This window comes from Hordeum vulgare, chromosome 3H, assembly GCF_904849725.1.
Source record: "Hordeum vulgare subsp. vulgare chromosome 3H, MorexV3_pseudomolecules_assembly, whole genome shotgun sequence".
In the NCBI taxonomy this organism is placed as follows: domain Eukaryota; kingdom Viridiplantae; phylum Streptophyta; class Magnoliopsida; order Poales; family Poaceae; genus Hordeum; species Hordeum vulgare.
The window spans coordinates 355,532,012-355,676,190 of NC_058520.1; the positions used below are offsets into that span (position 1 = coordinate 355,532,012).

At 44.8% G+C, this 144,179-nt stretch overlaps 2 protein-coding genes across 2 annotated transcripts; both read left to right on the top strand.

The window, feature by feature from the left end:
• Window positions 1–26,847: 26,847 nt before the first annotated feature.
• On the top strand, window positions 26,848–110,515 carry LOC123441757. Its single transcript, XM_045118011.1, has 5 exons — window positions 26,848–26,933; window positions 86,037–86,272; window positions 86,375–86,617; window positions 88,253–88,461; window positions 108,077–110,515. Exons 1-5 carry the CDS (start codon window positions 26,848–26,850, stop codon window positions 108,416–108,418), a joined length of 1,116 nt encoding a protein of 371 aa, XP_044973946.1. The 3' UTR covers window positions 108,419–110,515.
• Window positions 110,516–118,611: 8,096 nt separating this feature from the next.
• LOC123443848 (amino-acid permease BAT1 homolog) lies at window positions 118,612–122,271 on the top strand. Its single transcript, XM_045120378.1, has 8 exons — window positions 118,612–119,154; window positions 119,275–119,535; window positions 120,294–120,312; window positions 120,411–120,630; window positions 120,798–120,979; window positions 121,068–121,357; window positions 121,443–121,572; window positions 121,675–122,271. Exons 1-8 carry the CDS (start codon window positions 119,036–119,038, stop codon window positions 122,020–122,022), a joined length of 1,569 nt encoding a protein of 522 aa, XP_044976313.1. The 5' UTR covers window positions 118,612–119,035; the 3' UTR covers window positions 122,023–122,271.
• The last annotated feature ends 21,908 nt before the right edge of the window (window positions 122,272–144,179 follow it).

Here is a 144,179-nt window from a genome sequence, read left to right on the forward strand (position 1 = left end):
CCTAAAAACACAACCGGCACAACTATCTAGGTGGTCTCTAGAGGCATCGGTAAGTCCATTATAGAAGATATCAAGTATCTCGTTCTTCTTAAGGGGGTGATCAGGCAAAGCATTTTGTAGCTGGATGAGCCTCCCCCAAGCTTGTGGGAGACTCTCTTCTTGGAGTTGAGCAAATTTGTATATTTCCTGCAAGGCAGCTTGCTTCTTATGGGTAGGGAAATATTTCTCACAGAAGTAATAGACCATATCCTGGGGACTACTCACACATCCAGGAGAAAGAGAGGTGAACCAGGCTTTAGCGTCATCCTTTAGAGAGAAAGGAAACAGCTTAAGGATATAGTAGTGGCAGATCTTCTCCTCACTAGTGAAAAGGGTGGCTATATCGTGTAGTTTGGCAAGATGGGCTACGACCGTCTCAGACTCATAACCATGGAAAGGATCAGATTCGACTAGAGAGATTATCTCAGGATCGACAGAGAATTCATAATCCTTATCGGTGATAAAGATAGGTGAAGTGGCAAACTTCGGGTTGTATTTCATCCTAGCTTCCACTTGAGAAGTAATTTCTCAGCGTCATAGGCATCCTTACACGCAAGAAAATCCTCAGCTATCTCTCCCTCCATAACGTAACCCTCAGGTATATCGGGCAATTCATATCTAGGAAAGCTAGATCTAGCAGGAGCAAAAGCAAGTTCTACCTCAATAGTATCGGCAGTTTCAGAAGCATAACGAACATTGGCAGTAACTCTAGCAATATGAGCATCAAGGAACACCCCTAGTGGAACATCAGGCAAAGTAGTATCTCTAGCAATATCAAGCATAGCATCATCAGGCAAAATAGCATCTCTAGCATCATCAGGCATAGTAGTATCAGGCATAGCTCCTCTAGCATCATCAGGCAAATCTGTATCAGGCATAGCATCTCTAGCGGTATCAAGCATAGCATCATCGGGCATAGTACCAAGCATAGCATCTCTAGCAGTAGCATCCTAAGCATCATCAAGAACAGGCGACATATCAAGATTTCTAGCAGGAGGTGATGTCTCAAACTTACTCATAACTGAAGGTGAATCAAGTGCAGAGCTAGATGGAAATTCCTTACCTCCCCTCGTAGTTGAGGGCAAGACTTTGGTTTTTGGATCCTTCAGATTTTCATAGTGATCAGCAGATATAAATCCCAAGTAACTCAGAGAATATAGCAATACCTCCGCAGCGACGGCGCCAGAAAAATGCTGACTCCGTGACAACAGACCTTCCCCTGCAACGGCACCACAAGAATGCTGCTAGCACTCTGCTTCAATCGAAACTAGAAGAATGTTGTTGATGGCCCACCAGCGTGTGGGATCGTAGCAGTTTTCGAGTGTAGAGTATTCGACCCAAATTTGTTGATACGCCACGCAGGAGGTGAGAGAATACTCTCGAGTATTAGCAGCTGAATGCGTCAGATTCAACCACACCTGACAGATTAGTATCTGCAAGCAAATTATTAGTAGCAAAGTAGTATGATAGCAACGGTGTTAGGAAAGATCTGTTGACAAGGCAGACTATTCCTAACTGAAGTATCAATGACGTCAGAAGTTGCCCGTGGACGGAAAATATTCTTTCCCGTCAACGGCGTGAGAAAAAGTATTGTAGCAGGTAGCAGTAGTGTAACGAGTAATAGCAGTGGCAAGGAACAGCAGTAGCAAGTAGCAACAGTAGCAAGCGACGGTAGCAGCAGAGCAAGACAAGTAACAGCAGCAACAACAGTAGTAACAGCAGCAGAGCAAGACAAGTAACAGCAGTAGCAGCAGAGCAAGACAAGTAATAGCAGCAGTAGTAATAGCAACAAAGCAAAACAAGTAACAGCAGCAGTGGGACAAACTCGTAGGCAATGGGTCGGTGATCTGTTTGGATGATATTCATCATGCAACAGTTATAACATGGAGAGATATGTGGCTAGCTCCCATTCGTCAATGTGATGTAGGCATGCATTCCGTGTGTCGTCATACGTGCTTAGGGAAAAGAACTTCATGACATCTATTGTCCATCCCTCCCGTGGCAGCGGGGTCCAAAAGGAAACTACGGGATATTAAGGTTCTCCTTTTAATAAATAACCGGATCAACGCATTAGCACTTCGTGCACACATGAACTCCTCAAACCATGGTCATCACCGGGAGTGGTTCCGGTTACTGTCACTCTGGGGTTGCCGGATAATAACACATAGTAGGTAACTACAACTTGCAAGATGGGATCTAAAACACACATATATTGGTGACAACCTAATAATTTCAGATCTGAAATCATGGCACTCGGGCCCTAGTGACAAGCATTAAGCATGGCAAAGTAGTAGCAACATCAATCTCAGAACATAGTGGATACTAGGGATCAATGCCCATCAAAACTAACTAGATTACATGATAGATGTCATCCTACTCATCACCGCCCAGCGAGCCTACGAATAGATTACTCACGAACGACGAAGAGCTTCATGGAATTGGAGAGGGAAGAAGGTTGATGATGACGATGGCGACGATTTCCCCTCTCCGGAGCCCAAAACGGACTCCAGATCTGCCCTCCATATGAAGAACGGGTTTTGGCGGCGCCTCCGTATCGCAAACGCGACGAATCTCCTCTTTTTATTTTTTCTGGGACGAAAGTGAACTTATTGAGCTGAGATTGGGTGCGGCAAAGCCACGTGGGCCCCACAAGCTTGCCATCCGCCACCAGGTGGTGGCGGCTACAGGGCTTGTGGCCCACTGGCCCACCCCCTCAGGTGGATCTTTGCGCAGGTATTTTTCATATTTTCCAAAAATAATCTCCGTAAATTTTCAGGACGCTTGGAGAACTTTGATTTCTGCACAAAAACAACACCAAGGCAATTCTGCTGAAAAAAACACTAGTCCAGGTTAGTTCCATCCAAATCATGCAAATTAGAATCCAAAACAAGGGCAAAAGAGTCTGGGAAAGTAGATATGATGAAGATGTATCAGTCCCCTCCTAGCACCCCCTTTTTCCTTAGATTTTAATTACCCGTGTGATGATTTGCAGGGTGTGTATATCTGCACTACCCGCCTGTGTTATGCAGCTAGCCTGCGGTAGCCGAGTGGAAGTGTGTGTGTTCTGCATGTGGGTGAGGTGGTGGGATCGACACCCCACGAGACCCCCTTTTTATCTCTTGTTCATTGTTGTGTGTGCCACTAACAAGTGGGCCCAGGGCCCGCATGTCATGCACTAGGGGCCCCTAGTACCTATGACCAGTGAGGCCCCCTGTCTAATTAGGTTATAGTATATTTTTTCATTTTATTTATCATGTTGATGTGATAATTCCATTTTGGAATAGTCCAGAAATGGAATTTCCTAATCTGGTTTATACCAAATCTCGCAGGTGCCACAACAATCCCTGTGTTCTTGACATGAATAGAATAGATTGTTTCTGTGCATATTTAGAAGGTTGTGCATACCTGCATCATATTGTCTGTTGCATTATCAATTCCTGGTGTTTATTTGTTGTTATTTTATTTGGGTAGCATCGGGAACGGGAAACGAGTTCGAGGAGTCCGGTGAGTTCGTGTAGGAAGATCAGAACAGTTCCACTCTGAAGATATCATAGGCAAGATGATCGTGACCTTGACACCGTTTCTAGATTTGTTATTCTTAGTTGATTCACTTCCATAGTTATATCTCCGCTGCCTACCACATGATATATAGGCCATCAAACATTGCCATGAAACCTCAAAACACCTCCCCTCCTAGCAAATATTGTTTGGCTAAGTTAGGCTTGCTCAACCATTATTATTAGCATGCTAGTTGCACGTGCCATGTGGTCCATGTGATAACATGGGAAATTGATATCATCCTATTTAAATGCTATTTATTTAAAGCACCTATATACTTGGTAAATAGCGGAAGGCCTAGCCTTTTGCCGGGTGATTTGTTCCGTTATTGCCGCCATAGTTTCGGCTACCGGTGTTTTATTCCATAACTACCCCCTTGGTAATTCGTTTAGTGTTAAGGCTTGTCTAGCAAGACCCAACTTTGGTGTTAATTTGCTAACAACTTAATAATAAAAAGCATAGGGAATAGCTACCCCGAGGAAACTAATCAACCCCCTGGGCCAGTGCTCCTCATGAGTGTTGGTCCAAAGTAGAGCCACTTGCGGGGGCCACCCGGGGCAACTTGGGGGATTTCTATCTTCCACTATACGTACTGCTCATCCATCGTGTCCTGAGAATGAGATACGCGGCTCCTATCGGGTTCGTCAAGACGTCGGAAGGTCTTGCTGGATTTGTCTTACCTTCACGATATATCTTGTGCACTGGGATTCCGGTGAGACTTTGAGTCTTTTTAGAGTTGAGGTTTTCCTCTAAGGAATCCGATGAGATCACGAGTTTCGTGGTCGAGGATTACAATGCGGCCTATGGTAATTTGTGATGGATTAGTTGGAGCATGATACGTCTCCAACGTATCTATAATTTTTGATGGTTCCATGCTATTATCTTGTCAAACTTTGGATGTTTTGTATGCCTTTTATATCTTTTTTGGGACTAACTTATTAACTCAGTGCCAAGTGCCAGTTCCTGTTTTTCCATGTTTTTTACCCTTTTCACAGGAGAATATTAAATGGAGTCCAAACGGAATAAAACCTCCGAAAAGATTTTTCCGGAGCAGAAGATACGCAGGGACCTTGAGAACCAAGGCAGACGGCACCAGGGGAGGCCACAAGCCCCCTAGCCGCAGCTTGGGGGGGGCATGCCTAGCAAGCTTCTGGGCCCCATGTGGCTCCTCTGCCCTACTTCTTCCACCTATAAATCCCCGAAAAATCCAAAACCACGGGAGAGAGCCACGAAAATACTTTTCCGCCACCGCAAGCTTCTATCTCCGCAAGATCCCATCTGGGGCACGTTCTGGTGCCCTGCCGGAGGGGGGATTCGGACATGGAGGGCGTCTTCATCAACACCATTGCCTCTCTGATGATGCGTGAGTAGTTCACCATAGACCTTCGGGTCCATAGCTAGTAGCTAGATGGCTTCTTCTCTCTCTTGGATCTTCAATACAAAGTTCTCTATGATCTTCATGGAGATCTATCCGACGTAATCTTCTTTTGCGGTGTGTTTGTCGAGTCCGATGAATTGTGGATTTATAATCAGATTATCTATGGATCTTATTTGAGTTTCTTCTGATCTCTTATATGCATGATTTCATATACTTGTAATTCTCTTCGAGTTGTGGGTTTTGTTTGGCCAACTTGATCTATGATTCTTGCAATGGGAGAAGTGCTTGGTTTTGGGTTCATACTATGCGGTGACCTCACCCAGTGACAGAAGGGGTAGCGAGGCACGCATCCTGTTGTTGCCATCAAGGGTAAAAAGATGGGGTTTATATTTATTGCATGAATTTATCCCTCTACATCATGTCATCTTGCTTAAGGCGTTACTCTGTTCATTATGAACTCAATACACTAGATGCATGCTGGATAGCGGTCGATGTGTGGAGTAATAGTAGTAGATTCAGAAAGTATCGGTCTACTTGTCTCAGACGTGATGCCTATATGTATGATCATTGCCTTAGATATCGTCATGACTTTGCGCGGTTCTATCAATTGCTCGACAGTAATTTGTTCACCCACCGTAATATTTGCTATTTTGAGAGAAGCCTCTAGTGAACACTATGGCCCCCGGGTCTACTTCACATCATATTTTCAGCCATACACTTTTACTTCGTTGCACTTTCCGCCTTCGGATCTCACTTTACAATCAATCTTGAAGGGATTGACAACCCCTTTATAGCGTTGGGTGCAAGATCATTTGTGTTTGCGCAGATACGGTGGAGACATGGCTTGATTCTCCTACAAGATTGATACCTTGGTTCTCGAAACTGAGGGAAATACTTACTCCTAATGTGCTGCATCACCCTTTCCTCTTCAAGGGAAAAACCAACGCAAGCTCAAGAGGTAGCAAGAAGAATTTCTCGCGCCGTTGCCGGGGAGGATCAAGTCAAGAATAGTCTCCTGTTAACGTGCCAATTTCTGGCGCCGTTGCCGGGGAGCATCAAGTGAAGCTTATCCAAGTAACCGTCGCAAACTCATCTCTTGCATTTACTTTTTTGCCTCTCGTTTTCTCTCCCCCACTTCTGAAAAACAAAAATTTACTAAAATATTTGCCTTTTTTGTTCGCCCTTTTCTTTGGCTTGCTTTTTGTTTTATTGTGTGCTTGTCTCCTTGCTAAAGTCACCATGACTGAAAACACCAAACTTTGTGACTTCTTGAATACTAAAAATAATGATTTATTAGTACTCCGAATGCTCCCGCCACTAGTGCGGAATCATATTAAATCAATGCTGCTTTGTTGAATCTTGTTATGAAAGAGCAATTCTCCGGCCTTCCTAGTGAAGATGATGCATCCCATCTTAATAACTTCATTGAGTTATGCAATATGCAAAAGAAGAAAGATGTGGATAATGATGTGATTAAATTGAAGCTATTTCTGTTCTCGTTGCGAGATCGAGCAAAAACTTTGCTTTTCATCTTTGCCCAAAAATAGTATTGATTCTTCGAACAAATGCAAAGATGCTTATATATCCAAGTATTTTCCACCAGCTAAGATTATCTCTCTCCATAATGATATCATGAATTTTAAGCAACTAGATCATGAACATGTTGCACAATCTTGGGAGAGAATGAAATTGATGATTAGATATTGTCCCGCTCACGGCTCGAGTCTTTGGATGATTATACAAATCTTCTATGCTGGTTTGAATTTTGCTTCTAGAAATATCTTGGACTCCGCCTCCAGTGGAACCTTCGTAGAAATCACATTAGGAGAGGCCACAAAACTCCTAGACAATATCATGACAAACTATTCTCAGTGGCACACTGAAAGGTCACCTACTAGTAAAAAGGTACACGCTATAGAAGAAATTAACTCGTTGAGTGCTAAGATGGATGAGTTAATGAAATTGTTTGCTAGTAAAGGTGCTCCTTTAGATCCAAATGATATGCCCTTGTCTTCCTTGATTGAGAGTAGCAATGAAAGCTTGGATGTTAATTTTGTTGGTAGGAATAATTTTGACAACAACAATGCTTTTAGAGGAAACTATATTCCTAGGCCTTTCCCTAGTAATGCCTCTAATAACTTGGGCAACTCCGACAACAATGCTCATGGAAATTACAATAAATTACCCTCTGATCTAGAGAGTAATATTAAAGAGTTTATCAACTCGCAAAAGATCAATGCGTCCATAGAAGAAAAACTACTCAAAATTGATGATTTGGCTAGGAGCGTTGATAGAATGTCTCTTGATATTGATGCTTTGAAAGTTATATGTGCTCCTCCCAAGATCAATATGGATGAAACTTTGAAATCTATGTGTGTTTCCATGAATGAGAGTAAAGAAAGAACCGCCCAAATTCGTGTTAGACATGAATGGCTCAAAAAGGTGTGTTCTCGTGATGAGAATCACGAAGATCTTAAAGTGCTTGGTGTGACTCCCATTGAATCCTTGTTTTCTAGTGTCAACCCTAATGATGATGGGGCTGGATATGAATCCACTTTGGTTGAAAAACGCCCCAATGATTCGGAGTCCATCTATCTTAATACTAAAAGCATTGGAAGTGGAGTAGAGGATATCAAAACTTTGAGTAGTAATGAAACTACTACTTTGAATTTCAAGGAATTCAATTATGATAGTTTCTCTTTGATTGAATGTATTTCCTTGATGCAATCCATGCTAAACTCTCCACACGCTTATAGCCAAAACAAGGCCTTTACCGATCATATCGTCGATGCTATGATGAAATCTCTTGAAGAGAAACTTGAATTGGAAGTTTCTATTCCTAGAAAACTTCATGATGAGTGGGAACCTACTATCAAAATCAAGATCAAAAACTATGAATGCAATGCTTTGTGTGATTTGGGTGCTAGTGTTTCCACGATTCCAAAGTCTTTATGTGATGTTCTAGGCTTCAATGAGATTGATGAGTGCTCTCTTAATTTGCATCTTGCGGATTCTACTATTAAGAAACCTATGTGAAGGATCAATGATGTTCTTATTATTGCAAATAAGAACTATGTACCCGTAGATTTCATTGTGCTTGATATTGATTGCAATCCTACATGTTCTATCATTCTTGGTAGACCTTTCCTAAGGACTATTGGTGTTGTCATCGATATGAAGGAAGGGAATATTAGATTTCAATTTCCATTAACGAAGGGCATGGAAATTTTTCCTAGAAATAAAATAAGATTGCCTTATGAATCCATGATGAGGGCTACTTATCGTTTGAGTTCCAAAGACGACGATACGTGATTCTTTCGCCTTATGCCTAGCTAAGGGCGTTAAACAATAGCGCTTGTTGGGAGGCAACCATTGAATTTATATTTGATTTTTGCTTTCTGTTTTGTTGCGTCCACACCATCAAAATTCTGTTATGATTGTGTTTTTTGTGTTTCTTTTTGTGTTTGAGCCAAGTAAAACCTTTATGACTAGTTTTGGTGATGGTTGTTTGATCATACTGGAAAAAGACAGAAACTTGTCGCTCACGAAATTATTTTTCATTTTTATCCTGAAAGAGATTTTGGGTTGATTCTTTTTGCTTCTCGTTGATATGACAATTTCCCGAATTGTTGTAATTGTTCAGAATTTTTTAGATACCATAAGTATATGAAGTATACAGATTTCTACAGACTGGTCTGTTTTTGACAGATTCTGTTTTAGTTGTGTTGATTGCTTATTTTGATGAAACTATGGATAGTATCGGGGGGTACTAGCCATGGAAAAGTGAGAATACAGTAATCTAACACCAATATAAATAGAAATCAAGTTTGCTACAGTACCTAAATAGGTGGTAGTTTGTTTTCTTGTGCTAATGATATCACGAGTTTCTTTCTAAGTTTTGTGTTGTGAAGTTTTCAAGTTTTGGGTGATGTTCTCATGGACAAAGGGATAAAGAGTGGAAAGAGCTCAAGCTTGGGTATGCCCAAGGAATCCCAATCCAAATTCAAGGACACAAAAAATCCTAAGCTTGGGGATGCCCCGGGAAGGCATCCCCTCTTTCGTCTTCAATCCATCGGTAACATTACTTGGAGCTATATTTTTATTCACCACATGATATGTGTTTTGCTTGGAGCGTCGTGTATTATAGGAGTCTTTTATTTTTGTTGTATCACAATCATCCTTGCTGCACACCTTTTGAGAGAGACATGCACATATCGTGAATTTGCTAGAATATTCATTGAGCTTCGCTTATATCTTTTGAGTTAGGCAATTTAGCTCACATGTGCTTCACTTATACCTTTTGAGCTAGATTACTTTGCTCTGAGTGCTTCACTTAGATATTTTAGAGCATGGAGGTGTCATATTTTGGAGAAATAAGAACTCTCGATCTTCACTTATATCTTTTTGAGAGTGCTCTCTCTGAGTAACTTGGTAGTTGGCTTGTGCTATTAAAGTAGTCCTAAAAGATGATAGGCGTCCAAAGAGGATACAATAAAACTTCCATATTCTTGTGCATTAATTAGAAAAAGAAGTTTGATTCCTCTCAATTAGTTTTGAGACATGGACTTGGTAATATTAAGAGACATGTTAGTAGGGTGTTGTGAATCTAGAAATACTTGTGATGAAGTTAGTGATTCTCGTAACATGCACGTGTGGTGAACCGCTATGTTAGGAAGTCGGAGCATAATTTATTTATTGATTGTCATCCTTTGTGTTGCGGTCGGGATCGCGTGATGGTTAACACCTACCAACCCTTCCTCTAGGAGTATGCATTTAGCACTTTGTTTCGGTTACTAATAAAAACTTTCGCAATAAGTATGTGAGTTCTTCATGACTAATGTGAGTCCATGGTATAGATGCACTTTCACCTTCCACCATTGCTAGCCTCTCTAGTGCCGCACAACTTTCACCGGTACACAAAACCACCATAGACCTTCCTCAAAACAGCCACCATACCTACCTATCATGGCCTTTTCATAGCCATTTTGAGATATATTGCCATGGAACTCCCACCGTTCCGTCTCATGACTTGTGCCGTCACTTACATATTGCCATTGCATGATCGTAAGATTGCTAGCGAGTAATACGCCAAGCTAGATTGTTGCACATCCTGGTACACTGCCGGAGGCATTTCCTATAGAGTCATCATCATTCTAAGCATTGAGCTATGAGTAAATGAAAGTGTGATGATCATCATTATTAGAGCATTGTCCCATGTGAGGAAAAAAAAGAGGCCAAATTTTCCCACAAAAAAAAAGAGAAAGAGAGAGATATGGAAAGAGGCCAAAGAGCCCAAAAAAGAGAGAAAAATAGAGAAGGGACAATGCTACTATCTTTTTCCACACTTGTGCGTCATAATAGCACCATGTTCTTCATAATTGAGAGTCTCTTGTTTCGTCACCACCATATACTAGTGGGAATCTTCATTATATAACTTGGCTTGTATATTCCAATGATCGGCTTCCTCCAAATTGCCCTAGGTCTTCGTGAGCAAGCAAGTTAGATGCACACCCACTAGTTCTCCTTTTGAGATTTCACACACTTATAGCTCTAATTGCATCCATTGCATGGTAATCCCTACTCTTTCACATTGATATCTATTGATGGGCATCTCCATAGCCCTTTGATACGACGTGTCAATGTGACCATCTCCTCCTTTTTGCCTCACAACCTTCACCACACTCTATTCCACCTATAAGTGCTATATCCATGGCTCACGCTCATGTATTGCGTGAGAGTTGAAAAAGGTTTGAGAAAGTAAGAGTGTGAAAACAATTACTTGGCCAATACCGGGGTTATGCATGATTTAAATTCGTTGTGTGGGGATGATGGAGCATAGCCAGACTATATGATTTTATAGGGATAACTTTCTTTGGCCTTGTTATTTCGAAAGTTCATGATTACCTTGCTAGTTTGCTAGAAGTATTATTATTTTCATGTCAATAGCAAACTATTGTTTAGAATCTTACGGATCTGAACATTCATGTCACATGAAAGAAGTTACAAAGGACAAATATGCTAGGTAGCATTCCACATCAAAAATTCAGTCTTTATCACTTCCCTACTCGAGGACGAGCAGGAGTTAAGCTTGGGGATGCTTGATACGTCTCCAACGTATCTATAATTTTTTATGGTTCCATGCTATTATCTTGTCAAACTTTGGATGTTTTGTATGCCTTTTATATCTTTTTTGGTACTAACTTATTAACCCAGTGCCATGTGCCAGTTCCTGATTTTTTCGTGTTTTTGACCATTTTCACAGGAGAATATTAAACGGAGTCCAAACGGAATAAAACCTCCGAAAAGATTTTTTCCGGAGCAGAAGATATGCAGGGAGCTTCAGAACCAAGGCAGAGGGCACCAGGGGAGGCCACAAGCCCCCTAGCCGCGGCCGGGGGGCACGCCTAGCAGGCTTGTGGGTCCCCTGTGGCTCCTCTGCCCTACTTCTTCCACCTATAAATCCCCGAAAAATCCAAAACCACGGGAGAGAGCTACGAAAATACTTTTCCGCCGCTGCAAGCTTCTGTCTCTGCAAGATCCCATCTGGGATACGTTCTGGTGCCCTGCCGGAGGGGGGATTCGGACACGGAGGGCTTCTTCATCAACACCATTGCCTCTCCGATGATGCGTGAGTAGTTCACCATAGACCTTCGGGTCCATAGCTAGTATGTAGATGGCTTCTTCTCTCTCTTGGATCTTCAATACAAAGTTCTCCATGATCTTCATGGAGATCTATCAAAGGTAATCTTCTTTTGTGGTGTGTTTATCAAGATCCGATGAATTGTGGATTTATGATCAGATTATCTATGAATCTTATTTGAGTTTCTTCTGATCTCTTATATGCATGATTTCATATACTTGTAATTCTCTTCGAGTTGTGGGTTTTCTTTGGCCAACTTGATCTATGATTCTTGCAATGGGAGAAGTGCTTGGTTTTGGGTTCATACCGTGCGGTGATCTCACCCAGTGACAGAAGGGGTAGCGAGGCACGCATCGTGTTGTTGCCATCAAGTGTAAAAAGATGGGGTTTATATCTATTGCACGAATTTATCCCTCTACATCATGTCATCTTGCTTAAGGCGTTACTCTGTTTGTCATGAACTCAATACACTAGATGCATGCTGGATAGGAGTCGATGTGTGGAGTAATAGTAGTAGATGCAGAAAGTATCGGTCTACTTGTCTCGGACGTGATGCCTATATGTATGATCATTGCCTTAGATATCGTCATGACTTTGCGCGGTTCTATCAATTGCTTGACAGTAATTCGTTCACCCACCGTAATATTTGCTATCATGAGAGAAGCCTCTGGTGACACTATGACCCCCGGGTCTACTTCACATCATATTTTCAGCCCTACACTTTTACTTTGTTGCACTTTCCGCCTTCAGATCTCACCTTGCAATCAATCATGAAGGGATTGACAACCCCTTTGTAGCTTTGGGTGCAAGTTTGCTGTTTTTGCGCAGGTATGGTGGAGACTTGGCTTGATACTCCTACTCGATTGATACCTTGGTTCTCAAACTGAGGGAAATACTTACTGCTACTGTGCTGCATCACCCTTTACTCTTCAAGGGAAAAACCAACGCAAGCTCAAGAGGTAGCAGAGCACCCATGCAGGGTTACATCTGGTTCTAGACAACTTAAAGTAACTTAATTAAAACCTGCCAACTGTGTGTGTAACCGTGACAGTTTCCTTCAGAGTTCCTTCTCTGATCGAGAACACGACAGGGTTATGATTGATGTAAGTAGCTGTTCAGGATCACTTAGTGATCATTCTTAGATCTCGACCGTCTTATGTAGACCACCATAACTTATTTTCTGTTCTTCGTAAGTTAGCCACCATAAATGCTTAGGTTGCTGCAAACTCAAAGACATACCCCAACCTCACCTATTAACTTAGTTAGACTCAATACCAAGGTCATGAGATTGCTGAGTCCCCGTGGCTCACAAATTACTAAAACCACCCACAGGTACAGGTACCCTAGATGCAGACGTTTCCGAGGAAAACCCAGCTGAAGTGGGAGTTAGACGAGGCCAGTGGCAGGCTGTACGTGACGTATCCCGAGGATTAGAGCCACTTGGTCGTGATCGTGGGCCTGGAAAGGCAGGATAGCATGGGCTTTTGTCGTTTATCTCGTCCGTAGTCGGACCCTATTTTCCCATTTGAATAATGTATGACTGTGTGACTCTGTAATTTAGCTTGTGGCGAGTGTAAGCCAAATCTTATTACTCTTCCATCTATTATGTATTGTCATGTTATCCTGCTTGCAAAACACTCACATGCACCCCTTTCCCCTTTTGAGGCCTCGCCCCGAAATAAGGAAAGTGTCGCATCTTAGTCGTTGCATAGGGGCAATACGCAAAGGTAGTGTGTGTCCTTGTCATCAAGGGGGAACTCCAAAGAGTCACCCTCGATTGATTTCTGTTGATGTAACCATCAGGGTGTACTAGAAGTTATCACCCTCGATAGTCGGTAGAGGTTTCGTAGCATCATACATCGAAGTGGGCGTGCGATGATGTGTCGGTATTGTCTCGTCATCGTGTGGATTGAGCCTTCCATCACCCTCAATAGTCGACAGTATTCTGTTACTTGTGATCTGCGTTGGGTTTTCCGTGAAGAGGAACGGGTTATCGCAGCACAATGTGGGTAAGTGTTCCCTCAGTTATGAAACCAAGATTTATTGAATCAATAGGAATATCAACTACATCTGTCTTCAGGGGGTGCACACAAAAGAACAAACAACTAGCACCCAATGCGGGCAAGAGGGTTGTCAATCCCCTTGTACTTGTTATTTGCAAGCGAATGAGGTGTGTAGATAATTGTAAATTGCAAAATAAAATAAAAACAAGTAAATGGCAGCAAGGTATTGAAGGTTTTGTAAATATGTTGTGAATAGACCAGGGGGCATAGTTTTCCCTAGTGGCATCTTTCATGAAAAATATCATACGATGGGTAAAGAAATTACTGTTGGGCAATTGGTAGAAAAGCGGATAGTTATGTGATATTCACGACATTGATCATGTGTATACATGCATCATGTCCATAAACAAATAGGCCGACTCCTGCCTACACCTATTACTATTACTCCACTCATCGACAGCTATCCAGCATGCACCTAGAGTATTAAGTAAAACAGAGTAACGAATGGAGAACAATGACATGAGGTAGACAAAGTTAACTCAAGCAATATGAATAAACCCCATCATTTATCCTTAATAGCAGCAACACAAAGACGGATCTTGTCCCCTTCTATCACTGGGATATAGAAATTTTCCAGGTTGAACCTACTACAACACACCTCTCTCACCGAAGAAATATCAGTCTAGTTGGCCAAACTATTTCAATAGATCGGAGAGAATTATGAAGCTATCATAATCGTGCACATAAGAATGATATAAGTATTTAGAGAAGTCTCAAATATTTATCATGAATAATCTAAACATAAACCCACAATTCATTGCATCCTAACAAACGCACCACACAAAAGGAATTACATCATGTGGATCAGAGTGAAGATGCGATGATCATTGTATTGAAGATAAAGAGAGGGAGACTCCCATCTAGGTACTAGTTATGGACCCGTAGGTCTGTGGTAAACTACTCTCTCATCATCGTGAGGGCAGCGAGGTTGATGAAGAGGCCCTCCATGATCGACCCCCCTCCGTTAGGTTGCCGGAATGGAGCTCCATATGACCTCCCGTCGGAACAAAGACTTGCAGCGACGTGAAAAGTGTTTCAGGAGTCCTTCTGGGGATTTTAGGGTATCTCAGAATTTATATGCGAGAGAATGGAGTTGGGAGGGCCTCGAGGGACCCACAAGCCAACAAGGCGCCCCCAGACTGCATCGGGTTGGCTTGTGGGGCCCTCGTGTGGCCCCCAGCCTTCCTCGGACGCTTGTTGGTTTTCTTTTGGGCCAGAAAAAACTCCAAAAAACTTCACATCAATTGGACTTTGTTCGGTATGGAAAACCAGAGAAGTGAAGAACTTGCAGAAAACAACAAGTGGCACTGGGCACTCGATCAATAGGTTAGTTCTCAAAAGTAATATAAACTGGTAAATAAATACCCTAAAGTATTCTAGAATGATAATGTATCAGCATGGAACAATAAAAAAATATAGAGACGTTGGAGACATATCAAGCATGGCCAAGCTTAATTCCTGCTCGTCCTCGGATAGGTAAATGATAAAAATAGAATTTTGTATGTGACATCCTATCCATATGTTAACCTTATGCATGTATGCTCACTAAGAAATGATGAATTAACAAACATTAACACAAAAATACTTATAGGTATAAGCACAAAATCATTAATCTTTGAAAGTGTATGATCCTCAAAGATTGTTTCACCCGTTCATCTTATTATATTAGAAAGGCATGGATCCATCTTCACCACATTAATATAAATGTTAAGCACCACGGTGTCCAAGTAAGGCAATTGGATCATCCTTTTTCAGTATGCATCAACTTGTTATTCTTCACCCAATACATGAGCACGAACCAATGGACATAACATATAGGTGGAATAGAATATGGTGGTAGTTTTGAAAGGGGTAAAATTGGAGAAGATAGTCTCACATCAACTAGGTGTACAAACGGGCGATGGAGATGCCCGTCGGTAGGTATCGATGCAAGCAGTAAGGATTGCCATGCAAATGATGCACTAGAGCTATAAGTGTATGAAAGCTCCATTGAAGCTAAGTGGAATGTGCATCAAACGTGCTTGCTCGCGAAGATCTCAGTCATTTGAGGAAGAATATCATTGGAATATACAGGTCAAGTTTATGATAAGGTCATTCCCACTAGCATATGAATGATATAACATGAGACTCTCGATATGAAGAACAAGGTGCCACTTTGAGGCACAAGTGTGGTAAAATGTAGAATCAAAGTCCCTTCTGTCACGCCCAAGATGCGACCCTATCCTCAATTTGGCACGAGGGCCTCGACAGGGATAGAAGCGCATCTCGTCGTGTCGCAAGAATGGATATCGTTACAAGTACATGTACTGAAAAGAAGAGATATATAAAGAGAGTTGGCTTACACTCGCCACAAGCTACATCAGAGTCACATCAGTACATTACATAAATATCAAGAGTAAGAGCAGGGTCCGACTACGGACGAAAAAAAACAACAAAAATAAGAACGACGTCCATCCTTGCTATCCCAGGTTGCCGGCCTGGAACCCATCCTAGATCGATGAAGAAGAAGAAGAAGAAGCAACTCCAAATGAACAATCAACGCGCTCGTGTCAAGTAACCTTTACCTGTACCTGCAATTGGTGTTGCAGTAATCAGTGAGCCACACGAAACTCAACAATCTCATTTCCAAACGTATCAAGACTAGCAAAGCTTAATGGGTGAGGCGAGGTTAAGTGGTGAGGTTGCAGCAGCGGCTAAGCATCTATTTGGTGGCTAAACTTACGAGTACAAGACAATAAGAGGGGGATGATCTACGCATAACGGACGTGAACTACTGATGATCAAATGAATGATCCTGAACACCTACCTACGTCAGACATAACCCCACCGTGTCCTCGATCGGAGAAGGAACTCATGAAAGAGACAGTCACGGTTACGCACACAGTTGGCAAGTTTTAATTAAGTTAACTTCAAGTTATCTAGAACCAGTGTTAAACAAAGTTTCCACGTTGCCACATAACCGCGGGCACGGCTTTCCGAAAAGATTTAACCCTGCAGGGGTGCTCCAACTAGTCCATCACAAATTACCACAAGCCGCATAGAAACCCTCAATCACGAAGCTCGCGATCTCGTCGGATTTCCTAATGGAAAAACCTCAACTCTGAGATTACCCAAAGCATCACCGGAATCCCGATGCACAAGATATCTCGTCAAAGGTAAAACTAATCCAGCAAGGCCACCCGATGTGTCGACGAACCCGATAGGAGCCGCGTATCTCGTTCTCAGGACACACCGGCTATGCATAGTGGACAGTAGCCAAACATCGAGTTGCCCCGAGGTGGCACCGCCGACTTCTAGGTGGGTGGACCAACACTCATGCGGAGCACTGGCCCGGGGGGTTGATTAAATTATCCTCGGGGTCCGGGAAGTCCCTATGCAATTTTATTAGGTTATTAGGCAAATGTAGTACCAATGTTGGGCCTTGCCAGACCAGCTTTAATCTAAAACGAATTATCAAGGGGGTCCCCATAACAACCCCGATCGTGTTAGGAGTGCTCAATTATGGAACATAACACCGGTAGCCGAAAACTAAGGGGGCAAAGGTGGAACAAAACACCAGGCTAGAAAGGCCGAGCCTTCCACCTTTTACCAAGTATATAGGTGCATTAAATTAAATAGCATTTGATATGGTGATATAACAAGGAACCCATGTTATCACATGGAAGCAACTGCATCTGCAACTAGCAATGCTAACACAGGGTTAAGCAAGCGGTAACATAACCAATCCGTGGTTTGCTAGGTTGAACAGGTTGAAGGTTTTCATGGCATTGTTGAGAGGCTGATATTTAACATGTGGTAGGCAACGATACATAAACGATAGAAGCGATAAAACTAGCATGGCAATGATAGTAATGGTATCTGGGGAAATGGTCATCTTGCCTAAGATCCCGTTTGGAAGAAAAATGACTACGTGAAGCAGACGAACCAACGTAGTCGAACGGGTCCTCACAATCCGACAGGCTTGCGGAACTCTAACGAGACGAAGCAAACCGGAAACAAGAATCAACACACGATATTCACCACACGATGCACAACACAAATGATGCATGAGAAGCTGAATACATGCAAGTCACGGCATGACAATTCACACAAACAGACACTACACATTAAGTGAAGTTTAATATGCAACGAGTTGCATATTGACGAAACTCCACGTTAATTATTTAGTTCTATCCCGAGTTGATACACGACAATATTAAATGTTGTTAAACATGGCACGAGGGTGAAGCACAAATTAATCTACCTAGCTAGGCATTTTAAATGAGGCCGGAAACGTCATATAGCATCTCTGAAATGACCCCATGCGTTAAATTCTAATTCTGTCCAGATTTGTCCTAATCACATTTTCGGTTTGTAAGACGGCAAAACAAAGTGGTTCAAGTGATTCTACTCGTCGTTCTGGTCCAATTACATATATGGCACATTTCCAACGGAGCTACGGACAAATAGTTACGACCAAAACCGTTTTCAACACGTCGACACGCAACCGATGCAAACAACACACTAAACAGTTTTTATTATGCATGACAGTTGGAAATATTAATCTACGCGAAATTCTACACGTTTGACTTATCTATGAATTTTGCATAAGAGAAAGCGTTTAAAAGTTATAAACGTTTCAAAATCAATGGTCTTTTGAAATTCTTAAAATCCCTAGCGCCAACAACAACAACAAAAAAACAGGGTAAAATAATATGGGGTAGCACAGCTGGGATTTGAACCCAAGACCCCATGCATGCTAGGGTGCTGCGTTGACCAGTCCCACCGGCCAGGTTAATGTGCTATGCGGAAGCTCAAACTTAATTGAGCAAGTAGCAACAGGCAGCACACCAAGGATGCAACAAAATGAAACAAAAGAAATACTGCGCTCGCTGGGATTTGATCCCGGGTCTCCCTAGGACTGGAGTGGCTGCGCTAGCCAACTCGGCTAGCGGCCTTTGCGTTGACAGAATTAGCACACAATATAAACAATATGTACGTACAGAACGGATCTAGAACAAAAGACTGAATTTTAGATCGGGATGGAGGTTCTCACAGATGGGAAAACAACAGGCCGACGGCCATGGCCGTACTGTGAACGGGCGGGAGAGATGGGGGCCCTCCAGACCCGGTGCCTGGGGACGAGGAGAAGGCCGACATCGAGCTACAAACGCGAACCAACAGCGACGGGGCGAGGAGCTGGACGCGGTGTTCGCTCTGCTCGTTTCCCTGAAGAACAGAGACACCAGCAGGGGTGCTCCGGGGTGGGCGACGGGCGACATGAATGGGGTAGGGAGGCGAGCTCGAGTCGGATCCGGACGGCCTTGGCATTGCGGTTCCATTCCCGGTGGTAGAAGCGGCTGGTGTCGCGAGACCGACCGAGGGCGAGCTCCTTGGGGCGGCGGCCATGGAGGTTTGTAGATAAGAAATGAAAGAGAGAGATGAGAGATAGAGAGAGAACCAGAGAGAGGAATAGAAGGAAGAAAGAAGAGAGAAGGAGCAGGGGTGACCCGGGTGCCTGCTCGTCGGTGAAGCTCGCAGGCGGCTCATGGCGTCGGTCTGGGGCGCGCGGGAGCTTGGGAGGAGCGGCTCCTTGGAGGCACGGGACGAGGCCATGCTCGCTCTTGCACTCAGGTTGGCTGGTCGGGGACGGCCTGCTCGCACGGCAAGCGGGCGACGGACGGTGGGAGCTGCGGGCGACGGATGCATCCGGCGGCTCACCTCTCGCGTAGGGAGAGGTCGAGGCGCAGGGAGCTCTGGAACGAGCGGCCTGCGGGGTTGGCTGCAGATTGGATCTGGGGATCCCGAGGTGGGAGATGCTACGCTTGCCTGATGGGAAAAAAATTAGGTGGGGTGGTGGCAGCTCCATGGGACAAAGCTCCTAGATTTTAGGGTTTTCCAAAATAGACTAGGGAATGTCTATATATAGTAGGTTAGCTAGGATTAGGGGTTTTGGACCCTCCGATTAAATCGGACGGTCAGAAATAGCTGGGTTAGGGAGTCCAGTAGACAAACCGGAGACGGTTTGCTGCAAAACCGGGTTGATCTAGACCCAACGGTCACGAGCACCCGGTTTGGGTTTCGGGAGGTTTTCAGACTGGGTTGCGCGCAGGACTGGTGCATTGTGTACACGGGCTAGGCGGGGATGAGAGGGAAAACGGGCGACGCGGCAACGTATTTTAAAACACCGACAAACGTGCGACGGTAGACCGAAATACGGTGCCGCTACGGTCGACCGTTCGGGTACCAGACAGAGTCCGATCGCGACAAAATTCAACAGGCGGCCTAGCTACAACTAATTAGGACCGCATGCCAGGTTTCACCTGGATCAGAGAAAGTTTTACGCACACTTTTAAAACAGGGTTTTGACGATGCTGTGGGCGCGTGCGTGTGCGGTCGGGCTCAGAACGGACAACGACGAGAACCGGGAACGATCAATGGATGCAACGTTTGAAAACTGGCGGCAACGGAGATGTCGATGCAATGCAGATGATGCGAATGATGCGATGATGATGCGACAAAATAAAACAGACACACGACGAAAACGGAAAGGAAAGGGAATCTTCTGGAACGTCGGCATCGGGCTGTCACAACTCTCCTACACTACAAGAGGATCTCGCCCCGAGATCCAAGAATGAAAGGGGAGAGGATGAGAAAGAACAAGAGGTAAAAACTTAGTCGCTTCTTTGACAAAGGAGTGAAACCAACGATCCTTGAAGGTTGCCAAGCGATGAGGAATGTTATGAGAAACAATCAAGAATTCACGGAAAATTTCGGCAGCCCTTCGGTAGGAAAATGGGACAAAAAAATCGATAAGAAGAGAGAATTACACAATATGCACCACAAACAACTAAGTAGAGCAAGGGAACACCATGATCTTGGTAGAACAACAAAATAGACCCAAAAGAGCAATATCACAATGCCTCCGGAACAATACAATAGGAACTAGCTCAAGCGAAAGAAGAGAATGAAGAAAAGATGACAAATATCACGCAATAGAATTGAAGAGCCTCCGGACAGGAATTGACAGAGTAGTTGGAAAACCAACAACGAAAAGAACAAAATAGTAGTGGGCTTATGAAAATCATCTCAACAAATATGAGGTGACAACCAACCACTAAAATAAACAAGGATAGATTGGGAGAAACAAGATATGAACAATTTCTTACACCAAGAGGATAAATTGAGAACTTGGATTAAAGACAAGCACCCTGATAGAGACAATCCATAGGAAAAGCTTTAGGTGAATCCAAACCAAGATAGCTCAATGAAGAAATCATTGATTGCAAATATCTCATGATCATAGAATTGGTGGGTTTAATTATCTCATTCTTGAAAGGAAAAATCTTCGAGGCTCCTACACTAACAAGTATGCTGTAACACCACCTCAAAGGATAAAGGAAGAACAAATGCACTTGAGAATGCAAGAGAACGGATACTTGAGGTTCTCCAACAAGAATCTTGAAGAACACTTGAGAACGAATTGAAACCTTGATGAACCACCATGAATGACCACCGTATACAAATGAACAATGCGAAGATAATAAGTTAAGAAAAAGAATAAGATTGAAGCCTTGCAAAGACTTCGATGACGCTTCACCAAGAGATACTTGAGAAAACTTGGAACTCCGGAAAAGAAAGATAAGAACACTTGAGAAAAAGGAATTGGTATTAAGAGCCACTCCAGAAGAAGAATTCAGATTACTATGAGCAAGAATAAGAATTATGTTATGCTCATCCTTCCTCAAATTAAATTGATGACAAGCAACGGATTTAGCATATAGCTTATTCCTCTTGAAAAGATTAAAGAGAGATAGATAAAGCCAAACTTAAGAAGTCTTGAAGGAGACACCGGTGAGAATTGAAATAATGAGGCAACCATGAATGAATGGAGATACATGAGAATGAAGAGATCATGATCCACCTGAGATAAAACTTAAACAAGACACCAGATAAACGAGAGACGAACGAAGAGACAACAATTGAGAAGAATTGAGGATGAAAGCTGAAAGCTGAGAACGAAGAATCTTCTGAGATGATGGCCTTCGGAGGAACGAGAATAAAAACAACTCAGAAATGCACCGGATAGCCATAAATGAATTACCCATGGCTGGAACAAATAAGATGACGACACCAAGCTGAAATGATGAATCTCCAAGAGAATGAACCAAAATTCGAGAGAACCACTCCTTCAGACTGCAAGCTGAGAATGATGACAAGAACAACACCAAGAATTAATGAGACACTCCGGAATAATGAAGAATGCAAGGTTGAGCCAATTATGAGAATTAATTCAAATAGGTCTTGGAGAAGGGATATAACTGATAAAATTCATACTTACGTCATAGTTGAAAAGAATTAGAGATCTTCGGGAAAAAATTAGAAGAGCCAGGAAAGATCCTGGGAAGAACCTGTGGGTTATGGGCCCACTCGAAGAAACCACCGTTAGAAAAGATTGCTTAGAAGAGGGATATTGCACCGGTACAAATGAAAACTAGGTGAGGTTGAGCACCTCGAAATAATTAAAAGGATTGGAAACAAGAACCTCTGAGATAACTTCAGCACTCCGGATGGAATAGAGAGAAATGACAATAAGAAGACTGATGAGAATTTCCAACATGGTTAAAAAATTACAAGGATGAATAGGATACAATGAACACGGATAATTAAATTGAATTCACCGGGAAAGATGACAAGATGAACAAATATGACACGAATCTCCTGAAAATCTTCACAACGAATCACCGGATAAGAGAGAAAAGAACAGACAACGGAAGCAGATGAAGGAATACTCCTGGATGAAAATTGAATCACTGAGAAAAAGGAAGGGAGGGTGGGGAAAAACAAAGACAACTTGGTCTAGATGAGATGAACTCCGGAATAAAATGAGAGACTGATCTTGCAACATTGGAAAGGATTGAATCACTTGGAGAGAAACACACCGGTTGAAAAGAATTAACATGGCGACTCCGGTTGACAAGAATTGATATGACAATTGATTGAGCAAAGAATTAGCATTCACATAAAAATATGAGAGCACAGATTAGGAAAGATCTGAAATCATCACTTGACATCGAAGCAACACGAATTACCACATTCAACAAAACAAAGGGTGCGGCTTACAATTAGCCATAACAAACTCATGAGAAAGATTTCGTCCGATATTTTCGTGGATAGGATCGCACGGGCTCGATTTTATAGTAGCCATCAAATGCAAGGCAGTGCACCCGACATACGAAGCGTCCCCGAGTCATAGCAAGCTACAAGGACTCTTTAAGACACAACGTGTACCGCTATAAGTCGACCGTGAACAAACGAATCCACTAGATGTCGAACCCCAACCTAACATCAAGAATTTGTTGGAAGATTGTCCTGTAAGTAACTACTAGAATTCCCACCTATGAATTCCCGAAATATCTGGTCATGCAATCTGGTACACGGATACAAGGAGTAATAACACACAACTCCTATACTAACCCGTCACCTATATCACATCCGTCAACACACAACCAGAATCTTGGACCTTCATCTACAACAGACCCCCGTGATCACAACAATACAAAGTATGGCAGTAATCCCGAACAATCTGCACTAGTACTGAGGACATCGGGGTTATCTCGCCACTACTAGTATTGAAGCAATTACGAACATCCTTCGTTCTGAGATATTAAGAAATCTGAATGATAACGATGTGCTCAAGAATCCCCTGGAGCTCAACTCCCCTAAAACTTGAAGCAGATAGGAGGCACCAAGACAGAACTCCATCACATCGGCATCATATAGATTCCAAAAATATCCACGTGATCCTAAAAAAAATTTGAGTGAGAAGAGGAGTAGAATAAATTATTACGTCAAGATTCCTCACCAGAGCATAGAAGAGGAGAAAAAAGAATCCTACTCTCCGATATATAACTAGACTCAAAGCAGTTTTTCACTAGATTCGACTCGGCCAAGTTCGATCAATCAAGGGGGCTCCTAGGTCGGTACTGCTCTGATACCAACTTGTCACGCCCAAGATGCGACCCTATCCTCAATTTGGCACGAGGGCCTCGTAAGGGATAGAAGCGCATCTCGTCGTGTCGCAAGAATGGATATCGTTACAAGTACATGTATTGAAAAGAAGAGAATATAAAGAGAGTTGGCTTACACTCACCACAAGCTACATCAGAGTCACATCAGCACATTACATAAGTATCAAGAGTAAGAGCAGGGTCCGACTACGGGCGAAAACAAACGAGAAAAATAAGAACGACGTCCATCCTTGCTATCCCAGGCTGCCGGCCTGGAACCCATCCTGGATCGATGAAGAATAAGAAGAAGAAGCAACTCCAAATGAACAATCAACGCGCTCACGTCAAGTAACCTTTACCTGTACCTGCAACTGGTGTTGTAGTAATCTGTGAGCCACGGGGGACTCAACAATCTCATTTCCAAACGTATCAAGACTAGCAAAGCTTAATGGGTGAGGTAAGGCTAAGTGGTGAGGTTGCAGCAGCGGCTAAGCATATATTTGGTGGCTAAACTTACAAGTACAAGAGAATAAGAGGGGGATGATCTACGCATAACGGACGTGAACTACTGATGATCAAATGAATGATCCTGAACACCTACCTACGTCAGACATAACCCCACCGTGTCCTCGATCGGAGAAGGAACTCACGAAAGAGACAGTCACGGTTACGCACACAGTTGGCAAGTTTTACTTAAGTTAACTTCGAGTTATCTAGAACCAGTGTTAAACAAAGTTTCCACGTTGCCACATAACCGCGGGCACGGCTTTCCGAAAAGATTTAACCCTGCAGGGGTGCTCCAACTAGTCCATCACAAATTACCACAAGCCGCATAGAAACCCTCAATCACGAAGCTCGCGATCTCGTCGGATTTCCTAATGGAAAAACCTCAACTCTGAGATTACCCAAAGCATCACCCGAATCCCGATGCATAAGATATCTCGTCAAAGGTAAAACTAATCCAGCAAGGCCACCCGGTGTGTCGGCGAACCCGATAGGAGCCGCATATCTCGTTCTCAGGACACACCGTCTATGCATAGTGGACGGTAGCCAAACCTCGAGTTGCCCCGAGGTGGCACCGCCGACTTCTAGGTGGGTGGACCAACACTCATGCGGAGCACTAGCCCGGGGGTTGATTAAATTATCCTCGGGGTCCGGAAAGTCCCTATGCAATTTTATTAGGTTATTAGGCAAATGTAGTACCAATGTTGGGCCTTGCCAGACCAGCTTTAATCTAAAACGAATTATCAAGGGGGTCCCCATAACAACCCCGATCATGTTAGGAGCGCTCAATTATGGAACATAACACCGGTAGCCGAAAACTAAGGGGGAAAAGGTGGAACAAAACACCAGGCTAGAAAGGCCGAGCCTTCCACCTTTTACCAAGTATATAGGTGCATTAAATTAAATAGCATTTGATATGGTGATATAACAAGGAACCCATGTTATCACATGGAAGCAACTGCATCTGCAACTAGCAACGCTTACACAGGGTTAAGCAAGCGGTAACATAACCAATCCGTGGTTTGCTAGGTTCAACAGGTTGAAGGTTTTCATGGCATTGTTGAGAGGCTGATATTTAACATGTGGTAGGCAACGAGACAGAAACGATAGAAGCGATAAAACTAGCATGGCAATGATAGTAATGGTATCTGGGGAAATGGTCATCTTGCCTGAGATCCCGTTTGGAAGAAAAATGACTCCGTGAAGCAGACGAACCAACGTAGTCGAACGGGTCCTCACAATTCACACAAACAGACACTACACATTAAGTGAAGTTTAATATGCAACGAGTTGCATATTGACGAAACTCCACGTTAATTATTTAGTTCTATCCCGAGTTGATACACGACAATATTAAATGTTGTTAAACATGGCACGAGGGTGAAGCACAAATTAATCTACCTAGCTAGGCATTTTAAATGAGGCCGGAAACGTCATATAGCATCTCTGAAATGACCCCATGCGTTAAATTCTAATTCTGTCCAGATTTGTCCTAATCACATTTTCGGTTTGTTAGACGGCAAAACAAAGTGGTTCACGTGATTCTACTCGTCGTTCTGGTCCAATTACATATATGGTACATTTCCAACGGAGCTACGGACAAATAGTTACGACCTAAACCGTTTTCAACGCGTCGACACGCAACCGATGCAAACAACACACTAAACAGTTTTTATTATGCATGAGAGTTGGAAATATTAATCTATGCAAAATTCTACATGTTTGACTTATCTACGAATTTTGCATAAGAGGCAGCGTTTAAAAGTTATAAACGTTTCAAAACCAATGGTCTTTTGAAATTCTTAAAATCCCTAGCGCCAACAACAACAACAAAAAAACAGGGTAAAATAATATGGGGTAGCACAGCTGGGATTTGAACCCAAGACCCCATGCATGCTAGGGTGCTGCGTTGACCAGTCCCACTGGCCAGGTTAATGTGCTATGCGGAAGCTCCAACTTAATTGAGCAAGTAGCAACAGGCAGCACACCAAGGATGCAACAAAATGAAATACTGCGCTCGCTGGGATTTGATCCCGGGTCTCGCTGGGACTGGAGTGGCTGCGCTAGCCAACTCGGCTAGCAGCCTTTGCGTTGACAGAACTAGCACACAATATAAACAATATGTACTTACAGAACGGATCTGGAACAAAAGACTGAATTTTAGATCGGGATGGAGGTTCTCACAGAGGGGAAAACAACAGGCCGACGGCCATGGCCGTACTGTGAACGGGCGGGAGAGATGGGGGCCCTCCAGACCCAGTGCCTGGGGACGAGGAGAAGGCCGACGTCGAGCTACAAACGCGAACCAACAGCGACGGGGCGAGCAGCTGGACGCGGTGTCGGCTCTGCTCGTTTCCCTGAAGAACAGAGACACCAGCAGGGGTGCTCTGGGGTGGGCGACGGGCGACATGGATGGGGTAGGGAGGCGAGCTCGAGTCGAATCCAGACGGCCTTGGCGTTGCGGTTCCATTCCCGGTGGTAGAGGCGGCTGGTGTCGCGAGACCGACCGAGGGCGAGCTCCTTGGGGCCGCGGCCATGGAGGTCTGTAGATAAGAAATGAAAGAGAGAGATGAGACACAGAGAGAGAACCAGGGAGAGGAATAGAAGGAAGAAAGAAGAGAGAAGGAGCAGGGGCGACCCGGGTGCCTGCTCGTCGGTGAAGCTCGCAGGTGGCTCATGGCGTCGGTCTCGGGCGCGCAGGAGCTCGGGAGGAGTGGCTCCTCGGAGGCACGGGACGAGGCCATGCTCGCTCTTGCACTCAGGTTGGCTGGTCGGGGACGGGCTGCTCGCACGGCATGCGGGCGACGGACGCTGGGAGCTGCGGGCGACGGATGCGTCCGGCGGCTCACCTCTCACGTAGGGAGAGGTCGAGGCGCAGGGAGCTCTAGATCGAGAGGCCTGTGGGGTTGGCTGCAGATTGGATCTGGGGATCCCGAGGTGGGAGATGCTACGCTTGCCTGATGGGAAAAAAATTAGGTGGGGTGGTGGCGGCTCGATGAGACAAAACTCCTAGATTTTAGGGTCTTCCAAAATAGACTAGGGAACGTCTATACATAGTAGGTTAGCTAGGATTATGGGTTTTGGACCCTCCGATTAAATCGGACGGTCAGAAATAGCTGGGTTAGGGAGTCCAGTTGACAAACCGGAGACGGTTTGCAGCAAACCGGGTTGATCTGGACCCAACGGTCACGAGCACCCGGTTTGGGTTTCGGGAGGTTTTCGGACTGGGTTGCGCGCAGGACCAGTGCACTGTGTACAGGGGCTAGGTGGGGATGAGAGGTAAAAAGGGCGACGCGGCAACGTATTTTAAAACACCGATAATCGTCCGGCGGTAGACCGAAATACGGTGCCGCTACGGTCGACCGTTCGGGTACCAGACGGACTCCGATCGCGACAAAATTCGACAGGCGGCCTAGCTATAACTAATTACGACCGCATGCCAAGTTTCACCTCGATCAGAGAAAGTTTTACGCACACTTTTAAAACAGGGTATTGACGATGTTGCGGGCGCGTGCGTGTGCGGTCGGGCTCAGAACGGACAACGACGAGAACCGGGAACTATCAATGGATGCAACGTTTGAAAACTGGCGGCAACGGAGATGCCGATGCAATGCAGATGATGCGAATGATGCGATGATGATGCGACAAAATAAAACAGACACACGACGAAAACGGAAAGGAAAGGGAATCTTTTGGAACGTCGGCATCGGGCTGTCACACCTTCTCTCTTTCTCTCTCATTTTTTATTATTATAGTGGGATTATTTGGCCTCCCCCATTTTTATTTCTCATTGGGAAAATTCTCTAATAATGATGATCATCACACTTTTATTTGCTTACAACTCACGAGAACTGATAGGATGATATGACTCTATGAATGCCTCTAGCACTGTACCAGGATGTGCAAAGATCAAGCTTGACATGCATCGAAAATATGATGAACGGTGTCTTTGCCATAAATACTATGTCATCTCTATATGATCATGCAAAGCATTATGATGATCAACGAACTAGTCATGTGAAGTGATGATGGAATTTGCATGTCAATATATCTCGGAATGGCTATGGAAATGCCATGATAGGTAGTTATGCTGGCTGTTTTGAGGAGGATATAAGAAGGCTTATGTGCAACAGAGCATGTGATGTCACACGGTTCGGATGCATCGGTGAAAGTTACACCGATCCTCTAGGTGAGAATGGGCGATGCACGGTATCGAAGAGGCTAGCAAATATGAGGAGGTTAGATTGTGTATGTCCATGGTGTCACATTAGTCATGAATAGCTCATGTACTTATTGCAAAGATTTATTAGTTTTATCCCAAATCAAGTAATACTTGCATGCCCCGATGGTGAGGGTTGGTAGGAATTAACCATCGCGTGACATTGACTCAAAACAACACTTGGATTTCAATGAGGAATAGAAATGCTCACACATCATCAACATGCCCTTTTAATTTTTAGATGACCAACAAGTTTAACATCTCTTAATATTGACACCTCTCTGAATTAATAAAATGCACGGACACCTTTTTCATATCACCACATCAATATCGTTAACCCATAATTTCTCTATATGTGCTACATGATGGTTTTAATTATCACTCATTGAACACCTATTATTTTTGATCTAGTCTTACGACCCATGCAAATTACCGTCACTATTTATTTAACTCTCAAACAAATATAAGTGAAGAACGAGAGCATAATATTTATATAAAATCTGAGTTCCGTCAATATGCAACTTGTTGCATATTGAGCTTCACTTAATGTGTAGCATTTGCGTGATGTGAATTGCCATGCCATGCCTTGCATATTTGAAACTGATCATGCATCATATGTGAATTGCATCATGTCGTGCATGTGCATGAGTGTTGGTCCAAACTGGCAGACTACGGGGCCACCGTGGGGCAACCCAAGGTTTGGTTTTACTCCTAGTGTGACCCATATGTCGTGTCGTGAGAACGAGATACGCGGCTCCTATCAGGATCGTCGACACGTCGGGCAGCCTTGTTCGATTAGTTTTACCTTTGACGAAATATCTTGTGCATCAGGATTCCGGTGATGCTTTGGGCTATCTCAGAGTTGAGGGTTTCCACTAAGGAATCCGAGGAGATCACGAGTTTCGTGATTGAAGTTTTCTATGCGTCTTGTGGTAATTTCTGATGGACTAGTTGGAGCACCCGTGTAGGGTTAAATCTTTTGGAAAGACGTGCCCGTGGTTATGTGGCAATGTGGAAACTTTGTTTAACATCCGGTTCTAGATGACCTAAAGTAAACTTAATTAAAACTTACCAACCGAGTGTGTAACCGTGATTGTCTCTTTTGTGAACTACTTCTCCGATCGAGGACACGGTGGGGTCATGTCTGACGTAAGTAGGTGTTCAAGATCATTAATTTGATCATCAGTAGTTCATGTCCGCTATGTGTAGATCATCCCCCGCTTTTATTCTTGTACTTGTAAGTTAGCCACCTCAAATAAATGCTTAGTCGCTTGTTGTAGCCTCACCACTTAACCATACCTCACCTATTAAGCTTTGCTAATCTTGATACCTTTGGAAATGAGATTGTTGAGTCTGTGTGGCTCACAGATTACTACAACACCAGTTACAGGTACATGTAAAGAGTTATTTTGACGTGAGCACGCTAATTGTGCTATTTGGAGTTTCTTCTTCTTCTTCTTCTTCTTCGATCTAGGACGGGTTCGAGGCCGGTAGCCTGGGATAGCAAGGATGGACGTCGTTCTTTTATCGTTTGTTTTTGTCCGTAGTAGGACCCTTCTCTTCTTCACGGTGATTCTATGTATCGTATTGATGTGACTCTAATGTAGCTTGTGACGAGTGTAAGCCAACTCCTTATACTCATCTTTTTAGTACATGTACTTGTAACGATATCCATTCTTGCGAAATGACGATATGCGTTTCTATCCCTGTGAAGGCCCTCGCGCCAAAATAAGGACAGGACCGCATATTGGGCATTACAAGTTGGTATCAAAGGAGTACCGACCTAGGAGCCCCCTTGATTGATCGAACTTGGTCGAGTCGAGTCTAGTGAAAAAATTGCTTTGAGTCTAGTTATATATCGGAGAGTAGGATTACTTTTTCTCCTCTTCTATGTTCTGGTGAGGAATCTTGACGTAATAATTTAATTCTACTCCTCTTCTCACTCAAAAAAACTTTAGGATCACGCATATTTTTGGAATCTATATCATGTTGATGTGACGGAGTTCTCACTTGGTGCCTCCTGCTATGTTGATTTTATTCTGGAGTGTTGAGATCCAAGGGATTCTTGAGCACATCGTTGTCATTCAGATTTCTTAGTATCTCGGGACGGAGGATGTTCGAAATTGCTTCAATGCTGGTAGTGGCGAGATAACCCCGACATCCCCAGTACTGGTGCAGAGAGTTCGGGGGTACTTCCATACTTAGCATCGTGGTGTTTTCGAGGATGTGAGATAGATGAGTTTCTGAGATCTCTGCTTATGTGTTGATGGATGTGATACACTGGACGGGTAGTGTTATTGCTAGGAGTTGAGTGATGGATTTTACTCCTTGTATTCATGGACCCGATTGCAGGACTAGTAATTTCGGAAGTTCTTAGGTGGGAATTCAAGTAGTTACTTACAGGACAATCTTCCAACAGATGCATGATGTGAGGTTGGGCGTTCGACATCTAGTGGATTCGTTTGTTCACGATCGTCTTATAGCGGTTCTCGGTGGGTCTTGAAGAGCCCTTGTAGCTTGCTACGACTCGGGGACGCTTCGTATGTCGTGTGCACTGCCTTGTACATGATGGCTACTGTAGGATATAGCCCGTGCGATCCTATCCACGAAAATAGCAGATGAAATCTCTGTCATGAATTTGTTTCGTCTTGTTTCGTAAGCCTCATCATTTGTTTTGTTGGAATATGGTAATTCAAGTTGCTTCGATGTCAAATTGTGATTTCATATATTTTCCAAGAGGTGTTCTCATATTATTATGGGAATGTTGATTCTTCTGCTCAATCAAATTGTCTTCTCAATTCTTTTCAGTCAGAGTCGTCATATCAATTCTTTTCAACTGGTGTTCTTCTCTTCAAGTGAATTCAATCCTCTCCAATTTTGCAAGATCAATCTCTCATTTATTTCTGGAGTTCGTCTCGTATGTCCCAAGTTGTCTTGTTTTCCCCGCCCTCCCACCCTTTTCTTCAGTAATTAAATTTCATCCAAGCGCCTTCCTTATTATTATGCTTCCACTATGTTCTCTTTTGTGTTCTATCCGGTGATTAATTTTGAAGATTCTCAGGAGTTCTAAGTTCATCATTTCTTCATTCTTGTTCTCTTGTCTGGTGGGTTCAATTCAAGCTATCCGTGTTCATCATATCCTTTTCATCCTTTTCATTTCTTCTGTGTGTCCCGAGTGGAAATTCATATTCAAGCCTCTCTTGCTTATTCATCTCTGTTTATTCTATCCGGAGTGTTCAAGTTATCTTAGAGCTTATTGTTTTCAATCCTTTCAATTATTTCGAGGTTCCCACCTCATCTAGCTATCATTGGTACCAGTGTAGTATCTCTCTTTGTGAGCAATGTTTTCAACGATGTTTCTTTTGAATGGGCCCATAACCCACAGGTTTCTCCTATGATCTTATCTGGCCCTTCTAATCTTTTCCCGAAGACCTCTAATTCTTTTCAATTATGACATAAGTATCAGTTTCATCAGTAATATTCCTTCTCGAGGATTGCTTCAAAGTTAATTCTCATCATTGAATCAACTTTTCATATTCTTATTCTGGAGTGTCTCAGTTATTCTTGGTGGTGTTATCCTCATCATTTTCAGCTTGGAAGATCGAAGAGGTGTTTTTCTAAAATCTTGGTCCATTCTCTTGAATATACATCATTTCAGCTTTGTGTTATCATCTTGTATTGTTCTCGATCATGAGAAATCCCTTTCTTGTTATCCGGTGCATTCAGATTCGTTTCATTCTCGATCCTCCGAAGGCCATCATTTCAGAAGATATCTTCGTTCTTAGCTTTCAACTTTCATTCTCAAATTGTTGTCTCTTCGTTCGTCTCTCAATTATTCTAGTGCCTCATTCAAGTTTTCTGTTAGGCGGCTTGAAATCTCTTCATTTTCATGTTCTCCATTCATTTCTTATATCGCCGTTTGTTCTAAATCTTCATGTTCATCATGATCTCTTCGTTCCCATGTATCTTCATTCATTCTTGGTATTCTCATTCAATTGTGAATTCTTATCGGTTCTTCCTTCAATTATTCTTCAAGTGGTGCATATCTATGTCTCTCTTCAAGTTTCTTTTCAATAAGAATAAGTGGTATGCTAAATCCGTTGCTTATCATCAATTTAACTTGATGAAGGGTAAGCATAACATAATTCTTATTTTTGTTCCATCAAGTGATTTCAATTCTTCTTCTGGAGTGGCTCAAGATATCAAATTATTTTTCTCAAGTGTTCTTCAAGATTCTTGTTGGAGTACCTCAAGTGTTCTTTCTCTTGCATTTCAAAGAGCAAGTCTTCCTCCTTATCCTCTGAGGTGGTGTTATAGCATTCTTGTTAGTGGAGGAGTCTCGAAGAGAATTTGTTTCAAGAATGAGATAATTAAACCCTCCAGTTCCTTCAATCATGAGATATTTCAACCCATGGTTTCTTCATTGAGCTATCCTGGATTTAGATTTCACCTAAAGCTTTCCTAAGGATTTTTGCTATTATGGTAATTATCGTTGATCCAAGTTCTTAGTGTATCCTCTTGGTGTAAGAAGTTTTGCCTTTCTTGTTGCATCCAATCAATCCTTGTCTTGTGATTGGCTGACCACCTCATAATTTTGGGATGGTTTTCATATTCCATTACAAGCTTGTTCTGTTCTTTCCATTGTTGGTTTTCCAACAACCCCATTCAATTCTTCTTGTAAGGCTGCTTGTCAAATTCAATTGTGGTAGTAGTTGTCATTTTCTTCTCCATTCTATTCTTCTCAAGATCTAGTTTCTAGTCTCTTGTTCCGGAGTGTGGTGATGTTGCTCTCTTGAATCTATCATCCTGTTCTATCAAGATCATGTTCTTTCCTTGGTTATAAATTTAGTTATTTTGTTGTGATTCTTCTCAATATCTTTCCATCTTATTGAATTTTGTCCTCTTTTCCTACCGAAGTGCTGCCGAAATTTTGTTTGAATTCTTGCTTGTTTCTCATGTCATTCTTCATATCGTTGCAACCTTCAAGGGTCATTGGTTTCACTCATTTGTCACAAAAGCAACTAAGTTTTAATTCTTGCCTTCTCATCCTCTTCCCCTATTCATTCTTAGATCTCGGGACGAGATCTCTCGTTAGTGTAGGAGAGTTGTGACAGCCCGAGACCGATGCTCCAGAAGATTCTCCTTTTATTCCATTGCCGCCATGTGATTAGGTTGTCTCTCGCATTCATCGTCGCATCATTCGCATCATCTGCATCATCCGCATTGCATCGACATCCCGTTACCGCCAGTTTTAAAAACTTGCACCCGTTATTAGTTGTCGGTTTTTTCTGTTTTGTCGCTGACCATTTTGAGACCAACCACACACGCACGCGCCCGCGACATCATTAAAATTTTGTTTTTAAAACTGTGTATCAAATATTCTCGGATTGGATTGAAACTTGGGATGCGGTCTTGTTTTAGTGTAGGTAAGTCGCGCGCCAAGTTTCATCACAATCGGAGTCCGTTTGATACCCGAACGATCGACCGTAGTGGCACCGTCTTCGGTTTTATCGTTGGATGTCTTACGGTGTTTAAAATTCTTGTTTCCGGTCCGCAACTTCCCTCTCTTCCCCACCTAGCCTCTCTAACACAACCACATAACTCTAAGGTGCACCCGAGGTCGTCCGATCGCGATCGCGTGGTCGAAATCGGGACTAGAATCCCCTAACCCTAGCATGTTTTCTATAAATAGTCAGCAACCCTAGTCTCTCCTTGTTTCCCGTGCCCCCAAACCCTAGCGGCCGCCACCTACAACCTTAGCCACCTCCCACCTTGAGCGGGCCCGCCAGCCCATCTAAGGCCCGCCCCGGGCCCGAACCGCCGCCCCTAGCAGCTCTGAGCTCCCTTGGCGCCCGAGAGAGCCGAGCTCCCAAGCTCGTGCGCCACCGCCTCCTACCAAGTGGGCTGATCTCCGGCCATCGGGCCCGCCAGCCTGTCGGAACGCCGCCGGAACTCCCCCAGGCGGTCGCCCTCTCTTCCCTTTCTTCCTTCTCTCCTTCTCTAAATCTCTCTCTCCCTGATGCAGGTTGTCCCCCGTCGCGAGCCATGATCCGGCCGCCACCGACCGGATCCGTTGACTCCGACCGCCGTCGTCTCGTTCCCGGCCGGCCTGAAGCCTGCATCGGCCGCCGCCCCCTTGTACCTGGAGCCACCGTCGCCGCCAAGTCCTGTGCCTCGTGCAAAGACACGAGGGAGACGATGGCCTACTCCCCGAGCTCGCCTCCCGCGTGGGCTGCACTAGAATATGCCAGCCAACCTCTCGAGCTAAGCACCGGCCCAGTCCGCCCGCGTGGCTTCTCCTGTTGCTAGCAGGCCAGTGGGCCGTTGACCCTGCGAGCGCCCCGGCCCAGTCACCCTCCTTCCCCGGCCCAGCCAGCATCCGGGGTGAAGCCCACGAAGGTGAGCCCAGCGCCCTGCTATGCGTTGCCCTGTGCGCAGTTTAATTATCTTGTGCATGTACGATTTCAGCCCAATATTCAGATCCGGCCTATAGTTGTTTTTATTTATCGTGCGAATTTGCTAATTTCGAAAAAGGATTGATTTTTAAAACGCCCATAGTTTTTAAAACGTGCTTGGTTCGTGACAAGTTATATATGTAAAACGTGTAGAATTTCGCGTAGATTAATAATTCCAACTCTCATGCATCTTAAAAAGTGTTAGGTGTGTTGTTTGCATTCGTTTGCGTGACAACGTGTTAAAAACGGTTTAGGTCGTAGTTATTTAACCGTAGCTCCGTTGGAGATGAGCCATATATGTAAATGGACCAGAATGACGAGTAGAATCACGCGAACTACTTTGTTTTGCCGTTTAACAAATATAAAATTGTGATTAGGACAGCTCTGGACAGATTACAAAGTTAACGTGTGGGGTCTTTTTGGAGATGCTATATGTCATTTTCGGCCTCATTTAACATGCCTATATAGGTTGATTAATTTGTGCTTCACCCCTTGCCATGTTTAACAACATTTAATATTGCCGTGGAAATAAACGGGTGTGAACTAAATAATTAAACGTGGAGTTCCGTCAATATGCAACTCGTTGCATATTGAGCTTCACTTAATGTGTAGTGTTTGCATGATGTGAATTGCCATGCCATGCCTTGCATATTTGAAACTGATCATGCATCATATGTGAATTGCATCATGTCATGCATGTTCCGTGGTGAATATCACATGTTGATTCTTGTTTCCGGTTTGCTTCGTCTCGATAGAATTCCGCAAGCATGTCGGAATGTGAGGACTCGTTCGACTACGTCGGTTCATCTGCTTCACGGAGTCGTTCTTCTTCCAAGCGGGATCTCAGGCAAGATGAACGTTTCCCTAGATACCATTACTATCAATGTCTTTCTAGTTGTCTCTTGTCTTTCAATATGTCTCTCTGTCTACCACCTGTTAAATGTTAGCCTCCCAACATTACCTTGAAAACCTTCAACCTTACTACAACCTAGCAAACCACTGTTTGGCTATGTTACTCCTTGCTCAGCCTTTGATAGTGTTGCTATTTGCAGGTGCAGTTCCTTCGATGTGAAAACACGGGTTCCTTATTATATCACCCTATTGATGCTATTTAATTTAATGCACCTATATACTTGGTAAAAGTTGGAAGGCTCGGCCTTTCTAGCCTAGTGTTTTGTTCCACCTTTGTAGCCTTAGTTTCGGCTACCGATATTATATTCCATAATTGAGCGCTCCTAATATGATCGGGTTGTTATGGGACCCCCTTGATAATTCGTTTTAGATTAAGACTGGTCTTGCAAGGCCCAACTTTGGTACTACATTTGCCTAATAACTAATAAATATCATAGGGACCCGCCGGCACCCGCGGATAATTAATCAACCCCCAGGCCAGTGCTCCGCATGAGTGTTGGTCCAAACTGGCAGACTACGGGGCCACCGCGGGGCAACCCGAGGTTTGGTTTTACTCCTAGTGTGACCCATCTCTCGTGTCATGAGAACGAGATACAGGGCTCCTATCGGGATCGACGACACGTTGGGCGGCCTTGTTGGATTAGTTTTACCTTTGACGAAATATCTTGTGCATCGGGATTTCGGTGATGCTTTGGGCTGTCTCAGATTTGAGGTTTTCTACTAAGGAATCCGAGGAGATCACGAGTTTCGTGATTGAGGTTTTCTATGCGGCTTGTGGTAATTTGTGATGGACTAGTTGGAGCACCCATTTAGGGTTAAATCTTTCGGAAAGTCATGCCCGCGATTATGTGGCAACGTGAAAACTTTGTTTAACATCCAGTTCTAGATGACCTGAAGTAAAATTAATTAAAACTTACCAACTGAGTGCGTAACTGTGATTGTCTCTTTCGTGAGCTCCTTATCCGATCGAGGACACGGTAGGGTCATGTCTGCGTAAGTAGGTGTTCAGGATCATTAATTTGATCATCAGTAGTTCACGTCTGCTATGCGTAGATCATCCCCTCTTTTATTCTTGTACTCGTAAGTTATCCACCTCAAATAAATGCTTAGTCGCTTGTTGTAGCCTCACCACTTAACCATACCTCACCTATTAAGATTTGATAGTCTTGATACCTTTGGAAATGAGATTCCTAAGTCTGTGTGGCTCACAGATTACTACAACACCAGTTACAGGTACAGGTAAAGAGTTACTTTGACGTGAGTGCGCTGATTGTGCTATTTGGAGTTTCTTCTTCTTCTTCTTCATCGATCTAGGATGGGTTCCAGGCCGGCAGCCTAGGATAGCAAGGATGGATGTCGTTCTTTTATCATTTGTTTTCGTCCGTAGTCGGACCCTGATCTTCTTCATGATGATTGTATGTATCGTACTGATGTGACTCTGATGTAGCTTGTGGCGAGTGTAAGCCAACTCCTTATACTCATCTTTTCAGTAGATGTACTTGTAACGTTATCCATTATTGCGAAACAATGATATGTGTTTCTATCCCTGTCGAGGCCCTCATGCCAAAATAAGGATAGGACCGCATATTGGGCGTTACAATTGTCAATCCCCTTGTTCTTGTTATTTGCAAGTGAGTTAGGTGTGTAGATAATTGTAAATTGGAAAATAAAATAAAAAATTAAATGGTTGCAAGGTATTACAAGTTTTGTAAATATGTTGTTAATAGACCCCGGGGCCATAGTTTTCCCTAATGACATCTCTCATGAAAAGTAGCATACGGTGGGTAAACAAATTATTGTTGGGCAATTGACTGAAAAGCGGATACTTATGTGATATTCACGACAATGATCATGTGTATAAACGCATCATGTCCATAAACAAACAGGCCGACTCCTACCTGCACCTATTACTATTACTCCACTCATCGACCGCTATCGAGCATGCATCTAGAGTATTAAGTAAAACAAAGTACTGCATGGAGAAAAATGACATGAGGTAGACAAAGTAAACTCAAGCAATATGAATAAACCCCATCATTTTATCCTTAGTAGCAGCAACACAAAGACGCATCTTGTCCCCTTCTCTCACTGGGATATAGAAATTCGCCAGGTTGAACCTACCACAATGCACCTCTCTCAGTGAACAACTACCGATCTAGTTGGCCAAACTATTTTAATAGATCGGAGAGAATTACAAAGCTATCATAATCATGCACATAAGAATCATATAAGATTTCATAGAATACTCAAATATTTATCATGAGTAATATGAACATAAACCCACAATTCAACGTATCCAAACAATCACACCGCACAAAAGTGAATTACATCATGTGGATCAAAGCGAACATGTAATGATGATTGTATTGAAGATCAAAAGAGAGAGCGATTGTCATCTAGGTACTGCCATGGAACCGTAGGTTTGTGGTGAAATACTCACACATCCTCCTAAGGGGCAGCAAGGTCGATGAAGAGGCCCTCCGGGATCGATCTCCCCTCTGACAGGGTGCCGGAACGAAGCTCCAGATGGCCTCCCATCGGAACAGAGACTTGTGATGGCGTAAAAAGTGTTTCGAGACCCCCTCTGGTGTTTTTAGGGTAGATGACAATTTATAAGCCAAAGAACGGAGTCGAGAGGGCCACGAGGGGGCACAAGCTATCAACGCACCCCCATGTCGCGTCCTGTTAGCTTATGGGGCCCTCATGAGGCCTCCAGCCTTCTTGGTGATGCTCGTTGGTCTTGTTTTGGTCCATAACAAATCATCAAAAAGTTTCACGGCAATTGGACCTCGTTTGGTTTGGAAAACCCGTAAAGTGAAAAACAGGCAGAAAATAGCAACTGGCATTGGGCACTGGGTCAATAGGTTAGTTCTCAAAAATAATATAAAATGGTAAATAAATACTCCAAAAGCATACTAGAATGATCATATATCAGCATGGAACAATCAAAAATTATATATACGTTCGAGATGTATCAAGTATCGGTACTCAACCAAAAGAAGAAGAATGCAAAGGCATCTGATTTTAGAACATTTGAATAATTCGATGCTTAAATAACAAAGGAATTATGGTTTCCAAAATGAAGGATCGGAAGCAGATGCTCTAGTGAAGGATGGATAAGTTGAATAGACTTAGGGTCACAATCGACGGAAATTTGATTGGCAAGAACCATCTCATGTTTAAAATGATGTCTGAGCCAGAAATAAAACTTCTAAGGATCAATTGGTGATTGCGAGTATTCATAAACATATCAAATCAAAGGCTCAAAATGACGAGGACAAGGGATGTCAACGAAGATTATTAGACGTATGGAATTAACCATAATGCAAGCAGGTAAGGAAGGTCAAGAGCAATAGGCTAATACCAATTTAAAGGATTTTGTGAAACACGTGACAACTGAGGATGAATATAAACCCACAATTCATCGAATCCCAACAAACACACCGCACAGAAGGAATTACATCATGTGGATCAAAGCGAAGATGTGATGATCATTGTATTCAAGATCAAGAGAAAGAGAGAGAGAGATATTCCCATCTAGATACTAGATATGGACCCGTAGGTTTGTGGTGAACTACTCACACATCATAGTGAGGGAAACGAGGTCGATGAAGAGGCCCTCTATGATCAATCCCCCCTTCGGCAGGGTGCGCTCCAGATGGCCTCCCATGGGAACAGAGACTTGTGGCAGTGTAAAAAGTGTTTCGCGACTCCTTCTGGGTTTTTAGGGTATGTGAGAAATTATAAGCCAGCGAACAGAGTCGGGAGGGCTCGAGGGGCCCACAACCCAACAGGGCGCCCCCAGGCTGCGCCGGGTTGGCTTGTGGATCCCTCACATGGCCCTAGCCTTCCTCTAATTCTTGTTGGTCTTCTTTTGGTCCAGAAAAAATCTCCAAAAAGTTTCAAGTCAATTCGACTTCTTTTGTATGGAAAACCTGAAAAGTGAAAAACATATAGAAAACAACAACTAGCACTGGGCACTAGGTCTATTGGGGATATAACCCCGCTGTCTAACCCGCCCTATTGGTCCGGGTCACTATTATGGCGACTCAATGTTCGTGGTCAATATGGGCCTTGACGTGCAAGACTAGAGGCGCAGGGCGGGTCACCAAGATGAGCCCATTGGCAGCCCAGGACATGAAGATGGCGACTTAAGGCCCACAAAGTGGAAGGTCGCCAGGAGTTTCCTTGCTTAAGGAGCAAGGTGGGTTAGAGACATATCGGGTCACGAGTCATAGCGTGACCCGGATTCATGTAAGCCTAGGGTCTCGACCTGTATATAAAGACGAGTCTCTAGGGCCAATAGGGTTAAGTTATAATCCATCAATAGCTAGGTCAAGCAAATCCACTCCCTTGTAATCGGTATCATCATCAATACACACAAATAAGTACGTAGGGTTTTACCTCCATCGAAGGGGCCAAACCTGGGTAAACTCATCTCTCATTCCTGATCAACCCTTTAAGTCGCCACATAGCGGGGATGGCCTCACACCTAAGTTCTCCTATGAGCACATCTGTCGTGACAAAACCACGATAAGGTCAATAGGTTAGTGCTCAAAAATAATATAAATTGGTAAATAAATACCCCAAAAGTATTCTAGAATGATAATATATCAACATGGAACAATAAAAATTATAGATAAGTAATACTTGTGATCTGCGCTGAGTTTTCCATGAAGAGGAATGGGTTATCGCAGCACAATGCGGGTAAGTATTTCCCTCAGTTATGAAACCAAGGTTTATCGAACCAATAGGAATGTCTCGCACGCGCGTTCTGATGACTACTTAATAGTTTAGTGTGCTATCTTGTATGGCTTGGAATCGGGACTTCAAAGACATTTTGAACGTCATGGAGCATATGAGATTTTCCACGAGTTGAAGTTTATTTTTTAAAATAATGCCCGGATCGAGACGTATGAGACCTCTGATAAGTTCTATGATTGCAAGATGGAGGAGAACGGGTGTGTTAGTGAGCACATACTCAAAATGTATGGGTATTTGAACCGTCTGGCTGAGTTGGGAATTGTTCTCCCGCCACAGGTAATCACTGACAGAGTTCTTCAATCACTGCCACCTAGCTACAAATGCTTTGTGATGAGCTATAACATGCAAGGGATGAACAAATCAGTCGTCGAGCTGTTTGCGATGCTGAAAGTAGCTGAGTTAGAAATTCAGAAGGAGCATCAAGTGTTGATGGTCAATAAAACCATTAGTTTCAAGAAGAATGGCAAGGGCAAGAAGGGTAACTACAAGAAGAGTGGCAAAGTAATTGCCCCTCCCATGAAGAAACCCAAGGATGGACCCTAGCCAGAAACTGAGTGCTTTCATTGCAAGGGGACTGGCCACTTAAAGCAGAATTGTCCCAAGTATCTGGCCAACGAGAAGGAAACCAACACCAAACAAGGTATATATGATATACATGTTATTTATGTGTACCTTACCAACTATCATTGTAGTGTCTGGGTATTTGATACCGGTTCGGTTTCTCACATTTGTAACTCAAAGCAGGAACTATGGAATAGATGGAGGAAGGCAAAGGACGAAGTGACGATGCACGTGGGAATGGTTCCAAGGTTGATGTGATCGCCGTCGGCATACTCGCTCTTCAATTACCATCAGGATTAGTGATGAACCTGAATAATTGTTATTTAGTGCATGCGTTGAGCATGAACATTATATCTGGATCTTGTTTAATGCGAGACAGTTACTCATTTAAATAAGAGAACAATGGTTGTTCTGTTTATATGAGCAATATCTTTTATGGTCATGCACCCAATGTGAGGGGTTCATTCTTATTGAATCTCGATAGTGATGACACACATGTTCGTAACATTGATGCCAAAATATGTAGAGTCGGTAATGATAGTACAAATTTCTTGTGGCACTCCCCCTTAGGTCATATTGGTGTAAAACACATGAAGAAGCTCCATGTTGATGGACTTTTGGAGTCACTTGATTTTGAATCACTTGACACATGTGAACCATGCCTCATGGGCAAGATGACTAAGCCTCTGTTCTCTGGAACAATGGAGCGCGCATGTGACTTATTGGAAATCATACATACTGATGTGTGCGGTCCGACGAGCATTGAGGCACGTGGTGGATATCTTTATTTTCTTACCTTCACCGATGAATTAAGTAGATATGGGTATATTTACTTAATGAAACACAAGTCTGAAATGTTTGAAAAGTTCAAGCAATTTCAGAGTGAAGTTGAGAATCATCATAACAAGAAGATTAAATTCTTACGATCTGATCGAGGAGGAGAATATGTGAGTTATGAGTTGGGAACTCACCTAAAACAACATGGAATTGTTTCAAAGTTGACGCCACCTAGAACACTACAGCGTAATGGTGTGTCTGAACGTCGTAATCTAACCTTATTGGATATGGTGCGTTCTATGATGTCTCTTGCCGATTTGCCACTATCATTTTCGGGTTATGCGTTACAGACAGCTGCATTCACTTTAAATAGGTCACCATCTAAATCCGTTGAGACGACATCGTATGAACAGTGGTTTGGCAAGAAACCAAAGTTGTCATTTCTTAAAGTTTGGGGATGCGATGCTTATGTCAAAAAGCTTCAGCGAGAAAAGCTCGAAGCCAAAGCGGAGAAATGTGTCTTCATAGGATACCCAAAAGAGATGGTTCGGTATACCTTCTATCTCAGATCCTAAGGAAAAGTGTTTGTCACTAAGAATGGAACATTTCTCGAGAAAGAGTTTTTCTTGAAAGAATTGAGTGAAAGGTAGATATAACTTAATGAGGTTGTTGAACCTTTACTTCAACCAGAGAGTAGCGCAACGCAAAAATATGTTTCTGTGGAGCCTACATCAGTTGAAGGGGAAGCTAATGATGATGATCATAGAGCTTTTGATCAAGTTACTATCGAACCTCGTAAGTCGACAAGGGCCCCCACTGCTCTTGAGTGGTACGGTAACCCTGTCTTGACAATCATGTTGTTGGGCAACAATGAACCTGCGAGCAATGGGGAAACAATGGTGGCCCTGGATTCCAACAAATGGTTAGAGGCCATGAATCCGAGATAGGATCCATGTATGCAAACAAAGTGTGGACTTTGGAAGTATTACCTAAAGGGCGAAAGACCATTCAAAATAAATTGATCTTTAAGACATACGTGGACGGTAATATCACCATCTATAAATCTTGACTTGTGGCGAAAGGTTTTTCACAAGTTCAAGGAGTTGACTACCATGAGACTTTCTTACCCATAGCGGTGCCTAAGTTCGTCAGAATCATGTTAGCAATAGCTACATTTTTCGATTATGAAATTTGGTAGATGGATGTCAAAACAACGTTCCTTAACGGTTTCCTTAAGGTAGAGTTCTATATGATGCAACCAGAAGGTTTTGTCGATCCATAGAATGTTGACAAAGTATGTGAGCTCCAGCGATCCATTTATGGACTGGTGCAAGCATCTCGGAGTTGGAATCAGCGCTTTGATGAGGTGATCAAAGCGTTTGGGTTTATATAAGTTTGTGGAGAAGCTTGTATTTACAAGAAAGTGAGTGCGAGCTCTATAGCGTTTCTAATATTATATGTGGATGACATATTGCTGATTGGAAATAATATAGAATTGTTGGGAAGTGGAAAGGACTATTTGAACAAGAGTTTTTGAATCAATGACCTAGGAGAAGATGCTTTCATATTAGACATTAAGATCTATAGAGATAGATCGATACGCTTAATAGGACTTTCACAAAGCACATACCTTGACAAAGTTTTGAACAAGTTCAAAATGGATCAGTCCAAGAAAGGGTTCTTGCTTGTATTACAAGGTGTGAAGTTGACTAATACTCAATGCCCAGTGACTGCAGAAGATAGAGAAAACACGAGTGTCATCCCCTATGCATCTTCCATAGGCTCTATCATGTATCCAATGGTATGCACATGACCAGATGTCAGCCTTGCCATAAGTATTGCTGGAATGTTTGAAAGAAAATTTGCTCCATTTGTGATTTTGATAATTCATCACAACAGCCTCTTGGACTAACACTTTTACCTAGATATTTCGGGTTTAGTCCATGAAGAGCTATGGCTTAAGGTTTATGTGGAGATGCCCCAGGATCCAAGAAAGGAATAATATTGGCTCAAGCTTCAAGCTAGAAGACTCTTCATTTTATATTTGTGAGAAATAAATTTTGAGTCCATAGGAAAGCCAATACTATTAAAAGGGGGTGAGGTAGTAAAATGAATTGATTGCTCAAATGCTCAAAGTTAGCCCCCCAAAACACTTAGTCATTTTTCCCACATATCCACTCTGTCAAGTTCCACATTAACAAATTCGGTGTCACCAACATTGCCACATCGGACCCACCAAGTTTGAACCTAAGACAAAACCCTATCCATTCCTACCAAATTGATGCAACCGAAAATGCATCGGTGCTACCGAGTTCAGTGTGACCAACATTATGTTGCCAGGATACACAAAATCGGAATTTCCAAGTTTGAGTATCGGTGCCACCGAGTTTGGCCATCTGACCGTTAGTCACCTTTTCGGTGCCACCGAGTTCTATATATCGGTCTCACCAATATTTAAAAGTTCACCACTTTAGTGCTAATCGGTACCACCGAGTTTTCTACTTCGGTGTCACCGAATTTGCTCTTTTGTGTGTAAAGGTTGGATTTTGGCTGCGGCCTATATATACCCCTTCACCCACCTCTCATTTGTGGGAGAAGCACTCAGAACACACACTTCATTTCCAGATTCATTTTCTGAGAGAGAACCACCTACTCATGTGTTGAGACCAAGAAATTCCAATCCAATCATTTGAATCTTGATCTCTAGCCTCCCCAAACTGCTTTCCACCAAATCAACCTCTCCTACCCATGCATATTATGTGAGATAGAGATTTTTGTTGAGGAGACTATCTTTAGAAGCACAAGAGCAAGGAGTTCATTGATCTACCACTTCTATTACCTTTTGGAGGGTGGTGCCTCCTAGATTGATTAGGTGTCGCTTGGGAGACTCCTACTTCGTGTTGTGGAGTTGAACCAAGATGTTTGTAAGGGCGAGGAGATCGCCTACTTCGTGAAGATCTACCGTGAGTAAGGCTATTCCTCCGTGGACGGAAGCCGTGGTGGGATAGACAAGGACACTTCTTTGTGGACCCTCTGTGGGTGGAGCCCTCCATGGACTCTCGCAGTCGTTACCCTCTGTGGGTTTAAGTCTCCACTAACATGGACGTATGATAGCGCCACCTATCGGAACCATGCCAAAAATTGTCGTGTCAACCTCATGCGTTTGATCTCCCTTCCCTTATCATATACTTTACACTTGCATGTTTTATTTTCCGCTGATATACTCTTAGAATTGCTTGTGTAGGGTGCCTAGACTTGTTAGAACTGCTAGATTCTGCCCTACTAGAAATTAGGTTAGGCTAGAAATTTTATCTTGACAAGTAGTCTATTCACCCCCCCCCCCTCTAGACACATCTTCTATCGATCCCTCAATTGGTACCCGAGCAAGGTCTCCAAAACCTTGGTTTAATAACCATTGGAGGGAGATGAATGTGACTAGTTCCCAGATTTTTAGTTGTAGAGTGCCTATTCTTGATGGGGAGTACTTTAGACAATGGAAAGACGAAATGCTTGACATATTCGATGAGTTCCATTTGTGCAAGTATATTGAATATCCTTATGCGCCTCCCATTGACCCCATACATCCTTCTCATGATGATGAAGTTAACATGCTTAGCAACCTCAACACCGTCAATCTTATCATTAGAGGTTTACAAAGAAACGTGCTTAATCAGTTGCAAAACTTTGAGTGTGCTCATACTTTGTGGAAAACTTAGAGGAAAGATATACAAATTATTCCTTGAAAATCTTGATATCATTGTTCACAAATACATTGTTTTCCATAAAATGAAGCCAACCGATCTGAACTTTGATAAATGCTTATTTGAGCTTTATGACCTCATGCATGGCAAAGGAAATGTCATTACCATCAACAACATCACTGTTGAAGCCATTCGAATGAATAAACTTGAATATTGTAATATTCAAATTTCTGATGAAACATTTGTCTCTTACGAGGAAACTTCATCCGATGATGACTATGCAGAACATGGCTATTACGATGATGATGTGGACTTCGACACCCAGTATGAGAATACCATGAAGAATCTCAGTCTTATGGATAACCTTAAAGACTATGCAGCTGGTGGAAAAGAGTGGGTTCTTGATAGTGGATGCACTAATCACATGACCGGAGATAAAGACATGTTCCATGAAATCACACCAAATCATGGACCTCGAAGGTAATGTAACTTTTGGAGACAATTCCAAAGGTAAGGTACTTGGTCTCGGCAAGGTGGTCGTATCTCATGACAGTCCTATTCAGAATGTAATGCTAGTAGAATCTCTTGGCTACAATCTACTTTCCGTATCTAGTCTAGAAGATTTCGGTTTCGATGTGCTATTTACGAAAGTTGAATGCCGAATATTTAGTAGCGACAATCATAACATTGTCTTTACTCGTTTCCTTAGAGGTGATCTATACATTGTTGATTTCTCTAACATTTCCAAACCCCGTACATGCCTTGTTGCAAAACCTTCTGAAGGTTATGGCATAGAAGGCTTGGACATGTGTGTATGCGTAATCTTGAAAAACTTATGAAACGTCATCATATCATTGGTGTTAAAGATGTTATCTTTGACAAAGAACTTTGTAGTGCGTGTCAAGCAGGAAAACAAGTTGGTGGAAGTCATCCGGTGAAGAACATCATGACCACAAGAAGACCCCTTGAGATGCTTCACATGGATCTCTTTGGTCCCAATGCTTACAAGAGCCTCAGTGGAAATTGTTATGGTCTAGTTATTGTTGATGATTTTTCCAGATTTATGTGGGTGTTCTTTCTCAATGATAAGTCGCAGGTACAAATGATCTTCAAGAACTTCGCTTGAAAAGCTCAAAACCAGTTTGAAGTGAAGATCAAGAAGGTTCGGAGCGACAACGGAGTTGAAGAACACTAATGTGGATACTTTTCTTGACGAAGAAGGTATCTCACATGAGTTCTCGGTGACGTACACACCTCAACAAAATGGAGTTGTTGAGAGGAAGAATCGAACGCTCAGAGAAATGGCGAGAATGATGCTTGACGAATACAAGACTCCAAGACACTTTTGGGTAGAAGCCGTGGAAACAGCTTGCCATCCCATAAACTGACTCTACCTGCACAAGCTTCTTGGTAAAACGGCATACGACCTACTCACCATTAACAAACCCCAAGTTGGATACTTTTGAGTATTCAGCTCTAAGTGTTATATTCTTGATAAGCATCGTCGATCTAAATTTGCACCTAAATCTTATGAAGGTTTCCTTCTTGGTTACGGATCAAACTCTCATGCCTACCGTGTCTACAACAAATTCACTCGGAAATTTGAAGAGACTGTAGATGTGAAGTTTGATGAGACTAACGGTTCGCAAGTAGAACAATTGCCAATTGATATAGGAGATAAGGAACCTTCGGAAGCTATCAAAGATTTGTCCATTGGCAAGATTTGTCCCATGGAGGTTGATACGTCTACACCGTATCTACTTTTCCAAACTCTTTTGCCCTTGTTTTGGACTCTAATTTGCATGATTTGAATGGAACTAACCCGGACTAACGTTGTTTTCAGCAGAATTGCCATGATGTTGTTTTTGTGCAGAAATGAAAGTTCTTGGAACGTCCTGAAAATTTACGGAGAATATTTCTAGAAAATATGACAAATACCTGCACAAAGATCCACCGGAGGGGACGGGCCAGTGGGCCACAAGCCTTGTAGCCGCGGCCTCCCCCCTGGCCGCGGCTACCAGGCTTGTGGGGCCCACGTGGCTCCGCCGCCCCCAATTCCAGTGCTATTTATTCCCTTTCGTCCCGGAAAAAATCAAGAGAGAAGAGTTCATCGCGTTTCACGATCCAGAGGCGCCGCCAAATCCCGTTCTTGCCCTGGAGGGCAAATCTAGAGTCCGTTTGGGTTCCGGATCAAGGAGATCGTCGCCATCGTCATCATCAACCGTATTCCCTCTCCAATTCCATGAAGCTCTTCATCGTTTGTGAGTAATCTATTCGTAGGCTCGCTGGGCGGTGATGAGTAGGATGAGATCTATCATGTAATCGAGTTAGTTTTGACGGGGATTGATCCCTAGTATCCACTATGTTTTGAGATTGATGTTGCTACTACTTTGCCATGTTTAATGCTTGCCACTAGGGCCCGAGTGCCATGATTTCAGATCTGAACCTATTATGTTGTCGCCAATATATGTGTGTTTTAGATCCGATCTTGCAAGTTGTAGTTACCTACTATGTGTTATGATCCGGCAAACGCGGAGTGACAATAACCGGAACCACTCCCGACGACGACCATAGTTTGAGGAGTTCATGTGTTCACCAAGTGCTAATGCGTTGGTCCGGTTCTTTATTAAGAGGAGAACCTTAATATCCTGTAGTATCCATTTGGTCCCGCTGCCACGCGAGGGATGGACAATAGATGTCATGAAAGTTCTTTTCCTTAAGCACGTATGACTACACATGGAATGCATGCCTACATCACATTGACGAACGGGAGCTAGCCACATATCTCTGTGTGTTATAACTGTTGCATGATGAATGTCATCCGACAAATCACCGATCTATTGCCTACGAGTTTGTCCCACTGCTACTGTTACTTGCTCTACTACTACTATTGTTACTACTATTGCTGCTACTGTCACTTGCTGCTGCTGTTACTTGCTTTGCTCTGTTGTTGTTACTTGCTGCTATAGTTACTTGCTTTGTCCTGCTGCTGCTGCCACTATTGTTGCTACTACTGTTACTTGTTGTTGCTGTTACTTGCTACTGTTGCTACTTGCTACTGCTGTCACTATTGTTGTTCCTTGCGAGTGTTGTTACTCATTACACTGCTACTACCTGCTACAATACTTTTCTGGCGCCATTGATACTTCAATTAGGAATAATCTGCCTTCAACAGATTCTTTCCTAGCACCGTTGCTATCATACTACCTTTGCTACTTATATCTTGCTTGCATATACTAATCTTTCAGGTGTGGTTGAGCCGACAACTCAACTGCAAATACTGGAGAATATCCTTTCCCTCCCATCGTGTCGAACCAACAAATTTGGGTTGAATACTCTACCCTCGAAAACTGTTGTGATCCCACACGCTGGTGGGCCATTGCAAGACAATTGCTAATTGTTGAGAAACTAGAAGTAGCTCTTTTCTGGCGTCGTTGCCGGGGAGGGATAGCTATATTCTCTGAGTCACTTGGGATCTATATCTGCTGATCACTATGAAGAATCTGAAAGAAACAAGAACCAAAGTCTTGCCCTCAACTACGAGGGGAGGTAAGGAACTGCCATCTAGCTCTGCACTTGATTCACCTGCAGTTATGAGTAAGTTTGCGACACCACCTCCTGCTAGAAATCGTGATATGTCGCCTGTGCTAGATGATGCTAGAGATGCTATTGCTATTGATGATGCTTATGATGCTACTGCTAGAGATTCTATGCTTGATACTGCCTTGCTTGATGATGCTAGAGATGCTACTATGCTTGATGATGCTATGCTTGATACTGCCTTGCCTGATACTGTAGAGATGCTATGCCTGATACTGCTAGAGATGCTATGCCTGATAGTGCTAGAGATGCTATGCCTGATACTGCTAGAGATGTTATGCCTGATACTGCTAGAGATGCTATGCTTGATACTACTTTGCCTGATATGCCACTAGGGGTATTCCTTGATGCTCATATGGCTAGAGTTACTGCCAATGCTCGTGATTCTTCTGAAACTGCCGATACTATTGAGATAGAACCTGCTTTTGCTCCTGCTAGATCTAGCTCTCCTAGATATGAATTGCCTAATATACCTGAGGGTTATGTTATGGAGGCAGAGATAGCTGAGGATTTTCTTGTGTGTAAGGATTCCTATGACGCTGAGAAATTACTTCTCAAGTGGAAGGAAAAATCTCTGAAAGCTAGGATGAAATACGACCCGAAGTTTGCCACTTCACCTATCTTTATCACCGATGAGGATTATGAATTCTCTGTCGACCCTAAGATAACCTCTCTAGTCGAATCTGATCCTTTCCACGGTTATGAGTCTAAGACGGTCGTAGCCCATCTTACCAAACTACATGATATAGCCACCCTTTTCACTAGTGAGGAGAAGATCCGCTACTACTATATCCTTAAGTTATTTCCTTTCTCTCTAAAGGATGACGCTAAAGCCTGGTTCACTTCTCTTGCTCCTGGATGTGTGAGTAGTCCCTAGGATATGGTATATTACTTCCGTGAGAAATATTTCCCTGCCCATAAGAAGCAAGCTGCCTTGCAGGAAATATACAACTTTGCTCAACTCAAAGAAGAGAGTCTCCCACAAGCTTGGGGGGAGGCTCATCCAGCTACAGAATGCTTTGCCTGATCACCCTCTTAAGAAGAACAAGATACTTGATATCTTCTATAACGGACTTACCGATGCTTCTAGAGACCACCTAGATAGTTGTGCCGGTTGTGTTTTTAGGGCACGAACTATAGAACAAGCTGAGATCCTACTGAATAACATCTTGATCAACGATAATGCTTGGACTATTCCCAAACCATCTCCTAAGCCAACTCCTAAGGAAAGAGGTATTCTATTCCTCAGTCCCGAAGATATGCAAGAAGCCAAGAAATCTATGCAAGAGAAAGGCATTAGATCTGAAGAAGTCAAAAATCTACCGCCTATCGAAGAGATCCATGGTCTTGATAACACGATACAAGTAGTAGAGGTGAATTCTCTGCGTAGATTCAATGAGAGTGATATTCCTTTTGACAAACCTGCTAGCCTATGCTTTGATGAATTTGACAACTTTGTTGCCAAAGAACAGAGTTTCAATGATTATGTTGGCACACAATTGGAACAAAGTACTCGTATGCTTAGTCATTTGAGTGCTTGTGTAGACAGAAATGTCAATGATCTGAAGCTTCTGAGTAAACATGCCTCTATGATTACTACTCAGGTAGAACAAGTACTTAAAGCTCAGAATACCTTGCTCAATGAATTAAATGACAAATCTGTCAGAGTCATTACTAGAGGAGGCAAAATGACTCGGGAACCTTTGTATCCTGAAGGCCATCGTAAGAGAATTGATCAAGATTCTCAAGGAATTAATGCTGATACACCCAGTCATCCTAAGAATAAGAAGAAGCATGATAGAAACCTACATGTCAATTCACCAAATACTGTCACACCTGAAGAACCAAATGATATTTCTGCGTCTGATGGAGAAACACAATCTGGTGATGAACATGAACCTGGTGACAATATGGATAGCGATGTTCATAATAATGCTCAACCTAGCAATGATAAGGATGTGGAGATTGAACCTACGGTTAATCCTGATAACCCACAACCTAAGAGATACGATAAGAATGACTTCACTGCTAGGAAGCATGGTAAAGAAAGGGAGCCATGGGTTCAGAGACCCATGCCCTTTCCTCCTAAGCCATCCAAGAAAAAGGATGATGAGGATTTTGAGCGCTTTATTGAAATGTTGAGACCCGTATTTCTACAGATGCGGTTAATTGATATGCTCAAAATGTCTCCATATGCCAAGTACATGAAAGATATCATGACTAATAAACGGAAGATACCAGATCTTGAGATCTCCACCATGCTCGCCAATTACACTTTCAAAGCTGGAACTCCTAAGAAACTTGGTGATCCCGGAGTGCCCACTATACCTTGCTCCATTAAAGGAAACTACGTAAGAACTACCTTATGTGACCTTGGAGCCAGTGTTAGTGTTATGCATCTCTCTCTTTATCGTACACTTGAACTGGATAAGTTGACACCCACTAAAATTTCTCTACAAATGGCCGACAAATCAACTTCTTTCCCTGTCGGCATTTGCGAGGATGTGCCTGTTGTGGTTGCTAACGTTACTATCTTGACGGACTTTGTTATACTGGATATTCCTAAGGATGATGCCATGGCGATCATTCTTGGAAGACCATTCTTAAACACCGCAAGGGATGTTATAGATTGCAGCAAAGGCAATGTCACCTTCCATGTCAACGGTAATGAGCATACAGCGCACTTTCCGAAGAAACGATATCAAGTACATTGCATCAATGCTATCGAAAAAACTTCATCGATTCCTATTGGGAGCCTTGAATGCCCTATTCCTCGTGTTAAGATGAAGTGTGATTTGCTTTTTGGGGAGATTCATGTCCCCATTGAGGAGACTTAGTGGCTATTCGGCAATTCTCCGTTTCCTTTTGCGATTCGAAAAGGTTTTGTCGAGGGGATTTGATCAACCCCATTGACGGATTTCTTTCGATGACCATGACATGGATGAATCAAGGAGTCACATACCTCTGTTTTAAGCTTTCACTTTCTGTTGCTTAGAAGAAAAATGATAAATTTAGTTTAGTTTTACCTGTTTTCTGTTTTAGCGTCCTGGAGAAAAGTACCCTGAAAATAAAAATTCTTCGATGGTCCTGAAAATCAAATATGATTTTTCTGGATTTTTTGAAAAATACTGGGACTGAGAGCTGGCCTGGAGGCCACACCAATGGGCCACAAGCCCTGTAGCCGCGGCCTCCCCCCTGGCCACGGCTACCAAGCTTGTGGGGCCCATAGGGACCCCCTCTACTCATTCCAGCTCCCATTCTCTTCTTCTACCTCCAGAAAAAATCGTTTTGCAGCTCAAACCCGTGTTCTTGCTCATTTGGGTGTGATTTTCGATCTCCTTGCACAAAGCACCATTCTCCGAACCGTTTTGCGGAAATTATTCCTTGGTAAGTGACTCCTCCATTGGTCCAATTAGTTTCTACTCTAGTGCTTTATCCTTCGCGTATTCTTGCTACCTTGGTGACCCTGTTCTTGAGCTTGAAATGTTGATTTTAGCTGGTCCCAAGTAGTTTTAGCGCGTGATACGGTCTCTAGGCACTAGTAGGAGTAGTTGCTACGAGTTGGGTTAATCCTTACTCACTTTTCTTTCGAAGTCTCTAAAAATTTCAGAGTTTGTTAGAGTTAGAAAAGGGAAAAGATGAGGAGGTTCTTGAGAGCCTCTTCAAGCCGTAACCCCAAGGAGGATGAGAAGAACCACCCCAAGTACGTGGTTCCTCGAGTCACAGAAGTTCGACCATGTGAGTGGCCAAGTGATGAATTTTTGCGCGCCGCTGGGCTTTATGAATACTTTTAGTACTTGGTGGAGAGCGCAGGTCTTACCGTGTTCGTTGAAGATAAGTGCCCACAATACCTCCTTCTCACCAATATTTTCGTTCAAAGCTTCAACTTTTATCCAAGGAAGAATCCTCCTATGGTTGCGTTCATGTTATACAATATCCCCCAGTGCATGACACTACAGGATTTTTGCAATGTGTGCAAATTACCTTATGTTGGGGATATTCATGATCCTCGTCCACGGGACTTGGAGGCTTTCATAGATACTATTGCTGTTGGAGAGGAGAGAGGAGTGTCTCACGCTAGAATTGCTAGCATAAATTTTCCTGTGCTTCGGTATTTCTCATTATTTGTGGGAAAATGTTTGATTGTCGTGGGGAGGCTGGATCACATAGCTCTCCAGACCTTGCGGTTTTGCGCGAAGGCCTTTATAACAATAAGACTTATAGCCTAGGTGTTATAGTAGCTCAGCGGTTGAACACAAACCATTCAAAAGGTATCCTCTATGGAGGTATCTATGCTACCCGTATTGCCAGACACTTTGAGATACCCATTAGACTGAAGGAGGAAGAAGAAATGCTTCTTCCTGAGAAATATCTGGATTATGACAGCATGGTTTGCCATGATTTTCTGGATAGATATGCTAGTAGAGGGATAATTTATAACCTCGTATTTAGTCAGGGTACTCGTGAGACTATTACTTTGCCTGCTCCTTCTTTGTTCAATCTTCATGCAGGCAGGTACTATATTATGCCCTCGGACATCTACGCATATTGGGGCTTGGCCCAACCACAGGTGCCCGTGCCCGAGCCGCCAGTCGAGTACCAGACGCCAGTTTATCAGTGGGAGCCAGAGGAGCTCACACAGCAGTGGTATCCACAGACCCGCTCCGGAGTATCCCGGAGCTGGTTATTTCCCTCCTTGGGAGTAGACCAAGCTAGGCCAAAAGCCTAAGCTTGGGGGAGTACGTGTTTGCACCAACTTTACATTCATGCTTATGCTTTCACTCTGTTACTCGGTGTTTACACTTTGCCACTGTATTATCCATGCTAGTTTATTTTCGTTTTCTTGTTTTCTTGTTTTGTGTCCTTTTGAGAAAACACAAAAAGATTTTCCTTTCTTCTTTTGCTTGTTGGGAGCATTCCCGTGTAAATAGTTTTCTTTTTCTTTGAGTCGAGGTAGAAGACCATGGTTACAATGTTTAGTGGCTCTCGCATGCATACCTGTTCATTTGTTAAAGAGCCATATTACTTTGTCTTCTCCTTTGTGTTTGCCTGCAGATTCAGCTTAGTCCAATGCACGAGCACTCTTATTTTTGTTCACATCGTTCGATCGTGCAAGTGAAAGGCAATAATGATGATATATGATGAAGTGACTGAGATTGGAAAAGCTAGTATGAACTCTATCTATTTTGTTTTTGTAGATATGACTAGCTTGTCGTCCCAGATTCAGCTTTGTTGAGAGAGAACCATGTTTGCAATGACAACTTAGAGATCATAGTTTCTGATGCCATGCTTAATTAGCTAGGAGCTTATAATGGTTTGTCTTGAATGCCAACATAGATTTTGAGATGACTATGATGTAGTATGATAGGATGGTATTCTCCTTTGAATGATTCAAGTGGCTTGACTTGGCGCATGTTCATGCATGTAGTTGAAACAAAATCAACATAGCCTCTATGATGTTCGTGTTCACAGTGATTTATATCCTGCTCATGCTTGCACTCAATGCTAGTCAAACTCATTGCATCTTGATGACTGTTGTCGCTCTCTAGTTGGTCGCTTCCTAGTCTTTTGCTAGCCTTCACTTGTAGTAAGCGGAATACTGCTTGTGCATCTACTTCCACAAACCCAAAAGTTTTTCCATGAGAGTCCACCATACCTACCTATTTGCGGTATCTACCTGCCGTTCCAAGTAAATTTGCATATGCCATTCTCTAAATCTTCAAGAAATAATTTGTTTTGCATGCCCGAACCGCTCATGTGGTGACAAGGGGCTATTGGTATCTTCCATGTTAGGCGTATTATCCTCGACATGTGATTATTCACTGTCATTCATGAGAAAGGGGCCGGTAATTGGAATGCCCAGTTCCACGCTTAAATCAAAAACATAACTGTAAAACAAGACTCCCCCCGGATTGATGTTAGTATGGACGGTACCCGAGGATTCGGCTAACCGTGGAGTGTGATTGATTGGTGGTGGGGGGTTAAAACTATACTTTTCTGTTTGGGAACCGCCTATAGCATGAGTAGCATGGAAGATATTGAGAACTCTTGTTCATTGCGTTGACAATGAAAGCATGCCATCCAAAATTATTATCTCTGTTTTTAGCTCAGGCACCTCTGCAAATCAATACTTTCCTCTGCGAAGGGCATGTCTATTTATTTCCCTGTTGAGTCATCCTCTTCTTATGTAAGCACCAATTGGAGAGCACCTCTGTAATTTTTATGCTTTGCTTTTGATTGACATTGAGTATGACTATGACTGGATCTTCGTTGCTATGAATTACAATGTTTAGTCAGCCCTTGATCTTTGAAAGTGCTCTGCATTTATGTTTTGCGGTCTCCAAAAGAGCTAGCGATATACCACCTATTCATACTGCTTCATGCTTGTTTTGATTGAATTGTTGGTATATGAAACTCATTATTATTTGCTCGCTAGTTGTTTATGCCATTGATATTAGTTTATCGTGAGACCTATGTGTCACTTGCTTATGTGGTTAACTTGTGATCTTGCTGAAATTATGGTTATGAGTTAGACATAGTTGCAACAACAAGATCAAACAGAGTTTGTCAAAGTGTTTCTTTCTCTTTTAGTTTGTCAACTAAGTTGCTTGAGGACAAGCAAGGTTTTAAGCTTGGGGGAGTTGATACATCTCCATCGTATCTACTTTTCCAAACTCTTTTGCCCTTGTTTTGGACTCTAATTTGCATGATTTGAATGGAACTAACCCGGACTGACGCTGTTTTCAGCAAGATTGCAATGGTGTTGTTTTTATGCAGAAATGAAAGTTCTCAAAACGTCCTGAAAATTTACGGAGAATATTTCTGGAAAATATGAAAAATGCCTGCGCAAAGATCCACCGGAGGGGACGGGCCAGTGGGCCACAAGCCCTATAGCCACGGCCTCCCCCCCTGGCCGCGGCTACCAGGATTGTGGGGCCCACGTTGCTCTCCCGCCCCCAATTCCAGCGCTATTTATTCCCTTCCGTCCCGGAAAAAAAATCAAGAGAGAATAGTTCATCGCGTTTCACGATCCAGAGGTGCCGTCACATCCCGTTCTTTCCCTCGAGGGCAGATCTGGAGTCTGTTTTGGGCTCCGGATCAAGGAGATCGTCGCCATCGTCATCATCAACCTTCTTCCCTCTCCAATTCCATGAAGCTCTTCATCGTTCGTGAGTAATCTATTCGTAGGCTCGCTGGGCGGTGATGAGTAGGATGAGATCTATCATGTAGTCGAGTTAGTTTTGACGGGGATTGATCCCTAGTATCCACTATGTTTTGAGATTGATGTTGCTACTACTTTGCCATGTTTAATGCTTGTCACTAGGGCCCGAGTGCCATGATTTCAGATCTGAACCTATTATGTTGTCGCCAATATATGTGTGTTTTAGATCCGATCTTGCAAGTTGTAGTTACCTACTATGTGTTATGATCCGGCAACCCGGGAGTGACAATAACCGGAACCACTCCCGGCGATGACCATAGTTTGAGGAGTTCATGTGTTCACCAAGTGCTAATGCGTTGGTCCGGTTCTTTATTAAAAGGAGAACCTTAATATCCCATAGTATCCATTTGGACCCCGCTGTCACGGGAGGGATGGACAATAGATGTCATGCAAGTTCTTTTCCCTAAGCACGTATGACTACACACGGAATGCATGCCTACATCACATTGACGAACGGGAGCTAGCCACATATCTCTCCGTGTTATAACAGTTGCATGATGAATGTCATTCGACAAATCACCGATCCATTTCCTACGAGTTTGTCCCACTGCTACTGTTACTTGCTCTGCCGCTACTGCTGTTACTACATTTGCTGCTGTTGTTAGTTGCTTTGCTCTGTGCTGTTACTTGCTGCTACTATTACTTGCTTTGTCCTGCTGTTGCTGCCACTACTGTTGCTACTACTGTTACTTGTTGTTGCTGTTACTTGCTACTGTTGCTACTTGCTACTGCTGTCACTATTGTTGTTCCTTGCCACTGTTGTTACTCGTTACACTGCTACTACCTGCTACAATAATTTTCTGGCGCCATTGATACTTCAGTTAGGAATAATCTGTCGTCAACTGATTCTTTCCTAGCACCGTTGCTATCATACTACCTTTGCTGCTTATATCTTGCTTGCAGATACTAATCTTTCACGTGTGGTTGAGCCGACAACTTAACTGCTAATACTGGAGAATATCCTTTCCCTCCTATCGTGTCGAACCAACAAATTTGGGTTGAATACTCTAGCCTCGAAAACTGTCGCGATCCCACACGCTGGTGGGCCATTGCAAGACAATTGCTAATTGTTGAGAAACTGGAAGCAGAGGTGAAGGAAAGCACTTCATCAACTCAAGTGGAAGCTCCTACTTCACGTAAACGCGAACCGCAAAATGACATGGAAGCATGCACAAGTGGAACACGACATGATGAAGAAGAGGAAGAAGTACATCGTGATGATACACCTCAACCTTCCTCGCCACCACCTCAAGGAGAAGATGACGCCAACGACAATGCTCAAGATGATGATGCTGAAGAAGAAGCTCCTACACGAAACAAGAAGAACCTATCAAGAGTTAGAGCAAGAGTGGACAGAGATCATCTGCTGAAACAAATCTACAGCGACATAAACAACGGGAGAATCACTCGCTCTAAAACTCGATTAGCTAACTTTTGTGAGCATTATTCTTTCATATATAGCATTGATCCCTTGAAGGTAGAGGAAGCTCTCCAAGATCCAGATTGGGTGAATGTCATGCATGAAGAGCTACACAACTTCGAGAGGAACCAAGTTTGGACACTTCTTGAAAAAATAGAAGGCGAGCAGAATATCATTGTTACAAGATGGGTGTTTCGGAACAAGCAAGATGAAGACAGACAAGTTGTACGCAACAAAGCATGTCTCATAGCCCAAGGATACACGCAAGTCGAAGGTATGGACTATGGTGACACTTATGCTCATGTTGCTAGACTTGATGTCGTTTGTATTCTTCTAGCTTATGCCAATCAACATGATATAACTCTCTACCAAATGGATATTAAAAGTGCCTTTCTCAATGGAGAAATTGAATAGGAAGTTTATGTTAAACAACCTCCTGGTTTTGTGAACCCTAAGAAACCTGATTTTAGCGACCAGACCTCAATCACCTCCAGTCTCTATGCATCTGTGTCATCCCTGGATCGGTATGCTGACACGCACAGTACTTCGATGGGTATTATAACAGAGTAGCAATCACACACATATTACAACGAATGTCTCAAAGAGAACTTATTACAATAATATGGCCTAAGGCCATCTAAATATGATAACAGCGAAAGGCTTGGAAGATAAAGTAGGTCCATCAACTCCAACGGCATGGCTGAGTGCAAAACAAGGACCTATGGCGCTTACTCGATATCTGAAAAGTCTGCAACATGAACGTTGCAGCCCGAAACGGGTCAGCACATGAAATATGAAGGCAACGTAACACATAGAGAGTGAACAGAAATAAAAAGCTATCTCTACATGCATACTTGGCTAGTGGAAAGCTCTATGGTTAACAGTTTTGCATAAAGCCAAATTTCTTCCTATATTAGTGGAACAAAGTTTATTTAACTACGTTGTTAGTTATTAAACAATGAGAAAGTTCCTCCAACTCAAACCCAAAATAATCATCATTAACCCGCAAATTAATTTAGAGTGTTGAGATACACATGAAAATCCAAGAACCAGATACTCAAGATGGCCATAACCGGGGACACGGCTAATCATGATTAGTTTGTACACTCTGCAGAGGTTGTGCACTTTTCCCACAAGACTCGAAATACATCCATGGTCGGAGATTCGAGACACAGTCTTTCTGAAGCATTAACTCTCTACTTCTGGGTAGACCGTACCACCTATACCCTCTACATCTGCTAGTCTACCACTTCGAGAGCTTCACACAACTTACTCAACTATGCTAGAGCCCATAATATCTTGCAGCTGCACACGTAAGTTTCAGGTATGAATAGTCTTATGATCCCTTTGAACCTGGGTGGCGGAGCTTAGGATGATCACACGGTTCCCCCGGGATATCCTGACAGCCACTGGGGATTCCAGGGTGCCTCAAGCAATCCAGCCAGATGTGTATTTAAGTAGCCACCTTAAGTTAACCTTTAATTGACAATACTCTCATCTGTCATGGAATCACTCACCCAATAACATCTACGAGCATAGCATAGCAATAATAGCATAACGTAGAAGTAACTCCCAAAAGTTTGATAGTAAATAGGTAATAGGTTCTACCTCTGTATCTACTTCCCAATACCCACATGTTAATTACATGCTAACCATGCAATGTGTGAGGGTGGATATAATGCAATAAAATTGGGTAATAAGGGATATGATCAAAGTGTTACTTGCCTTGCTGATGATCCGCAAAACCTAGGGACTCGTAGTAGCACGCTTCACAATCCGGGTATTCTATCGCAACAAACAATAGCACACATAAGCAAACAATATAGATGCACGGGTAAAATCGAATAATATCTACCCAGAAAGTTCAACTAAAGAACTCCGGTTTGCAAAAAGAATCAAATCAAACGGATCAACGCAACTCAAACTGCAAAAGAAACGAGATTTGTTTACTAATATGGACTAAAGTAAAAAAATTAATTATAAAAATCTTGTGCAAGTGGATTAATTGGAAAGAGATTTTTTGTGACGAAAATCTGGGCGTTTGAATCACGTGATTCCAATAAACGAGCGAAACGTGATACTAAAACGAAATTCCGATCAGGAATCGCGATCAAAATTGATCGCGGAAAAAATCCCCGAAAATAAATCTGACGAACAGACGGACGAACAAACGTTCATGTCTGAAATTAATTAACGATCATTGTTCGTTAAAACGAACGTACGAACGAACGTCCGTTAATTAAATAAACCAAAAAAAATCTGAAAAAATATTGTTTTTTCTACCTCGGGCGGCGTGCTCCGGCGAGTGGCGGCGACCGGCGGCGCGGGCGGCGGCTAGGGTTTGTGCGCTGGGGGGCTGGCGGCTTATATAGGCCTCCGGGGTCGGTTCGTTTTTTTTAAATCGGACGAGATAGAAAATTAAAACGAAAGTCCATACGAACTTCGATTTCGGTGAAACAAATTTTGCCGGACTCCTAAAAATGAGCTCCACAACGTATTTTCAAAAATCAAATAAAATAGCAAATAAAATCCAAATAAAAATTATTATTTGGCTTTAGTATTTCCTCTCAAATATTTCTAAATTTTGGGAAAGTCATTTTATCCCCTCTCTCATATTTTTATATATGAAATATTTGAAGAGAAAAATAATTAAAAACCAATGATCCTCTTTTCATTATTTGATAAAATCTCAATATGAAAATAAATAAATTCCCAACTCTCTCCAAGGGTCCTTGAGTTGCTTAGAATTTTTAGGATCAGGAATTATGCAAATAAAATATGATATGCAAGATGCTCTAATGCAAGAACATTCCAAATTGGAAATTTGCAATGTTACAAACGTACCCCCTTAAGATGAATCTCGCCCTCGAGATTCGGGTTGGCTAGAAAATAGGTGCGGGTGATCTTTCCGTAGATCCTCCTCTCGTTCCCATGTGGATTCTTCCTCAGTATGGTGGCTCCATTAAACTTTGCAGAACTTGATAACCTTGCTGCGTGTGACTCGGCTGGCATACTCGAGAATCTTCTCTGGTTTCTCCTCGTAGGTCAAATCACTATCCAACCGAATTGCTTCCAGTGGTACTGTAGCTCTTAGAGGAATATCGGCCATCTCTGTGTGGCACTTTTCAACTGGGAAACATGGAAGACATCGTGAACTCCCGACAATCCTTCCGGCAATTCCAACTTGTAAGCAACTTCTCCCATACGTTCCAGAACTTTGTATGGTCCCACAAAACGTGGTGCTAATTTTCCTTTAACTCCAAAACGCTTAACTCCTCGAAGTGGGGACACGCGAAGATAAACTATGTTTCCGACTTCATGAACTGTCTCCTTGTGTTTTGAATCTGCATAGCTCTTCTGTCTGGACTGGGCTACCTTCAGTCTATCACGAATCAACTTAACCTTTTCTTCAGATTCCTTAATCAAATCTGGTCCGAACAGCTGACAGTCTCCAACTTCGTCCCAAAACAATGGTGTCCTGCACCTTCTCCCGTACAAAGCTTCGAAAGGGGCCATCTTTAAACTGGCTTGATAGCTGTTGTTGTAGGAGAACTCTGCGTACGGCAAATTGTCGTCCCAACTAGATCCATAATCTAGTGCACAAGCTCTCAGCATGTCCTCCAAAATCTGGTTGACTCTCTCGGTCTGTCCATCTGTCTGTGGATGAAAGGCTGTACTAAACTCTAGCCTGGTTCCCAAGGTTTCGTGCAACTGATTCCAAAACTTTGAGGTAAACTGGGTTCCTCTATCTGATACAATGGCTCTCGGAACTCCATGAAGACATACGATCCTGGTCATGTATATGTTCGCCAACTTAGCATTGTTGTAAGTAGTCTTTACTGGGATGAAATGAGCTACCTTCGTCAAACGATCGACTACAACCCAAATCAAGTCATAGCATGAACGCGTTCGGGGTAATCCCATGATGAAATCCATGCCTAGCTTGTCCCACTTCCATTCGGGTATCGGCAATGGCTGTAGCAATCATGCTGGCTTCTGATGCTCTGCCTTCACTTTCTGACAAACATCACAAACTGCCACACACTCCGCAATATCCTTCTTCATTCCAGTCCACCAGAAACTGTCTTTCAAATCCAGATACATCTTGGTATTTCCTGGGTGAATCGAATACGGTGAATCATGTGCCTCCTGCAGAATCAACTTCCTGATCTCAGGGTCATTGGGCACATATACGCGATCCTCAAATCATAAGGTATCATGCTCATCCTCACGAAATCCTTTGGCCTTTCCCTTGCTCATTCTTTCCTTTATCTCGAAAACCTATGTGTCAGACTTTTGAGCTTCTCTGATTTTACTCATCAGGGTAGATTGAATTTCCAATGCTACTACATAACCCTTCGGAACTATCTCCAAGCATAGCTCGCGAAGATCTTCGGCCAACTCCTCGGGCAATCCTTTCGTTATGAGTGTATTGACATGACTCTTGCGGCTTAACGCATCGGCTACTACATTTGCCTTTCCGGGATGATAGTGCAATATCGTATCATAATCCTTGATGAGTTACGACCATCTCCTTTGTCTGAGATTCAACTCCTTCTGAGTGAAGATATACTTCAAACTCTTGTGATCCGTGTATACTTCACAATGGTTTCCAATGAGAAAGTGTCTCCACGTCTTCAGTGCATGCACTACGGCTGCTAACTCTAGATCGTGAGTAGCATGGTTCACCTCATGGGGTTTAAGTTGTCGTGAAGCATACGAAACAACTCTACCCTCCTGCATCAGCACTGCTCCGAGTCCCGGACGAGAAGCGTCGCAATACACTTGATAATCCTTGCGTTGATCTGGAAGAATCAACACTGGGGCTGTAAACAAGCGTTTCTTCAACTCCTGGAAACTGGCTTCACATTCCTCAGTCCAATTGAACTTCGTGTCCTTCTTCAGCAACTCCATCATGGGCTTTGCAATCTTTGAGAAATTCTCAATGAACCTCCGGTAGTATCCTGCGAGTCCAAGAAAACTCGGGATCTCTCCAACTGTTGTGGGGGATTCCCAGGTTGTCACAGTGTCAACTTTGGCGGGGTCTACTGTTATTCCTTCTCCGGATATAACATGTCCGAGGAAACCAACTTCCTTCAACCAAAACTCACACTTGCTGAACTTGGCATATAACTGATGTTCTCTGAGTTTCTCAAGTACCAAACGCAAATGCTCTTCATGCTCCTTTTCATTCTTCGAGAAGACCAGAATATCATCAATGAACACCACGACGAACTTGTCGAAGAACTCCATAAATACCTTGTTCATCATGTTCATGAAATAGGCAGGTGCATTGGTCAGACCAAATGACATAACAGTATACTCATATAGCCCATACATCGTGGTAAAAGCTGTTGTAGGTATATCCTGCTCTCGAATCTTCAGCTGGTGGTATCCTAATCGCAGATCGATCTTGGAAAATACCTTAGCTCCTTGCAAACGATCAAACAAATCATTGATCATCGGCAGTGGATACTTGTTCTTAATTGTCACTTCATTCAGCCTTGATAATCAACAACCATCCTCAATGATCCATCCTTCTTCTCCACTAGAAGTACTGGTGATCCCCAAGGTGACGAACTTGGGCGAATATAGCCTTTATCCAGTAACTCCTTAATATGCTTCTTAATTTCTTCCAAATCCTTTGCAGGCATCCGATATGGTCTCTTGGATATTGGTCCTGTGCCTGGCAAAAGCTCAATCAAAAACTCAATGTCTCTGTCCGGTGGCATGCCTCGCAACTCCTCTGGAAATACATCAGGGAAATCCTTCACCACTGGTACTTCCTCCTGTACAACTCCTGATAAGGAATTCACTCGAGTCCTCTTCGGTATATGCTGGGATACATATTGAATCCTTCTTCCTTCCGGGGTGGTGAGTAAAATCGACTTACTGGCGCAGTCAATGTTCTCTCCATACTTCAATAACCAATCCATACCTAATATTACATCCAGTCCTTGTGACTCCAATACTATTAGGTCTGAGGGAAACACGTAGTTACCAATCCTCAACGGTATCCGATCACACCTTAGGATAGCCATATATTCTGCTCCTGGCGAGGTTACTAACATGGGTGACCTAAGGGCTTGGGTTGGGAGGTTATACTTATCCACAAATCCCCTTGATATGTATGAATGCGATGCACCAGTATCGAAAAGAACAATTGCAGTAAATGACTTCACCAGAAACTTACCTACTAGTGCATCAGGTTGTGCTTCGACCTCCTCCACACTAACGTGGTTCACTTGTCCCCTGTTGAAGGGGTTGGGCTTCTTCCCAGAGTTGTCATTGCCATTCCCATTCTTTGCTTCGGGACACTCGGTGGTGTCATGTCCCTTCTTCCCGCACTTGAAACAAGTAATGTGACTTAGATCCTTCTTGGCGGGCGTTGCTGGGGTGGAATGGTTCTGTCCATTGCTTCCTCCATTACCATTCGCATTCCTGGGGCCACTATGATTATGTGAACCCCCTCCATGGGAATGATTTCCCCCATGGTTGTGGTGAATGTGCCCTCCCGAGTTCGGGGTACAACGGGGCTTCTGCTGAGCTCCAGAATTGAACCTCCCTTGTCCATACTTTCTCTTGCGATTGTCAATCTGCTGTTGCTTCCCTTCAATCATGAGAGCTTTGTATACCAACTCCTGGTAGTTGTTGAAGGTTGCCACCATCAACTGCATGCTCAGCTCATCATTTAGTCCTTCCAGGAACTTCTCCTGTTTAGCGGCATCTGTAGGAATGTCATCAGGGGCATAATGTGCTAGCTTGCTAAATTCCTCCACATACTGGCCAACTGAGCGCCCTCCTTGGCGTAAGTTGCGAAACTCACGCTTCTTCATGGCCATAGCTCCTGTTGAAACATGGGCAGTGCGAAAAGCTTGCTGAAACTGCTCCCATGTGACAGCGTCAACGGGGTAAGTGGCTGTGAAATTCTCCCACCATGATGTTGCGGGTCCATCTAGCTGATGTGCGGCAAAACACACTCTTTCCTCATCTGAGCATCCTGCAGTGGTTAACTCCCTTCCAATCTTGCGGAGCCAATCATCTGCAACAATCGGCTCGGTGCTACTAGGGAACACCGGCGGATTTAGCCTTAAGAAACGGGCTAAGTGATCAACAGGTGGTGGTGGTGGCGGAGGGTTGTTGTTGTTGTTCCCTTGATTCTGATTCTGGACTAGGATCTGCATCAGGGCATTCTGCTACTGGATCAATTAGGTGATCTCTGGCGGGAAAACAAATTCGGGTTCACGTCTCGGAGGTGCCATCTAAGGGGTTTAGAAAATATGAGAAAATAGAATAGAGCGAGGTCTAAAGAGAAAACACTACCCATATGCTCATGAGACAAACACAATCATATCACTCAATCAATTTCAAACAAGAGCATACAAACGATCTATCTAACATTCACAAAAGTGCTCAACTAATATTTACATGGGGAAATGCTGCTACTGATATGGTGGTCGGCTAGAAGTTTTGATCGGCGGAAGACTCCATGATATCTGCTCCATCTTCATCAACATAGTCATCATCTTTTTCATCAGGGTCAGAATCGGTGTCGTCGATGATGATGAAGCTCTTTGGGCTAGGGGGAACATCTTCACTCCTCCTATCGTTGGCTCCTTCATGAAGACTTCTAGCTTCTTAATCAAATCGTCATTCTTCTCCACAAGTGTCGTCATCTCCTCCTCGTAGCCATCTCGTGTAGACTTGAGTTCTTCCTCCAACTCCTTGATCCTCGTCATTGCCTTCTGTAAAGTATCCATACTCTCATACATCTGATTCTCCTGGAGTCGAATGTGTTGGTTCAATTCCTGGATGTAAGAGGCAATGGATCTGTCCCTCGTGGTGATGACTATCTCACCCTGGTCGTCTCGGCGTCCACAAATCTGGTAGATAGTATCTTCGAGATCCTGGTGATAAACCTCTCCAATGCGTCCAATGGTAATTTGGGCTGTCGTGCTCTTTCCTATGCCCCAAGTTGGTGCATTAAAGGAAAACTCTATGGGCTTAGTGACTGGCATGAACGTCCTTCCTGGAACTTGAACTCGAATCTTCCAACGCTCCTCTTTTGGTAGGGTGGGGATGAAGGTCCCGGTGAAGCTTGGTAGTCCGGTGTTCAGGTACTTAGTGGCTTCCTTCTAGTGTATTCCAAAAGGTGTGTCCTCATCCGGTTGAGTAAACTTGCTCCTTTTATCCACCATCCTATAGATTTGAAAGGGGAGAGGAGTCAGAAAATGAGAAGAGAGGAGTGACCTATGGTTTTAGCTTAGTGGTCGTGTCCTACACTCAACGTGTGCTCTGATACCATCTCTGTAGCGACCAGACCTCAATCAGTCTACTCTCTATGCATCTGTGTCATCCCTGGATCGGTATGCTGACACGCACAGTACTTCGATGGGTATTATAACAGAGTAGCAATCACACATATTACAACGAATGTCTCAAAGAGAATTTATTACAATAATATGGCCTAAGGCCATCTAAATATGATAACAGCGGAAGGCTTGGAAGATAAAGTAGGTCCATCAACTCCAACGGCATAGCTGAGTGCAAAACAACGACCTATGGCGCTTACTCGATATCTGAAAATTATGCAACATGAACGTTGCAGCCCGAAACAGGTCAGCACATGGAATATGCTGTTAAGGTAACACATAGAGAGTGAACAAAAATAAAAGCTATCTCTACATGCATACTTGGCTGGTGGAAAGCTCTATGGTTAACAGTTTTGCATAAAGCCAAATTTCTTCCTATATTAGTGGAACAAAGTTTATTTAACTACGTTGTTAGTTATTAAACAATGAGAAAGTTCCTCCAACTCAAACCCAAAATAATCATCATTAACCCGCAAATTAATTTAGAGTGTTGAGATACACATGAAAATCCAAGAATCAGATACTCAAGATATCCATAACCAGGGAAACGGCTAATCATGATTAATTTGTACACTCTGCAGAGGTTGTGCACTTTTCCCACAAGACTCGAAATACATCCATGGTCGGAGATTCGAGACACAGTCTTTCTGAAGCATTAACTCTCTACTTCTGGGTAGACCGTACCACCTATACCCTCTACATCTGCTAGTCTACCACTTCGAGAGCTTCACACAACTTACTCAACTATGCTAGAGCCCATAATAGCTTGCGGCTGCACACGTAAGTTTCAGGTATGAATAGTCTTATGATCCCTTTGAACCTGGGTGGCGGACCTTAGGATGATCACACGGTTCCCCCGGGATATCCTGACAGCCACTGGCGATTCGAGGGTGCCTCAAGCAATCCACCCAGATGTGTATTTAAGTAGCCACCTTAAGTTAACCTTTAATTAACAATACTCACATCTGTCATGGAATCACTCATCCAATAACGTCTACCAAGCATAGCATAGAAATAATAGCATAACATAGAAGTAACTCCCAAAAGTTTGATAGTAAACAGGTAATAGGTTCTACCTCTGTATCTACTTCCCAATACTCACATGTTAATTAGATCCTAACCATGCAATGTGTGAGGTCGGATCTAATGCAATAAAACTGGGTAATAAGGGATATGATCAAAGTGTTACTTGCCTTGCTGATGATCCGCAAAACCTAGGGACTCGTAGTAGCACGCTTCACAATCCGGGTATTCTATCGCAACAAACAATAGCACACATAAGCAAACAATATAGATGCACGGGTAAAATCGAATAAGATCAAACCAGAAAGTTCAAGTAAAGAAATCCGGTTTGCAAAAAGAATCAAACCAAACGGATCAACGCAACTCAAACTGTGAAAGAAACGAGATTCCTTTACTAATATGGACTAAAGTAAAAAAAATATTTATAAAAATCTTGTGCAAGTGGATTGATCGGAAAGAGATTTTCCCGACGAAAATCTGGGCGTTTGAATCACCTAATTCTGATAAACGTGCTAAAAGTTATACTAAAACGAAATTCGGATCACGAATCGCGATCGAAATTAATCGCGGAAAAATATCCCCGAAAATAAATCTAACGAACAGACGGACGAACGAGCGTTCGTCGTCTGACATTAATTAACGAACAGTGCTCGTTAAAACGAACGTACGGACGAACGTCCGTTAATTAAATAAACAAAAAAAACTGAAAAAATATATTTTTTTTCTACCTCGGGCGGCGTGCTCCGGCGAGTGGCGGCGGCGGCGGCGCGGGCGGCGACGCGACGGCGGCTAGGGTTTGTGCGCCGGGGGGGGGCTTATATAGGCCTCCGGGGTCGGTACGTTTTAAAAAAAAAATCAGTCGAGATAGAAAATTAAAACGGAAGTCCATACGAACTCCGATTTCGATAAAACAAATTTTGCCGGACTCCTAAAAATGAGCTCTACAACGTAGACATTTTTAAAAGGCTGAAATAATATTTTGAAAAACGCGTATTTTCGTAAATCAAATAAAATAGCAAATAAAATCCAAATAAAAATTATTATTTGGCTTTAATATTTCCTCTCAAATATTTCTAAATTTTGGGAAAGTCATTTTATCCCCTCTCTCATATTTTTATATATGAAACATTTGAAGAGAAAAATAATTAAAAACTAATGATCCTCTTTTCATTATTTGAGAAAATCCCAATATGAAAATAAATAAATCCCAACTCTCTCCAAGGGTCCTTGAGTTGCTTAGAATTTTTAGGATCAGCAATTATGCAAATAAAATATGTATGCAAGATGCTGGATGTTACACTGATCATGTTCACAAACTTCGCACAACTTTATATGGCCTTAAACAAGCACCTAGAGCGTGGTACAAATGCCTAATGAAGTTTCTCATTGAAAAGGGATTTGGGATTCGCAAAATTGATGCAACCTTATTCACTAAAAGAGTAAATGGCGAACTATTTGTTTGTCAAATATATGTGGATGATATTATCTTTGGTTCTACTAACCCACATTTTAGTGAAAAATTTGGAAAGATGATGTCAGAGAAATACGAGATGTCCATGATGAGTGAAGTGAAGTTCTTCCTTGGATTACAAATCAAACAATCGAGAGAAGGTACGTTCATCTATCAAACGAAGTACACCAAGGACTTGATCAAGAAGTTCAACATGCAAGAATGCAAAGGCATGAGAACCCCCATGCCTACTACTGGACATCTTGACCTCACTAATGATGATGCACCCATTGATCAAAAGGTTTATCGATCAATGATAGGATCATTGTTATATCTATGTGCATCTCGTCCTGATATCATGCTAAGTGTTTGCATGTGTGCCCGCTATCAAGCAGCACCTAAAGAATGTCATCTATTGGCAGTGAAAAGGATAGTGAAATACCTTATACATACACCAAACTTTGGCATACGGTATCCCAAGGGATCTTATTTTGATCTTGTTGGCTATTCCGACTCGGATTATGCTGGAGACAAGGTTGATAGAAAATCCACCTCGGGTACATGTCAAATTCTTAGGATATCTCTTGTCTCTTAGACATCCAAGAAACAAAACTCGGTATCCTTATCAACTGCCAAAGCTGAATACATTGTCGTTGGATCAAGTTGTGCTCAATTACTTTGGATATCTCAAACGCTTAAGGATTATCGCATTCATGTTAGAAAATTCCCATTGTAGTGTGACCATTAAAGTGCTATTAATATTGCATATAATCATGTGCAACATTCTAGAACTAAGCACATCCAAGTGCGACATCATTTCATCCGTGATCATGTTGCCAAAGGAGATATTGATCTCAGGCATGTTCGTACTGACAAACAAATGGCTGATATTTTCACCAAACCACTTGATGATAAAGTTTTCTATCATTTGAGGAGTTAGTTTAACATCATTGATGCTTCAAACATGATATAGACTCACTCGGATTCATGCAAGGGCATGAGCTTGACTAACTATTCCTTGATGCCATTGATATGACCATCTTATGTCTTGGAAACTATGCTACCTTGTATTGTATCTAAGATATTGTAGGTACTTGGATGAAATACACTCCACAAGATTGCAACCAACTCCAAACAAAAGCAATCTTGACATGGCCAAGTATCAACAACCTATTTCTTCAGAGATGAAGGAAGAAGACAACAAAATCATATCCTTGACAAAACTATGATTATGAATTTCACACATGTCATTTGGATATATTATGTTCTTCCTTGCGTGACTAACCATTGTAGGTGAAAAGTGAACCAAAACGTCATAGATTGCTCCCAACACAAGATGATCTTCATCAACCTTGAGCATCCACAACAAGTTCACCTACATGCTACGTCAACAACATCATTCGAAGGTATGTACTCATATCTTTGATAAATCTCTACACAAATTATTGGAGTAAAGCAACTCAAGTGATATGAAGACATCGAAATGCTTAATCAAAAAATGGTGACCCCATTTTACGCTTAACGATGAGTATGACCTATGATCAAGCATCCTTGCTTGACTCCTCAAGTCAAATACTCTAATATAGGTGACCTAGTCACCGCCCACATCTAGATGGAGAATATCGTATGGTTCACATTTGATCTTTCACATTCTTAGAACCATCCCTCTCTCATGTATATGTGTGTATTTTCAAAAAAAAATCTTTCTATTCACCTTTTTGTTTTGTTTAACTGTCTCAGTTGGAATTATCATTCTCTTTACACTGGAAACAATACTTTCGACCAACCTAGTTTCTGTTAAAGAGTTGACTATCATTACAACTCGGTTTCACCAGATTGGGTAACTCGGTCCAACCAATTTATCCAAGAGGCCCAAATATTAATCCCGGTTCTACCAAATTATTATGCCTCGGTGTCTCCGATTTTTCTGACTCTGTTGCTCTGATAAATTTTCTTACGGACTATTGTCTTAGGGAGACAACTTATCTAGGGGGGATCTCAGTGATCCCATGAAATATACGAGGGAGAATTATCAAGGATCCCTACCATAGGGGGAGATCATTCAAGGACCTTTTATCCATACCTAAGGGGGAGAACATTCGATGATCCCTACAAAATATCTAAGGGGGAGAAAAGCTAAATTCAAGGAACCCTTACAAAAGAGAGCAGTATACAGGATCCCTATCTCTCAATGATCCCTTACCCTCTGCCTTTATTTTTGGTAATTATGCCAAAGGGCGAGAAATATCATCAAAGACTCCATTCAATGAACCTACTTATAGGGTCATCAAAGCTTCCATTCAATGAACCTACTTATAGGAGAGACATGTCATCAAGAAGCTTATACAAAAAGAGGGAGAAACAACATTAAGGGGAGATACTTGTATCAAACCTTACACATTAAGGGTGGAGAGATAAACGTGGTGTTATTGGTTTGAACTTATTTTTTCCTAGCCTACTCCCTATATCTACATGCTATGATTCAGCGGGAGAGGAAACTTTACATATTTATCTTTAGGGAGAAAATTTCTTGTTGCTTGGAGACATATTCTTTCATCAAATCCTATCTTCAATATGTCTTCAGTTTCTTGGTATCTTTCAAGTTCTTGGCATATTTACAACAGGGTACTCTTGTGTTACCTCACATTTGCTTTCCCAAGTGTACTTCTATGTCAAGACGCTCAAGATTCTCAAGGTAAGTTTATGCATCATATCCTTGTTCATGATGACCTCTTGTTTCTAGCACATATTGTTTGCAAGAGGGAGTCTTGAACATGGAAGTCCTTCATTCACATATGTTTGATGCATGTAGCCAAGATCCATATGACTTGTCTTGTCCTTCTACCTTGTGTGTGCCCATGCACTCCAAAGCAACCATCCTTTAAAGGGATTGCACACATTACGGGGGAGCTTGTACTAGTCATATGCCTGTCAAAGCTGTCATATCCTTACAAGTATCTTTATTTGAAGCTTCGATTGTATGCTGTTACCAATTACCAAAAAGGGGGAGATTTAAAGCACATATTGTCCCTTGGTGATTTTGATAATTCATGACAACATACATTGCCTCTTGGACTAACACTTTTACCTAGATATTTCAGGTTTAGTCCATGAAGAGCTATGGCTTAAGATTTATGTGGAGATGCCCCTGGATGCAAGAAAGGAATAATATTGGATCAGCCTTCAAGCTAGAAGACTCTTCATTTTATATTTGTGAGAAATCACTTTTGAGTCCATAGGAAAGCCAATACTATTAAAAGGGGGTGAGGTAGTCAAATGAACAGATTGCTCAAATGCTCAAAGTTAGCCACCAAAACACTCGATCATTTTTCCCACATATCCACTCTGTCAAGTTCCACATTCACAAATTTGGTGACACCAACATTGCCACATAGGACCCACTGAGTTTGAACTAAGACAGAACCCTAGCCATTCCCACCAAATCGATGCAACCAAAACTGTATCGGCGCTACCAAGTTCAGTGTGACCAACATTCTGTTGCCAAGATACACAAAATCGGAATTTATGAGTTTGAGTATCGGTGCCACCGAGTTTGGCCATCTGACCGTTAATCACCTTTTCGGTGCCACCGAGTTATATATATCGGTCTCACCGAGATTCAAAAGTTCACCACTTTATTGCTAATCGGTAGCACCGAGTTGTCCACTTCCGTGTCACCGAGTTTGCTCTTTTGTGTGTAACGGTTGGATTTTGGCTGCTACCTATATATACCCCTTCACCCACCTCTCATTTGTGGGAGAAGCACTCAAAACCCACACTTCATTTCCAGATCCATTTTCTGAGAGAGAACCACCTAATCATGTGTTGAGACCAAGATATTCCAATCCAATCATTTGAATCTTGATCTCTAGCCTCCCCAAACTGCTTTCCACCAAATCAACCTCTCCTACCCATGCATATTATGTGAAAGAGATATTTGTGTTGAGGAGACTATCTTTAGAAGCATAAGAGCAAGGAGTTCATGTATCTACCACATCTCTTACCTTTTGGAGGGTGATGCCTCCTAGATCGGTTTGGTGTCGCTTGGGAGCCTCCTACTTCTTGTTGTGGAGTTGAACCAATATGTTTGTAAGGGCAAGGAGATCGCCTACTTCGTGAAGATCTACCGTGAGAAAGGCTAGTCCTCCATGGACGGAAGCCATGGTGGGATAGACAAGTCTGCTTCTTTGTGGACCCTCCGTGGACTCTCGCAGTCGTTACCCTCCGTGGGTAGAAATCTCCACTAACATGGACGTACGATAGCGCCACCTATCGGAACCATGCCAAAAATCGCCATGTCAACCTCATGCGTTTGATCTCCCTTCCCTTCTCCTCTACTTTACACTTGCATGTTTTACTTTTCGCTGCTATACTCGTAGAACTGCTTGTGTAGGGTGCCTAGACTTGTTAGAACTACTAGATTTCTGCCCTCCTAGAAATTAGGTTAGGCTAGAAATTTTATCTTGACAAGTAGTCTATTCACACCCCCTCCTAGACACATCTTCTATCGATCCCTCGAGGTTTCAAAGTGATCCAGGAATGGAACACTAGACAGCGGTCAAGAATATCCTTAAGTACCTGAAAAGGACTAAGGAAATGTTTCTCGTTTATGGAGGTGATCAAGAGCTCGTCGTAAAGGGTTACGTCGATGCAAGCTTTGACACTGATCCGGATGACTCTAAGTCTCAAACCAGATACATATATATTCTCAATGGGGGAGCGGTAAGCTGGTACAGTCCCAAGAAAAGTGTGGTAGCTAATTCTATATGCGAAGCGGAGTACGTAGTTGCCTCGGAGGCGGCGTCTGGATGAAGGAGTTCATGACAGATCTTGGAGTCGTGCCTAGTGCACTAGATCCAGTGACTTTGTTCTGTGACAACACTGGTGCCATTGCTCTTCCAAGGAACCAAGGTTTCACAAGAGGACCCGACACGTAAAACGATACCTAAATTACATCCGTGATTATATCATGGAGGAGGACATAAATATTTGCAAAGTTCACACGGATCTAAATATCGCAGACCCCTTGACTAAGCCTCTTCCACGAGCGGAACATGATCAACACCCGAACCGTATGGGTGGTCGATACATTACAGTGTAAATCACATAGTGATGTGATCTAGATTATTGACTCTAGTGCAAATGGGAGACTCTTGGAAATATTCCCTAGAGGCAATAATAAATTAGTTATTATTATATTTCCTTGCTCATTATAATAGTCTATTATCCATGCTAGAATTGTATTGATTGGAAACTCAAATACATGTGTGGGTACATAAACAACACTCTATCCCCAGTGAGCCTCTAATGGACTAGTTCGTTGATCAAAGATGGTCAAGGTTTCCTGGCCATAGACATGAGTTGTCATTTTGTAACGGTATCACATCATTAGGAGAATGGTGTGATGGACAAGACCCAAACTATGAACGTAGCATGTGATCGTGTCAGTTTATTGCTATTGTTTTCTGCATGTCAAGTATTTGTTCCTAGGACCATGAGATCATGAAACTCACTAACACCGGAGGAGTACCTTGTGTGTATAAAACGTCGCAACGTAACTGGGTGACTATAAAGATGCTCTACATGTATCTCTAAGGGTGTCTGTTGAGTTGGCATGGATCAAGACTGGAATTTTTTACTCTGTGTGACCGAGAGGTATTTCAAGGCTCACTTGGTAATACAACATCACAATGAGCTTTCAAGCAATGTGACTAAAGGGTTATCTACAGGATCTTGTATTACGAAATGAGTAAAGAGACTTGCCGGTAATGACATTAAACTAGGTATGGAGATACCGGCGATCGAATCTCAGGCAAGTAACATACTCATGGACAAAGGGAACTGTATACGGGATTGATTGAATCCTTGACATTGTTGTTAGACCGATAAAGATCTTTGTAGAATATGTAGGAGGCAATATGGGCATCCAGGTCCCGCTATTGGTTATTGACTGGAGAGTGTTTCGGTCATGTCTACATAGTTCCCAAACCCGCGAGGTCTGCACACTTAAGGTTCGGTGACGATTTGGTATTAATGAGTTATGTATGATGGTAACCGAAAGTTTTTCGGAGTCCCGGATGTCGCGAGGAGCTCCAGAATGGTCCGGAGGTAAATATTGGTATATGGGAAGTTGGTATTCGAGGTCCGAAAAATTTCCGGAACATACTGGTTTTGTGACGGGAGTGCCAGAAGTGTTTTGGGGGTCCACAGGGACGGTCCACCTACCCGGGAGGGCCCCATGGGCTGTGAGAGGGGTGCACCGGCCCCTAGTGGGCTGGCCGCCGCTCCCACCTAGGCCCATGCAGCAGGAGGTGGAGGGCTATGCCAACAAAGGGGCCGACCACCCTTGCTTTAGGTGGCAAGGCACCCTCTAGGGTTGCCGCCCCTCCCCTTGGCCCCCGCCCCCCTAAGGGGGGAACCTTAGGCCGACCGGCCCCCTCCTCTCCATCTACACATGTGTGAGGGGAGGGAGGGCTGTAGCACCACAAGCCACGATGCAACCTCTCCCTCTCCCTTTACATGATAGATGTTTTAAGTGGGGTGATCCCTCAAAGAATGTCAAGTAAAATTGCCTCCGCAATTGCTCCACCATCACATGTTCAGTATTTTTTAGTGGTGGGCCTATAAAATTAGGGTGCTGCTAATTGTCCTTAACATGGTGCATTTATGTCGGACAATTACGAGCGAAGCATTGGTTAACTTGTCGTGGCTATCAAAATAGTTTTGGGCCTCGAGGCATAAGAGTTGGCGTGGCATGAGATGTACCCAACAAACAAGAGTCTTATAGAGATACGATTAGCAAGTGTTGCGTACCGAGTGATCTAATCTTCTATCAGTGATGCAAAATCTCACTAGTTGGCATGTTGATCTTGGATCTTGAATTGCTAAGCATCAACACAGGGATGTTGATTTTAGTGGGAGTAATGATCTTATTAGAATGTTTAATTAGAATTACTCTTCATGAATACATGTCTTAGTGATTTGCATATTTCAGTTGTAGATCAATGGAGCCATTTGCTCAACCTAGTTTGTCATTGAAATCAATCCTTGAAAAGCATAAACTGAATGGAACAAAATTTACCACCTGGTATAGAAATGTGAAAATTGTTCTCACGCACGATAAGAAAAGAACATTGTTCTAGAGGATCCCCTTCCAGAGGAACCTTCCCAGAATGCTAATGCCACAGCCAGGCATGCCCACCAGAAACTCGTTGATGAGTGAAACGAGAACAATTGTCTCGTGATGGCTAGTATGGAACCCGATCTACAACAGCATTTCAAAAACATTGAGGCTTTCGATGTGATCGAGAACCTCAAGAGCATGTTTCAAATGCACGCAAGGACCGAAAGGTTCAACATCTCGCGATCCTTGATGGATTATAAGCTGAAAGAGGGTGACCCACTGAGCCCGCATGTGATCAAGATGATCGGATACATGCAAGCTCTGGATCGGTTAGGCTTCCCACTTGGGGACGAGTTGTCCACGGATACAATTCTGGGTTCTCTTCCGTCCAGCTACGGGGCATTCATCTCAAGCTACCATATGCATGACATGGATAAGAAACTCACTGAATTGCGTGGGATGCTAAAAGTGGTAGAGCAGAATATCAAGAAAGGCACACATCAAGTGTTGATGGTGCATAACATGGCAAAGTTCAAGAATAGTTGGTCCAAGAAAAAGGCTAAGGCAAAGGGTAAGGAGGCAACTCCTACTATCGAAGCTGCACCCAAGTCCAGACCAAACACAGGGACCATTTGCTTTCACTGCAAGGTAACCGGTCACCGGAAGAGGAACTCCAGCAAATGGCTTGCCCAGATAGGCAAGAAGACTGAAAGTGTGACTTCTTCTTCAAGTACACTTATTGTATATGTTATAGACATTTTTATTGCTCATATTTCTAGTAGATCTTTGGTATATGATACCAGATCGGTTGTTCACATATGCAACTCGGTGCAAGGGCTAAGAAGGACTACAAATGTTGCAAGAGGAGAAGTTGACATACACGTCGGGAATAAAGCAAGAGTTGTTGCGTTAGCCGTCGACACCATGCAACTTAATTTACCTTCAGGATTTGTAAGAGAACTTGATAATTGTTATTATGTTCCTGCATTAAGTCAAAACATTATTTTGGCCTCATGTTTGATGAGGCAAGGTTATGAATTCAGTATAAAAGACAATGGTTGTCCTATTTACTTGAATAAAATGTTTTATGGCTTTGTACCTGTTGTGAACGGGTTATTTATATTAGACCTTGAAGGTGAATTGGTCTATAACATAAATGTCAAGAGGTATAAGCCTAACGAGATAAATCCGACATACATGTGGCGTTGTCGACTAGGACACATTAGTCAAAAGCGCATGAAGAAGCTCCATTATGATGGAATTCTAACTTCATTTGATTTTGAATCATTTGAGACATGCGAGTCCTGCCTACTCGCCAAGATGACTAAAACTCCATTTCCAAAGTGTTGTGAGAAGGCTTCTGAGCTATTGGAACTTATACATAGTGACGTATGTGGACAAATGAGCACAACAGCAAGAGGTGGTTTCCAATACTTCGTGACTTTTACTAACACCTTGTTTAATCTCGAACCCGAGGAAGAACTTCAACTCACCCATCATTGACATCTCAAATTTCTCGATCATTAGTGCAGCAAATTCTTCATTGAAAGATTCGTTAGGGGAACAAAAAAATGATATCATCAAGATATAGTTGGCATATGAACAAATCCCCTTTGATCTTCTTGGTAAAAAGAGTGGGATCTATCTTCCCAATTTCAAACCCACGATCTTGTAACAACTCAGTAAGGTACTCATACCACGCACGTGGGGCTTGTTTAAGGCCATAGAGTGCCTTAATAAGTTTGTATACATGATTGGGGAGCTTGCGATGTTCGAACCCCGGGGGTTGTTTGACATACACCAACTCATTTAAAGGACCATTAAGAAAAGCACTTTTTACATCCATTTGTTGTAATTTGAAATTGTGATGAGAAGCAAATGCAAGCAGCATGCGAACAGATTCTAGACGAGCAACAGGGGCAAAGGTTTCACCGTAGTCGATACCCTCGACTTGGGAGTAGCCTTGAGCCACCAATCTTGCCTTGTTTCGAACCACAATCCCATTGGAATCTTACTTGTTTTTGAAGATCCATTTGGTCCCGATGAAATTATGTTCCTCCTGTGGTCTTGGCACTAATTTCCAGACTTGATTACGCTCGAAGTTGTTCAGTTCTTCATGCATGGCCATAAGCCAATCGTCATCATCGAGCGCTTCCTGTACCTGTTGAGGTTCACAATACGAAACAAACGCGTGATGCTCACAATAATTCCAAATTTTTTGATGAGTGGACACTCCCCTTTTTAAACTACCAAGCACATTCTTCATAAGATGTGACTTGACTCTCAGCTTGTTTGCAATCTTGGTTGCGCGACGCTCCAAGAGTTCTGCATTTGATAACTGGGGAGCATCGACTTGGTTACTTTGCTTGGCCTTGCGTTTTGATCCTCCCTTGGCACCAGTAGTCCTCTTAGGTGTTGCAGAAGGAAATTGAGAGACAACATCTTGATCAACTTGATTTTCGACTTGAGCAGGCTCACTGGTTTGTCCTTGATCTTGTGGTTGCTCTTGATCTTGATCTTGTGCCTCTATTTGGTCTAGATCTTGTAGTTGCACTTGATCTTGATCTTGAGCAGATTCGGAACCTTGTGTAAGCACTTGGTCATCATGGGTCACATCACCATCTTTGAGCAATTGATCTTGTCCTTGAACTTGTTCAACTGGTTGAGGGTTTTCTCTTTGTTCATCGGAAGCGTGTGGGGCTTGTGAGGATGATGGCTCCACTTGAGTAGAGCATTGTCCTTCTCCTTCGGCCACAAGGGGTTCGTCAATGGGGAGTATTTGACCAATCCCCATTCTTCTTATGGCTTGGGGAGGAATTTCATCACCTACATCACACAGACCACTTTGCTCCACTTGGGAGCCATTGTTTTCATCAAACTCCACGTTACACGTTTCCTCAATGAGCCCGGTGGACTTGTTGAGGACACGGTAAGCATGAGAGTTTGTAGCATAACCAACAAAGATGCCCTCTTGAGCTCTAGAATCAAATTTAGCTAAACGTGCACCTTTCTTGAGAATGAAACACTTACACCTGAATACCCGGAAGTACTTGAGATTGGGTTTGTTTCCGGTGAGAATCTCATATGGGGTCTTGTTCAAGCCTTTGCGGACATAGAGCCGATTGGATGCATGACATGCTGTGTTGATGGCTTCGGCCCAAAAGTTATACGGAGATTTGAATTCCGCCATCATTGTTCTTGCCGCGTCCATCAACGTCCGGTTCTTCCTTTCCGCCACACCATTTTGTTGAGGGGTGTATGGTGCTGAATATTGATGTTTGATTCCCTCATCACCTAGAAACTCATCCAAGGTGTAGTTCTTGAACTCGGTGCCGTTGTCACTTCTAATCATCAAAATCTTTGCTTCATGTTAACGTTGAGCTTCATTAGCAAAGTTGATGACAATTTGTTGAGTCTCACTCTTCCTCTTGAAGAAATATACCCAGGTGTATCTTGAGTAGTCATCAACAATCACCAAGTAGTACTTTCTTCCCCCAAGACTATCAAATGATGGAGGACCGAAGAGATCCATATGAAGGAGCTCCAAAGGCCTCTTAGTGTAAATGAGAGTATTTGGACGATGAGCAGTTTCATGAATCTTCCCTTCAATGCAGGCACTGCAAGCACGATCTCTGGCAAAACTCACATTTTTTAGTCCACGAACATGGTCCCCTTTGAGGAGACTTTGCAAAGATCTCATATTGACATGAGCTAGTCGGCGATGCCAAAGCCAGCCCACATAAACTTTAGCCATTAGACAAGTCGCAGTCTTAGTGGGTCGCTTTGAAAAGTTCACCACATAGAGACCATTTTCGACATATCCAACATAGGCTACTTTAAGAGTCTTGCTCCACAAAAGGACCACGATATCAAGATTAAAGAATGTGGAAAAGCCCATATTTGCAAGTTGATGAACCGAAAGTAAATTGTAAGCAAGGGACTCAACAAGCATGACCTTCTCAATAGATAACTCTTGAGAGATGACCACATTACCAAATCCCAATACCTTTGACGATGATGCATCGGCGAATTGGACATGGGTGGGCATAGATGGTGAAGGATGCACATCCACCACTAAGTCCTTGCTTCCGTTCATATGATTTGTTGCTCCACTATCGAGCAACCATGACACCCCACCGGAAGCAAACTCCTGCAATAGATCAAGGCTTGGTTTTAGGTACCCATTTTTGAATGGGTCCTTTAATGCTAGAGACAAGGGTCTTAGGAACCCAAATAGCCCATTCAATGGCCTCATAGTAAGAACCAACAAATCTGGCATAAACATGCCCATCACCAGCACGACATAAAACATAGGATGGATTGAGTTTGTCGGCTGTGTTGGTAGGAGTGGTTTTGCCCTTCTTGATGCTACCATTCTCCACCTTGTTCATGTTCTCCTTCTGAGTCCCTTCGCCCTCTTTGACAAAGATGTCCATGAGGGTAGGGGATCGTTTGTTCCTGTTCTTCCTTTTTCTTTTCTACTTGGATGTAAGTCCAAGTCCCTCCTTTCCTACAACACCCTTTTGATTGCTCAAGAGGTCGTTTAGGTTCTTCTCGCCTTGGATGCATGACACAAGGCCCTTCTCAAGTTGATCCTTCAACTTGGCATTTTCCTCCACAAGATGTACATGCTCACAACAGGGGTTAGTTGTACAAGCATTATCAATTATAACGAAAGGAGGACAAGTAGAGATCTACTTGGTAAGCTTTGCTTGGAGTTGATCATGAGACTCTTTTAGGGAGAAATGAGCACCTTTCAAGACCTTGTGAGCCTTGTCAAGTGTGTCAAACTCCACTTTGAGTCTGTCATGGCCAACCCCAAGTGTAGCCTTTTCAGACTTAAGCACACGATTAAGAACAATAGCATGATCTAGTTCCTTTTCCAATTTAGTGCAGTCATCGTTGTATGACTCCTCGAGAGCCAAACAAAGAGTGCGCTCATTTTCTAGTGCAATAAATAATTCAGCAATCTCATCGGCATAGGCATGACTATGTCCTTGCAGCTCGGAGATAGTCTCCTCATGAGACTTGATGAGATCATTAGCCTCACCCAGTTGTTCCAAAAGAGCAACAAAGTGCTTCTTGGGTTCTCCTTTGATCGTATACATAAATTTTTCAAGATCATGCTCATTAAGTTCCACAACATCACTATCATCAACACAATTCAACAATGAAGGAGCAGTAGTGATCATGGTCTTAATGTTGGGTGTTACCTGATCGATGCCTTTGGCCATGAGGCACTTGGCGATGTGGTTATCGTTGGGGGCGTTGAAGAGAGACATATTCTTGGGAGAAGGGGTGGCAATGGAGACAGTCGTAGTTGCCACCATGTCGTCATCGTCATCATCATCGGAGGGGTACTCTTCAAGTGCCACCATACCCTTTGGGTGGGGTTTCTTGACAAAGTTGTTCTTGTTTGGGAATGACTTGGTTTTGTCTTTGCGAATGAGCTTGCCCCCGTTGTCTTCCCTCTTCTCATAGGGACATTCTGCCACGAAGTGACTCACATTGTCGCAGTTATAGCATGTCCTCACACGTTGCTTGGACTTGACCCACTTGAGTTATTCTTGGAGAAGTTGGGCCTTGAGTTCCTCTTGTTGCCCCAGAATTTCCTTGACGCAAGGGCCATGTGCTCGTGATAAGCATACTTAGTGTCTTCAGGGTATATCTCCTCTTCGTCATCCTCTTCTTCTTCTTCAGAAGCAGCATTTGCCTTTAAAGCAAGGTTGGGTGAAGCTGTATTTGACCGAACGCGAGCAAGTGCATTATCAGCGGTCTTTTTCATGATTGGCATTGCAATGAATTCATCCAACACCTCATTGGAAGACAAGGAGTGGAAATCTGGTCGTTGGCGAATGACGGATGACATGGCTTTGTTAAATGGCATGATGGCCTTGAGAAACTTGCGCTTGATCCATGTGTCATCCACATCCTTGCTCCCATGATCTTTGAGAGCAATAGCAATAGGAGTCACCCTTCGATAGAGATCATGAGGGTCCTCATCTTCCTTCATCACAAACTCACCGGCCTCATCAAGCACCACTTCATAGTTGGACCGTTGAATGCTTGAGCTTCCCTTGTAAAACACCATAATGTGCTCCCAACAGTCCTTAGCCAGAGTGAAGTGGCGCAAGTGAGGAAGATCTTCAGGAGGCACTGCGGACTGGAGAACAAATAATGCGGAGTGATTATATTGATTGTCCGCTTCTTCTCTTGGAGTGAGGTTGCTTGGGTCATGACGATAGTAGTCTTGCTCGATGATTCTCCATAAATTTGTTGAGCTGTGATTCAAATGAGACTTAACAGAAAACACCCAGTTAGCAAAATCACCCTTAACAAGCTTAGGAGGAGGACCAACAGGATTAATACGCGGTGTAGGAACCGGTCCTCCATAGACCATGGGAGGTGGAACTGAGGCATAGGTTCCAGTCCCATTATTTTCGAGAGGGGAAGAAGGTCGCATACCTTTAGCCGCTTCCTTAGAGGAATTGGCCTCCGAATCCGTGTTGGCGGGTTTAACCACAAACGCCGGTTCAGGAGTACTTTTAATTCCCTCAATTAACTCTTTAAGCATGGTCTTGACTTCGTTCGTCAAGGACGTCCTGAGGTTGGCCATAGCCGCATTCAAGTCGTCCTTGTGACCGAAGTCAAGGCCATGGCCTCGGGTTGCCCATGGGATCCCACCTCATCATCATCCATACTCTTCGGGTGGTTAAACCCTTAATAAAGGGACGTGACTCTCATACCAATTGAAAGGATCGATATGGTTGACTAGAGGGGGGGGTGAATAGGCAATGACCACTTTTTAATTATTCTTAACAAGTTAGGGTTAGCAACATAAAGGTTCTCTAAAATGAAAAGTAGGTGATGAACCTATATGATGCTACCAACTATAATCGCTAAGGCAAGTAGGAAATAGTCTAGACAATAACATACACAATGTAAAGATTAGAGATAACCGCAAGTGGAACCAATGAAGTCAAGGATGTGTTACCGAAGTTCCTTCCCTTTGACAAGAAGTATGTCTCCGTTGGAGCGGTGTGGAGGCACAATGCTCCCCAATAAGCCACTAGGGCCACCGTATTCTCCTCACGCCCTCACACAATGCAAGGTGCCGTGGTTCCACTATGGGTGCTCTTGAAGGCGGCAACCGAACCTTTACAAACAAGGTTGGGGCTAACTCCACACAAAGCTTGGAGGATCCCAACAAGACCACGGAGCTTCACCACAATGGAATGTGGCTCCGAGGTGATCTCAACCGTCTAGGGTGCTCAAACACCCAAGAGTAACAAGATCCGCAAGGGATTAGTGGGGGGAATCAATTTTCTCTTGGTGGAAGTGTAGATCTTGGCCTTCTCAACCAATCCCTAGGAAATCAACAAGTTTGATTGGCTAGGGAGAGAGATCGGGAACTTTTGAGCTTAGGGAGCAACAATGGAGGTTGGGAGGGTCAAAGGTAGGGTTCTTGAGCAAGAACAACCCTTTATATAGTGGGGGAAAGAATCCAACCGTTTTCCTCACTCACAGCACGAGCCCATTGGTACTACCGCTAGTAGCAGCAGTACTACCGCTGACCCTCCAGCGGTACTACCGCTGGCTGCGGCGGTAATACCGCTGAGCCCATGGTAGCGCAAAGATACTACCGGGCCAACCACCGCCAAGAAAGTCTTCGCAAAAAGTCCGACGTAGTACAACTGCAAGGATGACGGTACTAAAGTCCTAGAGCGGTACTACCGCTGACCAGGGGCGGTACTACCGCCGGGCCAGCGGTACTACCGCTGGGGATAGCGGTATTACCGCTAGGTCCAGCGGTACTACCGCGAGAGGACATTTTTGTTGGAATTATGCCCTAGAGGCAATAATAAATGTATAGTTATTATTATAATTCATGTATCAAGATAATAGTTTATTATCCATGCTATAATTGTATTGAATGAAGACTCATTTACATGTGTGGATACATAGACAAAACACCGTCCCTAGCATGCCTCTAGTTGGCTAGCCAGTTGATCAATGATAGTGAGTGTCTTCTGACTATGAACAAGGTGTTGTTGCTTGATAACTGGATCACGTCATTGGGAGAATCACGTGATGGACTAGACCCAAACTAATAGACGTAGCATGTTGATCGTGTCATTTTGTTGCTACTGTTTTCTGCGTGTCAAGTATTTATTCCTATGACCATGAGATCATATAACTCACTGACACCGGAGGAATGCTTTGTGTGTACCAAACGTCGCAACGTAACTGGGTGACTATAAAGATGCTCTACAGGTATTTCCGAAGGTGTTAGTTGAGTTAGTATGGATCAAGACTGGGATTTGTCACTCCGTATGACGGAGAGGTATCTCGGGGCCCACTCGGTAATACAACATCACACACAAGCCTTGCAAGCAATGTAACTTAGTGTAAGTTGCGGGATCTTGTATTACGGAACGAGTAAAGAGACTTGCCGGTAAACGAGATTGAAATAGGTATGCGGATACTGACGATCGAATCTCGGGCAAGTAACATACCGAAGGACAAAGGGAATGACATACGGGATTATACGAATCCTTGGCACTGAGGTTCAAACGATAAGATCTTCGTAGAATATGTAGGATCCAATATGGGCATCTAGGTCCCGCTATTGGATATTGACCGAGGAGTCTCTCGGGTCATGTCTACATAGTTCTCGAACCCGCAGGGTCTGCACACTTAAGGTTCGACGTTGTTTTATGCGTATTTGAGTTATATGGTTGGTTACCGAATGTTGTTCGGAGTCCCGGATGAGATCACGGACGTCACGAGGGTTTCCGGAATGGTCCGGAAACGAAGATTGATATATAGGATGACCTCATTTGATTACCGGAAGGTTTTCGGAGTTACCGGGAATGACGAATGGGTTCCGGGAGTTCACCGGGGGGGCAACCCACCCCGGGGAAGCCCATAGGCATTGGGGGAGCCACACCAGCCCTTAGTGGGCTGGTGGGACAGCCCACAAGTGCCCAATGCGCCAAGAGAAGAAAAATCAAGAGGAAAGAAAAAAAAAGGAAGGAGGTGGGAAGGGAGGGGGACTCCTCCCACCAAACCAAGTCCAACTCGGTTTGGGGGGGAGTCCTCCCCCCTTTGGCTCGGCCGACTCCTTGGGGGTCCTTGGACCCCAAGGCAAGGCCCCCCCTCCCTCCTCCTATATATATGGAGCAATTAGGGCTGATTTGAGACGACTTTCTCACGGCTGCCCGACCACATACCTCCACGGTTTTTCCTCTAGATCGCGTTTCTGCGGAGCTCGGGCGGAGCCCTGCTGAGACAAGGTCATCACCAACCTCCGGAGCGCCGTCACGCTGCCGGAGTACTCTTCTACCTCTCCGTCTCTCTTGCTGGATCAAGAAGGCCGAGATCATCGTCGAGCTGTACGTGTGCTGAACGCGGAGGTGCCGTCCGTTCGGTACTAGATCGTGGGACTGATCGCGGGATTGTTCGCGGGGCGGATCGAGGGACGTGAGGACGTTACACTACATCAACCGCGTTCTCTAACGCTTCTGCTGTACGATCTACAAGGGTACGTAGATCACTCATCCCCTCTCGTAGATGGACATCACCATGATAGGTCTTCGTGCGCGTAGGAAATTTTTTGTTTCCCATGCGACGTTCCCCAACAATTTTTGCAAGAAGAGAAAGACCAGAGAGGGGAAAAGCTCCATAGTTGCAAGGGAAACGAGATGGAGAAAAAGTGTGTGCGTGCAAGATTGATTCCACTCAAACCTTCCCAATACGGATCCCCTCTTAATAGTACAACGTTCCTACGACTCAAAACCACCAAAGAGAATCGTAGAAGACATCGTGCTTCTATTCCACGGAGGGTGCCGAATCGTCTTGTGCCTTTGTCATGTATTATCTGAAATGCTCAATGCACACGATTAGTCCACTAAGGTACTGTCCTCAATCACCAAAATTACTTAGGCATAAATATGCCCTAACACTATGCTCGGTTACGCCCTTCCCTATGTGGTTTTGGGCCCAAATCACAGGGATCAACGCGGGTCGACCCCACTAGAAAATAATCTCCGTCTTTTCATTTTGACGTATTCGATTAAGCCTCAAGCGGGTCTTTTCCCGGTCTAGATCCATGAAATTCGCGAGGAAAAAATCAGCTCCTGCCCATCCGTGGAAAAAATCAGCTTTGTCTCTCTATTTCGTACGAAAATCTCTCATCGACGCAATCGAAGCGGGGGCGGATGCTTAACCGAATGAAAGAAAAAGATTGTGATCTTTTTGTGACAGGGAGCAGACCTGGCCAAACGGGACGTGCCTGATGGGCCGGCACGGCTGCCCACAGGCCAGGCACGAGACGGGCCCGGCCCGGCACGGGCTAATCGTGCTCGGGCCAGGCACGAGCACGTCGTGGGACGTGCCCGGGCCGCCACCCCGAGCCCGCGTGCCAGCACGGCATGACCCGATTAGGAGGGAGCGAGGCGGGCCGGCGGGGGGCACGTCTTGGGCCGATAGATCTGGGGGCGGTTAGTGGGGCAGGGGCGGCTGGGCGGGAGGGGGGCACGGGAAAAGGGAGGGGGAAATGATTTTTTTGGCATGTTTTATTTTTTTAAATCAAAATCGACCAGCGTGTCGTGAGCCTAACGTGCCGCGGACCGGTCCAATTAGGCAACATGCTGTGCTTGGGCCTGATAGCCTGGCATGCGGGCCGGCATGGCACGGCCCGTATATTAATTGGGCCCAGGCGGGCCGGGCCGTGCCTGGTACGATTACGACGGGTCAGGCCGGGTCAGGCCTGACACAATTAGGACAGGCCGGGTCAGGCCTGACACAATTAGGACGGGCCGGGCCGGGCCGGCCCATTTGGCCAGGTATGACAAGGAGTCAACCCCTATGGGGGTCAAGTCTGACACCCAAATCTCTGCAGGGATTAGTTCCACTAGGGGAACTAATTTCGAGTAACCGAACAAGGCCTAGGTGCAGGGCCGGCCCTGTGTTTCAGGATGCCCTAGGCGAACTCCACAACATGGGCCCCTATATTCTAAAATCATATATTTTTTACTTTAAAATTTAGCTATAATAATTGACTGATTCCATCGATAATAATAATAATGAAATTTCAACTTACTTAATCAACAATAATAATACAAGATAGAGAAATGAAACTAAAATAACATGATTACCTCAAATAAGAATTTAATTCTTCAGAAAAAGTTTCTTCGGGCGTTTCTTGATGCAAAGTCATTAAGGGCACAATCAAGATCAACATTGTCCAAGATATCCTTCTCAATGCAGCACATAGCCAAGCCAATGAATCTATCTTGCAACATAGTAGACCTCAAATAATTTTTCAGTAGTTTCAATTTAGAGAACTTCTTTCAGCGGAGGCTACAGTCACGGGCACTGTTAAGAGGATCCGATATGCAATAGAGACATTTGCATAGCAATCTACAGCCATAACAAACTGAAGAATCTCAAGAGCTGACATCAAACCATGTGGCAAAGTTGCCTGCAACACTTTTAACTCGGAGACAAAATCATCAAGATCAACATCACATGAGTTATCATCAGAAAAAGCTTCTTAGGCAACATGACAGACCCTAAAATTATGAAGAAAAGAAAAATAGAGAATACAAAGAATTAGAAATTTATACATCAAATGATTGAAACCCTAGACATACATGAAAAAGTACTTGAATTACTATTTACTAAATAAAGATGATGGATAGACTACGTACTAGTGTTCAATTCCGATGTGGCGATGTTGATTACTCTTCTAATACTAAATTTCAGAATTTGGATGAATGGATGCAGGTCCAAGCCAAAGAAATCGTTCCTGTTTTTTTGACTGTCCAGAAAATCGGTTGCAGGCTGATCGATTGTAGGCTTGTAGCACCCGATTCAGTGATTCTCACCTGATCAAAGTAGCATGAAATTCTCGGTTGATCAGTTGATTGTAGACAGGGCTATATAGATCGATCGAGCCTGGGTGGGAGTCTGGGAGATTAACCTCACTGCCGTAGTACCTGACTAACCTGACTGCCGAGCCGCCGAGCCGCATACGCACGCGCGGCGCGCGGTGGCGAGCCGGCGACAACCCGGCCAACTGGCCTAGGCGCCGTATGACCAAGGCGGCGAGGCGCCGCGCAGCCGTGCTGTAGGGCAACGGAGACGATTAGACGAAGCGTCGTGCGTCGAGGCACGGATTCTGACGGATCGACGAACAGGTTTCTTACGTGTACCTTTTGACTGGGCCTAGCATCTGATGATACTATATTATGGGCCCCTCCTCTATGGGCCCTAGGCCGTCGCCCCGCCGGCCATACCCCAGGGCCGGCCCTGCCTAGGTGAGGGAGGAAACACTTGCAGAGACAAGAGATTGATCCCACGTGGAGCCGGCCAGACTGTCTTCCCTTCCTTCCCGGACTGGCCGTCTTCCCATTATAAGCTCGTGTCATAACTCACAAGTCATCAGCATGGCATCTGGATCTCAGAGTGGTAGTTAGCGAGGTTTGCTATCACCCGTCCCTCCCAGTCCCAGCCACTGTTGTTAGTCTCAAGGCTGCAGAAGGAGAGTGAGCATGGTAGGGCAGAGCAGCTACAGCCGGCTCGCCGGCGACGAGGCCTCCGCGATATCCGCCGACGGCGGCGACGACTACGACGCAAAGAAGCTGAGGCTGCTTGGCTACGAGCCGCGGCTCAAGCGCAATCTCTCGTACGTACTACTTCACATTAACTGTTGACCGTCCCTATTGATTCTGAAATCGAACCTATCGATCTTGTTTGCTCTGTTTAGCTGCCACATCGATTCTGTCGATCTGTGAAGTTAGTTTAATTTAATCCAGCTTTGTTTGATGTGGTTACCCGTTTGCTAGCTACTGCTAGTTGCGTGTTTCCTTCTGTCAACGACGTAGGGGTTTGCTTGAGGGCGCTGTGCACTTGCTTTGTCCAAGAAAAGTCATACTCGTAGACAATGCGCCAAATGGTGCAGAGGATTTGTGCTTCATTTTTTCTAGTATGTTTTGTGCGTACTTATTCTTTCACATCAAGGATTTGCATAATTAATGGCACAGCTGGATTCATTCTCCCTGGCTCAAAAAGAAAAGGATTGATATTTCGTAAGCATTTTCATATTTACTTATTGTGAGTATAATTCAATAGGTTTTATTGATTAATGATCACTGGAATACAATTTAAATCATAGAGTTGGTGGGACCGTGTGTGTCGGGCAAAGGAGGAGGGGGTCTGGGGTCCGCGTGCTCGCCACGTAGAACGACTAGCTCTTGCTTAAGATGCTGCATCGGCTACATGGTGCTGCATACTCGTTTCTGTTTCCTTCGTATCCGTAAAATCTAAATAGTCAAAAAGTTGAAAAAATCATGTTGGATGGTGCATTGTGGTCGTGCTGGATGCTTGAGGGAGGGCGAATACCTACCTGACTACAGAATATATAAAGACGGTTCATGTCAATTCAATGATTCTTGCTGCAAGAAGTCCTTTCTTTTGCAAGGTATTTCTTATGGCATTTTCTATAATATCTTTACTCTGTAGCCGTTCATGCTTTGTCATAAGCTTCACGCTCTTTAGCTTCTCTCAAGTGGCATGAAAGAATCAGATGAGACACACCAGCACTTAGGATCGCTTTGTCATAAGCTTCACGCTCTTTAGCTTCTCTCAAGTGGCATGAAAGAATCAGATGAGACACACCAGCACTTAGGATCGCTCATTCAGGTAATGTGATGATTTGTGAGCGAGAGAAGGCCACACAACAACCGGCCACACCAAATCCGACAGTGAATATGGACAAAAGTAACCAAATGATTGAGAAGGAGCATTTATTGTCAATCTAACCCTCTCATCCAAACACCCCTTGGGTTAGAGTTAGTTCAGGGTTAGTATCTAACTCTAACCTCTAACTCGGTTAGAGTATCCAAACAGGGCCTACATCTCCGTCGAGATGGGCGGCCTGGGTCTGGAACTCCTTTAACGGGCACCTCCTCCTCGACTCGCGGGGCTCTGCGCTTGTCGGTGGGCATTGGGCGTGCCTCCGCGGCCTCATGCCGCTCTACCGCTCGCTGTTTCGTGTCGTACTGGGGGACGGGAGGATGACATCCTTCTAGGAGGATCATTGGCTCCCCTGCGAGCCTCTGCGGCATGCCTTCTCGGCCCTTGCCTCTCACGCTACGTGCTTGGAGATTTCGGTCCTCGTTGGTGCGCTCGCACGCGGCCCTGGTCCGCCGCTGTCGCTCGGGAGCATCTCCTGGTGCTTCCTCTTGTGGGTCAGACTTCTGTAGTAACTGCAGACGTACGGATCTTGCCTCTTTGTGGGGGGGGGAGGGGGTGGGCTCGCCTCTTCCGTCGCGTACAAGCTGTCGCAGCTCGCGGTGAGCTCCCCCGTCCCATCTAAGGTCAAGTTCTTCTCGTGGCTTCTTTCGTTGGGCAGGATCCACACCCGCGACGCCCTATTGAAGAAGCATATTGTCGAGCCAAGCGGCGTTGTGTGTTCTGAGAGCATCTCCAACAGGTGCGTAAAAAGCCGCGCGCGCGCTAAAAAACGTCAGTTTACCGCGCGCGGGACTGAAATGCGCGCTCCAGCGGCGGCGGGAAAACCGCGCGCCCGGGAACCGCTAGCGCGCGCGCGCGAAAAGGCGGCAGCCCGTGCGCCATTTTTGCGGCGCCGCGTCTCGCGCGCGCCATAAAAGGCAGCGCGCTGCCCTGCCTCTCGCGCCGCGTTCTCTCTTCTCTCTTCCTCTGCCGCTCGCGCCGCCGCCGCGTTCTCCCTGCCTCTCGCGCCGCCCTCTCTCTCCCTTCTCGCGCCGCTGCCGCCGCCGGTCTGCATCGGGCTACCGCGGCGTTCGCCAGCGCCCCAACGGCGGGTTCTACGCCGAGATACGCTCCGGCGATCTCCGACTGAGCCTCGGCACGTACGACACGGCGCACGAGGCCGCCCGCGCGTTCGACGCGGCGGCGTGGCGCCTAGGCAGGCCGCGACTGCAGATGAACTTCCCCGACGTCCGCACGCTCCAACAGGCATTTGACCTGGCCCCGCCGCCTCGTCTTAACTCCGCACAAGACCGTGCGGAGCACACTGCGATGCAGCGCCGCCTCCTCGTCGCCCAGGAGGACGAGTGGGTCATGGCGGAGTGGCGCCGGCGCCACCCGGAAGACGTCGCCTACGAGCAGGAGTACTGGGAACGGCGTCGCGAGGAGGACACGCGCCGGCGCCGCGAGGAGCGGTTGGATAGACGTCGTCGGAAGGCTTTGGCGTGTGCGCAGGCCGACCTCGTCAATGCAGGCGGGAGTTCCTTCTTCACTGAAGAAGATGAACGATGGTTTGACATTTGGCTGTCAACCTCCGACGACACCGACGACGATGGTGGTGCAGATGACTGGAGCGACTAGGATTAGTATTTTTTTATCGAACTATCTAGCACCGAACTATCTATCTATGTTTTCGAACTACCTATCTAGTTGCTATCTATGTAAAATAACTTTGTATCTTTTTTATTTAAATGCAATCTATTTATTAAAAAAATTATGCGCGCTGCATTTTTTGACACTGCTGGAGCGGCGCGCGCTGCATTATAGCGCGGTTGTTGGAGCCAGCGCTGCGCGACGCGCAAAACTAGGCGACCAGCGCGCGGTAAAGTCGTTTTTTAGGCACGGTGTTGGAGATGCTCTGAGTGCGGGTCTGCCCTGAAAACGCCGAACCACCTGATCTTCAGTTGCCCCTTTGCGTGTGCTTTCCTGGCTGGGCTTGGGCTGGACACCACGGGGTGCTCGACTCGGGAGCTATACCTATTCGACGTCTCCCGCGTGGTCGGCCCTGCGTCCCCTCGAGCCTTTTCTTTGTTGTGTTGGTGGCACCTGTGGAAACGGGGAACGCAGTTGTCTTCAGGCGGGAGTCCCCCTTCCTTGTCACAACTTAGAAGGCCTGCCGCTATGACGCTGTGCTATGGCGCGACCGATTTCGATCTATTGTGCTGGATGGTCGTGCGGCGTTGCCACTGTATGATATATCAATAGATTCGGGTGGAAGAGTTCTGCCCCCACCCCCTTGAAAATTCAAAAAATAAATAAATCATAGAGTTGGCCGACCAATGGCATTTATATGGCCAATGCTATCTATCGCGTAGGTGGCTGGTAAGCGACCAAGTGTATACCCCTTCTCATTGGGTACACACTTTGGGCCGGTCTAACTAGCTCATTTCCTGTTTTAGAAGGCTCTATATAGCCTTGCCGGACTGATCTTTTATATATATTTTTTTTTCATCAGATTTCCTTTTTGCTTTGGGTTTTCTCTATTTTTTCCATGTTGGTCGTATTCTTTTTATTTATTTTAGTATTTTATTTTTGCAAACATTTTTTAAGAATTTTTTACATTTGTGAACTTTCTATATATTTTCGAATGTTTTTGAAATTTTGAACAATTTTTTGAAACCCGTGAATTATTTTGAATCAAAGATTCTTTTAAACCGAGGAACATTTTTTTCAAATTTGGGAACATATGTTGAAATTTATTAACATATTATTATTTTGTGAATATTGTTTTGGAACACAGGAACATGTTTTGGATTCGTTGAACCTTTTTGTAATTCACTATTTCTGTGAATATTTTTGTAGTTTACGAACATTTTTTAAACATTAGTTTTCGAATTCATGAACATTGTATGCAATAACATAAACATTTTCTTTTTAAAATATTACTATTTTTTGAAGTTATTTTAGTTCTGTATTTTTAAAATTTATATTATCTTAAAGAAGAATAAATAAAAATTGAAATTAATATAAAATCAAAAAATAAAAATGAAATAAAGAGTGAGCGTTGGCTTGTTCCCGAGCATGTAGCGCGACCCTTAAAAAAGCATGTACTCCCTCCCTTCCTAAATACTCCCTCCGTTTTAAAATTCTTGTCTTAGTTTTGTTTAAAAATTGATGTATTTAAATACTAAAACGTGACTAGATACATTCATATTTAGACAAATCTAAGACAAATTTTTTGAAATGAAGGGAATATAAGACATCTTAAAGATTTCATTGTAGGTTACATACGAAGTAAAATAAGTGAATTTGTACTTTAAAATATGTCTATATGCATTTGTATGTAGTATATACTAGAATTTCTAGATGGTTTTATATTTAGAAACGGAAGGAGTAGCACGTTAAATAGGGGGAGCACATTTTCTGCATTTCCTAAACGGCGTCTTAAGTGCTTTTTTACTTCTAAATTCTAGGATCAGCCCATCCCCCCTCCCCCCCCCCCCCCCCCTCTCTTCCTTTCTGTGATCAGTCAATTTACGTTTTTTTTCTTATTTCGTCCAAACTACCAAATAATTGCGTCAGTGAAGGATAAAACTTTGGACCTCATGTTTCGGTAGTTAATGGTGTAACCAACTTGGATGCCTCGTCTTATTATTTTTCTTTCTTCTAAATATTGTGAGTCTAATTATAGCAGTTTTCAACTTGGACTGTTTTTTTTCTTTTTCTTTTTCTTGTGTTGCTGGATTGTTTTTATTTGGTTTTTTATTTCACTTTTTTTTCTTAAATTCCTGATTTAAGAAAATAGATAATTTTTTTTGAAATTCAATAATTGTTTTCAAAGTCTATGATTTTTTTAACTCACTAGACTTATTAAAAAATCATTGAAGTTTTCTTTAGATGTTGTGATTATTCTTTTAAATATGGTATTCTTTTAAATTGATGAATCGTTTTTAGATTCAATGAAAAATTTCAAATCTGATGTAAAAATTTAAAATTTGATTGAATTTTTCAAAACTTGACGTTTTAAAAAAAATCAAGGAACCTAGTTTCTAACTCATATTTTTTTTCTTTTTTTATATGCCATCCGTCGGTCCCCCGTCCCCTCGAGTCGCTCCCAGGCGACGCCAGAGGAACCCCAGCGTCGCTGCCGCTGCTGCACCTCTCCCTGCTCCCATTCGCCGCCACTGCCGTCGGCCTTCGCCGCGGTGGCGGCGGGCCCCGCTGCAGAAGGTGGCGAGGATGCTCTCTCCCTCTCCCAGGGCGACGTTGGAGGCTGGCCCCATTGACTGGGACAGCGGCGGCTGGCGGACCAGCGCGAGGAGGCTGGGGGGGCGACCCCGAGACGAGTGGGCCGGCGCGTGGCGTCTCGGGTGGCCCGTGCTCGATGGTGGCGATGGCTTCGGCCACTTGGTTGGTGTGGCTTTGCTGGATCTGGGTTGGGGCGCCTGGATACGTGCGCGGGATGGCGGGGCTGCGCCAGCGGCCGTGGGCAGCTTGTGGCGTGTTGGTGTGGTGGTGAGGCGTGGAGGCCGCAGTTTTCTGGTGGGGTGTGGCTGCAGGCTCGGGGCGGCTCGGGCGCGAAGCGTCGCCGGAGGTGTTTCAGACGGAGACCGCGGCTCGCGAGGGGCTTCCCCCCGTCTGGTTTGGCTCGGCCTGGGGCGGGCGTAGGCTGGGCAGAGGCGGGTGGCATCACGGATCTGGCCGGGTTGGTCTCGTACGGAGGTGTGGAGGATAGCAGCGCAACGACGCTGCATGTGGTGGCTGAAGCGGGGCGGCTACGATGGCATGAGGTGCCGCGGTGGTTTTTGCTGGTCATGTGTGGCTGGTGGTTGGCGGCGGCAGGCTCTCTAGTGCATCATGGATTCTTGTGAGGGACGTCGGCGAGATGCGGCGATAATGGGTTTGGTGAGCTCCGGGCGAAAGCCTAGCATGACCATGATTGATGCCGGCGGCGACAACGTCTTTGGAGGCGTCGTCGAGTGAAGACCCTTCACCTCCCTTGTCGCCTCAATCAAATTCCGGGTGAAAACCTTAGCTCTGGCCTTGGCCGCAGCGGGCATCGACGTGTTCGGTCGCTTCCTCCATGGGGGCGATGCCTTTGGAGGTCCAGTCCCTTGTCAGATCTGGTGGCTTGGAGTTTTGTCGTCGGCCAGGTGTGTGCGCGGCCTCTGGGCCGGTGTGGAAGTCAGAGCGGCGGCTTCAGAGATTTCCTTTGGGTCTGGTGTTGCCTTTCTTCGCTTGGGCGGCAAAGCCATCGGCTCGGCTGGATCGTGGCCTCGGGGCCAGTGTGGATGTCGAAGTAGCGGCTCCGGAGATGGTTGTAGGATGTCGGCTTGGTTGCTCGGGTGACAAAGCGGGTGGCTTGCCCGGAGCACGACCTTGGGGTCGGCGTGTGTTCTTGTTGGTTGTAAGTCGGAGCGGCGGCTTCGGAAAAGGGTTGTAGGGTGTCGATTTCGGTTGCTCGGGCGACGGAGTTGGTGGCTCGTTGGATGCGTGGCCTCGGGGTCGGTGTGTGGGTCGTTCTTGTATCGGTTTTCGACCAGTTTTCCTTATTAACTGGCCAATTCTTCTTCTTCTATATGAAAAGGCAGAACTCCTCCTGGTTCCTAAAAAAACTCATGATTTCTTTTCAATTTTGTGCTTGTTTCCAAATTCCTGAACGGTTTTAAATCTTTTCAAATAATTTCAAAATATTTGAACTTTTTTATAAAAACATGAACTTTTTTTGAATTCATAAACTTTTTCAATTTGGTGAACTTTTTTTTGAATATACAAACTTTTTTTGCATGTTCGATAACTTTGTTTAAAATCTATGACCTCTCAAACTTGGTTCACATTAAAAAACACATTGTCCAGAATGTTTTAAATAATTCAAAAATATAAATTGTAGAGTATAATGTGCAATAAATAGCGCAAATACAATTGTTCTTAAAAGGTCCATGATGTAAACAGTTGTTAGCACTTGGAGCATCTCCAGCTGTTCGGCCCCAGAGGCATGAAATAGCACAGCCTGGGGGCCGCTCCGGCGAAAAACTCGCCCTGGGGGGCTCGGGTTCGCAGTCCCCCCCTTCCCCAATGGGCACCCAAGAGGGTTTAAAAAAAATGTAAAATCGCCCCAAATTTGGCCAAAATTCATACGAAATTGAGACAAAGTTCATAGATTGATTAAAATTTGTACAAAAACTGAAAAAACATAATTAAACATTAAAACTAAACTAAAACGAGGTAAAGTCGTCGTCGCTAGTCGCCGCCGCCTTCTACATGCCGAGAAGCTTGTAGAAGGCGGTGTAGTCGTCGTTGTCGTTGTCGCCGTGTCGGCCGCGGGGCTCGACATCGTTTGTGGCGGCGAGCTGGTCGGCGTGAAGGCGGTCAAAGAACGCTGTCCAGAGCGCGTCGCTGTCGGGGGCGTACCGTGGGAGATTGCGCAAATTCTCCGACAGGTCGGACCTAATGCGCGCAATCTTCACCCGTCGCTCAGCTCCGGTGGGCGGTGGCGGCACCGGAACGCCGCCGGCGCGGAGCCTCCAAGATCCCGACACCCTCATGTCAGGTGGCGCCGGGTATTCCGGCTCGTAGAGGAGGCGGGCCTCATCCTCGCGAAGGTGCCGGCGGCCGAAGCCATTGGCGGCAGCTCCATCGTCAGGGTATCGCTCGGACATTGTGGAGAAGAGGAGAGAAGGCGAAGAGGGCCGATGGCGAGAAAGGACGGTGATGAAGAAGAAGAGGGGAGAGCGTCGACCGTGAGAAGTGCGAGGCCACCGGTGGGGTTGGATCGCCTTATATAGCCGCAGGTGGCCGAGCATGCAGAGCGTCGGCATGTAAACGCGTGGCAGGAACCGACGGGACGTGCGTCGCCGTGCCTTCACTGCGATACCCGTGAATCAATGAAAGGCTAACCGACGGCGCAGCCTTGAGAGGATCGATATGGTTGGCTAGAGGGGGGGGGGGGTGAATAGACAACGACCACTTTTTAATTAATCTTAACAAGTTAAGGTAAACACTATACGGGTTCACAAATAATATGACAATGAGGTGAACCCTATAGAAGCTAACAACGAGAGTTATTAAGACAAGTAAGATATAGTCACAAGCATAAGCAAATACAAAGTAAAGGGTAGAGATAACCACAAGTGGAACCGATGGAGACGAGGATGTGTTACCGAAGTTCCTTCCCTTTGACAAGAAGTACGTCTCCGTTGGAGCGGTGTGGAGGCACAATGCTGACCAGGGGCGGTACTACCGCTGGCTAGCGGTACTACCGCTAGCAGTCGAGTGGTACTACCGCTGGAACCAGCGGTACTACCGCTGGGGACCATTTTGCAGAAATACTCAAGATGAAATAGGCGAGGGCCGCTCCAAACATAAGGAAGGGGAGAATGTGAAGTGTGCGTGTGCAAAGATAGATTCCACCCAAACCTTTCCACTACGGATCCCCTCTTAATAGTACGGCTTTCCTATGACTCAAATAAAGAGAATCGTAGAGAGCGCCGTGCTTCCGTTCCTGGAGAGAGGAGACGTGTCGTCTTGTGCCGTTGACGTGTGTTACCTGAAACCTTGACACACACGGTTAGTCCTGTACGATACTGTCATCAATCACCAAAATTACTTAGGCATAAACTATGCCCCAACAATCTCCCCTCAAATATTTCCTTCATGCCATCCAAGAACTAGTCATAGGATCAAAAATATGAGTCCAATCCCCAATGCTCCTAACCCTAGAATACGACCAACAACAAAATAGAAGAAGGGAGGAGCCTTTTTACCGGGATTCATGGCTTTGGAGGAGGAAGAAGAGATGAAGCAACCCTTCCACACCAACGGGGAGAAGGAGCTCCACGAAGTGAGATCCAATCAGGGGGTTTTCGGGCTAAGGGAGGGAGGAGCCGCGAGGAAGAAGAAACAGATGAGAAAATCGGGCTCCCCCTCCCTTTATATAGCCAAAGGGGTACGGGCCAACGGTAGTACCGCTGGGGTCCTGGCGGTAGTACCGCTCCCCCTCGAAACCCTAGAAATTTTCTAGCCGGTCGTGTTAGATTTTGAATCCTGGCGGTAGTACCGCTGGGGTCCTGGCGGTAGAACCGCTACCCTGGCGGTACTACCGCTGTACATGTTTCAACACGGCTAAGGAAAAGGGGGAACATGGGCACATGACAAGTGAGTAAAAAAGAGATGGCATACAAGAAAATGTACTGACTTGTCATTGTATATCCTCTCCTTTATACGCAAGAGAGGATGGAGGGGCGGTGGCCGAGGCCACCTATGTTTGAGACAATGGTATGACACCGCGAAGAATTATCCTTGGGTTCATGACCAATGCTCGTCTTTGAAGCACAAGTACCATTTGACAATGGCTAAAGTGAAAGACTAGATTGATTTACGCATAATGGGGGGATGGAGAGTTCATTGAGAGAACAACACTCCCCCTATGTCCATGCCTACATCTAGACCAAGATGGAATGTAAAGTGAGGTGCAATATGCCTAGTTTCAATCCACATTACTTGAATCAATGATATTTAGCTCATGCCTTAACTCCCGGAACCTTGCTTCATCTAGAGGCTTAGTGAAAATATCTGCAAGTTGCTCTTCAGTGTGGATGAAGTGAACCTCAATATCACCTAGCTTGATATGTTCACGGATGAAGTGATGACGAATATCAATATGTTTAGTTTTGCTATGTTGCACTGGGTTGAGGGAAATCTTGATGGCGCTTTGATTGTCACATAGAAGAGGCACTTTGTCACATGTGACACCATAATTCTTTAAAGTTTGCCTCATCCATAGCAATTGTGTACAACAACTTGCAGCTGCTACATACTCAGCTTCGGTGGATGATAAGGAGACACAGTTCTGCTTCTTTGAAGACCAACTTACCAAAGAGCGACCAAGGAATTGGCATCCTCCAGATGTTGACTTTCTCTCCACACAATCTCCAGCCCAATCTGAGTCAGAATAGCCAACTAGATCGAAGTTTGCTCCTTTGGGATACCAGAGGCCAAAGTTTGGGGTATGAGCCAAATATCGAAAGATTCGTTTGACAGCCATGTAATGACTTTCTTTTGGTGCGGATTGAAACCGTGCACATATCCCTACACTCAACATAATATCCGGTCTAGATGCACAGAGGTAAAGGAGGGATCCAATCATGGAGCGGTATACCTTTTGATCCACTGCTTTACCATTGGGATCACTGTCAAGCTTGCATCTGGTTGGCATGGGGAACTTGACCGGTTTGACATCTTCGAGCTCAAACCGTTTGAGCATGTCTTGAGTGTACTTGGCTTGTTTGATGAATATCCCTTCTAGACCTTGCTTAATCTCGAACCCGAGGAAAAACTTCAACTCTCCCATCATGGACATCTCAAACTTCTCAGTCATTAGCGCAGCAAATTCTTCATTGAATGAAATGTTAGGAGAGCCAAAGATAATATCATCAACATATAGTTGGCATATGAACAAATCCCCTTTAACCCTCTTAGTAAAAAGAGTGGGATCAATCTTCCCAATTTCAAACCCACGATCTTGTAACAACTCAGTAAGGTACTCATACCACGCGCGTGGGGCTTGTTTAAGGCCATAGAGTGCCTTATTGAGTTTGTACACATGATTGAGGAGCTTGGGATGTTCGAATCCCGGGGGTTGTTTGACATATACCAACTCATTCAAAGGACCATTAAGAAATGCACTTTTCACATCCATTTACTGTAATTGAAGTTATGATGAGAAGCAAATGCAAGTAACATGCGAATAGATTCTAGACGAGCAACAGGGGCAAAGGTTTCACCGTAGTCGATACCCTCGACTTGGGAGTAGCCTTGAGCCACCAATCTTGCCTTGTTTCGAATCGCAATTCCATTTGCATCTTGCTTGTTCTTAAATATCCATTTGGTCCCAATGACATTATGTTCCTTCGTTGGTCGAGGCACTAAATTCCAGACTTGGTTGCGCTCGAAGTTGTTTAGTTCTTCGTGCATGGCCATAAGCCAATCCTTATCATCGAGCGCTTCCTGTACCTGTTGAGGTTCACAATACGAGACAAACGCGTGATGCTCACAATAATTCCAAAGCTGTTGACGGGTAGATACTCCCCTTTTTAAACTGCCAATAACATTCTTCATAAGATGTGACTTGGCTCTCAGCTTGTTCGCATTCTTGGCTGCTCGACGCTCCAAGAGTTCTTCGTTAGATAACGGAGGAGCATCGACTTGTTTCTTTTGTTTGCCCTTGCGTCTTGAGCCGGTTGTTGGAGCTCCAGACGGGAATTGTGAGACAGTCTCCTGATCATCTTGTCCTTCGACTTGAGCAGGTTCACTAGTTTGATCTTGTATTAGTGGTTGCTCTTGATCTTGATCTTGTACTGGTTCAGGGTCTTGAAGTAGTGCTTGAATATCATGGGGCATATCACCATTGTTAGGCAATTGATCTTGACCGTGAGCTTGATCAACTTGTTGAGAGTCTTCTCTTTGTTCATCGGAAGCATGTGGGGCTTGTGGGGGTGATGGCTCCACTTGAGTAGAGCATTGTCCTTCTCCTTCGGCCACAAGGGGTTCCTCAATGGGGAGTATTTGACCAATCCACATTCTTCTTATGGCTTCGGGAGGAATTTCATCACCTATATCACAAATACCACTTTGCTCCACTTGGGAGCCATTATTTTCGTCAAACTCTACGTTACACGTCTCCTCAATTAGTCCGGTGGACTTGTTGAGGACACGGTAAGCATGAGAGTTTGTAGCATAACCAACAAAGATACCCTCATGTGCTCTAGAATCAAATTTAGCTAACCGAGCTCCCTTTTTAAGAATGAAACACTTACAACCGAATACCCGGAAGTACTTGAGATTTGGTTTGTTTCCAGTTAGAATCTCATACGGAGTCTTGTTCAAGCCTTTGCGGATGTAGAGCCGATTGGACGCATGACATGCTGTGTTGATGGCCTCTGCCCAGAAGTTGTATGGAGATTTGAATTCTGCCATCATTGTTCTTGCAGCGTCTATCAAGGTCCGGTTCTTCCTTTCTGCCACGCCGTTTGCTGAGGGGTATATGATGCAGAATATTGGTGCTTTATTCCCTCATCACCTAGAAACTCATCTAAGGTGTAGTTCTTGAACTCGGTGCCGTTGTCACTCCTAATCATCAAGATCTTTGCTTCATGTTGACGTTGCGCTTCATTAGCAAAGTTGATGATCGTTTGTTGAGTTTCACTCTTTCTTTTGAAGAAATATACCCAGGTATATCTTGAGTAGTCGTCAACAATCACTAAGCAATATTTTCTGCCTCCAAGACTATCAAATGTTGGAGGACCAAACAGATCCATATGGAGAAGTTCCAATGGCCTCTTAGTGTAGATAAGAGTCATTGGACGATGAGCAGTTTCATGAATCTTTCCTTCAATGCAAGCACTGCAAACACGATCTTTAGCAAAGCTCACATTTGTTAGTCCACGAACATGGTCCCCTGTCAGAAGACTTTGCAAAGATCTCATACTGACATGAGCTAAACGGCGATGCCAAAGCCAGCCCACGTCAACTTTAGCCATTAAACATGTCGCAGTCTTAGTGGGTCGCTTTGAGAAGTTCACCACATAGAGACCATTTTCGACATGTCCAACATAGGCTACTTTAAGTGTCTTGCTCCTTAGGAGGACCACGGTGTCGATATTAAAGAATGTGGAAAAACCCATGATTGCAAGTTGACGAACCGAAAGTAAATTGTAGGCAAGTGACTCAACAAGCATGACCTTCTCAATAGATAAATCTTGAGAGACGACCACCTTACCAAATCCCAATACCTTTGACGAGGATGCATTGGCGAATTGGACATGGGTGGGCATAGATGGAGAAGGATGCACATCCACCACTAAGTCCTTGCTTCCGGTCATATGATTTGTTGCTCCACTATCGAGCAACCATGACACCCCACCGGAAGCAAACTCCTGCAATAGATCAAGGCTTGGTTTTAGGTACCCATTTTTTAATGGGTCCTTTCATGTTAGAGACAAGGGTCTTAGGAACCCAGATAGCCCATTCAATATCTTCATCGTAGGAACCAACAAATCTGGCATAAACATGCCCATCACTACCACAACATAACACATAAGAGGAATTGAGTTTGTCGGCTGTGTTAGTAGGAGCGGTTTTGCCCTTCTTGGGGTTCCCATAGTCCACCTTGTTCCTGTTCACCTTCTGAGTCCCCTCACCCTCTTTGACAAAGATGTCCATGAGGGTGAGAGATTGTTTGTCCTTGTTCTTCCTTTTACCTTTTGACTTGGAGGTAAGTCCAAGTCCTTCCTTTCCTACAACACCCTTTTGAGTGCTCAAATGATCGTTCAGACTCTTCTCACCTTGTCTGCATGCCACAAGGCCCTTCTCAAGTTTCTCCTTTAACTTGGCATTTTCCTCCACAAGATGAACATGCTCACAACAAGGGTTAGTTGCACAAGTATTATCAATTAACACAAAGGGAGGACAAGTAGAGATCTCCTTGGTAAGCTTTGCTTGGAGTTGATCATGAGACTCTTTCAGAGAGAAATGAACACCTTTCAAGGCTTTGTGGGCCTTGTCAAGTATGTCAAACTCTTCTTTGAGTCTGTCACGGCCAACTTCAAGAGCATACTTTTCAGATTTAAGCATGCGAGTAAGAACAACATCATGATCTAGTTTCTTTTGCATTTTAGCGCAGTCATCGTTATATGACTCCTCAAGAGCCAAACGAAGAGTGCGCTCTTCTTCTAGAGCACTAGATAATTCGGCAATTTCATCGGCATAGTCACGGCTATGTCCCTGAAGCTCGGAGATGGTCTCCTCATGAGACTCAATGAGGTCAGTGGCCTCACCCAGTTGTTCCAAGAGAGCAACAAAGTGCTTCTTGGGTTCTCCCTTAATAGTGCATAGAAACTTATCAAGATCATGCTCATTAAGTTCTCCAACATCACTATCTTCTACACAATTTAACAATGAAGGAGCAGAAGCAATGTTGGTCTTAATGATGGGAGTTACCTGCTTGGTACCTTTTGCCATGAGGCACTTGGTGATGTGGTTTTCGTTGGGGGCGTTGAAGAGAGACACCTTCTGGGAAGAGGTAGTGGCGATAGAAACAGTTGCCGTTGCAACCGTATCATCATCATCGCCATCATCATCAGAAGGATACTCCTCCAGGGCCACCATCTCTTTTGGGTGAGGTTTCTTCACAAAGTTGTTCTTGATTGGAAATGATTTGGTTTTGTCTTTGCGAATGAGCTTGCCTCCGTTGTCTTCCCTCTTCTCATAGGGACATTCTGCCACGAAGTGACTCACGTTGCCACAGTTATAACATGTCCTCACTCGTTGTTTGGGTTTGAATCCACTCGAGTTGTTCTTGTTGAAAGTGGGTCTTGAGTTCCTTTTATTTCCCCAGAATTGCCTTGATGCAAGAGCCATGTGCTCATGATAAGCATACTTTGTGTCTTCAGGGCAGCTCTCCTCTTCCTCATCATCTTCTTCTTCTTCAAGCATTGCTCTTGCTTTCAACGCAAGGTTGGGTGAAGTGGTTTTTGATCGGACACGAGCAAGTGCATTGTCGGCTGTTTCGTTCATGATTGACATTGCAATGAACTCATCCAACACTTCACTGGAAGACAATGAGTAGAAGTCTGGCCGCTGACGAATGACAGATGACATGGCTTTATTGAAAGGCATGATGGCTTTGAGAAACTTGCGCTTGACCCATGTATCATCCACATCCTTACTCCCATGATCCTTTAGTGCCACAGCAATAGCAGTCACCCTCCGATAGAGGTCACGAGGGTCCTCGTCTTCCTTCATCACAAACTCATCGGCCTTATCAAGTATCACTTCATAGTTGGACCGTTGAATACTTGAGCTTCCCTTGTACAGTACCATAATATGCTCCCAACAATCCTTGGCCAATGTGAAGGGACGCAAGTGAGGAAGATCTTCAGGTGGCACAGCAGACTGGAGAATAAACAACGCAGAGTGATTATATTGATTGTCTGCATCTTCTCTTGGAGTGAGGTTGCTTGGGTCATGGGGATAATATCCTTGCTCGATAATTCTCCACAAGTTTGTTGAGCTGTGATTCAAATGATACTTAATAGAAAATACCCAGTTAGCAAAGTCACCTTTCACAAGTTTAGGAGGAGGACCAACAGGATTAAGACGAGGTGCGAGAACGGGTCCTCCATATGTCATGGGAGGTGGAACCGAAGCATATGTTCCAGTCCCATCCTTTTCGTGAGGTGAAGCAGGTTGCATACCTTTGGCCGCTTCCTTAGAGGAGTTGGCCTCCGAATCGGAAATGGTGGGTTTAACCACTAAAGCCGGTTGGGGTGAACTTTTAAGACCATCAATTAATTCTTTAAGCATGGTTTTGACTTCGCTCGTCAAGAACGTCTTGAGGGTTGCCATAGCCGTATTCAAGTCGTCCCTTGTGACCGAAGTCAAGTCCATGTCCTCGGGTTGCCCACGGTTAACTTCCTCTCCGCCTTCCATACTCTTCGGGTGGTTAAACCCTTAATAAAGAGACGTGGCTCTGATACCAATTGAGAGGATCGATATGGTTGGCTAGAGGGGGGGTTAATAGACAACGACCACTTTTTAATTAATCTTAACAAGTTAAGGTAAACACTATACGGGTTCACAAATAATATGACAATGAGGTGAACCCTATAGAAGCTAACAACGAGAGTTATTAAGACAAGTAAGATATAGTCACAAGCATAAGCAAATACAAAGTAAAGGGTAGAGATAACCACAAGTGGAACCGAGGAGACGAGGATGTGTTACCGAAGTTCCTTCCCTTTGACAGGAAGTACGTCTCCGTTGGAGCGGTGTGGAGGCACAATGCTCCCCAAAAAGCCACTAAGGCCACCGTATTCTCCTCACGCCCTCGCACGATGCAAGGTACCGTGATTCCACTATAGGTGCCCTTGAAGGCGGCGACCGAACCTTTACAAACAAGGTTGGGGCAACTCCACACAAAGCTTGGAGGCTCCCAACTAAACCACGAAGCTTCACCACAATGGAATATGGCTTCAAGGTGACCTCAACCGTCTAGGATGCTCAAACACCCAAGAGTAACAAGATCCGCAAGGGATTGGCGGGGGAATCAACTTTCTCTTGGTGGAAGTGTGGATCTAGGCCTTCTCAACCAATCCCTAAAGAATCAACAAGTTTGATTGGCTAGGGAGAGAGATCGGGCACTTTTGAGCTTGTGGAGCAACAATGGAGCTTAGAGAGGTAAGAGATAGGGTTCCTTAGCTAGAAGAACCCTTTATATAGTGGGGGGGGGGAAATCAGACCGTTTTCCCACTCTCTGCCCGAAATCCAGCGGTACTACCGCTGAGCAGGAGCGGTACTACCGCTGCCTGGCGGTACTACAGCTGGCTGCAGCGGTACTACCGCTGGGCCTCCAGCGGTACTACCGCTGGCCCCTTGGTAGTGCACAAGCACTACTACCGTCGGGAAAGTCTTCGCAAAAGGGTCCGTCCACGAACTACCGCTAGGTAGGTGGAACAAAGCACCTGGAGCGGTACTACCGCTGACCAGGGGCGGTACTACCGCTGGCTAGCGGTACTACCGCTGGCTGCAGTGGTACTACCGCTAGCAGTCCAGTGGTACTACCGCTGGAACCAGCGGTACTACCGCTGGGGACCATTTTGCAGAAATACTCAAGACGAAATAGGCGAGGGCCGCTCCAAACATAAGGAAGGGGAGAATGTGAAGTGTGCGTGTGCAAAGATAGATTCCATCCAAACCTTTCCACTACGGATACCCTCTTAATAGTACGGCTTTCCTATGACTCAAATAAAGAGAATCGTAGAGAGCGCCGTGCTTTCGTTCCCGGAGAGAGGAGACGTGTCGTCTTGTGTCGTTGACGTGTGTTACCTGAAACCTTGACACACACGGTTAGTCCTGTACGGTACTGTCATCAATCACCAAAATTACTTAGGCATAAACTATGCCCCAACAAGCCTTCGCATTGATTCCCGTGTGAAATCGAGGCGATGAGGACGACGACCGCGCGGCGAGTCGCTGACTCGATGGGAACAACGTTTTTTCGCGCCAAAACATTTTTCGCCGACGTCCCCGGGGCGACCCCTAGCGCGCTAGGTTCGGTCTGGGACCGCCGAGGCCAATTTCGACCCGAGCCGACGAAAAAGGCCTCCAAAGGACGCGACTGGGCCGATTTCACACCGCCGGCGCAAATAAAGTCGCCCGGGAGGGCGTGTTGTGAGGGGGGGGAGTGGAGATGTTCTTAGTTGCTCCATTGGTTAGCATGACGCCTACTCGAGTGCGACGGTGCAAAATAAATTCCTCGTCTGTATCCATTTCTAGCGTGCTTTTCCGCGTTGCGCTGCAGGTTCATGGGCTAGCCCACGAGGGGCTGGAGTGAGAGCGAATTGCCTTCCGCGGTGCTGAAGCGACGGAATAGGAGGTCCGCATGATTTGGTCAAATTGGGCCCAAATCAATTTATACATTTGCAACTTTATTATTTAGTTGTATCTTTTTTATCTAAAAGGAAATAGGCGTGGCTTCATTGTTTAGTTTTGAACCTACGTGGCTTCGTTATTTAGACGTAGCTCCATTTTATCTTCCTTTCAAAAAAATAAGGAGACTGCTACGCGTCGGTCGGCGAATCTTTTTAAAAGATCCGCCGCCTTGCGAGCTGTCGGATTCAACAGGGTGTATATTTTTCTACTTTGCAACACAGACCTTGTTGCAGAAACTTTTATAACAAAGGTTTTGTTACAGAATTTTTATGCAACAAAGGTTGTGTTGCGGATTTTTTTTTGCAACAAAGACTGAGTTGCGATTTTTTTTGCAACATGAGCTTTGTTTCGAAAAAAACACAGATAATGTTGCAAAAAAATATTTGCAGTTTTTCTTTGTTTTCTTTTTTTGCAACATAGGTGTTGTTGTAAAGGGTAAATTTATAGCACACGTGATGTTACGGAAAGATAGGTGTAAAGTATGCGTACACGCATCGTACAGAGGAGGCGGCAGATCGTTCGTGTGTGATCTGCCGACTGAAGGTAAGGGTGTGTTTGGTAGCATGCACAAGGGTGCATGAGACTAAAAAGTTCCCTCCCCAACCCACTTTTACATGTTTGGTAGGTTGTATGGGCTCTCCTCAGCATAGTCCACTTGATGTAAAAAAACGTCCAGAACGAGGCTGAGGAGAGCACCCGCGTAGAGGCGAGCTGGGCTCAGCATAGCTCTGTTCGACCCAGTGCCCGAGCCCACGCAGCGCTCCCCTCCCCTCGTCCTCCTCCTCTCCTCCCGACCTAGCCCCCTCCTCCTCCAGCTCCCGACCTAGCCGCAGCCGCCCCTCCCCGCCGTCCGGCCGGCCCGCCGGCCCCTCCCCGCCGTCCCGCCGGCCCGCCGTCGCCTCCCCAGCACAGGTATAGCCACCCTCCTCTTCCCCCTCCCCTCCGCGAGGCCGAAGCCTCCACCATCCACCGCTCCCCCTCCCCCTCCGCCAGGAGCAGGCCGTCGGCTTGCCGGCCCGCTGGCGCCTCCACCATCCACCGCTCCCCCTCCACTATCCACGATCCATCGGCTGGCGCCTCCACCCCTCCCCCTCCGCTGGCGCCTCCACCATCCACCATCCACCGGCTGGCGCCTCCACCATCCACCGCTCCCCCTCCCCCTCCGCTGGCGCCTCCACCATCCATCATCCACCGACTGGCGCCTCCACCCCTTCCCAGCATAGTTACGTTTTTTGCATATTTTGCTACTAAGATTGAATTTGTTTGTATTATAATAGATGGATGAGATGGCAAGAAAACGAAGGCAGCTAATTGTGAGAGAAGTCGGTCTAGTGATTGGGTGTTATGCTTACATGATGGTCATGTTTAGAAGGGCTAGACAACAAACACCGCGGATAACCGTGGGCAGCATGGCCGATCGTGCCATATCTAGAGAGTCTAATTGATGTTAGTTGATGCTTGTTGAAACTATCCCTTTTGGTTATGGTTATTATGTCTGATGTAATATGAATCTACTCGTACACTGCTACAATTTATGGTTATTATGTAATATGAATCTACTCGTGTACTATTACAAATTATGTTATTATATGTGTTATGTCAATTGTTGATTTTCTCGTCATGATAATATCTTTGTCGGAATTGTTCCCTAAAATGTTGATATGTTGTGTCAATATTGTCTTGGCGTCAAAAAATATATTCATGCAACCTAGCTCAGATACATGCTATCAAACACAGTCTTGACATAACATGTCTCGTTTGATGCAGCCTACCAAACACAGTCTCAGTTCAACATGCGTCAATACATACACTGCTACCAAACAACTGCAGTTGCATGTACTGAGCATGTTTATACTCAACATGTTTCAAATGGGAACAACTAGCATAGGATGGGAACTGCTTCCAAACACACCCTAAGTATTTCCAAAAAATAACTTCATTTTAACTATTTTGTTTCCCGTTGAAGCCAGGCATCCAAGGCTCCAAGCTTCATTTGTTTTTATGTTTTCATGGATGCAAACGGAACAACTTTCATTGTACGAAAGCATTTTCCAATGATTTGTTATGTTGCTGGATGGCAGGCTGTTGTCCAACTTCTCGGTGAGCTTCTCGATCGTGTCTGTCCTCACGGGCATCACTACGTTATATGGGACCGGTCTCCAATTCGGTGGGCCGGTGACCATGGTGTACGGCTGGCCAATTGCCGGTACCTTCACCATCATCGTCGGCCTAGCCATGGCCGAGATCTGCTCCGCCTACCCTACCTCCGGAGGACTCTACTTTTGGAGCGCCAGGCTCTGCAGCGAGCGACGTTGGGGCCCCTTCGCCTCCTGGCTCACCGGATGGTAAGAGCAACTTTAACGGATCGACTTAAACATATAATGTTTTTTCTTTTTTATTTATTGTGTCGTCCGTCCGTTTAGCGTCCATCTGATTTATGATTTGGTTCGACACTACGTCCAACACGTCGACCTAAATTTACCCGTGTGACCGGCTTGCCGTTGTTTTTAAACAGATATGCACATATTTTTTCATAGTTTCAACCAAATCAAAATAGAAAGCATGGTTTCACAACCAAATAAATTTAGATAGTTTTACAAGTCAAATAAAAATTAAATTTGTCTCAAATACATGTAAAAAAAGATGCATCTATTGGTTGTCAACATGAGCCCACATATGCTCAGCCAAATCATTTTGTAGCTACATGTGAGTTTTTCATTCACGTATTTTATGATGAAATTGTATGAACTGTTCAAACATTACCGCTACTCCATGCTGAGGCACAACATTCTCACCCTGAAGCTGAAACCCTTGATCGTAGAGACGTATCAAACGGTCATCTTTTACGATCATATTGTCCATTCGAAATAATCATCGTATCCGATCATTGCTTCTCGAATACGGTTGAAAACATGCCTAGTCATATAAAAACGCCGTCGAAATTTGTTATGTTTGAACAGTGGGTTAGCGGCGTCGAAGTAGTCCTTTCAAAAAAGAAATAGTCGCTCTTTCGGTTGCGATTCAACGTAGGAATGTGTCTCGGGATGAAGCCACGGAACAACGAGCGTTGGCTATTGAGGTGATGATGGACCAACACGGCAGCCAAGATGACAAGGAATCGTCGGAGTCGCAAAGGATATTATGAAAAAAGAACTCCTCGACGGAGTTCATTTTGTATCTTGGCAAACTGTCGAACAGCTTGCGGGCGTCGACGAAGGAGTCGGCCAGGTGAAGGGAGGCGCACCTCCCTTGGACCAGGTGGCTGGCCTGGAGGCGTCCGACGAGCTTGCCGTCGTCAGGGCGAAGGAGCTGGCGGGTGCGGCGAGGTGACTCCTTGCTCGCGGCGACGTGGGGGAGGTGAAGCTGGGAAGCTTCAGATCTGCGTCGGTGAGACATTGATGGTGGCGACGTGGGAGGTGGTGACGTCGGGGGACATGTGTCGGCACCAGTTGCTGGAAGAGGCACCCAAAAAGTGGGCGGCGACAGCGATCGGCGTCGGCGACGAGGGTTTGTTGCCGATCTTGGGTGGGAGAGGATAACGAAAGTGCCACCGACTAACGGGCCATGGGGAAGAGTAGGCGGGCGCACGTTCGTTTTGTATCCATACCGACGCAAAAATGGTCAAAATTGGAACGGGAATGGACCGGCCAACGGACGAAAAGCGGACGCTCGTTCATTCGGATCGGCACGTTGGACCGATTCTTTTATCCGCATCGATCAAAACTGACACGTACATTTGGAGTTGCTCTAAGTTTACTTGTTTGCTTTCTGCAACTTGTTTCGTTTTATTCACATTTCTTTATTTAAGTTCATTTATATGTTTGCGTCGATCTCTTTCATGTCTATCTTGCATGTGCCGCAAATGGCAAAATTGGCATATGCATACAGTTTTCGTTTGCATATTCATGTCTATCTCCTTGGCTCCTTAATCGAGCAGCTCTCTTAGGATTCAGGCGGCGAAACTTGTCTCTCTGGCCTCTTATACCGAACAGCAGCATATAGTTCTCGTTTTGCTATCGTAACACGTACGACTAACTAGGGATAATCATCACGTGCTGGATCGACAATTGTAAGACGATATTTGGATTCGCAAAACAGACGTACCTGCTGTACTATCCTTTTTCTTGGAGGGGCGTAAGCCTGGATGCCGTGCACAACTAGCACGCGCGTGTGAAGCGTGCAAATCCGGCAATATCAACAAATTTGATTCCTGTGTTTAAAAAATTCATAAACTGAATTGTTTTTTAAAATTTCGTTCGGCTGACTCTTTTGTGAGGCGCCCGACGCTTAGACGTCACACTATACTGTGTGACGTCTTAGCCATAGGCGTCGCATCGCGGTCACGCTAGCGTCCGATCCCATCCACCCTTAATAGTGTGACGCCTAAGACTCAGGCATTGCACTTACGACAGTGTGACGCCGAACGCTTAGGTGCCACACCCCCACTTACCAATCGCCGCCCGCCCCCTCTCCCACCCTTCTGGCATGGCAATTGGGGTGGTGCCCTTCTCATAGGCGTCACACATGCCAAATTTCATAAGAAGTTAACAACTTGTGATTGACAACTTGACATTAACATATTGCATTTTGATCAATATTTTCATTTGAACTAGAGAGTAACAACAAATAATAAGCTTAATGTAAGTTTCAATAGAACCAAAAGTTTGATTTCATAGTAATACAAGTTCATCAACGAGTTAAACTAAAGACAAACATTGCTACTAGTTCAACAACTTAAAACAACGACAACACTACTACTCTGTTCATCGCGTCTTGTGGCCTCGTCCCCTCCTAGAAGGTAGCTTTCTTCTCACAACAGGTTGCGGTTCCTCCAACTCATCGTTATCGTCATCGTCCATACCTCTCATCCTTGTCACGTCTTCTATCATACGCGAGCCCTCGGAGACCGGGTTCTTTCCTTTGTTCGCATAGTCCGTCGGTGAGTACCGCTTAAATCCCCTCCTAGGCTTCAACATGTAAGCGGAGCGTTGGAAAGCCCCCAACGTCATCTCGTCATGAACCTTTAATATAAAAACAGTATCGTCATCATTTAGCGTGGTAGGAAGAGTTGAAAGTGCAGAACCTATGATGGTATGGCATACCTTTGAAGAGAACACATCATCCTCTAAATGAGCTACTGAGGTAATGTTACCATCGTCCATACGAGCTCCCGATGTATTTGAATCGTCTGGAGTATTCCTATGGGATGAACAGGATCTCGATGGTTCAGAATATTTGGGGTCACGGCAACCTAAAATGTTGGACAAGCGACGCAACTTCTTGCCCTGTTTCTGTAAGATGTCATTTGAAAGATGAATGAGATATAGAATGTACCAAATGTTGCATTGCTCGGCAATTTGTGAATTATGACACAACACCTTGATGAAAAGTTGAAGTGCAGATTCTCCCTTTTTTTCCTCTATGTGTTGTGTCTAGAATAGCCTCGGTTTCATGAGCTTGTTTCTTGATCTCTTTGCGCTATGATCACACGAAAATGACATGTAAGGCAAGCAAAGATGTGTAGTAATGTTCATAGATAACACAGGGAAGCACACTTACCACAAAGTTGAGCACTGGAGCAAAAGGCGTTTGGTACCCTTCGCGAATTAGCTTGTTGTATTCGCCATGGGCAAGTTCATCAATGCAGTGGGATCTTCCAATATGTACTCGTGAAAAGTCAGCGGACAAATCTCCACTCGAGTATTCTCCTGAAACCATCTGACGTAGTTGTTGAGCGCAAGTGGACAATGCTCGCGGACTTGGGTTCCTGGGGTACTCCTATCTTCCTCCACACTTTGCTCGAACATGGTGACATACTTTTTATGATGCTTACTCCAATCATTGATCTTTCGCTGCCTCCTCCTATCCAACCTACTTTTTACATACCTCATTATTAGCTCGCTCACAATTAGCTCGAACATAGTTCTTTATCATGCATGCTTTGTTACATGTGAAGTTGTGCGTCCGTGTCCACCCACTCCGGCGGGTAACCCTGAAACAACCCAAATTGATGAAACACACGATGCGGGAGATGAAACTCAACCGCCCAATTGCATATAATTGGGCAACACAATAGCCAAAGATGTTTTTCCTGCAAGCATATTGGATTCAGTTGGAACGTGTGTGCATCACCAAAAGCTTGCCCCAACACCATATGGTTGCCATTCCACCTATAACACAACACAAAAAGGCATCATTCATTTTTTCTTTCATTTAGGGAGTCAGCTCATTGAAGTTTACCCGCTCGGCGGTCAGCGAATCCATCTCGTTGGTGTATTGCTTGTACAAGATAATCACATCACTCATCACCTCCGATACCACGTCCCATTAGTAAGCCCACGTGGGAAGCCATACATGGTTGCCATGGTCATCCTAGTACTTGAATGCTACCTCTCTAGGGCGTCCAACAGGAAGGCGTTCCCAGCTCCATACAGAATGTAGGAGCATACAACCACCAATTCCGTCGTCTCTTGTGGACCTACGACAAGCTTCGTCCAACTACAAGTAAAGACAAACACGAATCAGTTAAGGGCCAAACAAAAACTTATTATGAACAATTTATTACCTGGCGGTACAAGTAGGCCAATGCGTCTGACCCCCAGCTGAACTTGTTGTCAAAAACTGTCAACGCCTTCAACCATATCCATTGAGCATTCTTTCCACTGCCTTCAGTGAAGATAGTCCTAGAGATAACATACCACATGTACACGCCAGCATAAGTCTGGATCACATCCTCATTGGCGTCCTCAGGACAATGAGCAAAGTTGGATGCAATCCAAGTGAAAGGAGCGCTAGCCGGGACTCTATCTTTCTTGCCTCCGGCTCTGGAGGTGGCATACCGATAAGGGCCTCCATTTGTTGTTGCCATCCCTCAGAATTAGTGCTCATACAAAGAGGCTTCCCCTCGATTGGAAGGGCGGTGATCATGGAAACATCTTGAAGAGTCACGGTCATCTCTCCGGTCCAGAGGTGAAAACTATGGGTCTCCGGCCTCAACTGTTGGTGCACCAGAGACTAGGGTTTCCTGTGGCCCAGACTTGTGCACGGGCACCGGCAACACCCCTCGCGACAGTACGCTAAGAGGACCGACGAGAAGATACCCCAGGCTCGCCAAGACCACACCCCACCAAAGATGTGAAGGACCAGCCGAGGCTACAAGGCCCCGACAAGCCCTCCTTGCCGGAAAGATGTCCGAGGCCCCGACAAGCCCTCCTTGCCGGGAAGATGTCCGAGGCCCCGACAAGCCATCCTTGCCGGGAAGATGGGCGAGGCCGCAGGCAAGGACGCCAGGCCGACAAGCTCCTTTCGCCCGCTAGGTGTCCCTCCTACCACAGTGCCACCGACTGCCACCGCTCCAGCGCATCCCTCATGCGCCAGCACAAAGTCCAGGTGTCAATACACCCGGGTACGTGTCGAAGCCACCTTGATGCTGGTCAGGGGGCCTGCCAAGGCATTTACTTCCCCCTGACACCACAATAGATAGATAAGTGGTGAACCCTGTTCACTATCAACCTGTGAGCACAGTGTTGGTGATCCCTTTGCCTATAAAAGGAGGCCCAATGCTCATTTCTAGGGGTTGGACCTTTTGGGATTAGACTCTTTGATCACCAGCTAAATTACTATAGCAAATAACCCTACAGTAAGCACTTAATACAAAAAAAGTAGGAGCAGGGTTTTTTACGCATCAAGCGGCCCGAACCTGGGTAAACAACCTTGCCGGTGGTGATCACTAGTTCCGCTCTTGGCGCCACCTCTCTCCCTGCGCCGAACGATCAAGGGATCCTTAGAGTTTCCCATAGGTGCCGTTTTTCCGACATCTTTGGCGCGCCAGGTAGGGGGAGTTGCTGAGAGCTTTTTCGCGGATTCGAGCAAGTTCCGCACCAGATCTTGGGAAGTTGAGCGCACTGCCGCGGTTCCCAAGGACGGAACGCACCGGTGGTCGCTCCAATTCACTAAGTCCTCCTAACGCCCCCGCGAGCGCGCCGCTGCGCAAGCGCATGCCAAGGAGGCGGAGACATCGAGCTTGATGGCATTAGGTTGATGCGTCGCTCCAGGACAGTGCGTTGCTGTCGAGGGTGTGCTTGGGGGCTTCGGCGAGGCCTCCGACGCATACTCCGGCTGACGCACCTCCGCGGAGTGATGCATAGCCGTCGAGGATGCGCCAACAGGCCCCGAAGCACAGGCACGCACTCGAGCGGAAGTGTTTTCCCCCTTGGAAGAGTCGCATCACCGCCGAAGATGCACTCGGGGGGCTCCGCCAGCACGGCCTGGCAAAAGAGAAAAAGGAGTTATGCTCCGGCAACCCCTTCCCTGTACGATATTCAAGGACTATCGGCAAGAACCTTGCCGGTGGGGAAGTTGCCCGGAGTGTGTAACATCCTGCTTGCCGGGGATCTGAGGCCCGACAAAAGATCCAGACGTCGCGAGAAGAAGTGCCGCGGCACAACAGATAAGTGATAGAGATTATAGATGAAATTTTTGAGTAGATAGGTTGTTTCCTTTCTAGAAATCCCAAACTTTGTTTGAGAAACCTGCACGTAGATGGAACCTTGCCAGGGTGAGTGCACCTTGGCTCTGTTTTGAACTCGTTCAACGACCTGAATGGCCACAGAGCGCCTTCACACTTTTTCGAACTTGTTCAACAGACCAAGCGGCTACGCAGCGCCTTATTTTGCCTCAAGCCGCGCTCGACGATCTAATGGTTGCACTGAGTGCATCAAAGAGTTTTTCCGATAATGACCCCTCCGATGAACTGCTAAGGATCTGTTCCTCAAAGCACTAGCGGCATGACCAGTCAGACCGGCAAGCTTCCGGAAAACGCAAGGGGTGTATCATACAAGGAGGGGAATCAGACACAAAGGAAACAACATTTCATTCATCTGTTTGGGACAAACTCAGACATGTTACATGGATGATTTTTACTACTCTAACCTATGATATTGTCTTTTGGCGAGGAACATGCTTGCCGGACAAAAGTTCAAGCAGACAAAAAGCGTGACGGTCCCCGGCGCAACCCAGGCTGGCCCCTCCTGGACCAGCACTGCACGGAGAAGAACGGGGCTAGAAGGGACGACATAGCTGGGAACCAAGCGGTTCCCGCGATATGCGGCAGCGTCGGTTCTTCCGTCTCGTCAGTCCTAACTTGGCAGGAGGAGAGCCGCGGACTGACGGTGATGGTGCAACCGACGGTCAGTCTGAGGTCAGATCCTCGTACCCAGGCTTAGCATGCCGAGGGTTTGACCCGTACCCGTTGTCGCTACCGTTTGTCCCGTCCTCGTCGCCCTCGCACGAGGAAGGGCTTTCAGTCCCGCTCGAGCTTTCTTCGCAGCAGCTGAGGCGCACACCTGAACTCCCGTATATCTTGACGGAGAGCAGGTTGTCCGCCATCATCTTGAAGCGAAGAACGTGCCCATCCTAGAGATTATGGGAACGGGCGAAGCTCTTCCACCCGCGGTCGAGGAACAGGAGCCGAGGCCCCGGTTGCTCCACGACCACCGTACGGTGCCATTACCGCAACCATGCACTCGAAGCCACAACATTGGGAGCTTCTCTTCGCTCATCATATTGGTGAAGGCGATGGGGAGTTGAAGCCGGGTCCTTATGCGGCCTTGCAGTTTGACGAGAAACTCCAATGGAGTCCTTTCAACATGAGTCCCTGTGGGAACAAGCCTGGGAAAAGACACGGGTGCTGGAGTAGCATCCCGCCTTCCCCGGCCACGGCCTCCGTGACAACCGCGGCTCCGCGCCCCTCTGCCATCTCGAGCGCTCGGGCCGCCCTCCGCAACCGCGGCCCCTGAAGCTGTGGCATGATCCGAATGGGATCCTCTTGCCGCCCTGGCGACCGATGGTGCCCGCCCTCGTCCCCTAGCCATGGTTAGGGGCGAGCGCCATCTGAAGCTAAGGAAGACACTGCAGGAACAAGCTGGGGATGCTGGGTGTTCCAGGAGTTGGATGGATGAGCAAACCCCCCTCGCAAACCTCCTAATTTAGAGGGCGAGGCGCGGGGGCTAGGTCTCCTCACTCCAGAAACCACCGCCCCCTCTCGCCCAATCACTCCTGATCACGGGCGAACAAGGAACCGCCCTGCTGCACCAATGCATGCAGGGGCGGGCCCTTCCACGACTGCGACCTTTAAGGTCGCGAACACCACTTGCCTGACCATTACTGTGCATGCCTCACGCGTGGCAGTAATGCTTCTGGAGGTGGGAAGGCCACTGTGCGCACACCTCTCCACCTCGCGCGCTCGATGCACGACGTGGAGAAGGGCCACTTGCAACGGCTCCAAGCTGCCAAGCAGAAGCCCGTGCACCACTTTGGGCCTGGCCCAACTACGCCTCGCATGCGTGTGTGGCCCAGGCCCCGGGGCTCCTGTCGGTGCACCAGAGACTGGGGTCTCCTGTGTCCCAAACTTGTGCACGGGCACCAGCAGCACCCCTGGCGACAGTACGCTAAGAGGACCGACATGAAGATACCCCAGGCTCGCCAAGATCACACCCCACCAAAGATGTGAAGGACCAGCCCAGGCTACAAGGCCCCGGCAAGCCCTCCTTGCCGGGAAGACCCACAAGGCCCCGTCAAGCCCTCCCCGTTGGGAAGACCCACAAGGCCTCGACAACCCTTCCTTGCCGGGAAGACTTGCAAGGCCCCGGCAAGCCTCCTTGTTGGGAAGATGTCCGAGGCCGCATGCAAGGACGCCAGGCCGGCAAGCTCCCTTCGCGCGCCAGGTGTCCCTCCTGCCACAGTGCCACCGACCGCCACCGCTCCAGCGCAAAGCCCAGGTGTCAATACACCTGGGTAAGTGTCGAAGCCACCTTGATGCTGGTCAGGGGGCCTGCCAAGGCATTTACTGCCCCTGACACCACAGTAGATAGATAAGCGATGAACCTTGTTCACTATGCAACCCGTGAGCACACTGTTGGTGACTCCTTTGCCTATAAAAGGAGGCCCAAGGCTCATTTCTAGGGGTTGGACCTTTTGGGGGTTAGACTCTTTGATCACCACCTAAATTACTGTAGCAAATAACCCTACAGTGAGCACCCAATACAAAAAAAGCGGGAGTAGAGTTTTACGCGTCAAGCGGCACGAACCTGGGTAAACGACCTTGCCGGTGCTGATCGCTAGTTCCTATCTTGGCGCCACCTCTCTTCCTCTGCCAAACGATCAAGGGATCCTTAGAGTTTCCCATAGGTGTCGTTTTCCCGACATCCACCGATCACTAAGTGCAGTGATTGCCGCAACATTCAGGTTGGGCGTTAACCGGCTCACAAGCTGAATGAATGGAAGGAGTCTTGTCATCTCGATGTACAGTGTGTACGGCTCATCGTACGACATGACAATCGATGGCTAGTAAGACCGAATCTTCAAGGGCATAAGCTTCTGTAAACATAGAAGTGATATGATTACGGTTTGATCTTTTTAAATAAATACAATATATTTGAAGATAATAGTATGTTGTAGTTACCATCCCCTTCTCCGACATCAAGTAGGTCCCGTATTCAACGTCATAAGCATCATTCAAAAGCCACACCATCCTAAGTATTACAAAAAAAATTCATCTAAACAATCATACAAGAATACTCACCCTCTATTCTTAAATAGCTACAACTCACTACCTAATTTTTCTCTCCATGCAACAATGCCACATCACCATGTTCAGCATGGAGTCATAAATTACTTTATCATTAATCTTTGCATGCAAAATCTACCACCTCATGCATGACTTTTTTCAAGGGAATTAAGTCATGTAAAACACACTTATATATTTGTCTTCGCATAAATTATTAGTCTTTTATCAATTATCCATATTTTTATTAACAAGCTTCCCACAACAACGTGCAGAGCATTATCTAGTTTTAATAATCGTCAAGTCACTAACAATTTAAATACTCATCTAGCAAATATAAAATAAACAAATCCAAGCAACCCATCATACTCCTTATCCTAACATACAAACAAGTGCAACAATATCATACACATCCAAAATTTCATGAAGAACTAGGTTTCCTCACATTTACAAAAAAGTGAGAAAATGAGATTTTTTTTGGATGAGAGGATGGGGATCGGGGAAGATTACCTTATGGTAGGGATTGAAGACAAAATGCCCGGACCAAACCTTCAGATCTGCTTGATTTGAAGAGGGATTTGAGGAAGGGGGAGAGGGGAACTCGAGTGGAACTCTCTGTGATGATGGAGGTGAATGAGGAAGGGGCCGGCCCGCGGTTGGATAAGTGGGGGTGTGGCGCCTAAGCGCTCGGTGCCACACTACCGTAAATATAATGTCTGAGGCTTAGGCGTCACACTGCTGGGGATGGGTGGGGTCGGGCGCCAACATGACCGGAGATGTGACGCCTACGGCTAAGACGTCACATAGTGTAGGGTGACGCCTAAACGTCGAACCCCACATAAAACGGTCAACGGGATCAAATCTTTTTAAACACAGTCCAATTTATGAATTTTTTGGACCGAAGAATCAAATTTATCGATTTTGCCTGCAAATCCCGATCACATGACAGCAAATCCCGATCGTTTGAATAGGTGCGCAGTAATCTTGACTGAATAGGAGTATTATACAGTACATCAAATTTGGCACCAAGAGCCCATGCTGCACGTGCGTCGCCCACATGACAAAAAGGGCTGATATTGCAGTCTTCACGTAGAGATTATGGGAAATGGGCAGAACATGAACCCACTCGTATTTGTATTTCAGACTAGCAGAGGGGTCCCAAATATAGGATCCCCAGTCTTTTTTGGGAAAGAATCCTGGTTCAAACCCAGAACAGAACAGATCCAAGACCATCCTAGTTGGCAGATTCTCCGTCCAGAGTAGAGTAACGAACCCCACATCTGGTGCCCACCGCACTCTTTCCAGTTGACTGCACACCGCGATTCTCTCCTCTGCAGGTGCAGGTAGCACCATTCACCATTTTTGTGTGCTGGACTCTAGCACTGGAGTCCATATATCACCACTGCCCACTGGGGGGAGGTCTCCCCTGACCCCATCTCCTCCTCCTAGTCGGCTAGTCCCACAACGCAACGGCGCCATGACCTGGAGCAAGTCCCCGGCGGGCAGCTGCACCACTGCCGTCGACGGCTCCGGCGACACCGGCCAGGCCCGCCTCCGCGAGCTCGGCTACAAGCAGGAGCTCAAGCGGGACCTCTCGTATGCCTCTCCCTTGGTTTCGTCGCTTCTCTTCTCGTATGTTATTGTTAACTGATTGATTGAGCACTGATGATCGATCCCTCGGTTTCTCCGGCGTGCGTGCGTACGGTACGGGTGTAGATTGCTGTCCAACTTCGCCTTCTCCTTCACCATCATCTCGGTGCTGACGGGGGTCACCACGCTGTACAACACCGGCCTCAACTTCGGCGGCCCGGCCACCATGACCTTCGGCTGGTTCGTCGCCGGCGCCTTCACCATGATGGTCGGCCTCTCCATGGCCGAGATCTGCTCCTCTTTCCCCACCTCCGGCGGCCTTTACTACTGGAGCGCGCGCCTATCGGGCAACCGATGGTCGCCCTTCGCCTCATGGATCACCGGATGGTACACGCACTCAACTGAAATCTTTCTTCTTCTTTCATTCCCTGTCCACTCGTATATCCATTTCTTCTCTGGCTGGGATCATGTGAAGGGGGAGAACGGAAGAGGATCGAGTGTGAACGAACCGCTTTCTGTTTGTTTTTTCTTTTGTCTGGTGTGACATCAAATTGGTGCGTGCGAAATTTCTGCATCTCTTTCTGTCATTTTTTTCTCCTCGTTTCCTTTTGTATGTGGAATGAATAGTTTATTATTGGGTTTTGAGACCACATAGGCCATGTGGTAAATGATTTTTTGTTGAGGAAAATCAATAGTTTATTTGTTTATTCAAGAACACCATTATCATTCCCCTGAAAAAAGAAAAAGGAACACCGTTATCTTCGGGATGCAAAGTAGAACAATCGTTTCTTTTTCAATCAAATGTACTTACTCTGCACTTGTCGTTGTTTAGCGACGTGCTCCTCGTAATGCAGAACAGAATAATCGTCTTCTGTTCATGTGCTTGCGTGCTTTGACCATGTGCAGCTCCCGTGGCCACATTTTGGTAGCAGAAGCAGTGCCAACTGCACTGCATATAAAGTCTGATTTTGACAGCGACCTGTGGTTGAAAATATGCTATCAGCATGGTCCTTGTAGTTAAGACAAGGCGTACTTGCAATAAACGCACATATACGCATGGCCCTAGATACGCTATTAATTGCTCATGCATCTGCATTTCAATTATTCCCGGCCTCTACTAATGACGTTTGTTGTGCTTCATGCAGGTTTAACATCGTTGGCCAGGTAACCAACCAGTGGCTTAACTCTGAATGTCTGTTGTCACTTTGTGACTGCTGACTGATGTGATGTGCTGATTCAGTTTGCATGATCTGCACCTGCAGTGGGCGGTCACAACCAGCGTGGACTTCTCGCTGGCGCAGCTGATCCAGGTGATCATCCTTCTCAGCACCGGCGGCAACAAGGGCGGAGGGTACCTGGCGTCCAAGTACGTGGTCATCGCCTTTCACGCCGCCATCCTGCTCAGCCACGCCGTCATCAACAGCCTACCCATCTCATGGCTCTCCTTCTTCGGCCAGTTTGCGGCTGCTTGGAACATGCTAGGTTCTCTCCTTTCTCTCGTCATTCGCACTTGCCCTACACGATTACTCTACTACTTGGGGTTGGCGAGCACTGATTCTCACCACAGATAGCTACGTAGAGAATGAATATTGGCATCCACTTTATTAACGGATGGATGGTTCCACCTCCACGCTTGTCTGTCTCTGTAGGTGTCTTTGTGCTGATGATTGCCGTGCCGGCTGTTGCTACCGAGAGAGCCAGTGCCAAGTTTGTCTTCACCCATTTCAACACTGACAACAGCGCTGGAATACACAGCAACCTTTACATCTTTGTCCTGGGGATCCTCATGAGCCAGTACACGCTCACAGGATACGACGCATCAGCGCATATGGTAATTAATCAAGCCAAAGAAGAAGGAATCTCATCTCATCTCATCTTGTTAATTATGACACGCATTTTGTAATTGATCATGCACGCAGACGGAGGAGACCAGGAACGCAGACAGGAACGGCCCCATCGGGATCATCAGCGCCATTGGCATATCCATAGTGGTCGGCTGGGGATACATACTCGGCATCACATTTGCCGTCAAGGACATACCCTACCTGCTCAGCCCTGACAACGAAGCTGGAGGCTACGCCATCGCCCAAGTCTTCTACCTCGCCTTCAAAAGCCGCTACGGCAGCGGCGTCGGCGGCATCGTCTGCCTGGGGATCGTCGCCGTCGCCATATACTTCTGCGGCATGAGCTCGGTCACCAGTAACTCGAGGTGATCATCCTCAGCTGGCTCGCTTCCCTTCCCGCCGCATTTCTTTCTCGGAACAAGTTCTGAAATCGCTCCTTCTATTGACTAGGATGGCATATGCTTTCTCGAGAGACGGAGCGATGCCGCTGTCATCCGTGTGGCACAAAGTAAACAAGCACGAGGTGCCCATCAACGCCGTCTGGCTCTCGGCTTTCGTCTCCCTCTGCATGGCGTTGCCGGTAAACGATTGATTAGGCACCACTACATTTCACTGCAACTACATAGCACTATTTCATTTCCGGCACCTCCAATTAATCATGGCCTCTGATTGAAAATTGCAGTCGCTGGGTAGCCTGGTGGCATTCCAGGCCATGGTGTCGATCGCGACGATCGGGCTCTATATCGCGTACGCGCTGCCCATCTTCTTCCGGGTGACGCTGGCGCGCAAGCACTTCGTGCCGGGGCCGTTCAACCTCGGACGGTACGGTGTACTGGTGGGATGGGTGGCCGTGCTCTGGGTGGTGACCATCACCGTGCTCTTCTCGCTGCCGGTGACGTACCCAGTGACCAAGGACACGCTCAACTACACTCCCGTCGCCGTCGGTGGGCTCTTCATTCTCGTGTTGACGTCGTGGGTCGTCAGTGCCAGGCACTGGTTCAAGGGACCAGTCACGAATTTGAGCGGCTAGCTTCGCGCGTGTGTGCGTGTGGAATCGTTAACTTGTGACGTGATTTCACCATGGAACGCCACGTGATGTGAATTTGGGTGGGGGAATTAGTTGTACGCTGCAGCTGTAGGCTGGTTGTATGATTGTATCTGAGTTTCTTAATAGAGGCTGATGCCTGGTAGATATATAGAGGAGAAAAGAAGACATGTGTTGGAGGCGATGAGACGTTGTAATTACTATTTTCTTCAACAAGATAGGAAAATGGACTAATTCATACTGCCAGTTAACCGGCAAAATGTTTCGCTAACAAAGTTCTCTGAACTTACCGTGTTTACATCGTTTCTTAATATTTACCAGGAATTTGACTAGCCGTGGATTAGGGCAGGGACCTGAAATAGCATAGTTTGGGGGCGAACCGATGCTAAATTCGGCGTCGGGGGGTTCGGGTTCCCAGCCGATCCCCAAGGTCGCCTCCCAGCTGTCGCTTTTGGCCCAATTTTGACGCAAATTCGGTCCAAATTTGATCTAAATTCGGTTCATTTTTAACACAAATTCAATAAAAAGTAAACTTTTATGACAAAGCTCGTCACAGAAGTCAATAAAAATCAAATAGTTCAACAAAGCAACCTTATCATAATTTAAACATAAAATAAAACAAATCGAACTAGGCGTTGTCCTTGAGCCTTCATAGGTGCTCTACTAGATTGTCCTGCAGTTGTTGATGCATCTGTGGGTCTCGGATTTCCTAACGTATATTGAGGAAGGCATCCCATGTTGCCGGTACGTGATGATCAACAAATGCAAGAGGATCCTGCCTGAAATATGGTTTAGTGTTAAACATTGGCTCTTCCTACTCGCTCTCAATGATCATGTTGTGCAAGATGACACAACAATTCATCACCTCCCACATCTGAGATTTCGACCAGGTTAGAGCGGGGTAGCGGACAACAACAAATCGAGATTGGAGCACAACAAATGCTCGCTCGACATCCTTCCTGCAAGTCTCCTGTCACTTAGCAAAGTGTGACTTCTTGCCTCCTGGCACAGGGTTTGAGATAGTCTTCACAAATGTCGACCATCTCGGATAGATACAATCTGTTAGATAGCATCCCTTGTTGTAGTGGCGTCCATTGACCTCGAAGTTCACCGGAGGAGCATGACCTTCAACAAGCTTTGTAAAGACATTCGAGCACTGCAGTACGTTGATGTCATTATGAGTTCATGGCATACCGAAGGAGGAGTGCCAAATCCATAGGTCTTGCGTGGCCACTGCCTCAAGTACCACACTGCAACCTCATTTGGCGCCTTTGTACATCCCCTGCCAAGCAAATGGATAATTTCTCCATGCCCAATGCATGCAGTCGATGCTTGCAAGCATCCCAGGAAATCCTCTTTCTGCATTCTCTGCTAGGATCCGAGCAGTGTATTTAGCATTGGGTGATCTAAAATATTGTGGTCCAAACACTGCCAGCACTGCCCTACAGAACTTGTACAAACACTCAATGATGATGGACTCAGCCATGCATCCATAGTCTTCCTGTATATCACCGGGAGCTCCGTACGCAAGCATCCTCATAGTTGTGGTTCACTTCTGGAGTGAGGAGAATCCAACCGTACCGTGCAATCCTTCTTGCAAATGAAATAGCTATCGAACTCCTGGATGGCATTCAAACCCCGAGGAAGAGCTTCCGGCCCATCCGATAATGGTGCCGAAATACTTTCTCTTCATGCAGAGGAGCGTCGGCGAAGTAGTCAGCGTAGAGCGTGCAATAGCCGTCCATGCGATGTCTTTGCTTGCTCTTGTGGCGGTCCGGCGCCGAGCCACCTCGCGACGGCTTGGCATCGTTCGTGAACACGGTGACCAGCAAGGCGAGGGTCATGAGGTGTTCTTCGTCGGCGGTTTCGTCCTTGGCTTCCTCCTCCATCAAAGTCGCAAACGCGTCCTCGTCGTCTGAGTCCATGGCCGAGCAGGCAAATCGCCAACACCTGGCGGGCGTGGTGGGAGAGCAGCCGACGGTGAGCGGTTTGAAAAGATTGCCCAGGAGAGCGGGATGGAGGCTGTAGCAAAACCGACTGGGAAATGGCCTTTTTCTACTGGCAGAGCTGGGGCAGGTGGGCGGCACCGGGATCGGCTTGGCGGCGAGGCTTCCTGTGGCGTGTGAGGGAGAATCTGGCAGGGGAAAGACGTTTCTCGCGTAACGGTGGTGTCCCACATGCCACTTTTCCTTCCCTCGGACCACCCAACAGCCCCCGAGCGCGCTGGATTCGGCCTAGGATCGCCGACCCAAAAAATAGGCCTAACCGACAAAAAACGACGCCCTCGGGGTGCGAGTGGGGGATTTTTTACCGCCGGCTTCTAAAAAGGGGCGTGGGGGCCTGTTAGCGGCGCGACTGGAGATGCCCTTATATACCCAAAGTCAATTGTCAATTATTTACGATTGTATTGTACTAAAAAATAATATTGATTGTCGGTTGGTATAGTGTCTCAAAAGGGACTGTACACTTTATGATTTGTCTAGAGGATTTTTCTATCTTACTATGAATTAAGCAAATAACCATTTAATTGGCCACATAATCTTTTTTTACATGAGAATGCATGTCTTATCATAGGGATCATAGTATAAGCCACATACAAACCAACGTGGCAAAACTAAAAAGACAACATAGCGCTAGCTCTTGCACAAAAGAACAACAACCAAGAAGTAAAATTACAATCAAGATCGAAGAAACCTTTGAACTTGACACTAACGCCCACCACCTGCATCTGGAACCATCACAACAGTCACCAAAGGAAAAATGATGAATCACCTCCACGCCCGAGCTCGAAGCGGCTCCATTGCTGATATGCAGCTTTGCGCACCTTCAAAGTGGCTCACCAAAAGCGAAACCATTACCGTAGAACAAATTAGACTAGAGCAACACCCCGGACACGCCAGCTAACTCCAGATCTGGTACCCTGACATGACTAAGATGATGGACAAGAACACCACACATACCATCCATGAACCACGAACCCAACACATGATGCACCATCTTCCACGTGTCTCCAATGCACACCACAATCTGCATCTGCTCCTGGACTACCTCCTAAGCTCTACGCCAGCGTTGGAGGAAAGGTCGCCGTAATGGAGGATCCCGAGGACGCAGGTCCACCACAAGGATGTCGTCGCCGCCATGCCATCCTTGCTTGAACAGACTGATTTTCGAATCCATCCCCAATCATAGGACTGTCCGCCTCGTTGGAATAGGATCTCAAGAAACTTTATTCAACGTCGACATCGTTGCTGCCGAAGCTAAGACGTTGGACAACCTAAAAAACTAAACTAAGAGAGAAAAAAGATCCATATGCGTGGATCTAGCGACCCCCCTCACCACCGACGATCGAGGGCGCCGATGGAGGGGAGCCGCTGGAGAGCGGCAACGGGGGAGACTCCTCGTGGCGAGGCCGCCTTTTCTTTCTTCGAGCGAAGTAAGAAAAGCGAATGTTTTTTGTTTGAAAAAACAAAGTTAATTGGTCAAGGAATCCTGCAATGTGTGGGAGTACTATTCTTTCTTCTTAGTACAAGTACCGAGGTGTCATTGGAATTCTTTGAGGTCGGCGTAAAAGAATCTGTTTGCCGTCAAGCAAGCTAAAGTAAGAACAAGACGATATAATGTACATGTAGAAGTGAGACAATGAAAGAAAACCAAGGGGAAAGGATGCGTGGAGCTCTTACTCTCCCTTCGAGAGCGGTGATGTCACCCACCCCACCTATCGCAATCATGGCGGTGCCGACCAACTCCATTCACCCCTTCCACACCCTCCATCTTTATCGATGCTACCTTTAGTCATGTTGTGCCCTGCATCGCTTCGCGACACGCGGGAGGCGAGCCGCTACCGGGATTTGTTCACCAAATGAAGTTGGACCACACCCCCCTCGCGTGCCTCCCGTGAGCTATGGGGGGGGAATCCTAGCCGTCATCCCTCCACCCCCTTCCTCCCTCCTCCTCCCCTCGCCGCCGCCGGCAAGGGCCAGCAGGCAAAGCCCAGCTGGCCTCGGCGGCAGCGGGGCCTCGTTCCTCTTGCCCTCCCCCGACTGGCGCGGGATAGCCCGGGGGCACGGGGTACAGTGGTGCGGCGGCAGATGCTCTGAGCGATGGCGTGCGTGGCGCCCCGGACATGCTCTTGCAGTGTAGAGGTTGCGGGTCTATGGTGGTGCTACACCCATTGGATCCGGCCAGATCTGACGTTGGCGACCCGACGTATGGTGGGGGTTGTGTGCGTCCTGGGCCAGGAGCGACCTTCCCTACTGTGGCCGGTGGTTGGCACGACAGGTGGTATGGCAACGCCCCCCTCAGTTTTGGTGGCGCAGGTGCGGTGGCGGCGGCCTCCTTCGACAAGGGTACCCCTTCTTGGCAACAGGGAGAGGTGGTGCCGATGGTTCCGGGCGCTGGACTTGGCCGTGTGGGTGGGGAGTCATCGGCTGAAAGGACGTGGATGTCGCCTAGAGGGGGGGGGGTGAATAGGCGCTTTAAAATAATTACGGTTTAGGCTTGAACAAATGCGGAATAAAATTAACGTTTAATTTATCAAGCACAAAACCTAAAACAACTAGGCTCATCTATGTGCACCAACAACTTATGCTAAGCAAGATAAACAACTAAGTGATATCAAGATATATGACAATAAACAGTATGGCTATCACAAAGTAAAGTGCATAAGTAAAGGGTTCGGGTAAGAGATAACCGAGGCACGCGGAGACGATGATGTATCCGGAAGTTCACACCCTTGCAGATGCTAATCTCCGTTGGAGCGGTGTGGAGGCACTATGCTCCCCAAGATGCCACTAAGGCCACCGTAATCTCCTCACGCCCTCGCACAATGCAAGATGCCGTGATTCCACTAAGGGACCCTTGAGGGCGGTCACCGAACCCATACAAATGACAAACCTTGGGGGCGGTCACCGGTACCCGTACAAATTGCTCGGGGCAATCTCCACAACCTAATTGGAGACCCCGACGCTTTCCCGGAACTTTACACCACAATGATTGAGATCCAAGACACCACCAAGCTTCTAGGACGCCAAAGCATCCACGAAGAACAATATCTAGGGTACTAAGTACAAAAGGTAATAAGCTTCTCAAACTTCACTTCCACGTATCACCGTGGAGAACTCAAACCGATGCAACTAATGCAATGGCAAGAACACACGAAGTGGACAAGTCCCTCACACTCAAATCCTCCACAACAACAAAAGCTATGGAGAAATATAAGAGGAAGAACAAGGAGCTCACAAAGAACTCCAAGATCTAGATCCAAGGGGTTCCCCTCACATAGAGGAGAAAGTGATTGGTGGAGATGTGGGTCTAGATCTCCTCTCTCTTTTCCCTCAAGAACAAGCAAGAATCATTGGAGGGATTGAGAGTTAGCAAGCTCTAAGAAGGTCAACAATGGGGGAAGAACACAATCTCAACGGATAAAATTAGTCCAAGGGGGAAGAAGACCCCCTTTATATAGTGGGGGAAGAAATCAGACCGTTGCCCCCACTTACAGCCCGAGCACAGCGGTACTACCGCTAGCCCTGGCGGTACTACCACTAGCCCTTGGCGGTACTACCGCTAGACCCTGGCGGTACTACCTCTAGCCCTGGCGGTACTACCTCTAGAGAAAGTCTTCGCAAAAAGTCCAATGAAGAATAACCGCTCAGAGAGAGGTACTACCGTCCTGAAGCGGTACTACCGCCCACCCGGAGCGGTACTACCGCTCTTAGAGCGGTAATAACGCTAGGGAGCGGTAGTAAGAAATTACTACAGCTCCGGGGGCGTAACTACCGCTACAGGAGCGGTACTACTGCTGGCACGAGGAGCGGTACTACCGCTGGATACTGAAACTGCTCTAACTTTCGCATACGGACTCCAAAATCAACGAAACCAAGTTTGTTGGAAAGCTAACGACATGGGATAATACAATCTTGATAGAAATATCAATAATAAGCAAGTGAGAAAAGTACCATAAGAAAATGGTGAGAATCCTTCTTCGAATAAGACCGGTAAAAACTCTCAACATCGAAAACATCGTAGAAGATGCATATGGACTCCGTTTTCGATGAACTCAAGCTTGTCATGAATATGACCGTAAGCTCTAAAACTCACAAAGAGAAACACCAAACAAGAACCAAGAAGCATGATGCAAGGATGCAAATGGTTTGAGCTCTCAACGAACGATACGATCAAGCTACTCACTTGAGAGCCCCCCTTGACAGTACGACAATCTATCCTAAAACAGAAAACCTATCATGGGCAAACCTGTACCTTGCACCTCGTCCTCTTGAGCTAGATGATGATGATCTTGGCTTCCTCAAGATGGACCACCTTTCTTGATTGCCTTGGCTTGATGAAGACTAGTTGATTGCTCCCCCATACTCACTATGGGTGAGCCACTCTTCAACATATCTTCACAAGTCCATTGCCACCATAATGGATGACAAGCTTCAAGCATGATATATTCGTGCTAGTCCACTTGAACTTGCACACCGCAATCTTGATGACGATCACCACTTGACGTCATCCTTCATGGGTTGTATGAGATCTTCCTTTTGACGCAAGCCCATGGAAACACACCTACCCCCCACATAGAACTCTAACGAAGACCATGGGTTAGTACACAAAACACCTAATGGACAATGCTTACCATACCATGGGATCACTTGACCCCTCTTGGTACATCTTGTACGCTTTGTGTGTTGATCATCTTGATTTACTCTTTCTCTGACGATCTTGATCAACCTTGTGTCTCTATGACCATTCTTTGGATAATAGCTTGAATACCATCTCATCATATAAACTCCTTGAACCTAACAGATGGACTTCAAGAAGTGCCTATGGACAAATCCTATTAATATAACTTAAGGCAACCATTAGTCCATAGGAATTGTCATCAATTACCAAAACCACATATGGAGAAATATGCTCTAACAATCTCCCCCATTTTGGTAATTGATGACAACCACTTAAAGAGAGTTTATATAAGGAAATAAGCATAACCAAGCACACACATGCAAAGCAATAGTGCATGTGTACAAGATGTAAATGCTTATGCAATAAAAGCAAAACCCTCTAAGCATAACCAAACTAAACTCTCTAAAATTCTCCCCCATTGGCATCGATTGCCAAAATGGACAAAAAGTTTAGAAAGCCAATATAGTAGGTGGTCCTAAAAAAAGTGTGTACTTCTCAACAAATGAGTGCAGGGAAATACACATATACAATGATAAGAAGTTGGAGGAAAACGAATTATATCGAGGACCCAAAGATTGCAAATAAAAGGATCGTATGCCACAAGGACATACAAAAATAGAGGCAAGCAATCAAAAGATACGAGATGGAACAAACAATCATATGGTCCTTCGAACCACATGAATAAAAGATATTATGATAAAGGCAACGGAGTGTTTTATCAAAACTAGAGAAGCTCCCCATGATTTGTGCACTAATAAGAGATTTTTGTATTTGATATAAGTGCACAAAATAGGATCGTTTCTCCCCCAAAATTAATAAAAATACACAACAAGTGCAAGAATATAGATGAGACAATAAGCATATCACTTGCACAAAACAAATGGTTGAGAAACATGTAAAAGAAGCAACTTAAGAATAGGCTCAACCAAAATAATGTGTGTGAGTCATGGATAAGCACTTGAGAAGACTAAGATAAGGATGAGCATTACTCATCAACATAGTCTTGATGAAACGAGAAACAAAGTGCAAGACATATCATTCCCACACACACACATACTAGAAAATGGGTTCACAAGCTTACTAATAAACAAAATAAGAACCAATGCTTGCCACAACCCATGGTGAAGATAGGAAATAAGAACCTGGTCAAGAGGAGGCATACCAATCGAAATGGCAAAACCCTCATCAAGACAAGCATGAGGAAAAATAATCTTCACGGCCAAAGAGTGCATCAAGATGTAGGAAAATAAGATACGCACTCAAGACAAATCCTTTCACGAATCCACCAAAATTGAAAAAGGAAATGCAACGGTGGACGTGAAAGAAAAGAGGATATCAATTAGAGATGTAACTTCTCTCATGTGTAAAATATTCTAAGTAGAAGACAATCATGATGATATATATCTACAAAGAAGGATGTACACACGAAATGGTTACAAGAAGGAACAAACAAGATATCCAAAAGGAAGTCATAAATATATCAATAAGATATTTGCTTGGAAGCATAGCACATGGCCTAATATTTTCTTATTGTACAATATGAACTTCCAACATACGAACATCAAAGACATCCAAACTAGCAATAAGACATCATCGTTCGGATGCTTTGAGAAAGGAAACAAGTACTACAAGAACGAATCAAGAGATTCATGCCATGATGCAACCTGGAAAAGAAAAGACAAGTTTGGGCCTTTGCAAGAAATGAATGCATGAAGTAGATACTTGTTACCGAGACAACATTGGATTGATGTAGTAGATAGTTGTTCGTTGATCATCCTAACTTGGCTCCAATAATCACATGGTCTCAACACCTTCCTTATAGGTGAGCCGACCATCCAACGCATCTCCAATTGTTCCTGGAACAAAAAAATAAACAAAATGGTGCCCAAGCTCATTGGGACCAAAGAGTTAGAAAACCAACAATACATAGGACAAACTCCACATACATATGTGCACACAGATATGAATTTGAATTTCATGCACACTTTAGCCAATTTATGACAAGGTGGAGTTTCCCCTATATATTGGGTCAAAGAAAGAAAGCAAGCAAAAGAAGCTATATATAGTAAATATGCATGCTCAAGGATTTCAAGAATCAACTCAACACAAAGTTGATAATACACCAAAAGACAAGGTATCAAGTGATAATAAGATACCAAACGAAAAACTATCACTTGAAGGATATCAATTAAAACATACCTCAAGGAATGAGATATCCATTTACACATGCCAAATAAAAGGAAACAAGATACCAATTGAAGGAAAACAAACACGAGGTATCTAGTTTCCAAAAGAGAGCTAGGTTCCAACAAACCAAACCCTCGACAAATTTTGATGATGGCACAAAGCATCACAAAGAGCAAGGCTTGCCTCCCATCAACACACACTTGATGGGGATCAAAAGATTTTATGATGGGCGAATAAAGAGAGTGTTCTAAAGAAAATAGGATAGCTCCCCCAAGGGATGTGCATTATATAGAATTTACATTTAAATATCAAATGCACAAGATGGGATCACCACTTTCTCTATATCTATAAAAACACTAGACATGTTAAAATAGATCCACAAGAGGCAAGGAAGACAAACAAAACATAAAATCCAATGTAAAGACGATTAGCAATTCCTACCACATGATGGGAATACCAATTGTCAAGGACAAGAAGTATTTTGGAAATGATACTCATTGGTAGATCGCAAATATATCGAAGATCATCTTTACCCATAAAACACAAGCAAAGAGCTAACATGCCACCTAGGAACAAGATAATTTACAATATCAACACTAAGTGGCAATACCTCAAATGTACACATTTTCTAGGCTTGTAATATGCACATAGCACATTACTCCCCCATAATGTGATAACCCAATAATATTAACAAGTGGCAAATTAAAACAAACAAGAGATAATTAACGGACCATATAGAATTTGAATTCCTCATGAGTAAGACATACCACATAGAAACTAGATAATCTTGAATTATCAATACTAAGTGGTATTCCCCATGTATACACATTTATAAGATTGTGAGGTGTGCAAAGCACATCACTCCCCCATAATGGGATAATCCATTAATCTCTCACAAGAGTCGACAAAGATACAAACAAGATGCAATAAGGCTCAATACAAGACTCACATGTACATGATATGCAAACCAACATACACATACTCGATTACTCAAGATAAGCAAGTTGGAAGCACAACATATACAAACACATGCAGGGTACAAAACCACAACATGCAAAGGGCAAGCAACTAACAATGTAAATAGTTCAAGTACAAGTTACCATAAGGAGGCACATTGGATATAAGATAGAAACTCGATAATCGAAATGACTTGGCTTGAGATAATATAATGATGAAGACCCCTTAATTCTTCATTATGTATCCAAGTCTCTAATGTCCTCAATATTCACCTATTGATCAAGTTTGAGCTTGTTGGTCCCCAACCACATTGGGTCCTAAGAGGTTAGTCACAATAGGCTTGGCAACCCAAATGGTACTTTCCTTGACACCACTTTGGTTACCAACAAACGTGGCAAACACATTGCCAACCTTATCCTTCCCAAGAGAATAGATATCATCAATAATGATTGGGTTGGATAAATTACGTCTCGTGCAAGAAGAAGAGAAGTGACCCTTCTCACGACATAAGTAGCAACATCTACCCTTTAATTTCTTCCCTAGTGATTTCTCAACATGAGGAGTGTTGGCTTGGGTCTTCTTGGGAAGGGGCCTTTATTCAACTTGTAGTTGAGTATGTGATTGAACTTGTGGCCGTTTCCCTTGTTGCTTGTGACTTTGGGGCTTCTTCTTTAGTGGGCAAGATCTAACATGGTGCTCTTCAATTTTGCACTTGAAGCAAATAATCTTGGCCAAATTCTTGACTTGTTCTTGGCCCGTTTTCTTGAAGCTTTTGGACTTATTCTTCTTGTTGGAGTTGAATCCAAGTCCATCTTTGTCATTTGGTGATTTTTGCCCACACAAGACATTGTTGAGTGTGGACATTCCTTCATGACTCTTTTCCAAGTCTTTCTTCGAGGAAGTGACTTGGGCCTTGAGCTCTTTGATTTCCTCTACATGGTTGTTGCTCTAACAATGAAGCTTATACTTCCTCTAGATGAATTACGAGGACTAGCACATGGCAATATAGTTTTTTGACTAGAAGTAGTGCTAATGTCCACATGAGGCTCACTCGATGTTACCTTGGTAGTAATAGCCTCATGAGCTAATCTTAGCACATTATGGGATACCAGAATATCATCATGAGAGCTTGTGAGCATTACACGACTTTCTTCAATTTCGCATAATTGCTAGATAGAAACTCAAGTTGAGCCCTTAGCTCAACATTCTCCTTTAAAATGGATGCTTCACAAGAAGTAGAGTTAGTAGCACAAGAATCATTACTAACAATAAGAGGAGAAGGCAACTTGGCAAGCTCTTTAGCATATGAAGCTTCAAGTTGAACATGAGACTTGGTGAGTTCGATGAGCGAACTCTTAATAGCCCTTGAGCCATTTTCGAGGTGCTCATAGTCCTCAACGAGTTTAGCATGTATAACCTCAAGCTTAACGTTTTTAGTTCTAAAATCATTAGCCAACTCGAGAGCTCTATCATGGGATTCCTTTAATCTAGATAATTCTATAGAAAAGGTTTCCTCAAGAGATTCCTTGGTGGTTTGTTCATTTTCAAGAGCTTGAGATAGCTCCGCTATCTCGTTAGCGTAATCACGCTCATGACCTTCCATTGTCTCAATGGTGGCCTCATGCTCCTCGAGATGAGCTTCCAACTCCTCAATGTATTTCTTGCCCTCAGTGGCAATAGACATGATTTCCAAGAAGTTGGAACAAGCAAGTTTATTCTTATAAAGAGATTTAAAAATCATTTCACCCTTAATTTTTAAGGATGCAATAATATAGCTCTTTTCATAATTATTCTCATCCTCATTATCGTCAACATCATCATCATGAGATACATTGGGATTCAAAGTAGGAGATACCTTTGAAGCCTTAGCCATAAGGCAAAAGTGAGCAACAATAGATGATGATGTAGGTGTGACATCTTCAACTGCTGCTACAGTAAACCTATGCAGAGGATGCCACATCACCGTGTTTTCCTATCGTTAACCTCACATTAGTTCAGAACGTTTCGAATTTAGATTTAAAATTTAAGTCAAGCGGTAAAAGTTTTCGAATGTCGGAATAATAATGTCCGGTTGTGTCGGATATTACCTAGAAGAATTACCCCTTTTGGAAGTATTAATTTTGAGAGGGTTTATTGCGCTAAAATAAAATAAAACTAAAACATAAATTAAAAAGAAATTGTAATAATAATGATAATATAAAAAAACAAACCCCGTGGGCCAACTGGGCCAAATTGACCCAACCAATCCACCTAATTGGGGAGGTATAACCCCCCCTCTAACCCTAAGCCCAACCGCACGCCCTCCCAGTTCCTTCCCCGCCGCCAGAAAGGGACGAGGGTAACTCCCTCGTCACCCTCTGCCCCACGGCGCACCCCCAACCCCCGCGCCTCCTCCCGTTCCCCTGCACCCGAGCGCTCGCCTCGCCCCTCCTGTGGCTCCCGTCGCCCCACCCAGCGCTCGAACCCACGAGGGGATCGACCCCCTCGTCCCCCACCTCCGCCCCGCTCCCATCGCCCCCTCCCACCTCTCTGCCACCAGATCCACCTCGCCCCCCATGGCTCGCCCTCCCCTCAACCAGCACCGCCTCCGCCTCCCTCCAGCGCGCAACCCCCCACCGCCGGCAAGCCCTCCTCTCCCGGCGGCCTCACCCCCACCTCACGCCGCCCCTGCACCACTCCACTCATCGGCGGCCCTTCCCTCCGGCTAACCTTCCTGCCGACCGGAGCCCTCTCCTCCCTCGATCTCCCCTCGCCTCTCCACGGCGGCCCCGCCACCGGCCCCCTCCCCGCCGGTCCTTCTTCGGTCCGCCACCTGCGCCCGCGCCCCATGACGCCACCGCCGCTTCACCGGCGGCACCCCTACGTCATCGGTCATCACCTCGGCCACTGTTGGCCGGGCCCCTCTGCGCCGTTCCGTGCCTGATCCGCATCTACACCGACGTCGCCGGTTGTCGCCTCTCCCCACGCCCATTGCCTCCTCCCTACAAGAGATGTGATCCCCCTCTCCTCCTTCTCCATTTGGTCCGGCGCCCCCCTACGATTTGAGTATGGGGGATAACCCCTTGAGACTTGTGCGTTTGTGTATGTAAAGAACAAAAAAAAGAGTATTTAGGTATATGTATGTGTATGGGCATGTATACGTATCTATGTATATGCAAAATATGTATGTATGTAAAAATGTGTGTATGAGTAAATTTGGGTGTACGAATGCGTGTGCATGTAGGTGGGTGCTTCTTGTCCCAATGACAGTTGGCCCCACAGATCCCATCAAATGACACGTGGGGTCCTCGTAAAAACCTACAATAATAATAATATAGTTTTATAAAGATTTAATATAAATAAATTAATTAACTGGGTTAATTAATTAGTTAAGCAATAATTACTATTTTAGAAAATTAGGATATAATAAATTAATAATTAGATATATTATTTAATTAATTAGATAATTAATTAAATAAATATATAAGTTATTCTCTTAATTAGGATAAATAATTAACCTAAATAGGTATGTAACGTGGGTCCCCACTAAATTAATATGATTAATTAATATTTAAACTTAGTTAATAAATTGTGTCTATGACACGTGGGATCCAGTGGTCACTTGACCAGTCAACTACTAATGTTAGCATGGCATCATGCTGATGTCAAATTAGCATTTAATTAAATTAATTAAATCTGTTTTTAATTCCTAAATAATTAATAAAACTTTAAAAATTAGTATAAAATAATCTGTAAATCAGATCAAAATACTTTCAATATGAAAATTGATCAGCACAACGAGACGAACCCGGATACATGGTCCATTCGTTTGTCACGCGTCCCTAGCATAACAAACATGGAACATTTGCATCGTTTCGAGTCTGACCGGTAGTAGCCAAAGACCCGGAAAATATCGTCAGGTATTCTTCCGACCCGTCTATGACGGATGTTGCTGCATTGGCTCATGCCTAACCTGCATCTTGCCATGTCATGCATTGTGTTGCACCGTTGATATTATTTATTGTTTCTTCCCCCTCTTCTTACCGGTAGACCCCGAGACTGACGCTGCTGCCGGGTACATCTACGACCCTGCCGATCAGTCCTTTGCCGCAGAGGAGCAAGGCAAGCAAACCCCCTTGATCATTCCTATATCGCCTATTCTTTCTCCCTCATGCTTGCATTAGTATTTTGCTACTCTTGTAGTTAGCTCCTATATCTGATGCATAACCTATTTTTGATGAACTGCTACTTTCAGTACTGTACCTTTAAACTGCTTAGTATAGGTGTGCTACGGCAACAGACAACAGCGCCAGAAATTGACACATTGACGGAGGCTGGGCTTGCGTTGGTTTTTCCCTTGAAGAGAAAAGGGTGATGCAGTACAGGAGTAGTAAGTGTTTCCCTCATTTTCAGAACCAAGGTATCGATCCAGAAGGAGGGTCTCGTCAAGTCCAGAGTACGTGCGCAAACACAAACAAGATTGCACCCAACGCTTCAAAGGGGTTGTCAATCCCTTCAAGATTGTTTGCAAAGTGAGATCTGAAGGCGGAAAGTGCACTGAAGTAAAAAAGTGTAAGGCTGAAAATATGGTGTGGAGTAGACCCGGGGGCCATAGTGTTCACTAGAGGCTTCTCTCAAAATAGCAAATATCACGGTGGGTGAACAAATTACTGTCGAGCAATTGATAGAACCGTGCAAAGTCATGACGATATCTAAGGCAATGATCATACATATAGGCATCACGTCCGAGACAAGTAGACCGATACTTTCTGCATCTACTACTATTACTCCACACATCGACCGCTATCCAGCATGCATCTAGTGTATTTAGTTCATGACGAACATAGTAACGCCTTAAGCAAGATGACATGATGTAGACGGATAATCTCAAACCAATGATGAAAACCCCATCTTTTTACCCTTGATGGCAACAACACGATGCGTGCCTCGGTACCCGTTCTGTCACTGGGTGAGGTCACCGCACGGTATGAACCCAAAACCAAGCACTTCTCCCATTGAAAGAATCATAGATCTAGTTGGCCAAACAAAACCCACAACTCGAAGAGAATTACAAGGATATGAAATAATGCATAAGAGAGATCACAAGAAACTCAAATAAGATTCATAGATAATCTGATCATAAATCCACAATTCATCGGATCTCGACAAACACACCGCAAAAGAAGATTACATCAGATAGATCTCCATGAAGATCATGGAGAACTTTGTATTGAAGATCCAAGAGAGAGAAGAAGCCATCAAGTTACTAGCTATGGACCCGTAGGTCTATGGTGAACTACTCACGCATCATCGGAGAGGTCATGGTGTTGATGAAGAAGCCCTCTGTATCTGAATCCCCCCTCCGATAGGGCACCAGAACGTGCCCCAGATGGGATCTTGCGGAGACAGAAGCTTGCGGCGGCGGAAAAGTACTTTCGATGATCTGATTTTTTTGGGATTTTTAGGGAATATATAGGCGCAACCCCTAGGGCAGAGGGCATCCAGGGGGCCCACAAGCCTGTGGGCCGCAGCCTCCCCCTGGCTGCGGGGTGAGGGCTTGTGGGGCCCCCCTGCATTGGCTCTCGAGTCTCCTGATCTTCTTCCGTTACGGAAAAATTCTTTTCGGGGATTTTATTCCGTTTGGACTCCGTTTCAAAATCTCCACTGAAAAGGGTCAAAAACATGGAAAAAACAGGAACTGGCACTTGGCACTGAGTTAATAAGTTAGTCCCAAAAAATATATAAAAGGCATGCAAAACATCCAAAGTCTCACAAGATAATAGCATGAAACCATCAAAATTTATAGATACGTTGGAGACATACCAAGGTGGAGCAGTCATCCCTCTGACCCCATAGTCCAGTTGCTTCGCTTTGCTTTCAAATCTCGATCCCTGATCGACGAGCCAAACCCGACACAGCACATACACCCCCCTTAGTTGTACGACGCTGCAGGGATACTATCGGGTACCGAGGGTGGCACCTCGTTAAGTACTCCTGATGATATCTCTGTAGTACAACTAGTCGGTCGTGGTTATCGAGGGTGATTCCTCCTTCACCACTCCCAACGATGCCTCTGTCGTGTAACCCCTCAAGTGTGGGACCCCCGAGGGTGATTCCTATAAGCCCACCTTGACGGATACATCGTTCGGAATCCAACGAGGGTGATACCTCGGATTCCCCTCGATGTTACGACCACACAGTTACTCGACCATGTTAGTGGGATCATTAGTGATTAGTTCTTAAGACGGGTGGAGTCCCGCGAGATTGTGTCGTTGGCATAATTAAAATGATAATGGATTTGGGTATTTGATTTAGGTTGGTCGGAAGGCCTTATTACGCACTAACCGTCTGCGTGGGAAGAATTATGGGTACTCGACGTCGCGGTATCAGCCGAAGCTCTTCAGACGTCAGCGATGTAGCGGGGCGCGCCCGAGTGGTCCCGAGATGCATCGCGCTTGTGATTAAGGGGTGCTAGGACCAACGTTGGCCGCCCTCGCATCGTGTTGGAGCGCCGAGGAGAAGTGGGCCCATGAACCCTTTGCCCTTAGGATTTAGACCAGCGGGCTAGCCTCGTTGCTGAGCTTACGTGGGGCTGCGACGTGTCGATATTCTGAGGCCGGGCATGACCCAGAAAAGTGTGTCCGGCCAGAGTGTTATCGAGCGCGTCAGGGAATATGTTGTGCACCCGTGCAGGGAAGAACTTATCTATTCGAATAGCCGTGTCCACGGTTACAGGATGACTTGGAGTTGTGCCCTAATCTTATACAACTATAATTATTACTTAACTGGAATTAGTTGCCTCGGGATTGCTTCCTTGCAGGGAGTCGAGGGAGGATCTCTGGGCGTGACCTCACTTTAATATTGCTGCAACAATATGACTATTATTTGTGTTACACCTGTTCTACTCTCGTCTATTGCTGCAAGACCTTGAAGATGCTAGTCTTCGATAGGACTATGCCTTCTCTCTCTATTCTTGCATTGCTGCAGTCAGTCCAGATATAACCCCTTCTTTGATACTGATGCACTTAGCATAGTTCTGTTGTAAGTCTTGCGAGTACTTTGGATGAGTACTCACCGTTGCTTTGCTCCCCCTTTATCCCCTTGATCCGTTGCTGCGACCAGTTGTTGGAGCCCAGGAGATGGAGTTTCCTGCCGACGCCTGTCACCTCGATGCTGACTTCTTCATGGAGGCCGCTGAAGACCAGGAGTAGTTTAGGAGGTTCCCAGGCAGGAGGCCTCACTTCGTTCGATCGTGTTTCTTTTGTGCTAGCCTTCTCTAAGGCACCCCATGTTTTATGTGTGTACTTAGAGATTGTTGCTTCCACTAAATCGTGTGCTTATCGAGCTTCTGTATTCTAGCCCTCGAGGCCCCTGGCTTGTAATATGAAGATGATATTGTTTTATTTGTGTCTAGAGTTGTGTTGTGATATCTTCCCGTGACTCCTTGGGTTTGATCGTACGCATTTGCATGTATGATTAGCGTACGATTTAACGGAGGGCGTCACAAGTTGGTATCATAGCTGACTGCTTGTAGGTAGCCCCCTTTCCAACTCCTTGGCCGAAGTTGATTCTAGTGTTTGAAAAACTTTACTAACATTGATGTTGTGGCTTACGGGCCCACATCTCAATTGGGTGGTATTAGTATCTTTTACTCCTTTCCTATACTCTGGGCTCTACTCTCTCTTCTCTTTCGGGTTAAAGATTTTGGTAACTCTAACTCTAGATTCTCGTAAATACTTCCCCCCGAATAGCCCCGTATTCCAGGCGATGGCTTTATCCGTTAGAAAAACCTACAAATACTCTTCGATGTTCTATCGAGAGTTGTTGCTCATCGCTTCTGCAATTTTCCCTTCCTTCATCAACCACTATGGATGGTTACATCCAAATTTCATCCATACTTTCTTTTCCAATTGCTCTTGTTTTATGAGATACAACGAATTTTCTTATCGGGGATTCGTCCATCCTCAGTTGTCATGGGTTTTGAAAGTTCTTTGAATTACTATTTGATCTTTCGGAATCCCCAGTAGCCTATTGCTCTTGACCTTTTTCACCTGCTTATGTTATGGTTAAATCCATATGTCTAGCAACATTCATTAAAATCCTTTGTGATTTTCCTGTGGTCTTATTGATTCTACCGTTGTGTGAATGCGCACAATCATCTGTTGATACTCATAAATTTTCTTTCCGGCTCAGACGTCCTCCCAGACAGAGCTAGTTCTCGGCAAATCAACTTTGGTTGGTTGTCCATCTAGTTCGTTCAACTTATTTGTATTTGATCGGAGCATCTGATTATGATAAACCAACCTAGAAATCCTAATTCCGTTGGTAATTAAGTATCATCATTTTTCAGATGTTCTATATACTGATGCATTGCATCCTGTCTCCCTCTGATTGAGTACCGATACTCACATCAAGTCCTTTGTGGATTGACAGACTCATTCTGGGTTATTATCCAATGGCATCCTTTGCTTTCGAAAATTCTTATGATTACTTTCCCTGACACGTGATGCCATTGGTAAATTGAGTCTTCTCCCTCTGGTAGAATTGTATACTATGCTTTCTCAGCCATGCTCTTCAAACATGTGTTAATTACTCTTGGAGTGTATGGTATATGTTCCTAAGATGCCCTGATGGGTTGAACCTATGCCTTTCTAAATCAATATGACTCGAAAAGTTTCCATGAGTCTTACTCTTCTGGCGCTTTGCCGAATATCCTTTCAAAGCTACAACCCGATCAAAGTTGAGGAGTAAATGGGAGGTGATGCATTGATGAAGTGAGAGTCGACCTTGAGCTTTGTGTTCATGCCCATGGAAACGACGTTGATCCTATCATAGAATCTTCTCATATCAATAATCATTCATTCCGTGGTTTAAATCTGGGATCTGTGATCTTGTCCTTCGCAATCGTGGTTCCGACCATGTTGTCCTACAATGATTTCATTCTCACGCGAGTCAAGGTACTTGTCTTCTTCAGATCTATATATCGGTCCAAGCCTTGATGTTGATCTACCTCTGAGTACTATCCTTGTTATCTCAAAAATATGACGGAGCTATATAACTTCTTGTGAGCTCCTCATCAACTATGACTTTTTGCTGATTCCAGTTTCCTCGTGTTTTGAGTCGTTGGACATGCAAGTACATCGACAACTGAATCGAGTACGCATTGCGATTCAACAACCTTTAGTAATCTTCCTTGTTTACGAGTTTGTACTCGATCATGTCATTCCAAGTTGTTAGGCTACATCATCATCGTCATGCTAAAGCTTGACCATGCTAAATATGTCTTTCATCCATGGGACACATTTCCAACAGTGCACTCAGTTTGCATCGAGATTTCCCCATCATGTTGGTTGTCTTGAAAGGCAATCTCAATTCTAAGCTAGCAGTCTTATGTGTGATTCCGATAACCTCTTGCTTCATCATTCCCTTGCTTGATGTCGTCGCTAAACGATTACATCTTCATCAAGCTTCTCGACAAATGTGTCGTTATCATCATCAGCATCCCGAGCTCTTATAGGGTATCAATCGCATGCATGATGAGAAATGCCATCCTTGCCCCTCGTTGATTTGTGTTTTCATCAACAACCTTTTTTGCCTTCCCTCCAACACAAACGTGTTCATGTTTTGTGTTGTCCCTTAAGTTCCTTGCTATTCGGCTTATGTTATCTTCTACCTTGGAGTATTATTATCTTTTATGTCAAGAATGTCGTGAGGATTGCACACGTCTTAAGAATTGTTCATATAGTAATACTTCTCGCCGTCACCATTCATTTCTTGGTCCCGTGTTGTTTCTAACCGGTATACGAAAATTGAACTATGATGTGTGATTCCAATACTTCTGGCAACCCTATTGCCTTGAGGCTAACAACTGATTGTTTCATTCTTAGTGTGTTGGGTGTTGACTCATCATTTTTGACATTAATTGTGCTACTCCGTTTGTATTTCCGAGTGCACCATTCAACCAATGTTTAATTGTTGTTGTTCCCTCGAGCATACGACATTATACCATTTGATTTGACAAATATTATCCCCTTGATATTATAATCCTATAAATTCATCCCTGTCAAAATCTTGAGGGATTGTTGTTGAGCCCATCAGCCACACCCTCAACTTCTCAATGTTCCACGATGAAACTCTTGAAAGGATTATACTTGTGCCTAGCTCATGAAGAATGTGCTTGATATCAGAAATGTTTCCCCAAAGCTTATGTGTATTCTTGCCACCGTGAATATGTGGAAGTTTTGTTTTGCTTCTTCTAGGATCTTCCCAAATCATGCACGCAAGTGTGAAGTGTTATACGTTTTGAAGATTTGTTATCTTCACTTCATATAAGTTCTCTTAGCACGCCAAGCCACTGACTGATTTGATCAAGGGAAAATAAGTTCCTTCATAAGAGCTAATCCAGACTTACACATGGAGCCTTGTTATCCTCGATGATGGTTCCCAAATGAGAACTCAGTCGAATGTCTTGACATGGTGTTCATGTGTCTTACAATCCAACTCGTGGTCCAAGGATTGCTTGTGTAATTCATGTCCTGAGAATCCCACATCATCATCTTTTCTTCTCAGGCATCTTCAGTCTGAGGTATCCTAACACCAACCAGATCAGAATCTCGGGCAGATATGATGGTTGGAACATTTTCCCAATAATTATAACTTTGGTCTTTATGTAATCGGTACGGTGATGTCTTGTCTGGCACACCCGACCGAAGGACCTATTGACATAAATTCTTCCATGCGTAAGGTTAGCCATTCTACCCTGTGGAAAACTATATGACTTATTTCATAAGTTGTTCCTCATGGATCCTCTTTGTGTACCCATTGGCCCGACCTTTATCTGGTGACCATGTCGATGCTACCTCGAAGCAATAATGTGGTACTTCAATTTTCAATAGGAACATTGGAAGCGCAATGCTAAACTGTTCCTGATCAATTATCCAAACCATATGGTATGGGTAAACATCATGATTTCTCCTTGCCCTTTTATCAACATGGTTATGCACTTGATGACCTATCATTTACAACATACTCTATGTTTCCCTCGGGAATGGTATACTCTAATACTTGTGTGTGTGAAGACATTTTTCCTTCCCATTGTTCTGTTTGGCTTTTCTTGTGGCATAACTTATCTAAGCAGTGTTAATTCCGTGCTTAGGTAACATTCTCGGTATACAACTCTGTTAGTAAAACCTTGTTACTATTGTGGATACATTCCGGTAGCCGCCGGTGGACGAGGACCTTGCCTATTGGTCCGCCTCGTTTCAATGAGCAGGAAAATGGTTCTAGTCGTCCCCCGCCCTTGGTACCGATGTGGTTGCCAACATAACTGACATGTTATCCTCTGACATGTCTTGCTACCAGACCGTATAATATGTCACCACTCTGCCTACTCTCGGCCCACATGGTGGACCCATAACCCAAAGTTCCACACGATTGAAGCATGGCTCTCCTGTACATCTTTGACTCCAAAGTATCTTGTGCACTTGGCTTCGTATGAAATTCTAGAGCCACCGTTCAATGGACTGATCACTCTTCGGTGCGGATGTTGCCCAACCCGTTGAAGATCAAGTCCGCATTATTCATGAGAATCTGAAGTCTACTCAGTCCCGTCAGAAATTCAGTATGACCGTCATCATCAGGATATGGTCTATCAACCTAGCGAAAAGGCATATCTTTGTGTCACACCAATGAGAGGCGCACACTGTTTTGTGATCAAGGGAAAGTTAGCTCCTCGCTACATTGGTCGTTTCACTATTCTCGAAAGGCATGGAAGAGTGGCTTATCAATTGGAACTGATGTCTTCCATGTTTCTGAGCTCCGTCGTTGCTTCAAGGATCCTATTCGAGCAGTGGATCATGATATGCTTGAGCTGCAACAAGACCTCTCTTATAAAGAGCGACCGATCTTCATTCTCGACCGGGCTGAACGTAAGACTCGTCGCGGAGTCACCAAGTTCCTTAAAGTGCAATGGTGAAATCATTCTGAAAATGAAGCAACTTGGGAACGCGAGGATCATCTTCGTGATGAATACCCCGAGCTTTTTTTCCTTCTACCTCTTAATTCTCAGGACGAGAATTCTTGTTACTAGGGGAGAGTTGTGACATCTTCAACTGCTGCTACCGTAAACCTATGCAGAGGATGCCATGTCACCGTGTTTTCCTATCGTTAATCTCGCATTAGGTCAGAACGGTTCAAATTAAGATTTAAAATTTAAGTCAAGCAGTAAAAGTTTTCGAATGTCGGAATAATAATGTCCGGTTGTGTCGGATATTACCTAGAAGAATTACCCCTTTTGGAAGCACTAATTTTGAGAGGGTTTATTGCGCTAAAATAAAATA

Bases quoted from the DNA above. Each gene is read 5' to 3' on its own strand.
- LOC123441757 (XM_045118011.1), top strand. From the start codon at position 26,848: ATGGCGTCGGTCTCGGGCGCGCAGGAGCTCGGGAGGAGTGGCTCCTCG. The intron at 86,273-86,374 runs GTTAGTGGGGCA...AAAATCGACCAG, and splicing joins GGCCGATAGATCTGGGGGCG to CGTGTCGTGAGCCTAACGTG. The intron at 88,462-108,076 runs GTACGTACTACT...GCTGGATGGCAG, and splicing joins CGGCTCAAGCGCAATCTCTC to GCTGTTGTCCAACTTCTCGG.
- LOC123443848 (XM_045120378.1), top strand. From the start codon at position 119,036: ATGACCTGGAGCAAGTCCCCGGCGGGCAGCTGCACCACTGCCGTCGAC. The intron at 120,980-121,067 runs GTAATTAATCAA...TCATGCACGCAG, and splicing joins ACGACGCATCAGCGCATATG to ACGGAGGAGACCAGGAACGC. The intron at 121,358-121,442 runs GTGATCATCCTC...TCTATTGACTAG, and splicing joins TCGGTCACCAGTAACTCGAG to GATGGCATATGCTTTCTCGA.